Raw genomic sequence first — 144,179 nt, 5'->3', positions numbered from 1 at the left:
GAGAATTACAAATATAAATTGCCCGTTTTTAGTTTTGGTACACCACAAAGGCTTTAGTTACCTCCTGGGCCTCTGTCAGGCCACGTAATTTTTTCATTAATTTTTTTATTTTCACTACCTTGTGCCGAATGATTAGTAGGTCCCTGGTTGTGACTAATATATGTTTATATTTTTTTCTGTTTAAATTTTCACTTATTTTCAATTTGATTTCCCACTTTATATCGAGGTGTCAAAGTATTACAATAATTCTGTATTGTGAGTCTATAAGATGCGATTTGTCGCTCTTCCACGCTTTCTCATCGCATTACATTAGTGCTTCCAGGTGTAATTTGTGATTTAGATAATGAGCTTATTAAACAGTGAAACTGGACATAATGTAACAGGTGTAAAAGCTTCATATGGTCCAGACAATGTAGGGTGTACATGGATTATTTGGCCCTTAGCATCCCTACTGTAACCAGAATCCATGACAAATTGCATTCTTTTCTCCTAATTGATATCACCTGTCTGCTTCGTAGTATCACAAAATTATCCAATGAAAGGCAATGTAGAAATCAAATTTTGGTATAAAATTTAATCTCCATTTTGGAGCCACTTTGGAGATCCTATGTAGGGCTACTGTGAGTGGAATATCAAAATTAAAATAGTCTAGGTCCATCAATCCCGCCAAAATAGGGAGCCTCCTATTTCTACCTGTTTTTTTTTTTGTAGACATATACCAAAATAAAATGTTCTGAAAGGTGGTTCCAGTAACATGTACAAAGTGAGAGATATGAAGTAACATGACAGATTCCAAATAGGACAAAGAACCCCATCTACATAATAATTAGTCAACTAACAAGTGTCATGACTAGCACTAAATAATTTAGGTGAAAAAATGCATAAGGTAAGTACTTACACACAAGATGGTATGTCAGTGAAAAAAGGTGGGGGGGTTGTACATGTGTCCTGGTCCACCAGCACCAAGAGGCTTCGTCAGGGTTGAAACATTCTCCATCCTATTTGGAATCTCCGTCCCATTACTTGTACCACCTTTAGGAACGTTCTGTTTTGGCATATGTACGTCTTTTGTATTTAAATCTTTAAGTATATTTAATAAACTGTTTTTTTTTATGAGACCTTTGTGTGCACTCGTTTTCAGATGTTGCTTGGTAGATTAGTTTGAGTGTCTCTTTAATATTTTCCTCTTGTTTGCTCAGGGTTTTTTTGTGTTGGTATTCACTGTTTTTTGTACAGATGAACTTGTGGGCCTTACCCAAATATAAAGGCCCCGTCTCACACAGCGACGCTGCAGCGATACAGACAACGATGCTGATCGCTGCAGCGTCGCTGTGTGGTCGCTGGGGAGCTGTCACACAGACAGCTCTCTCCAGCGACCAACGATCAGGGGAACGACTTCGGCATCGTTGAAACTGTCTTCAACGATGCCGAAGTCCCCCTGCAGCACCCAGGTAACCAGGGTAAACATCGGGTTACTAAGCGCAGGGCCGCGCTTAGTAACCCGATGTTTACCCTGGTTACCAAAAAAAACAAACAGTACATACTCACCATCTGTTGCCCGTCAGGTCCCTGGCCGTCTGCTTCCTGCTCTGACTGAGCCGCCGTACAGTGAGAGCAGAGCGCAGCGGTGACGTCACTGCTGTGCTCTCACTTTACGGCGGCTCAGTCAGAGCAGGAAGCAGACGCCAAGGGACCTGACGGACATCAGATGGTAAGTATGTACTGTTTTTTTTTTTTTACATTTACGCTGGTAACCAGGGTAAACATCAGGTTACTAAGCGCGGGCCTGCGCTTAGTAACCCGATGTTTACCCTGGTTACCAGTGAAGACATCGCTGGATCGGTGTCACACACACCGATTCAGCGATGTCAGCGGGACCTCAACGACCAAAAAAAGGTCCAGGCCATTCCGACACGACCAGCGATCTCGCAGCAGGGGCCTGATCGCTGGTACGTGTCACACATAGCGAGATCGCTACTGAGGTCGCTGTTGCGTCACAAAACTAGTGACTCAGCAGCGATCTCGCTAGCGATCTCGCTATGTGAGACGGGGCCTTAAGGGTTTAACTTTCTCTGAGGCATCCCATCTTCCACAGCTGTTAGGTTGGGGACCGCTAGTTTAGAGCCTTTCTGCCCTTGAGAGCCACATTCAGCTTTGAGAGGGTCACGAGCCACATTCAGCTTCTGATCCCTCACAGCAGTGACACACAGCCCTCATTACTGGTATAACATCCAATGCTTTTCCACAGGAATCCCACACTCAGTAAACTAAGATCCAGAATTTCCTACAATGCCTTCATTTGGTATTCTTGCATCAGTCACTCTCAACACTCTTTTGCATCCTCCTCTGACAGTTCTTTATTATAGCGCCATTTATTCCATGGTGAGTTACATGTGAGGAGCGGTATACATAATAAAAAAAACAAGCACAATAATTTTAAATACAAGTCACGACTGGTACATGAGGGAGGACACTGCCCGCAAGGGCTCACAATCTACAAGAGATGGGTGAGTATACAGTAGGCGAGGGTAGAGCTGGTCGTGCAGTGGTTTGGTGGATCGGTGGTTACTGTAGTTTGAAGGCTTGGTGGAAGAGGTAGGTAGAGAAGGAGATCTTGTGAAGATCGGAGGTTGCATGCAGGTAGGTACCGGGAGACGAATTCACAGATGTATGGAGGACACAGGCTGCCTGTCTAAGACTTTGTATGCCATGGTTAGGGCTTTGAACTGGAGTCTCTGGGTAACGGGGAGCCAGTGCAGGGATTGACAAAGAGAGGCTGGAGAATAGTGGGGGGACAGGTGGATTAGTCGGGCAGCAGAGCTTATAAAAGATTATAGGGGTCTAGAGGGGAGGCCACAGAGCAGTAGGTTGCAGTAGTCAAGGGGGTAGATGAGGACATGCACTAGTGTTTTTGCACATTGAAGGTTGAGGAATGTGCAGCTCTGGGAAATATTTTGGGATCATCTGGTCTTCAGTTTATTATACTCAAATTATCTCAAAACCAAGGCCAGAATAGGAGAATTCAGATAAGTTATTTTGTGTAGAGCTGCTCCCAAGTCACCATCTGGAGACGCCCTCTCTCCCGTGGCACACAGACAGGTTTTTCAGGCACAGAGCACAAGGTTAATATGGTACAGAGAACCACACTGTGAACGTGCCTTTATATCAGCCAATTACAGCCATGCCAGACTTGGCATCGCCGTGATGGCTTCAGAAGTGCCCACAGCCTAAAACCTTGTTGTTTGGATGCCCAGCAGAATTTCAACAAGCTTTTATTCGGCTGGCAACCTTTAACATTTTGATTGACTTCAGGGAAAAAGTCTGTGCACAAATGCTAGGAGTAAGGTATGAACCCTGAATGTGAGTTTGGGTTTGCTCATCACTAGTTATGGATGGTAGTGGATCACAAATATTTCCTCAACTGTGCAACATATTTTACATTGGGATTATTAGGACGATATTTTGTAAGACAATTTATGAAGTTGGATATAAAACCATGAGATCAGCCATTTATTCCTAAATGTGTTCCTCCTTGACCCTTGTATTTCTACTTAAAGCAATGTACCTGGCCAGTCTTCCATCATCCCAAAACCAGACCCTTCCGTCTCTAATGGACAGGCAACAGGAATGAATATTGTGTTAAATTGGCAAACTCTAACAAAAAAATATAGACAAAATTCTATTTTTTTTCTCAGATGTTATATGAATAACTGAGTTGGCTCAGGATTGTTGGGTGGGGCTACTGGAAACAGGAGGGACAACATTAATAGGTAATGGTTTAAATAGAGGACCATTATTGTGCCAAAGCCACCCACTACAGAAGGATTTGACTTCTTTTTTTTTATTTTAGTTTTTCTTAGAACTTTTGAGCCATAACCTAACCACTTTATAAAGTTAGCTCCTACCCAAGCATTTGTTATCTAACAGCAAAGAGGCGTGACCAGTTCAAACTAAGCATGGTTTTGTCAATGGACCCATATCAACAGCATGGGGAGTTGTATAAATTTGAAGATGCACCTGTGGCACCCCTGAGAGTCCAGTCACCACAGAGGTACTGCACCTCAGCCAGAGGTGTGGTACTCCGCTCTCGGGTACGGAGGGGGACACTACCCAGTATTCACACACTAGCATCCAACACTAGACCTCTATAGGCCTGGAGGGGACTAGGTAGAGGGTGTGGGTGGAGAGAGTGGAGTTATCATGGAAACAGGAGGGAGAAGTTGGTTAGGGAGTTAGACAGTTGGAGCTGGGGACTTGAGCAGAGAGGAGCTCGTCCCAGCACCAGAGAACAGAGAGAGAGAGAGAAGTTCCAGAGAGAGAGGAATAAGGGGTCCTATCTGCACAGGTAGTGAGGAATCCACCTGTGGGGCCCGAATCCACGCCAACCATAGTTGGGTGGATGGACCAGGTCAAAGTAGGGGACGGGTGTAAAGTGAGGACTTTCGGTAACCACTACCCCGGCTGCAAAGGATGCAGACAGGGAGATTCTGAGGACTCTTACTTGCAGCTACAAGGTGTCTAGGGTCCGGTGTCTAGCATGGGTATGAGCAGCCGGGACCTGAGGAGAGTGGAGGTGCTGTGGAATACCTGGCACCAACAGGACCTGCGGTTACATGACAGCGACTCAGAGAAAGGGGCGGGGCTACTGCAAAGCCCTACTGGGAGCCGACAGCAGCGCAGAAAAGCAGAGGTGAAGAGGAAGAAACAGTAGTCAGGTCAGCGAAGCAATATTGTCATACACAGAGAGAGCGGTGAGGTACATCAGGGACAGCTGGAGGAAGGTCAGGACATAGCCAAAGATCATACACAGAGGGCGGCGAAGTACAGCAGGGACAAGCAAAGGGATATCAAGACGTAGCCAAAGATCATACACAAAGATGGCAGCAAGGTACAGAATTAGCAGACGGAAGACTTTAACAGGGACGGGACCAGATCAAAATCCAAGCAGACATATAAAGATAGGCACGAAGCACAGGTAGAACAAAGTCAGACACACTCAGCTCAGAGTATAAAAGACAGAAAATGACCCCACAATGAGGCTATCAAAACCCTCACAAGATCCCAAAGAGGTCATCCACATGAAATCTAAAACCACCTAACCTGCAAACCCAGCGAACCATGACTACCAGTCATGCCAAAGCATGTCTAATATGAAATACATGAAATATGAATAGCAAAATGGCTTTTGAACATTAGGAAAATATTTAAGAGACGCTTTGCACAGAATTTGATATAATCAAATAGTGTGAGCCAATCAACCATCGTCAAGGTGGTCTCATAAAACTGATGGGTCCCTGACCTCCCTGTCCAAATGTGAACACTTACCGAAGGCCAATGTCTGTATGCCTGGGTGAATGTGGACACCTCTGTTCAGCAAAGCCTACATATGAGTTGGCCGGGACCAAGTGTGATGAGATGGACCCTCTCTTTAAAGTCTACAATGGAGTCACTTGTGGTATTTCCATGTGTCTTGTTCAGCAGGTCATAATTCAAATAATACAAAACCCAGCACTCAACTTTGTAGTGAGAGGAAACGAAAAATGTATTTTATCCCAAGACAGTAAACGTTTCGGTCACACAGAGGGACCTTCATCAGTAACTGAAAAAAGTATTTAAACTCAATTACACAATCGGGATAACATAAACAAATAACACAAATTATAAACAAACAAAACCAAAGTATATACAAGACATATGCAATAACTTATGGCAAAAGGGATATTCTAATCTCTGTATAGGGGTCTCTCATTAGTCGGTCGTAAATGGAAGTATCATTTAGTTGACGATGGATCTCCGCTATATACTGTACCTTGTCCATTACAACAAGAGCACCCCCCTTGTCTGCCGGTTTAATGACCAGATTAGGATCTCTCTGTAATGTCATCAATGACTGATGTTCTGCAGGGGAAAGGTTAGAGGGATAATGTAATCTACCTTTCTCTATGTCATCACGTATGGTGTGAAATGAGTCCTGGATAAATCCAATAAATGTCTCCACAGTGTGGGAGCCCTGGGGTGGGCGGAAAGAGCTCTTATCGCGAAGGCCTAATGACATAATAGACATAGGGTTGGTGCAAGGAGTTGTGGGGGTGATGGGAGAGGAGGCAAAATGGGCTTTAAGCCTCAATAAGCGGAAGAAGCGTTGAAGATCCATCTCTAAATCAAAAGTTTTGCACTGATAAGAGGGACAAAAAGACAATCCTTTCTGTAGTACCCCAAGTTCCGCAACCCCCAAGGACCTAGAAGAAATGTTCACCACCAATGATTCTGTACCTTGGATCTCGTGATCCGCATTTGGTCTGTGGTGTCCCTTCTTGGAGGTGCTCCGTCGGGTTTTATTTTTGGAAAACGGCGTTGCTGTCCTAAAAAAAGTCCTGAGGTGGAGGGGAGGGCGTTCCTCTCTTGATTCGAGCCTGAGGTGGAATAGTCCGTAGAGGATTTCTGGTTGCATGTAGATTGACGTCTGGATGTCGAGTTGTCGTGCCATCGGTATACTTGAATAGTCTCGTAATCTGTTGTATCACGGGAGAACTTACTGCGTTTACGATTCTCGGTGTCTCTTTTATGTAGGTCGACACACTCTTGGATTTGGCTCCTCAAGGCACTCAATTCTTCTGCAGTACCCGTGGCAGTAAGCTGGGTCTCGATACTCTTGATTTTAGCCACGTTGGTTTCAATAGCTTTATGAAGATGTTCTAGGGTAAGTGTTATCAGATCAAATGAACATTTGTTAAGTATCTGTTCAAACCTCAGACAAAAATCAGAACAGTCACTAAATAGGGTCGGACGAAGGGGGACTCGGAGTCCTCTAGGGATCCTCTTAACTCGGAGGTATTCGGAGAGGGTGGCGCAGTGCAATTCTATGTTGACTTGGTGCCTTAATCCTCGTTCCAGATCACGTCCTCGTGTCTCACGTGGAGGTATTTTTAAGAAATCACTGGAGAGGGTGGACTGTGCCAATATAGAGGAACTCTCTTCATTATTATACGAAAAAGTAATAGAGGTCACACGTATGGGAAGACAATGTAGTGGATTAACGTGTGCACAACCAGATAAGGTGCACGGGTAGGTTCCCAAGCCGTAATTCTTCTCCCTCCGGTATCCAATGTGATATTGGAAACATACTTGTGGTAGGTTCACATGCATTTTCACTTCTCCCTTCTCTTTTTGTACTACCCTGATTCATTCTTTCACTATATTCTATGTTCTACTCCCTAGGCAGGCCATATAGCCACTTGTATCTATCCGTTATCCCAGTATACGGTATGTAACCCTCCACTACTTTATTATCACTGTGCCACCATATAGGTCACTCTTCAGCACCGATATTATCTATACAATATCCCTTTTGCCATGTTCATATGCATAAGTTATTGCATATGTCTTTTATATACTTTGGTTTTGTTTGTTTATAATTTGTGTTATTTGTTTATGTTATCCCGATTGTGTAATTGAGTTTATATACTTTTTTCAGTTACTGATGAAGGTCCCTCTGTGTGACCGAAACGTTTACTGTCTTGGGATATGATAAATTTTTCGTTTCCTCTCACTACAAAGTTGAGTGCTGGGTTTTGTATTTTTTGAACTACGGCTTGGGAACCTACCCGTGCACCTTATCTGGTTGTGCACACGTTAATCCACTACATTGTTCAGCAGGTCAGTCCCACCTCCTGGCTTCATCCGGAAAGCACAAGCTGATATAAATTTAACAACCATCAGTATGGAGCAAATATGGTAAGTCTTATCAAACGGGTAATTTTTGTACCGTAAAATTTTGTAAATGAAGACTTAAAATGCAGCTTGCTGCCAGTGGCTAGAAACATCGAGGGGCTGAAATCCTATACATGCCCTAATATTTCTATTTCTGAAGGTTTTCTACATTGCTTTGTCTACACCAAGCTTTACATACTTTTGGCCATTCCATGTTACTTAGAACTGCATGGTAGAACTACAACTGTAATGTAATTTTCCATAGATGTCTGGGAATTTCCTACTAAATCCAAAAGTTCTGTAATTATCAGGACTTTAATGAAGTATCTGATAATGGTTTTTGTTTTTTCTTTGTAAATGTTGCTTCACGGATCCCAGATTATATCTAAGAGTTGACGTTTTCAAGATCTCCAAGTTATTATTCCAACAATGTGGACGATATGTGCAGCTTCACCCCCAGAGGACGTAAGGTAAGATGTCAGTCTTTTTGTCCATATATTTTCTGTAAGATGGACATTTGCATTATCGAGCCTCATCAATGCTTCAAAATTGTACAATATTGCCAACTAACTCATCCTACACTTTTCCTGCAGGCATCTCTAAAGGTTTTTTGGATACAATTTTATCAATGTGTTCCCTAGAATCATTAAATTTTGTTGTTCGACCATCAAACACTCTAGACTCTGTGCACTTAGTGTGTGTTATTTAACATCCCTACAGTGGTGTCTACTGAAAGTGTGCTGGTTCTCAAGTTCCACACTGGAGCTACATCTGTTGGGCTTAATGTTTTTTTGTTTGTTTGTTTGTTTGTTTTGCAAACTATAGCTTTGGTAAGTGGGAAAAGATCAATCTAGTGACTGCTTAGTTTTCATATGTCACCTATATTCACACAAGGTAGACTCTTGACTGCAAATGGTCTTCAGATCTCTACATTGACTATGCAGGTTCCTAAATGTCTCTTATGACCAGAAATGGCCTTTATGTATAAAGGACTGTGCAACCTTTCAATGTCTACCACCACTCAAGACCATCTTGTGACCACAATCGGTAATATCAATGATCATGTAGACTTCCGATTTGTAAGCCCAGTGGGTCACCACAAGACAATGACTCCCAAATGGTTTTCAAAAAACTGCCATGAACATGTTTGGTTTCAAATTTATCATCCAGTATTTCTCCAGTAACCACATATGATCAGCCAACTTGATGCAAAGATATTGTGGCTTGAAGCATGTATGACCACAGGCAGCCATCATATGTATGGTTTCCACATAAACCAATGCATCTGGGCTTCTACTTCTGGTGTCAAAGGAAGCTCTTATTGACACATTAAGGAGAGTTGGTTAATTTTATCTTGTCTTGCATTGGAAAAACTATTTTCTATGAATGTGTGTGTATATACTGTATGGATCAATTTTATGATGGGATGCTGAAACAATTTTTTTTAACTTTTTTCTCATTCTCTTGCAAAACAAACCTGGAACCTGCTCAGGAAATTTCCATTTTATATATTATAATAAAGCTTTATTTTGACAGAAAGCTAATGTAAGATCAAACTGTAAAACTGAAATGTGTGAAGTGATTTATTGTATCTTATGTCTTGTTATATTGTTGACTTATATTTTGATTATCACACCTTACCTATTCAAACGTGTAGCGATCTAGATGATTCCTAGGACTTCATTAAACCACCTGCAAGTATTTTAATGCAAACACACACTGCCAGATCCTGATCTTTTCCGTGCCTGTTTCTCAGCAGGATCTATGCTGCAACGATGTGGTGAGCTTACTTTCCTTCCCTGCATCCCCAGTTTTTGATCCTTATGGAGTATTGTCCCATTTCCCAGACTATCTTCAGCCCCAGCCGTGGGCTTTCCATCTGCTGGTTATAAAAATTGAGCTGGAGACCATGCCTTTTTTTTTTCTTTATTTTACACAGGAATTGGAGCTGCTGCTGAATACAACTCTGATCATTGGCTCCTGGTCACGCTGATCTCAGTTCTAGCAGTAGACAATGATGAGAGCTGCTTTCACCAGCCCTTGACTGGGATCAGCACTAACTGTACTACATTCCCAAGCGCTGGTATGGCTCACACGGACGGCACACATGTACTGTACATACGGATCATACTAGTACTAATTTTTCCTGTACTAGAATCACCAGCATATTTGAAGTATTGAAGGAGACCTTAAATATCCCTAGGCGTTTCACAAAAAGATGAGACAAAGAAACGTAGGAATGTTCATGTACCAAATGCAAGCACCTGCAACAGGCCTCTGGATATAGGTGGCATGACCAGGTGTAATATTGGACAATTACAAAGAATGCAGAAAAAATATATATATTAGCAGTGGCTTGCCATCTCAAAAGCCAGTAAGCACACTTTCCATTACACAAAAGCCTTGGTTTCAGGATTCTCTTTCATTGGCAAAATTGGAGCATATGAGTTATGACCCTTTCACCCCCAAGCTTGTTTTCACCTTCATGACCAGGCCACATTTTCCACTTCAGACCTGTGTCACTTTATGTGGTAGTGACTGCAACACTTCAACGTATCCCGCTGATTCTGAGACTTTTTTCCGTGACATATTGCACTTCATGATTTTTCCCACAAATATTTGAGACCCAAATTTAACATTTTCACAAGGGTAACAAGAGAAATTCCACCATATATTTTGTTGTGCAATTTCTCCTGAGTATGCAGATATTCAATATTTGGCACAGAACTATTGTTTGGGTGCACGGCAGGGCTCTGAAGGGAAGAAGCACCAATGGACTTATTGAATGTAAAATTTGCTGGAATAATTTGTGGATGCCATGTACTGTTTGGAGACCCCTTGATGTGACTAATCAGTGCAACTGAAGTGGACGAGGGCAAGGCCGCCCATGCATATCCATGATCTGGCCCAGCAAAACTTCCACACTCAGATTCCATCTTAACAAACGTATCTTTACTGTTAAACATTTTCTTAACACAGCGGAACACAATTGTAGATAATACAAAAAAAAATGCCTATTCACAGAAATAACGTGTAATATAAACTATCCCTGACTTTCCCTATCCACACGTTACCAGTCTCTTTACTCCAGGAGGTTATCTTCCCACGTCGCAGGCCTGTCTGTCTCTGCAGGGATTAAACAAAGCTCCGTCTCTCAGGTCCAGACTGTAGTCCTTGGGGTACGGCAGGTAGGGGTGTAATATTCGGCCTCTCAACAGAGGACCCGCTTACAGTTCGGTTCAGGATCTGTGGAGATGTCACCGCTGAGTGAATATTCGGCCTCTCAACAGAGGACCCGCTTACAGTTCCTGGGAGCTGGATCTGAAAGTCAGCTTTCAAGAGAGGGGAATCGTCCAGGCAATCTGTTATATCGCATTCACAGGAGGGCACCAGCATACACAGACTTCTCTCTGCACAGACAGATTTCCCGGGCTCTTCTTCCTCTCTCCCTCCTTCCTGGTCACATGACATAACAGGGGGGAGCTTAGCCAATACAGTTTGTTTCTCTGTAATCACATTCGGCGTAGGTATAACTTCTGGCCACACGGGGGCAGTGTCTGTCACAGATTCTTCTATGTCAATGATAACAGAACAGTCAGAGCCGGCCAGCTCATTACACGCCCCCCCACTTGAAGGTTGGCAGTCCCTGTCAACGACTGTCTCCAGGGCGGCGATGGCTGTGGAGGTTGTAGGACCCGGCTGTGAAGAGGGCCACACATATTGGTCTCTGTAGGACTGTCCCGGGGGCACTCCTGCGGTGGTCCTCGCTGTCCGCCTAACGGGTGCTAGTCTCTCTCCCCGATCAGTCACTCCACTCTCCGCCCCAGTCGGTAAGTCAGTCGAGGAGGTAAGGGTATCAGACGTGTCAGTCAGGCGAGCAGGGGTAGGTATGTCTTCTACCTCTACATCCCCGGTGTCGGTGTCTCCCACAGTATTAGTGATATCCATCTCTCTAGGTATCACAGGAGGGGAGTCAGGCTGAGAACGGCAGGGGCGCAACATGTTACGGTGCAGGGTGCGGAGGCTGCCGCTGTCTTCGCCTTGTACTTGATAGACGGGGCCATCAGGGTACGGATGTCCAATTATTCGATAGACTTCGGTCTCCCACTTGGGCCGGAGTTTTCCTTGTGGTTTCTTTATACGAACTAGGACTAGTTGACCCACACTCAGTAGATCTTCTTGTACTGGAAGTGGATCAGCGTGGACCTGGTCCTGGATCTGCTGTTCCACCAGCCGGTAGACAGTTTCCATCCTTTGACGGTGTGCTTGTAGCCAGGAAGGATAGGTACCACAGGTGTCTTCATCAGAGTTAGACAGGTGTAGCTCATGGATGCCTTTGCCTGGGCGGCCAAACAGGAGGGTGTAAGGCGTGTATCCGGTGACAGAATGGACTTGATTGTTATAGGCCCACAGCAGTTCTGGGAGGAATCGAGGCCAGTCGGGCTTTTTGTCTTCTGCTAAGGTTCGGATCAGTTGTAAGAGAGTCCGGTTGAAACGTTCACAGGCGCCATTCCCTTGTGGATGATACGGGGTGGTCCTGGACTTCTTGATTCCATACATCTGCTGAAGTTCTTCAATGACTCGCCCTTCGAAACACGCCCCCTGATCCGAGTGCAGCCGCTCCGGACACCCGTAGACCCGAACGAAGTGTTGACAGATGGCCTGTGCAGCTGATTCGGCAGTCTGATCTTTGGTAGCAACAGCGACGGCGAATTTCGTGAAGTGGTCCACCATCACCAGACAGTACTGGTAGCCACTATTCGCCGTTCCGATCAACAGATAGTCCACCATCAACAACTCGAGGGGCCTGGATGTGCTAATGGTCTGGACAGGTGCACGCTGCTCAGTAGACTTGTGGAGTTCACATGTACGACAGCTCAGGCAGACGTTTTCAACCAGCTTACGGAGTCCTGGGCAAAAAAATGAATTGCTGGGTCCACCGGAGGGTCTTGTCTACGCCGAAGTGGCCGTTCCTTCTGTGGGCTTCAGCCACCATCTCATGGGCTAGCTGCACCGGGACGACAATCTGCAAACATTCTTCCAGCATGTGGGATAAAAGGACCCTGCGATACAAGACTCCATCCTTCACGATCAGCCGATCCCATTGTGCAAGTAGGGCAGAGGCCCTGGTTGATAGTCGGGCTCTTACTTCGGAGGGTGGTTTCTCTTGTGTCTTCACATACTGTTTCAGTAAGACGTGTTCAGGGTCTCGATCTTGAAGCTTGGCCCATTCTTGTTGGGACAGGGGGGATCCCACTACGGCTTCAATCCTGCCTACAGCATACTGGCGGCTATCTTCTATTTGTTTAGCTAGCCGGGCAAAGTCGGGCAGTTCATCTTCCTCCAACTCTTCATCCCGGTTACCCACTGGCGGGGATGAGGTCACTCTGGAAAGGCTGTCAGCATTCTGATTCTCCTTCCCCGCTCTGTATTTAATTTTGTATTGGAATCTAGAGAGCCTTGCCATCCAGCGCTGTTCCATTGCCCCTAGTTTGGCATTTTCTAGGTGGGCAAGAGGATTGTTGTCTGTCATGACCAGCACCTCCGCTCCTGTCAGGTAGCCAGCAAATTTCTCTGTCATAGCCCAGGTCAGGGCCAGGAGTTCCAGGCGGAAAGAGCTGTAGTTGACGGGGTTCTTTTCGGTATCACGGAGGGATCTACTGGCATAGGCTATTACGCGTTCCTTGTTATCTTGGACTTGGGAGAGGACCGCCCCGAGACCTTGAAGGCTGGCGTCGGTGTATAACTGGAACGGCAAGGTGTAGTCCGCAAATGCCAGAATAGGGGGTGATGTCAGAGCAGTTTGAAGCGCCCGGAAGGATTTTTCTTGGTCGGGCCCCCAGCTGATGCGTCGTCCTCTGGGACTGTTCGCGGTCCCTCGGAGGGTCTCATGCAGTGGTTCCGCAAGCCGGGCAAAGTCCTTGACAAATCGGCGGTAATAGCCCGCTAGCCCCAGGAAAGCCTGGACTTCTTTGATGGTAGTTGGTTGTGGCCATTCTCGGACAGCTGCTATCTTCTCTGGAGAGGGTTGGACACCTTCGGCTGAGATCCGGTGTCCCAGGTAATCGATCTCCTGCTGGAATAGACGGCACTTGCTGGGCTTCAACTTCAAGCCGTGTTTCTTCAAGCGCTGGAACACTTTGCCAAGCTTGTGAAGGTGATCCTCAAAGGTGGCGGAGTATACCACGATGTCATCAAGGTATATCAGCGTGAATTCGAAGTTGAAATCTCCCTGACAGCGTTCCATCAGTCTTTGAAAGGTCCCTGGTGCGTTACTCAAGCCGAATGGCATCCGGTCAAACTCGTACAGGCCCATGGGAAGGATGAAGGCGGTCTTTTCTCTGTCCCTCTCACTCATGGGGACCTGCCAATATCCACTGGCCAAGTCTAGAGACGAAAAATATTTGGCCTTTTTCAGGGCAGTCAGTGACTCTTCGATCCGGGGGAGTGGATAGGAGTCCCGGATCGTGCAAGCGTTCAGCCGACGGTAGTCTACGCAAAATCTCAGGGATCCATCTTTCTTTTTGACTATCACCACGGGTGCAGCCCATGGGCTCTGGCTTTCCCGCACCACTCCGGCGTGTAGCATAGATTCTAAGAGGCTCTTCACCTCCTGGTATTGTTGAGGTGGTATTTGTCGGTACCTCTCGCGAATAGGGGCAGCATCACCCGTGGGAATCTCGTGTTGGATACTGGTGGTGTACCCGAAGTCAGTGTCATGCTTTGCAAAGGAGTCTTGGTGTTCTCGCAGTAGTTTCTCCATTTGAGACACTTCCTGTTTGGTGTACTGGGACGGGTCCAGTTGCACTTTTTCCAGTAGCTTTCGCCCAATGTCTTCATCATCTGCTTGAGCATTTATGGCTGAGACAGTTACCGTCCGGCCATCTTCTGTAGACGGGGTGAATTGTAAGGGTCCTATGGGGTTCACTTCTGTAGGTAGAGCATATACTCTGGCAAGTTGTGTTCCAGCTTCAAGGGCTACACCTACGTCTGCGGTGTTGTTCAGCCTGACAGGGACTCTTCCGTTCCTCACGACGGCTAGGGTGCGGGCGACTAGTGGGTTTAGCTTACCCCCACTTGGAGCCCTCGGTTCGATTAACACTTCAACTCCTTCAAGTTGTCGGTTGGTGTTAAGAGGCAGGGAAATGACTGTCTCTTTTTCAGCGGGCAAAGTAATCCGGGTACAGCGGGGCACTTTAATGGCTGCTAGGGGTAGTTGTTCCTTTGCCATCTGTTGAAGTCCAATGGTCCGGATTACGCGCTGGAACGCCAGACGAGTCGGTTTATGTTTGGTAACTTTCTGCCAGTACTTGGGCCCTTTTCTTTTCAACAGCATAAGATCCAGGTCTTTCAAGATATTAATTCCGATTATTACTGGAGTCTCGGAGCCGAAGCCTTCCTTGACAATGACGATTCCTCGTTTCCCTAGGTCTTGTCCACAGGCCTTCGTATCCATCCAGGCGACTCCGGTTACTGGAATGGGTAGGTTATTAGCCGCAATTATCTTAATGGTGGTATCTGGATCACAAGCAGTTCTTGGTTTGAGGTACTTTTCATAAAACTGTTCAGAGATCGTGGTCACTTGCGACCCAGTGTCCATCAATCCTTGTACTGCAACTCCCTCCAGAATAACTTCAAGTGTAGGACTACTCGAGGCAAGATTACTCCGTTGCTGGCTCTGTTTTTCTACACCCCATTCTCTGTCCCCCCCTGCTGCTCGAACCTCAGCTGCAGGGGTGTCTAGTTTAACGGCGGCCATTGTGGTGAGACCTGGCGTGGTGGCTCTGCTCGTGGATGTAGCTGATATTCTGTTCGTCGTGGTAACTGATGGTTTGTTCGTTGAGGACAACGATTCGCCCTATGACGGGGGTCACCACATGACCAACACGGTCCCGCGGGACGGCTAGGTTGCATCCGCTGGTCTCTCTGTCGTTCTAGTGTTAACTGTGACACCTGTTGCTGTAAATCTGCTACCATCTGTTTCAGCTCCTCGGTGTCACTGTTGGGCTGGTTACTGTTTAATATGGATCTGCACGCAGCGCTTTGAGTCCCCACATCCATGACGGGTCCCCTAGAACGTTCTATGGCTTCCTGCTTGACTTCAGCGAAGGTGAGAGTCGGCATCATCCGAATCAAGTCCTGTAGCATACGGTTAAGATACTGGTCTCTCAGCCCTATAACGAATTGGTCTCTCAGTACCAGGTCACGAGGAGCCATAGTAGCCAGTTGTTCCCCTTTTGCACAGACTTGTTCAAGGAGTACCTGAAGGGCATTTGCATACTGGGGAATGTCTTCCCATTCAAGCTGTGTCCGTCTAAAGAACAGGTATCGCAGTGTTCCCTGGTACGTAGTAGGTCCATAGGTCTTTTCCAGCACCCGCACCAAATCCTCTAACACACGCTGCCCCCTGACCGTCTCCAGTCTGACTGTCGTCCATGCCTCCCCCTCTAGTGTCAGTACCGCCATTTCTGCCAAGGTCTTAGGGTCAATATTATACATTTCTCCCAGTATCCGCACTTGTTCCGCCCACTCTGGTACGGGGTAGTTTCGCCCGCCAAATTTCCTGACCTGGTTTACAATAGACACCGGCGGCGGTTTCTGACTGTATACTGGGCCTGGGTGGGAATCTTGCTGGGCACAGATCCTGCCGACTACGCCAGATGAAGTGGACGAGGGCAAGGCCGCCCATGCATATCCATGATCTGGCCCAGCAAAACTTCCACACTCAGATTCCATCTTAACAAACGTATCTTTACTGTTAAACATTTTCTTAACACAGCGGAACACAATTGTAGATAATACAAAAAAAAATGCCTATTCACAGAAATAACGTGTAATATAAACTATCCCTGACTTTCCCTATCCACACGTTACCAGTCTCTTTACTCCAGGAGGTTATCTTCCCACGTCGCAGGCCTGTCTGTCTCTGCAGGGATTAAACAAAGCTCCGTCTCTCAGGTCCAGACTGTAGTCCTTGGGGTACGGCAGGTAGGGGTGTAATATTCGGCCTCTCAACAGAGGACCCGCTTACAGTTCGGTTCAGGATCTGTGGAGATGTCACCGCTGAGTGAATATTCGGCCTCTCAACAGAGGACCCGCTTACAGTTCCTGGGAGCTGGATCTGAAAGTCAGCTTTCAAGAGAGGGGAATCGTCCAGGCAATCTGTTATATCGCATTCACAGGAGGGCACCAGCATACACAGACTTCTCTCTGCACAGACAGATTTCCCGGGCTCTTCTTCCTTTCTCCCTCCTTCCTGGTCACATGACATAACAGGGGGGAGCTTAGCCAATACAGTTTGTTTCTCTGTAATCACATTCGGCGTAGGTATAACTTCTGGCCACACGGGGGCAGTGTCTGTCACAGATTCTTCTATGTCAATGATAACAGAACAGTCAGAGCCGGCCAGCTCATTACACAACCCCCCACAAGTGACACTATTTTGGAAACTAGACCCCTCAGGGAACTGATCTAGATGTGTGGTGAGCACCTTGAATCCCCAGATGCTTCACAGAAATTTATAACTTTTGAGCCATGAAAATAATAGATTCCATTTTTCCCACAAAAATGTCCTTTTAGCCACAAATTCTGCATTTCTACACAAGAGAAAATGGACCCCAAAATTTGCTGTGCAATTTCTCCTGAATTTGCGGATACCAAATATGTTAGGGAAAACTACTGTTTGACACTGCAGGGCTCAAAGGAAGGAGTGACGTTTTGGAACACAAACTTTGATGGAATCGTCTGTGGGTGTCATGTCGCGTTTGGAGAGTCCCTGAGATGCCTACAAAGTGGAAACCATCCATAAGTGACCCCATTAGGGAAAATAGATCCCTCAAGGAATTGATTTATATGTGTGTTGAGCATCTTGAACCTACAGGTGATTCACAGAATTTTACAACGTTGAACTGTGAAAATTTAAAAAAAAAAAAAATTCCCTGAAATGTTTTAGCCCCAATATTTTTCCTTTTTCACAAGATGACATGAGAAAATGGACCCCAAAGTTTGTTGTGCATTTTCTCCTGAGTACACTGATCCCCTATATTTGTTCGAAAACTACTTTTCAGGCATAGTGCAAAGCTCAGAAGGGAAGAAGCGCCGTATTGGAGTTCAGATTTTGCTGGACTGGCTTGAGGGTGCCATGTCATATTGGCAGAGTCCTTGATATGCAAGAACAACCGAAGCCCCCTGTTTGTGAAGTCATTTGACAAGAAACATTAATTACATTTTTACCACCAAAATTGTGGTTTTGCCCCAGGTTTTACATTTTCACACTGGAAAATTGGTTAAAATGTCACCAAACTTTATCCCACCATTTCTGCTGAACTAATAAATACCCCATATGTCTGTACAATACTGCTTAGCTACACAGTGAGACTCAGGAGGGAAGCTACTGGAGCGCAGATTTTTGTAGAATAGTTTGCGGACCCAATATACAGAACCCCTGAGTGCTAGAACAAAATCCCCCTTCAAGTTACCAAATTTTGTAAATTAAAATCCTTTGAAAATTAATTTACAGGCACAGTGACTATTTTAACTACATGTGTGTTATCCAGAAACAAGAAGCAGTGGACATTGCTGAGTGAAAATTGAAAGCTGCCGTTGTAGTGACCAGTACGTGGTAGTGCCCTGCTTCTGAAGATATGCACCCATAAATTAGGCAGGCTCTCTTCCCTTAAGAAATGCCAAACATGTTGACGCTCAATGTGGTTTAGGCACACTGGCACTAAGAAGGGAGAGGGGCATTTGGATTTGGGAGCACAGAATTTGCTGAATTTCTTTTGTACTACCAATAACATGGAAGCCACCTATATTTCTATTAACAGATGACAGACCTGAGTGATAATTTACTTTTTTTTGTGGATTGAGTTGAAGCTTTTATTGGGAATATTTTACAAAACGTTTAGGATCACATTCCTCCTGCTCTGTATGCTGAGCACTTACTTTGGGGTTCCATCTTTATCTCCGAATGATGGAATTCAGATGAAACCCCCGAGGGATCCATTTACCATAATGAGGCAGCAGAGTTACTCTGGACTCCATCTGACCACTGTTCAGTGGTTTCCTTTTTCTAAAAAGTGCACAAAACTGTGTCCGACTGTGCTTTTAAGCATGCCTAAGAATATGGACACTGCCAGATCACAGGCCAGACGGTATCCTCAGTGCCTTCCTCTGCCTTTATAGGGAATCTTCCACAGGGGCTTCAATCTGAATCATGTGTTTCTGAGAATTACACAGAAATCCTGGTGTAAGCACTTGGTGTAAAGCGCAGGATAAATGTGAGCTGAGTAGTGTTGAGCATTCCGATACCGCAAGTATCGGGTATCGGCCGATACTTGCGGGTATCGGAATTCCGATACCGAGATCCGATACTTTTGTGGTATCGGGTATCGGTATCGAAACAACATTAATGTGTAAAATAAAGAATTAAAATAAAAAATATTGCTATACTCACCTCTCCGACGCAGCCTGGACCTCACCGAGGGAACCGGCAGCGTTGTTTGCTTAAAATGCGCGCTTTTACTTCCTTCCGTGACGTCACGGCTTGTGATTGGTCGCATGCCGCCCATGTGGCCGCGACGCGACCAATCACAGCAAGCCGTGACGTAATTTTCAGGTCCTCAATGCCTAATTCTAGGCATTCATGATTTTAAAATTACGTTCCGGCTTGTGATTGGTCGCGTCGCGGTCACATGGGCGACGCGACCAATCACAAGTCGTGACGTCACGGGAGGCAGGAGATGCGCGCATTTTTAAAATTACGTCACGGCTTGTGATTGGTTACGTGCCGCCCATGTGACCGCGACGCGACCAATCACAGCAAGCCGTGACGTAATTTCAGGTCCTGATGCCTATTTCTGCATTCAGGACCTGAAATTACGTCACGGCTTGCTGTGATTGGTCGCGTCGCGGTCACATGGGCGGCACGCAACCAATCACAAGCCGTGACGTAATTTTAAAAATGCGCGCGTCTCCTGCCTCCCGTGACGTCACGGCTTGTGATTGGTCGCGTTGCCCATGTGACCGCGACGCGACCAATCACAAGCCGGAACGTAATTTTAAAATCATGAATGCCTAGAATTAGGCATTGAGGACCTGAAAATTACATCACGGCTTGCTGTGATTGGTCGCGTCGCGGCCACATGGGCGGCACGCGACCAATCACAAGCCGTGACGTCACGGAAGGAAGTAAAAGCGCGCATTTTAAGCAAACAACGCTGCCGGTTCCCTCGGTGAGGTCCAGGCTGCGTCGGAGAGGTGAGTATAGCAATATTTTTTATTTTAATTCTTTATTTTACACATTAATATGGATCCCAGGGCCTGAAGGAGAGTTTCCTCTCCTTCAGACCCTGGGAACCATCAGGAATACCGTCCGATACTTGAGTCCCATTGACTTGTATTGGTATCGGGTATCGGTATCGGATTAGATCCGATACTTTGCCGGTGTCGGCCGATACTTTCCGATACCGATACTTTCAAGTATTGGACGGTATCGCTCAACACTAGAGCTGAGCCTTAGGCTGGGGTCACACTTGCAAGTTCAATGCAAGATACTCGCACAAGTCTCTTGCATCAAGTCCTGACACTGCCGCCTGCACTTGGGATCGGAGCGTGCAGCTTCATAGAAATACATGCAGCTGAATGCTCTGGTTCCGAGTGCCGGGACTTGATGCGAGAGACTCGTGTGAGTTTCTCCCATTGAACTCGAAAGCATGACCCCAGCCTTACTGCGATCTTTGGGAGGCAGAATGAAAAAATCAACAGCATGTGAATAATTGGTTTTATTCTTTTTTACAGTTCATCGTGCGGCATAAGTGATTAGGTGACTTTATTCTTTGCATCTGCATGATGGTCCCTCTGACATCCTGTGCTAGATAAGGTGGTATGACAGCTTGAAGACATAATGAGGAAAGCTACGTGGCCTCTGATATGTAGCCTGATACCTGGCTGCTGCAGTCTTAATTTTTTTTTTTCTTGTCTGATCATCACAAAAGAAATCTGACATTTTTCAAATTAGCCAGGACTGAAGAATTTTAAAATTCAATTTGAAGTTGGTCTGTAGAATTCCAACCTGCTCATCTCTAGCCTTGAAACTATAGGCCAGCAAGGTAAACCTCCGATTATTGGCAAAATCTTTGAGGGTTATTTTTTGAGTGATGCTATCCTGGAGTTTCTCATTAAAAATAAGCTTACAACCCAGCATCAACATGGGCTTGATAGATCAGTCCTGTCAAACTAATCTGATCGGCTTCTTCTATGCTACTATGCTATGCTGAAAGGGGGTAAGTTCATAAATGAATCAATGTAAGGCCGTGGATATTGTCTTAACTTTTTAAAGGCATTCAATATGGTGTTGCATGAAAGGTTAGAACATAAAGCGATAAAAATTGTAGAATAAGGTTACTAACCAGCTCTGTGATAAGAAACAGAGAATGGTTATTAATATAATACACGATGATTGATTTCCAGTTAATAAAGAGGTAGCACAGAGGTCAGTATTGGGCCCTCTTGATTTTAATATATTTATTAACATTGAAATTCTACAGTGATTCACCTCTCCCAAAGTAATCAACACAGAGGAGAATAATTTAATATTACGGAAAAATTTAGCTAAGAAGCTTGGGCTGAGAAATTGTTATTTTGGTGTATATTCTACATTCTGATTAGTTGTTTTTTCCATTTTTTTGGCAGGTGAATAGAAAAAATACAATCCTGCCATTAAGATTTTGTTTTTCGCATTCACAATGTGATGGAAATATCATGATATTTGATTAGATCAGACAGTTACACATGCGGCAACTACAGGTAATTTTCCCTGTTTAAATTACAAAACATTGATAAATTAGAGTCGGTTTTTAGTTACATAGTTATTAAGGTTGAAGGAAGACTTTAAGTCCATCTAGTTCAACCCATAGCCTAACCTAACATGCCCTAACATGTTGATCCAGAGGAAGGCAAAAAAAAACCATGTGGCAAACAGTAAGCTCCACATTGGGGAAAAAAATTCCTTCCCGACTCCACATACGGCAGTCGGACTAGTTCCCTGGATCAACGCCCTATCAAGGAATCTAATATATATACCCTGTAACATTATACTTTTCAAGAAAGGCATCCAGTCCCCTCTTAAATTTAAGTAATGAATCACTCATTACAACATCATACGGCAGAGAGTTCCATAGTCTCACTGCTCTTACAGTAAAGAATCCGCATCTGTTATTATGCTTAAACCTTCTTTCCTCCAGACGTAGAGGATGCCCCCTTGTCCCTGTCTCAGGTCTATGATTAAAAAGATCATCAGAAAGGTCTTTGTACTGTCCCCTCATATATTTATACATTAACATAAGATCACCCCTTAGTCTTCGTTTTTCCAAACTAAATAGCCCCAAGTGTAATAACCTATCTTGGTATTGCAGACCCCCCAGTCCTCTAATAACCTTGGTCGCTCTTCTCTGCACCCGCTCTAGTTCAGCTATGTCTTTCTTATACACCAGAGACCAGAACTGTACACAGTATTCTAAGTGTGGTCGAACTAGTGACTTGTATAGAGGTAAAATTATGTTCTCCTCATGAGCATCTATGCCTCTTTTAATGCATCCCATTATTTTATTTGCCTTTGTAGCAGCTGCCTGACACTGGCCACTGAATATGAGTTTGTCATCCACCCATACACCCAGGTCTTTTTCATTGACGGTTTTGCCCAGAGTTTTAGAATTAAGCACATAGTTATACATCTTATTACTTCTACCCAAGTGCATGACCTTACATTTATCCCCATTAAAGCTCATTTGCCATTTATCAGCCCAAGCTTCTAGTTTACATAAATCATCCTGTAATATGAAATTGTCCTCCCCTGTATTGATTACCCTGCAGAGTTTAGTGCCATCTGCAAATATTGAAATTCTACTCTGAATGCCCCCTACAAGGTCATTAATAAATATGATAAAAAGAAGAGGGCCCAATACTGACCCCTGTGGTACCCCACTGCTAACCACGACCCAGACCGAGTGTGCACCATTAATAACCACCCTTTGTTTCCTATCCCTGAGCCAGCTTTTAACCCACTTACACATATTTTCCCCTATCCCCATTATTCTCATTTTATGTATCAACCTTTTGTGTGGCACCGTATCAAAAGCTTTTGAAAAGTCCATATACACTACATCTACTGGGTTCCCTTGGTCCAGTCCGGAACTTACCTCTTCATAGAAGCTGATCAAATTAGTCTGACATGAATGGTCCCTAGTAAACCCGTGCTGATACTGGGTCATGAGGTTATTCCTCTTCAGATACTCCAGTATAGCATCCCTTAGAATGCCCTCCAGGATTTTACCCACAGTATAGGTTAAGCTTACTGGCCTATAATTTCCGAGTTCAGTTTTTGTCCCCTTTTTGAATATTGGCACCACATTTGCTATACGCCAGTCCTGTGGTACAGACCCTGTTATTATGGACTCTTTAAAGATTAATAATAATGGTCTATAAATGACTGTACTTAATTCCTGCAGTACTCGGGGGTGTATCCCATCCGGGGCCGGAGATTTGTCAATTTTAGTGATTTTTAGGCACCGCCATACTTCCTGCTGGGTTAAGCAGGTGACACTTAATGGGGAATTTTTGTTATCACTGTTTTGTGGGCCTTTAAAGTGTGATTTGTGAAAATCTCCCACTTTCCTCATCACATTAGTTTCCATATGTAATCTGTGATCAGAGGATGAGCTATTTAGTGTGAATACTGAAACTGGACACAATATAACAGCGGATTTAACCTTTTATATGGAGATCACCGGTCAGCACAATGTCTGGTGTTCTTGGAATATTCAGTCTGCCCTATAGACTCCTTCAGACATTTGATAAAATCCACCATCATAGATACTAACAGGACACAAGCATCCAACATCAGTGCCCAGGAGAGAAAGGTCATACAGTCTCTGAAAACCAACAAAGAAATCATCATCAAACCTGCTGACAAGGGTGGTGCAATAGTCATGATGAACACATCAGACTATATGAGGTGTTATGATCCGGTGACCTTGGAGCCGCATGAGACTTTCTCAGGAGTAGGTGGAACCTGTACTGACCGCAATCCTAAACTGACACCGCAACTAGAAGTAGCCGTGGGGTGTACCTAACAATCCTAGACACATTGACACAGCCGGAGGATTAAATACCCCTATAGATGGAAATGGGAATACTATCTTGCCTCAGAGCAGAACCCCAAAGGATAGGCAGCCCCCCACGAATATTGACGGTGAGTATTAGAGGAAAGACATACGCAGGTAGGAAACAGGATTTAGCAAAAGAGGCCACTCTAGCTAAATAGGAAAGGATAGGACAGAATACTAAGCGGTCAGTATAAAACCCTAAAAATATCCACAGCAGAAAATACAAGAATTCCACCATCTAACTAAAGACATGGAGCGTATATCTGCATCTCCTGAGAATCCAACTTGACTGTAAAAATCCTAACACAGTCCAAGCTGAACAAGAAAAGACAAAAGAATAGCACTAAATAGTAAGCACACAGCATGTGTGCTGCAGAAACAAAAACCAGACACTTATCTTTGCTGATTTGGCAGCAGGGCAGGAATACCAGAAAGAGATCCTAAACCTCTCAGAACAATAGGCAACTGGCACGGACTAATGAATCCTGCAACCCTAAATACCCCAGTCAGGCCTGCAATCAGCAGGAACACCTGACCCGGATTGCAAGCCAGGGACAACTGCAATACCACCAACAACCACCGGAGGGAACCCAAGAGCAGAATTCACAACAGTACCCCCCCTTGAGGATGGGGCACCGAACCCTCACCAGAGCCCCCAGGCCGATCAGGACGAGCCAAATGAAAGGCACGGACCAAATCAGCAGCATGGACATCAGAGGCAAAAACCCAAGAATTATCCTCCTGGCCATAACCCTTCCATTTGACAAGATACTGAAGCCTCCTCCTCAAAAAACGAGAATCCAAAATCTTCTCAACCACATACTCCAACTCCCCATCAATCAACACAGGAGCCGGAGGATCAACAGAGGGAACAACGGGTACCACATATTTCCGCAATAAAGATCTATGGAAGACATTATGGATAGTAAAAGAGGCCGGAAGCGCCAATCGAAAAGACACAGGATTGATAATCTCAGAAATCTTATAAGGACCAATAAACCGAGGCTTAAACTTAGGAGAAGAAACCTTCATAGGAACATGAAGGGAAGACAACCAGACCAGATCCCCAACCCGAAGCCGGGAACCAACACACCGACGACGGTTAGCAAAACGTTGAGCCTTCTCCTGAGACAACACCAAATTGTCCACCACATGAGCCCAAATCTGCTGCAACCTGTCAACCACCGAATCCACACCAGGACAGTCAGAAGGCACAACCTGCCCCAAAGAAAAACGAGGATGAAAGCCAAAATTACAAAAGAAGGGCGAAACCAAAGTAGCCGAACTAGCCCGATTATTAAGGGCAAACTCGGCCAATGGCAAGAAATCCACCCAATCATCCTGAACAGCAGACACAAAGCATCTCAAATAAGTTTCCAAAGTCTGATTAGTTCGCTCGGTCTGGCCATTTGTCTGAGGATAAAATGCAGAAGAAAAAGACAAATCAATGCCCAACCTAGCACAAAAGGCCCGCCAAAACCTAGAAACAAACTGGGAACCTCTATCGGACACAATATTCTCCGGAATGCCATGCAAACGAACCACATGCTGAAAAAACAACGGAACCAAATCAGAAGAGGAAGGCAACTTAGGCAAAGGTACCAAATGAACCATCTTAGAAAACCGGTCACAAATAGTGTTGAGCATTCCGATACCGTAAGTATCGGGTATCGGCCGATACTTGCGGGTATCGGAATTCCGATACCGAGATCCGATACTTTTGTGGTATCGGGAATCGGTATCGGGATTAATATCAATGTGTAAAATAAAGAATTAAAATAAAAAATAGGGATATACTCACCTCTCCGGCGGCTCCTGGACTTTACCACCGTAACCGGGAGCCGTTGTACCTAAGAATGCGCGCTTGAAGGGCCTTAGATGAGGTCACTGCGCTCTGATTGGTCACGCGACCGCTACGGACCAATCAGAGCGCAGTGACCTCATCTAAGGCCCTTCAAGCGCACATTCTTAGGTACAACGGCTCCCGGTTACGGCGGTAAAGGCCAGGCTGCGTCGGAGGGTGAGTATATCCCTATTTTTTATTTTAATTCTTTCTTTTACACATTGATATGGATCTGTCATAGCTGTTTTCATTCTGACCCAAATGTCAGCTGACAGATCACCAGTGAGTCCTAATTGTGGATTTACGCCCTTAGTTGACAAGCGCTTGGAGACAAAAGACACCTCACACGTATCCCGTGAGCAAGTCACTTTTATCTGATATATAAAAAACCAAAGCAATGTTTTATACCATTTACATCCAATGCATTTCAATGTAACTCATGTAGCCCCCACCCTCACCCAGGGTCATACTTTATTTACCATAACCCAGAATATGTTGTACTGACTATTGAGAACATACATGATAAGAAGTACAGTCTCCTTGAAGAGGAGACCGTTAGACTACTGAGTCAACAGATTCTAGTAATTCTAACACTTAAAGGCAAAAGGCATTTAAAGGCAAGGTAGTTAAAGGCAAACTATTAACCCTTCTATAACAATTTCCCCCTTTTGTAAATGGTATAACCTCTGCTACGGGGTCCGCTGATGTCCACAAAGGAGCTACTGTCTCATGGGTCTAGTACCCACAAGGGGACTTCCTACCTGCTTCGCCCATCCACCCTCAATGTGGACACTCAACTTCCCCATCAGCAGTGGCCATACGGGGCCTATGATATACTACAGAAGGTTCAGCCTTAGATAATACATATATTAGCGCTTTTACGGCTACATAAAACAATAAGCAAAGCAACAAGATTTGCATACAAGTCTGAAAAATACCAAAAATAATCCATTCTGCTAGGCCGCTAAGCCAATCGGCTGGATTTAAAAAGAAGTCTCTATATTGTATTAGTCTCATTAAGAGCCTTAAGGAACCTAGAAAACCTGAGTCCAAGTCTCATTGGGTATGCTGTGTGGTGTTAATACCTTCCTTGGCTCCAGGGGTAAAGGCTAAGTACAGCATAGCCCTTACAAATACTGGGCTGTGTATACAGATCTAACAGTCCAGCAGGTTTGTCCTTCCGCGTCTTTTATAAGAAAAGCATGATGTTGAGTAAGTTGCTGTCCTTGTCAACATTTAAAAGTTTATCCAGTGTCTCTGTCAGGTGCAGACATCCTACCACTGCCAGCAAGGTGATTAGGACAACAGTCTTTCTGCTAGTGAAAAGATCTTTTTGCAGTGACTGGCATGGATCCAGGTGGGCTTTCCCTCAAGTGAATGTGGTCAACTGGACTTTACAACGGGCCGTCAAACCGTGGATATAGGCTCCTTCTCACGTGTCTGTGTATGACCACCCAATCACCTGGATTCAGCAGATGTGCGTCCGCACTGGCATTAAGATCTGGAATGGACGAAAATACATGTTTATGCACCACATTAAGTATTTCCTGCAAGGCCTGGACAGGGGCTGTCATAGCACCGTGTTGCATTTGTAGCACCTCTGGGAAGTACAGACCAGTCTTTGGCAAACTACTAAACAGAACTTCAAAAAGGGGACAAGCCTGTCTTTCTATTTGGAGTGTGTCTGACTAGAAAGAGTGCAAGATACAAGCACTCTACCCCGCTCTTTCCTGTGTCTGTCATGGCTTCTGAATTTCCAGTTTAAGTGTCCCACTTAGTCTTTCCATTTTCCCACTACTTTGTTGTCTATATGGTGCATGATATGCTTGCTGTACTCCCAGGGCCTGCATGACTTCCCTCATTATTTCTCCCATGAAGTGTGTACCCCTATTGCTTTCTATGGTCTCTGGACACCATACCTGCAGATCAGTTCTTTCATCAGTTCGTCTGCAGTCACTTTAGCATTTGCACATTTTACCGAATAGGCTTCCAGCCAACCAGAGAAGAGATCTACACATACTAGGACATTTTTCACACACTCCTACCTTGGGTAGCTATGTAGTCAGTCTGCAGTCTCTGAAACGGGTAGAGAGGCCTGGGTGTCGCTTTCTTAGGGATTTTTACTGTTTTACCAGGGTTGTGCTGTGCACAGATGAGGCATGACCGTATGAGCTTTGCTGCTGCGTAACTGAAACCAGGAGCGATCCAGAAGGCATCTACCATGGACACATGTGACATTTTGAGGTGTGAGTGGGGCCAAATGTTGCTTGTGCCATAATTAGGAACAGGGACCTTGGTATATACAATTTATCCTTATTCTCCCAAACCTCTTCTTGAGTTCAGCTCAGCTCCCATTCTCCCCCGTGTTCCTTCTCTGTTTGGGCAGCTGGAGGGATTTCAGGACATCTAGGCTCAGTGTGGCTGGAATACGCTGACTCTCCGCCACCGTCCACTGCTCCCTAGGCCACCTTGATGCTACTTTAGCAGCCTCATCCGCCCTTCTGTTGCCCTCTACCTCCACAGAGTCACCGTCCGTGTGTGCTGTTACCTTGACGATGCCAACCTGGACTGGTAACGTCAATGCCTCCACTAATTGTTTCATCAGCTCTGCATTTTTAATGGGCTTACCGGCTGATGTAAGAAACATTCTGCTTCTCCAGACAGGGTGATAATCATGGGATATTCCCCATGCACAATTCGAATCTTGTGTAAATATTAGCGACTTTACCTGCAGCAGCTCTACACGCCTCAGTGAGTGCCTTCAACTCTGCCTCCTGCACCGACATGTGAGGAGGGAGTGGTTCAACTCGGATTACCTCGTGTGAGGATACTACTGTATGTCCAGTGTAGAATCGCCCATCCTGGTGGTATCTGGAGCCATCTACAAAAATAAAACTTCAAAATATGCATTAGGAACAGGTTTTTTCATGAACATATGTAAAACATACTGTCTCCTGACTCATCAGTTCCTATGCAGTCATGTTTGTGCGTCAACGTACCAGAGTACTTTTTTTTTTTTTTTTTTTCTAATGCTGTCACCAATTCCCCCTTTTCTGAATCCACAGGCAGATGAGTGGCTGGATTCAGAACATTTTACCTTTTGAGGGTGACGTATTCATTAAATTAGTATTAGAGCACATTCGAGTCTGATCTGTCTGGCCATAGACAGGTGTTTTGGTTGAACTTGTACAAGTATGGCATTAATGTCATGTGGGGAACAAATTGTCAAAAGAAAAAGTCAGTGTGAGCTCACATGCCTAGCTGTAATACATCAGCTCTTACATTACGGACACACGTAGGAGACCCTCTAATCACTGGGTCTAACTGTGCTATTGATCTCTGTTTCCCTCCACGCTGTTGTGTCAGTGCTGTGGTAGCATGTCCTCCCTGCTCTGTGCAAAATAAGAAAAATGTCTGATCATAGTTTGAAATGCCTAAGGCCGGGGCTGGCACAATGAGCAGCTTCAGAGAATCAATTGCTTCTTGAGTGAGATTGTAGGGGTTTGATGACAACCTGTCATAGCGTGGTTGCATCATTTGTGAAGCAGACCTTATCCAAGGCCTACAGTAGGTCACCAAACCTAGAAAAAATGCGTAGATGCTGGTGTGACCTGGGTAAAGGGAGATTTTGTATTGCCTGTTTTCTGTCTTCAGTCAGGTGTCTTGTACATTCATCAATACAATGTCCTAAAAATGTCACCTTTTGTTTGTAATACTGTAATTTGTCACGTGAGACCTTGCAACCCTTCTCTGCCAAAAAACACAGCAAGGAAACTGTAGCTTCCTTGAAGGACGTCTGGTCCGGGCAGCAGAGCAAGAGGTCATCCACGTACTGCAATAGTACAGTCTGTGGATGAGGTGGTTGCCACTGCTCAAGAATCCCTGCCATCGCTGTTGAATAGATGGTTGGGGAGTTCTTTCCCCCTTTTTGGGAGGACCATCCAACAGTGTTTGTTTACCTTCGTAAGTAAAAAAAAAGAAAAGATGCTGTCAGTCAGGGTGCAGGGGTACAGAGAAGAATGCATTTGCCAAATTAATGACTGTGAAACATTTTGTGACCGTATGGTGTGTGTATTAGGGACAATTGAGATTACACTCACTGTAACATCATTAATGGCCTGTAAGTCCTGAACTATTCTGTGTCAGGGGAACCCTTGGGTCCTTTTTCTTCTTAATGGGATACAAAGGGGTGTTGCAGGGGGAAGATCTTTGCACCAGAACCCCTGCCCTAACATACTCTTTAATATCCCTGCTCAGGGACATTGATTTGACTAGACTTAAGGGGGTATTGCTTTAACTGGAGAGTAGTGGTTCCTTCTTTTAATTTAATCATGACAAGGGGAATGGGCAGCCGACCCACATCAGATTTTCCCCTTGCCCAAACCGTGTCTGGTACCTGACTCTTTTTCCTATCCTCAGACATTCTGGTGTCAGGTGTGACTTTCACTACTCTTGCCATATACACCAGTTCTGCAATATTACACAAGTGTTTATACAAGTCACACATCAATGTCCAAATATTATTTATACCCTTATTTGATTGGGTAGGGTACCTCTTAAAAAAACTAAATTTGATTCACAGAATTTGTTACCAAAAGAAAATTATATATATATGATAATATATAATTACGAAAGATACTGAGTTATAAAATGGGAGAGCACAATGCCATAGGCCACAGCAAAGCACACGCTTATTTTAAGAAGGTAGTAGCCCTATGTAAATCCATAACTAACAGTTCCAAATATAAAAAGAAGGGATTTGAAGAATACCAAATACCAGTTACTTGCGATAAGGTATAAGAAGTGGAAAGGACAAATAAACAGTGATTATGGTTTGAGCCAATATAATGAATGGCTAAAAACTATATATCATATGAAGACAACCTAGAAATACATGGTAACTATACAATCTTGTGTAAGGAAACTACTAAACTGGCAAATGAATGGAATTAAGTGTAACTATAATAGGGCATGATTTACCTGTGGTATAATGTGCACGTGGAAGACCCTGACGTCCCTCTGCACCAAGTGTTTATATGAAAGGGGACTTGTGACTGTAATACCCTCAGGAGAGTACTGTATGATGGCCTAGCCAGCACTCAACTCTGCTCCCAGCAAATTCATAGGGCTATTGTCATTAACAATAAGTTTGTAAGCACCTCTTGGCTGTCTCGTGATTCTAGTCTTATTTGTTTAGTCATAGGGGCTTCAGTCGCTTGTCCTTCTACACTCACGCATTCCACAGTCTCGTCAGTAATCATGTCTGGCATTATTAAGTCTTTGTGTATCACAGTTCCGGCTACCCCAGTGTCAATCAAGAACTCTGTCTCTTTCCCTCCCGGCATTGATATGGTGGTCATCAAGGCTGGACCAGGTCCGGAGGGGACAGGAACAGGGCACACACTTATCACTGGGTTGTCAGTTTCCTAGTCTGGAGGTGAAGAAGGTGGAAGATTGGTCTGAGTGTCCATTTTCTCCACAATTCCAGCACTTTACTGTTTCTAAGTCCTTAGGTCCCTTACTGCGTCTCTGCTGTTTTCCTTGTACTCCAGCATACATGACACGTCGTCTTATTGTCCTAGTTTGTTCAACTCCTTTAGCAACTTTCAGGAGATCTTTTGGATCTACATTCCTCCATTCAGGTCTGGCTCTCTGTACTGTGTCTTGTAAGCTTTTGGTCATACCGTCAATGAATGTATTTACCGATATGTTAACATCAAGTGGGTTTACTGGACTGTACCCCATGTCTTCCCATTTAAGCTGTAACCGTCTAAAGTACATCTCTACACTCTCTTCTTTTGTCACATCTGTATGTGTCTTAATTATGTGTCCTAGCAAGTCACCTGCTTTTGTGCTCACTAACTACCTAGGCCTGCCCAGGTGCACTTATACGTCCATCATATTGTCTTTGTCTTTTTGTCTATAAAATGGGAAAGGTTGGTTCTCAGGATCAGCCAATTGTTTTTAGCGTAACTAGCTAGTCAGAGGGCCTCCAGGGATAATACTCCTGTATGTGTTTTACCCTACCTGATGTGGTTGGTTCTCTGGTGGTGGGGGTGACTAGATGACCGGTTGGGGGTGACTAGACATGCTGGTCTACAGCTCCTTCCCAAAAGGATTACTGTCAGCCTACACCCAAAAGTTAATGTCCCCACTATCGACCAACCACAATCCTGTGTCAGCTTCTTATGTCACTACATGTGATCTTGTCTGGACAGGATTCAGTGTAATTCTCTTAGGTCGGGTTGCAGCACAGATCATACAAGTATTTCTCCAATCTGGGATTGTCTGACTACAGTCCATCTGTCTTGTCTGGGTCTCTGGTTATACAAAGGTATAACAGTAGCAGTAATGTGTCAGTCATAGTCGGACTTTTAAGCATCAAAACATTCATAATACACCTTACTTTCGTTCTTTGTCTGTGCCTTTTTGTACAACAAAACATCCACTCACTGGCATTTTTGCCTTTTTTTTTTTCAATATTGGTTTCACATCTTTCACTGCTTCCTTTTTCCAATCTATACAGCGATTTTTGGATCCCATTGGGGGCCCTGACTGCACACAGAATAAGTTGCCCATGGCTTCAACTTATCCGCTCAACAACACCGAGCAGGTTCCCTACCTACCACTCGGTGGCACCGAGCAGGTGCACTACCTACCACTCGGTGGACTTAAAGGATTTTACCGAGCAGGTTCACTACCTACCACTCGGTAAATCAGCTGGCTAGCACAGCTCCATGGATGGCAAGGTTACACCACCTAATGCCGTAGACTGACTGTAGCAGGTTACTCCGTACACTACATCAGCCGTGCAGTTGGTTACCTCCTCTGCTGATCCTCAATTTGCTATATCAATCACTCAGCTTGAAGCAGGTGAATCTTTTACCAATCTTTTCAATCACTTACAAGTTTTCCTCTAAAATAGGCACAGTTCTTTTTCACTTTCAATTTCATACAGTACTTATTGCTTTAAACACAAATCTCTCAGCGTGTACCAAACCAAGGACAGAGAAACTTAGAATGCAATACATGGCCCCCCTTCCTCTGGCCCACACGCAAAGGGGAGAATCTCAAGCAAGTAGCGCAGGGGTGCACTTCCCTCCTCCCATCTGGTATTTCGCGCTGATCAGAGCTTTGTGCCTCACACACACAGAAGCAGTTTACAAAAACATTCATCCTCTCGGAATTAAAAACAATTTCTCTATACAGGCAAATCACTGCACAACTTGAAAAAGCTGATTCTGACCGCGTCCGGCCAAACCACATATAGACATACATAGAAACCTATCCAGTATCAAACCATATATAACACAGGTTTCACTGAATTTCAGATGTAAATTAAATGTACATTAAAAATATCCACAACTCATTCATCCTGGACCCTCAACAACACTTAGATAAGTAATGATACTTATGTGATCATTCATTCATACGTGCTCAGGGATTGTTTTTTTTTTTTTCTTTTCCTTTCACTTTTTAGTTGAGTTTCACAAGAAGAAAATCCCTTATCTCAATCACTCCACCTCTTATCTCATTCAGAGGTTCTCATAGACATACACACATACAAGGCTCACACAGCCTGTCTATTCTGCACTTTGGAATTAACACAACTCTATACAAATAAAACTGCAGCAGTGTCCACTGACCTGACACTCTGAAAACACTTTAAGGCCAGACAACAAAAACCACGGCCTTATACAAAATACAGCTTCATATAATGTACTGCCAATCCAAAATGACCAAAATAACAACACTGCACAGAGTCTATCCCAGCTCTTGTATTATGCACACTAAACAAATACATAACCAATTAGGATATTGACAAATAATACAGATAATAATTATCATCTTATAAGTCTATTATTCAACTCTCATACGGACATAAACCATAAACAGACAAACAAACACAAAACTCACTGGTGATGTGTGGATTCTTTGAACCGTGTTTACAGCCTTTACCCAGAGGTATGGAGAAATCCGGAAGAGAGATTGCAGGTGCAAACAGATTGTAAGAATAACGTTTCTCACCTTGCTGCAGCAGTTGTTTGCATTATCCAATCTCTCTGGAAGATCCCACATACGGATTCCGAATAAGGCGGCTGGTTACACGGTCCCCGTTCGGGCGCCAAACTGTCATAGCTGTTTTCATTCTGACCCAAATGTCAGCTGACAGATCACCAGTGAGTCCTAATTGTGGATTTACGCCCTTAGTTGACAAGCGCTTGGAGACAAAAGACACCTCACACGTATCCCGTGAGCAAGTCACTTTTATCTGATATATAAAAAACCAAAGCAATGTTTTATACCATTTACATCCAATGCATTTCAATGTAACTCATGTAGCCCCCACCCTCACCCAGGGTCATACTTTATTTACCATAACCCAGAATATGTTGTACTGACTATTGAGAACATACATGATAAGAAGTACAGTCTCCTTGAAGAGGAGACCGTTAGACTACTGAGTCAACAGATTCTAGTAATTCTAACACTTAAAGGCAAAAGGCATTTAAAGGCAAGGTAGTTAAAGGCAAACTATTAACCCTTCTATAACAGATCCCAGGGCCTGAAGGAGAGTTTCCTCTCCTTCAGACCCTGGGAACCATACAGGATACCGTCCGATACTTGGTGTCCCATTGACTTGTATTGGTATCGGGTATCGGTATCGGATTAGATCCGATACTTTGCCGGTATCGGCCGATACTTTCCGATACCGATACTTTCAAGTATCGGACGGTATCGCTCAACACTAGTCACAAACCACCCAGATAACTGACATCCTCTGGGAAACCGGAAGATCAGAAATAAAATCCATAGAAATATGCGTCCAAGGCCTCTCAGGGACCGGCAAAGGCAAAAGCAACCCACTAGCGCGGGAACAGCAAGGCTTGGCCCGCGCACAAGTCCCACAGGACTGCACAAAAGAACGCACATCACGTGATAAAGAAGGCCACCAAAAGGACCTCCCAACCAAATCTCTGGTACCAAAAATCCCAGGATGACCAGCTAACACAGAACAATGAACCTCCGAAATCACTTTACTAGTCCATCTGTCAGGAACAAACAATTTCCCCACTGGACAGCGGTCAGGTTTATCAGCCTGAAATTCCTGAAGAACCCGTCGTAAATCAGGGGAGATGGCAGAAAGAATAACCCCTTCCTTCAGAATACCGACCGGCTCAAGGACCCCAGGAGAATCAGGCAAAAAGCTCCTAGAGAGGGCATCAGCCTTAACATTCTTAGAACCCGGAAGATACGAGACCACAAAATCAAAACGGTAGAAAAACAGGGACCATCGGGCCTGTCTAGGATTCAGCCGTTTGGCAGACTCGAGATAAATCAGATTCTTATGATCGGTCAAGACCACAATACGGTGCTTGGCCCCCTCAAGCCAATGTCGCCACTCCTCAAATGCCCACTTCATAGCCAACAACTCACGATTGCCAACATCATAATTGCGTTCCGCAGGTGAAAACTTTTGAGAAAAGAAGGCACACGGTTTCATCAAGGAACCATCAGAATTCCTCTGAGACAAAATGGCCCCTGCCCCAATCTCAGAAGCGTCAACCTCAACCTGAAAAGGAAGAGAAACATCCGGCTGACGCAACACCGGGGCAGAAGTAAATCGGCGTTTAAGCTCCTGAAAGGCAGACACAGCCGCAGAGGACCAATTCGTCACATCAGCGCCTTTCTTCGTCAAATCGGTCAGGGGTTTAACCACACTGGAGAAGTTGGCAATGAAACGGCGATAAAAATTAGCAAAGCCCAAAAATTTCTGAAGGCTCTTCACGGATGTGGGCTGGATCCAATCATGAATGGCCTGAACCTTAACCAGATCCATTTCTATAGATGAGGGAGAAAAAATGAAGCCAAAAAAGAAATCTTCTGTACTCCAAAGAGGCATTTAGACCCCTTCACAAACAAGGCATTATCACGAAGGATCTGAAATACCATCCTGACTTGTTTCACATGAGACTCCCAATCATCTGAAAAAATCAAAATATCATCCAAATATACAATCATGAATTTATCAAGATAATTCCGAAATATATCATGCATGAAGGACTGAAACACAGATGGAGCATTAGAGAGTCCGAATGGCATCACAAGGTATTCAAAATGGCGTTCGGGCGTATTAAACGCAGTTTTCCATTCGTCACCCTGCTTAATACGAACAAGATTATATGCCCCTCGAAGGTCAATCTTAGTAAACCAACTAGCCCCCTTAATCCTAGCAAACAGATCAGAAAGCAAAGGGTATTGGAATTTGACCGTGATCTTATTCAAGAGGCGATAATCAATACAGGGTCTCAAGGAGCCATCTTTTTTGGCAACAAAAAAAAAACCTGCTCCCAATGGTGAAGAAGATGGCCGAATATGCCCCTTCTCCAAAAACTCCTTAACATAGCTCCGCATGGCGGTATGTTCTGGCACAGACAGGTTGAAAAGTCGGCCCTTAGGGAACTTACAGCCTGGAATCAAGTCAATAGCACAATCACAGTCCCTATGCGGTGGAAGGGAACTGGACTTGGGCTCATTGAATACATCCTGGAAATCTGACAAAAACTCAGGAATTTCAGAAGAGGGGGAGGAGGCAATTGACATCAAAGGAACGTCACCATGAACCCCCTGACAACCCCAACTAGTCACAGACATAGATTTCCAATCTTATACTGGATTATGCACCTGTAACCATGGGAAACCCAGCACAATAGCATCATGCAAATTATGCAACACCAGAAAACGACAATCTTCCTGATGGGCTGGCGCCATGCACATGGTCAGCTGTGTCCAAAACTGAGGTTTATTTTTAGCCAACGGAGTAGCATCAATACCCCTCAAAGGAATAGGACTCTGCAAAGGCTGCAAGGGGAAACCACAATGCCTGGCAAATTCTAAGTCCATTAAGTTTAGAGCGGCGCCTGAATCCACAAATGCCATGACAGAAAATGATGATAATGAGCAGATCAGGGTCACAGATAACAGAAATTTAGGTTGTACAGTACTGATGGTAACAGAACTAGCGATTCTCTTGGTACGCTTAGGGCAATCAGAAATAACATGAGCAGAATCGCCGCTGTAAAAACACAACCTATTCTTACGTCTGAATCCTTGAATAATTCCGAAATATATCATGCATGAAGGACTGAAACACAGATGGAGCATTAGAGAGTCCGAATGGCATCACAAGGTATTCAAAATGGCGTTCGGGCGTATTAAACGCAGTTTTCCATTCGTCACCCTGCTTAATACGAACAAGATTATATGCCCCTCGAAGGTCAATCTTAGTAAACCAACTAGCCCCCTTAATCCTAGCAAACAGATCAGAAAGCAAAGGACATGAGCAGAATCGCCGCTGTAAAAACACAACCTATTCTTACGTCTGAATCCTTGTCGTTCAGCTCTAGACACAATCCTATCAAACTGCATAGGCTCAGGACTCCGCTCGGAAGACAATTCCATAGTGTGTACAACTCTGCGCTCGCGCAAGCGCCGATCAATCTGAATGGCCAGAGACATAGAATCACTCAGACCAGCAGGCGTGGGGAACCCCACCATAACATCTTTAACGGATTCAGAAAGACCCTTTCTGAAGATTGCCGCCAAGGCATCCTCATTCCATTTAGTCAGTACAGACCATTTTCTTCTGGCAATATGATTCTGCCGCTTCTTGACCCTGAGACAGGGCCAACAAGGTCTTCTCAGCATGATCCTCTGAATTAGGTTCGTCATACAATAACCCAAACCCCTGAAAAAAGGCGTCTACATTAAGCAACGCCGAAATCCCAGGTTCCAGGGCAAATGCCCAATCCTGGGGGTCACCACGCAGCAGAGATATAACAATTTTAACCTGCTGGATGGGATCACCAGAGGAACGGGGTTTCAGAGCAAAAAACTGTTTACAGTTATTTCTAAAGCTCAGAAATTTGGACCGATCCCCAAAAAACAAATCAGGAGTTGGAATTCTAGGCTCTAAAACCGGAGTCTAAACGATATAATCGGAAATACCCTGTACTCTAGCAGCAAGTTGATCCACACGAGAAGCCAATCCCTGAACATCCATACCAGCGCCGAACTCCTGAGCCACCCAGAGGTAAAGAGGGAAGAAAAAAACAAAACACAACAGACTACAGAAAAAAAAATGGCTCAGCACTTTCCTTCCCTTCTTATGAGATGCGGTTAACTCATTGTTTGCCAGTTGTACTGTTATGATCTGGTGGCCTAAGAGCAGCATGAGACGTACTCTGGAGAAGGTGGTACCTGTACTGACCGCAGACCCTGAACTTAACACAGCAACTAGAAGTAGCCGTGGAATGTACCTAGCGCTCCCTGGACATCTCGACACAGCCGGAGGACTAATTACCCCTAGAGATAGAAAAGGGAAAACTATCTTGCCTCAGAGAAAATTTCCCAAAGGATAGACAGCCCCCCACAAATATTGACTGTGAGAGGAGAGGGAAAAAACATACACAGACTGAAATGAGAATTTAACAAAGGAGGCTGTCATGGTTCCCAATGGCAAGGGAACGTAAGAAACATATAAATAACGAACGAGCTCTCGGGTGATGGAAACTCGAGTTGACCGTGAGCTAAATCTACCACACAACTAATAGTAGCCAGGGAGCATACCTACGGCTTCCTAAATGCCACGCGCCAGCCGGAGGACTAACTACGCCTGGTAGAGGAAGAAACAGACCTGGCTTACCTCTAGTGAAATTCCCCAAAGATGATAGCAGCCCCCACATATATTAACGGTGATTTCAGGGGAAAAGACATACACAGTATGAAAGTAGATTTAGCAAAGAGAGGTCCACTTACTAGATAGCAGAAGGATACAAAAGAGGACTTCACGGTCAACTGAAAACCCTTTCAAAAAACCATCCTGAAATTACTTTAAGACTCCTGTGTCAACTCATCACACAGGAGTGGCAATATCAGACCACAAGAGCTTCCAGCAACAGAAAATGACAAAACTGTACACTGGACAAAAATACAAAAACGATAAGGACAATAAGTCCACTTAGCTGATCAGCAGACTAGTAGCAGGAACATGCAACCGAAAGACTCTGGTTACAATGATGACCGGCAAGGAAATGACTGGAGAGCAAGGCTAAATAGGAAACTCCCAAACACTGATGGAAGCAGGTGAACAGAAGCAGCAAAGTGCAAACAAGTCACCAGTACCACCAGCAACCACCAGGGGAGCCCAAAAAGCGGATACACAACAGTACCCTCCCCTTAAGGAGGGGGCACCGAACCCTCACAAGAACCGCCAGGGCGATCTGGATGAGCCCTATGAAAGGCACGAACCAAATCCGAGGCATGAACATCAGAGGCAGTTACCCAAGAATTATCTTCCTGACCATAGCCTTTCCATTTAACCAGATATTGAAGTCTCCGTCTGGAAATACGGGAGTCCAAGATCTTCTCTACGACGTACTCCAATTCACCCTCCACCAGCACAGGAGCAGGAGGTTCAGTAGAAGGAACCACCGGTACCTCATATCTCCGCAACAACGACCGATGGAACACATTATGGATAGCGATAGATGCCGGGAGGTCCAAACGAAAGGAAACAGGGTTAAGAATCTCCAAAATCCTATAAGGACCGATGAACCGAGGCTTAAATTTGGGAGAAGAAACCCTCATAGGGACAAAACGGGAAGACAACCACACCAAGTCCCCAACGCGAAGGTGGGGACCAACACGACGACGACGGTTAGCAAACTGCTGAGTCCTCTCCTGGGACAATTCCAAATTATCCACCACTTGTCCCCAAATCCGATGCAACCGATCCACTACCGCATCCACTCCAGGACAATCCGAAGATTCAACCTGACCAGATGAAAAACACGGATGAAACCCTGAATTGCAAAAGAAAGGAGAAACCAAAGTGGCAGAACTAGCCCGATTATTAAGAGCAAACTCCGCCAACGGCAGAAAGGCAACCCAATCATCCTGATCCGCAGACACAAAACACCTCAAATAAGTCTCCAAAGTTTGATTAGTTCGCTCCGTCTGGCCATTGGTCTGAGGATGGAATGCAGACGAAAAGGACAAATCAATGCCCAACCTGGCACAGACTGCCCGCCAAAATCTAGACACGAACTGGGTACCCCTGTCAGAAACGATGTTTTCCGGAATACCATGCAAGCGAACCACATTTTGAAAAAACAGAGGGACCAACTCAGATGAGGAAGGCAACTTAGGCAATGGCACCAAATGAACCATTTTAGAAAAACGGTCACACACCACCCAGATGACAGACATCTTCTGAGAAACAGGGAGATCCGAGATAAAGTCCATAGAGATGTGCGTCCAAGGCCTCTTAGGAATAGGCAAGGGCAACAACAACCCACTAGCCCTAGAACAACAAGGCTTGGCCCGAGCACACACATCGCAAGACTGCACAAAAACACGCACATCTCGAGACAGGGAAGGCCACCAGAAGGATCTAGCCACCAAATCTCTGGTGCCAAAAATTCCCGGATGACCTGCCAGAGTAGAAGAATGAACTTCCGAGATGACTCTAGTGGTCCAATCGTCAGGAACAAACAGTCTACCAGACGGACAGCGATCAGGTCTATCCGCCTGAAATTCTTGCAAAGCACGTCGCATGTTGTGATCCGCTTTTTGGGCTCCCCTGGTGGTGGCTGGTGGTACTGGAGACTTGTGTGTGCTTTTCTGCCTCAGCTCACCTGCTTCCATCAGTTTTGGGAGTTCCCTATTTAGCCTTGCTCTCCAGTCACTTCCTTGCCGGTCATCATTGTAACCTGAGTCATTCAGTTGCATGTTCCTGCTACTAGTCTGCTGATCAGCTAAGTGGACTCTTGTCCTTATTGTTTTGTATTTCTTGTCCAGTTTACAGTTTTGTCATTTCCTGTTACTGGAAGCTCTTGTGGACTGAAATTGCCATGTTGTGGATTCTGTTTGTGGGCTCCCTCTGGTGGTTATTGCTGGTACTGGGTGACTTTGGTGGGTTGCGGCCTTTGGTTTCCACCTGTCCATCAGAGGCTGGGTGGTTCCTATTTTACCTGGCCTTTCTGTCATTCCCTTGCCGGCTATCAATGTATTCAGATGTGCTCTGTTTGGTTCCTGCCTACCTGCTCCCAGATCTTTCAGGATAAGCTAAGTGCTGATTTTCAGTTGTTGGTTTTTTTGTCCAGCTTGCTTATTATGTCTCTATGCTAGCTGGTAGCTCTAGTGGACTGAGGTTCTCCCCATGTGCCATGAGTTGGCACATGGGTTCTTGTAATCTCAGGATGGTTTTTTTGATTAGGGTTTTTTTGCTGACCGCTCAGACCCCTTTTGTATCGTTCTGCTTTCTAGTTTACAGCGGGCCTCAATTTGCTGAACCTATATATATCATCTCTATGTGTGTGCCTTCCTCTCATTTCACCGTCAATACATGTGGGGGGCAACTATACCTTTTGGGGTTCATTCCTCTGGAGGCAAGTGAGGTCTTTATTTTCTCTGCAGTACTAGTTAGCTCTTAGGCTGGTGCGTGGCGTCTAGAACCAACGTAGGCACGCTCCCTGGCTATCTCTAGTTGCGTTTGTCAGGCGTAGGGCAGCGGTCAGCCCAGGTTCCATCACCCTAGAGCTCGTCCTATATTTTGTATTACTTTGCTTGTCCCTTGCTATCCCTAGCCATTGGGATTCATGACAGTATAGCCGGCCCACAAAGTGTTAATTGTTTGGGCTGAAGCAGGAGAAAAAGAAGTGTTTAAGGGAAATTTTTTTTTTTTTCCTTCAGAGTTTTGCTGCCTAGCCCTTAATTGCTGTCTAGCTGCTTCTTACCTCCTCTTAACCCTTGAATGGCTCTGATATTAGCTGTTTAACATGGATGTCCAGAGTTTGGCTTCCAGCCTGAGTAATCTCGCGGCAAAAGTTCAAAACATACAGGATTTTGTTGTTCACACTTCCATGTCTGAACCTAGAATTCCTATTCCAGAGTTCTTTTCTGGAGATAGATCTACCTTCCTGAATTTCAGGAACAATTGTAAATTGTTTCTTTCTTTAAAATCTCGCTCCTCTGGAGACCCTGCTCAACAGGTTAAGATTGTAATATCTTTCCTGCGGGGCGACCCTCAGAATTGGGCATTTGCATTGGCACCAGGGGATCCTGCATTGCTCAATGTGGATGCGTTTTTTCTGGCATTGGGATTGCTCTATGAGGAACCCAACCTGGAGATTCAGGCTGAAAAGGCTTTATTAGCCCTCTCTCAGGGGCATGATGAAGCGGAAATATATTGTCAAAAATTTCGGAAATGGTCGGTGCTTACTCAGTGGAATGAGTGCGCCCTGGCTGCAAACTTCAGAAATGGTCTTTCCGAGGCCATTAAGGATATTATGGTGGGGTTCCCTACGCCTACAGGTCTGAATGAGTCGATGGCTATGGCCATTCAGATTGATCGGCGTTTACGGGAGCGCAAACCCGTGCACCACTTGGCGGTGTCTTCTGAACAGGCACCTGAGACTATGCAATGTGATAGAATTCAGTCCAGAAGTGAACGGCAAAATTATAGGCGGAAAAATGGATTGTGTTTTTATTGTGGTGATTCAGCTCATGTTATATCAGCATGCTCTAAACGCACAAAAAGGGTTGATAAATCTTTTGCCATTGGTACTCTGCAGCCTAAGTTCATTTTGTCTGTGACTCTGATTTTTTCACTGTCTTCCATTTCCGTCGATGCCTATGTGGATTCAGGCGCTGCCCTGAGTCTTATGGATTCGTCATTTGCTAAACGCTGCGGTTTTAGTCTGGAGCCTCTGGAAGTTCCTATCCCTCTGAAGGGAATTGACTCTACACCATTGGCTATGAATAAGCCGCAGTATTGGACACAAGTGACCATGCGCATGACTCCCGTTCATCAGGAGGTGATTCGCTTCCTTGTACTGTATAATTTACATGATGTACTAGTGCTTGGTCTGCCATGGTTACAAACTCATAATCCTGTCCTGGACTGGAAAACAATGTCTGTGTTAAGCTGGGGATGTCAGGGGGTTCATGATGATGCACCTCCGATTTCAATCGCTTCATCTACTCCTTCTGAGATCCCTGCGTTTTTGTCTGACTATAGGGATGTTTTTGAGGAGCCTAAGCTCAATTCGCTCCCTCCTCATAGAGAGTGTGACTGTGCTATAGAATTGATTCCTGGCAGTAAGTTCCCTAAGGGTCGTTTATTTAATCTGTCACTGCTAGAGCATACTGCTATGCGGAATTATATTAAGGAGTCCTTGGAAAAGGGACATATTCGTCCATCTTCGTCCCCTCTGGGAGCAGGTTTTTTTTTCGTGGCCAAAAAAGATGGTTCCCTGAGGCCTTGTATAGATTATCGCCTTCTGAATAAGATTACAGTCAAATATCAGTATCCACTGCCATTATTGACTGATTTGTTTGCTCGCATTAAGGGGGCTAGGTGGTTCACTAAGATAGATCTTCGCGGTGCGTATAATCTGGTGCGGATAAAACAGGGTGACGAGTGGAAAACCGCATTTAATACGCCTGAGGGCCATTTTGAGTATTCGGTAATGCCTTTTGGACTCTCCAATGCTCCGTCAGTCTTTCAGTCCTTTATGCACAATATTTTCCATGAATATCTGGATAAGTTTATGATTGTGTATTTGGATGATATTTTGGTGTTTTCTGATGACTGGGAGTCTCATGTTTTACAGGTCAGGAAGGTGTTTCAGGTTCTGCGGGCCAATTCTCTGTTTGTGAAGGGCTCAAAGTGTCTCTTCGGAGTCCAGAAGATTTCTTTTTTGGGGTACATTTTTTCTCCTTCTACTATTGAGATGGATCCCGTCAAGGTTCAGGCGATTTGTGACTGGACACAACCTACATCTGTTAAGAGCCTTCAGAAGTTCTTGGGGTTTGCTAATTTTTATCGTCGGTTCATTGCTAATTTTTCCAGTATTGTTAAACCTTTGACTGATTTGACTAAAAAGGGTGCTGATGTTGCTGATTGGTCTCCTGCGGCTGTGGAGGCCTTTCGGGAACTTAAGCGCCGGTTTTCTTCTGCTCCTGTGTTGTGTCAACCAGATGTTTCACTTCCTTTTCAGGTTGAGGTTGATGCTTCCGAGATTGGAGCGGGGGCGGTTTTGTCACAGAGAAGTTCTAATGGCTCGGTGATGAAGCCATGTGCATTCTTCTCTAGAAAATTCTCGCCCGCCGAGCGCAATCATGATGTGGGTAATCGGGAGCTTTTGGCCATGAAGTGGGCATTTGAGGAGTGGCGTCATTGGCTTGAGGGTGCTAAACATCGTGTGGTGGTCTTGACTGATCACAAGAATCTCATTTACCTTGAGTCTGCCAGGCGTTTGAATCCTAGACAGGCTCGTTGGTTGTTGTTTTTTTCTCGTTTCAATTTCGTGGTTTCATACCTGCCAGGTTCTAAGAATGTGAAGGCAGATGCTCTTTCCAGGAGTTTTGTGCCTGACTCTCCTGGAGACTCTGGGCCTACTGGTATCCTTAGGGATGGGGTAATATTGTCCGCCGTATCCCCAGACTTGCGACGTGCATTGCAGGAGTTTCAGGTGGATAAACCGGATCGTTGTCCGCCAGAAAGACTGTTTGTTCCGGATGATTGGACCAGTAGAGTCATCTCCGAGGTCCATTCTTCTGTGTTGGCTGGTCATCCTGGAATATTTGGTACTAGAGACTTGGTGGCCAGGTCTTTTTGGTGGCCTTCCTTGTCTAGGGATGTGCGTACCTTTGTGCAGTCTTGTGAAGTGTGTGCTCGAGCTAAGCCTTGCTGTTCTCGGGCGAGTGGGTTGTTGTTATCCTTGCCCATCCCGAAGAGGCCTTGGACGCACATTTCCATGGATTTTATTTCTGATCTCCCGGTTTCACAGAAAATGTCCGTTATCTGGGTTGTGTGTGACCGCTTTTCTAAGATGGTTCATTTGGTGCCCTTGCCTAAGTTGCCTTCCTCCTCTGAGTTGGTCCCTTTATTTTTTCAGAACGTGGTTCGTTTGCATGGGATTCCGGAGAATATCGTTTCTGACAGGGGATCCCAGTTTGTGTCTAGATTTTGGCGGACGTTTTGTGCCAAGATGGGCATTGATTTGTCTTTCTCGTCTGCATTCCATCCTCAGACGAATGGCCAGACGGAGCGAACTAATCAGACCTTGGAAACTTATTTGAGATGTTTTGTTTCTGCTGATCAAGATGACTGGGTTGCTTTTTTGCCACTGGCCGAATTTGCTCTTAATAATCGGGCTAGTTCTGCCACGTTGGTCTCTCCTTTTTTTTGTAATTCGGGGTTTCATCCTCGTTTTTCCTCTGGTCAGGTGGAGTCTTCGGATTGTCCTGGAGTGGACGTGGTGGTGGACAGGCTACATCAGATTTGGAATCAGGTGGTGGACAATTTGAAGTTATCTCAGGAGAAGACTCAGCAGTTTGCTAATCGCCGTCGCCGCGTGGGTCCCCGACTTCTTGTTGGGGATTTGGTGTGGTTGTCTTCTCGTTTTGTCCCTATGAAGGTCTCTTCTCCTAAGTTCAAGCCTCGGTTCATCGGTCCTTATAGGATCTCGGAGATTCTTAACCCTGTATCTTTTCGTTTGGATCTCCCAGCATCGTTTGCTATTCATAATGTGTTCCATCGGTCATTGTTGCGGAGGTATGAGGTGCCCGTTGTTCCTTCGGTTGAGCCTCCTGCTCCGGTGCTGGTGGAGGGAGAATTGGAGTATGTTGTTGAGAAGATCTTGGATTCTCGTGTTTCCAGACGCAAACTCCAGTATTTGGTTAAGTGGAAGGGTTATGGTCAGGAGGATAATTCCTGGGTGGTCGCCTCCGATGTTCATGCGACTGATTTGGTCCGCGCCTTCCATAGAGCTCACCCTGATCGCCCTGGGGGTTCTCGTGAGGGTTCGGTGACCCCTCCTCAAGGGGGGGGTACTGTTGTGGATTCTGTTTGTGGGCTCCCTCTGGTGGTTATTGCTGGTACTGGGTGACTTGGGTGGGTTGCAGCCTTTGGTTTCCACCTGTCCATCAGAGGCTGGGTGGTTCCTATTTTACCTGGCCTTTCTGTCATTCCCTTGCCGGCTATCAATGTATTCAGATGTGCTCTGTTTGGTTCCTGCCTACCTGCTCCCAGATCTTTCAGGATAAGCTAAGTGCTGATTTTCAGTTGTTGTTTTTTTTGTCCAGCTTGCTTATTATGTCTCTATGCTAGCTGGTAGCTCTAGTGGACTGAGGTTCTCCCCATGTGCCATGAGTTGGCACATGGGTTCTTGTAATCTCAGGATGGTTTTTTTGATTAGGGTTTTTTGCTAACCGCTCAGACCCCTTTTGTATCGTTCTGCTTTCTAGTTTACAGCGGGCCTCAATTTGCTGAACCTATATATATCATCTCTATGTGTGTGCCTTCCTCTCATTTCACCGTCAATACATGTGGGGGGCAACTATACCTTTTGGGGTTCATTCCTCTGGAGGCAAGTGAGGTCTTTATTTTCTCTGCAGTACTAGTTAGCTCTTAGGCTGATGCGTGGCGTCTAGAACCAACGTAGGCACGCTCCCTGGCTATCTCTAGTTGCGTTTGTCAGGCGTAGGGCAGCGGTCAGCCCAGGTTCCATCACCCTAGAGCTCGTCCTATATTTTGTATTACTTTGCTTGTCCCTTGCTATCCCTAGCCATTGGGATTCATGACATTGCCACTCCTGTGTCATGAGTTGACACAGGAGTCTTAAAGTAATTTCAGGATGGGTTTTTGAAAGGGTTTTTCAGCTGACCGTGAAGTCCTCTTTTGTATCCTTCCTCTATCTAGTAAGTGGACCTCGCTTTGCTAAATCTACCTTCATACTGTGTATGTCTTTTCCTCTGAACTCACCGTTAATATATGTGGGGGCTACTATCATCTTTGGGGAATTTCTCTAGAGGTAAGCCAGGTCTGTTCCTTCCTCTTCCAGGCGTAGTTAGTTCTCCGGCTGGCGCGTGGCATTTAGGCAGCCGTAGGAATGCTCCCTGGCTACTGTTAGTTGTGTGGTAGATTTAGGTCACGGTCAGCTTGAGTTTCCATCACCCGAGAGCTAGTCTGTTATTTTTGTGTTTCTGATGTTCCCATGCCATTGGGGAATCATGACAGTCGCAGATCTGGAGAGACAGCCGACAAAACCACCCCATCCTTAAGGACACCAGCAGGTTCAGAATTCCCAGGAGAGTCAGGCTCAAAACTCCTAGAAAGAGCATCTGCCTTCACATTCCTAGAACCCGGTAAGTACGAGACCACAAAATCAAACCGGGAAAAGAACAACGACCAACGTGCCTGTCTAGGATTCAGGCGCCTTGCAGACTCCAAATAAATTAAATTCTTGTGATCAGTCAAAACTACCACCTGATGTCTGGCACCCTCAAGCCAATGACGCCACTCCTCAAATGCCCACTTCATGGCCAAAAGCTCCCGATTACCCACATCATAGTTTCGCTCGGCGGCCGAAAATTTTCGCGAAAAGAACGCACAAGGTCTCATCACTGAGCAGTCGGAACTTTTCTGCGACAAAACCGCCCCCGCTCCGATCTCGGAAGCATCGACCTCAACCTGAAAGGGAAGAGAAACATCAGGCTGGCGCAACACAGGGGCAGACAAAAAGCGGCGCTTAAGCTCCCGAAAGGCCTCCACAGCAGCAGGGGACCAATTGGCAACATCAGCACCCTTTTTAGTCAAATCCGTCAGAGGTTTAGCAACGCCAGAAAAACCAGCTATAAATCGACGATAAAAATTAGCAAAGCCCAAGAATTTCTGAAGACTCTTCAGAGAAGTAGGCTGCGTCCAGTCGTAAATAGCCCGAACCTTGACAGGGTCCATCTCAATAGAAGAAGGGGAAAAAATGTACCCCAAAAAGGAAATTTTTTGAACCCCAAAAACACACTTTGAACCCTTTACACACAAAGAATTATCCCGCAAAACCTGAAAAACTCTCCTGACCTGCTGAACATGAGACTCCCAGTCATCAGAAAAAATCAAAATATCATCCAAGTACACAATCATAACTTTATCCAAATATTCACGGAAAATATCATGCATTAAGGACTGAAAGACCAAAGGTGCATTAGAAAGGCCGAAAGGCATTACCAAATACTCAAAATGGCCCTCAGGCGTATTAAATGCGGTTTTCCACTCATCCCCCTGCTTAATTCGCACCAAATTATACGCCCCACGAAGATCAATCTTAGAGAACCATTTAGCCCCCCTTATGCGAGCAAACAAATCAGTCAGCAAAGGCAACGGATACTGATATTTGACTGTAATTTTATTCAGGAGTCGATAATCAATACAAGGCCTCAGAGAGCCATCCTTTTTAGAGACAAAGAAAAAACCGGCTCCTAAAGGTGATGAAGAAGGACGAATATGTCCCTTTTCCAGGGACTCCTTAATATACTCGCGCATAGCAGCATGTTCAGGTACAGATAGGTTAAACACACGACCCTTTGGAAATTTACTGCCAGGAATCAGATCTATGGCGCAATCACAATCCCTGTGAGGAGGGAGTGAACCAATTTTAGGCTCTTCAAAAATATCACGATAATCAGACAAAAATGCCGGAATCTCAGATGGAATAGATGACGAAATGGACACCAAAGGAGTGTCCCCATGAGCCCCCCGACATCCCCAGCTTAACACAGACATAGCTTTCCAGTCAAGGACTGGGTTATGAGACTGTAACCATGGTAATCCAAGCACCAAAACATCATGTAAATTGTACAACACAAGGAAGCGAATCACCTCCTGATGGTCTGGAGTCATACGCATAGTCACTTGCGTCCAGAACTGTGGTTTATTACAAGCCAAAGGTGTAGAATCAATACCCTTCAGAGGTATAGGGACTTCCAGAGGCTCTAAATCAAACCCACAGTGCCTGGCAAAGGACCAGTCCATAAGACTCAGAGCGGCGCCAGAGTCCACATAGGCATCCACGGTAATAACTGATAATGAACAAATCAAGGTTACAGACAAAATAAATTTGGACTGTAAAGTGCCAATTGAAATAGACTTGTCAACCTTCCTAGTACATTTAGAGCATGCCGATATAACATGAGCAGAATCACCACAATAGAAGCATAACCCATTTTTACGCCTATAATTCTGCCGCTCGCTTCTGGACATAATTCTGTCACATTGCATTTTCTCTGGCATCTCTTCAGAAGATACCGCCAAATGGTGCACGGGTTTGCGCTCCCGCAAACGCCGATCAATCTGAATTGCCATTGTCATGGACTCATTCAGACCCGTAGGCGCAGGGAACCCGACCATAACATCTTTAACGGCATCAGAAAGGCCCTCTCTGAAATTTGCCGCTAAGGCGCACTCATTCCACTGAGTAAGCACAGACCATTTACGAAATTTTTGGCAGTATATCTCAGCTTCATCTTGCCCTTGAGATAGGGCTATCAAAGCTTTTTCAGCTTGAATCTCTAAATTAGGTTCCTCATAAAGCAACCCTAAAGCCAGGAAAAACGCATCCACATTGAGCAACGCAGGATCCCCTGGTGCCAATGAAAATGCCCAATTTTGAGGGTCACCTCGCAGCAAAGAGATTACAATCTTAACCTGCTGAACAGGATCTCCTGAGGAGTGAGGTCTGAGAGAAAGGAATAATTTACAATTATATTTGAAATTCAGAAACCGAGATCTATCTCCGGAAAACACCTCTGGTGTAGGGATTTTAGGTTCAGAAATAGGAGTATGCATAACAAAATCTTGTAAATTTTGAACCTTCGTAGCAAGATTATTTAAACCTGCAGCCAAACTCTGGGGATCCATCTTTAAACAGGTGAGCTCAGAGCCATTCAAGGATTATAAGGAGAGAAAGGCAAAGGCTGTAATTAGAGCTGAAATACAACTGATCCAACTATGGAGCAAGCATAGGGAAAAAAAAAAAAAAAATTTACAGACTTCTTTTTTCTCTCCTTTCTTCTGCCAATAAGTTTAACACGGGCCGGTCATACTGTCATGGTTCTCAATGGCAAGGGAACGTAAGAAACATATAAATAACGAACGAGCTCTCGGGTGATGGAAACTCGAGTTGACCGTGAGCTAAATCTACCACACAACTAATAGTAGCCAGGGAGCATACCTACGGCTTCCTAAATGCCACGCGCCAGCCGGAGGACTAACTACGCCTGGTAGAGGAAGAAACAGACCTGGCTTACCTCTAGTGAAATTCCCCAAAGATGATAGCAGCCCCCACATATATTAACGGTGATTTCAGGGGAAAAGACATACACAGTATGAAAGTAGATTTAGCAAAGAGAGGTCCACTTACTAGATAGCAGAAGGATACAAAAGAGGACTTCACGGTCAACTGAAAACCCTTTCAAAAAACCATCCTGAAATTACTTTAAGACTCCTGTGTCAACTCATCACACAGGAGTGGCAATATCAGACCACAAGAGCTTCCAGCAACAGAAAATGACAAAACTGTACACTGGACAAAAATACAAAAACGATAAGGACAATAAGTCCACTTAGCTGATCAGCAGACTAGTAGCAGGAACATGCAACCGAAAGACTCTGGTTACAATGATGACCGGCAAGGAAATGACTGGAGAGCAAGGCTAAATAGGAAACTCCCAAACACTGATGGAAGCAGGTGAACAGAAGCAGCAAAGTGCAAACAAGTCACCAGTACCACCAGCAACCACCAGGGGAGCCCAAAAAGCGGATACACAACAGGAGGCCACTTCTAGCTAGATAGAAAGGATAGGACAGAGTACTATGCGGTCAGTATTAAAACACTAGAAAATATCCACCACAGAAAATACAAAAATCTCCACAGCTAACTAAAGATATGGAGGGTATATCTGCATCTCCAGAGATACCAGCTTGGCTAAACAAATCCTTATACAGACCAAGCTGGACAAGACAAAACATAGAAAAGAACTGAACAATAAGGCCACAGCATATGGACAGCAAAATCAAGGCCAGAACTTATCTTTGTTGAAATTAACTGCAAAGCAGAAGAGACCAGGCAGGGATGTGAATCCTCCAGGAACAATGGACAACTGGCACTGACTAAAGGGTGAAGCAAGACTAAATAGCCCAGTCAAAATTGCAAAAAGTGAACACACCTGATAAATGCTGTGATTCAGAGACAGCAGCGCTACCACTTACAACCCCCGGAGGGAGCCCAAGAGCAGAATTCACAACAATGCCCCCCGAAGGTCAATCTTCGTAAACCAACTAGCCCCCTTAATCCTCACAAACAAATCGGAAAGCAGAGGTAGAGGGTATTGAAACTGGACCGTGATCTTATTCAAAAGGCGATAATCAATACAGGGTCTCAAGGAGCCATCCTTCTTAGCAACAAAAAAAAATCCCGCTCCCAACGGTGAAGAAGATGGCCAAATATGCCCTTTCTCCAAAGACTCCTTAATATAACTCCGCATGGCGGTATGTTCAGGCACAGACAAAAAGTTGAAAAGTCGGCCCTTAGGAAACTTACAGCCTGGAATCAAGTCAATCGCACAATCACAGTCCCTATGCGGTGGAAGGGCACTGGACTTGGGCTCATTGAATACATCCTGAAAATTAGACAAAAACTCTGGAACATCAGAAGAGGGAGAAGATGAGATTGACATCAAAGGAACGTCATTATGAACCCCCTGACAACCCCAACTAGTCACAGACATAGACTTCCAATCCAACACAGGATTATGTACCTGCAACCACGGAAAACCCAGCACGATAGCATCATGCAAATTATGCAACACCAGAAATCGACAATCTTCTTGATGGGCTGGCGCCATGCACATGGTCACCTGTGTCCAAAACTGGGGCTTATTTTTAGCCAAAGGTGTAGCATCAATGCCCCTTAGAGGAATAGGGTTCTGCAAAGACTGCAAGGGAAAACCACAACGCCTGGCAAACTCAAAGTCCATTAAGTTCAAGGCGGCACCTAAATGCACAAACGCCATGACAGAAAATGATGACAATGAGCAGATCAAGGACACAGATAACAGAAATTTAGGCTGTACAGTACTGATGGTAAATGAACTAGCGATCCTCTTTGTACGCCTAGGGCAGACTGAAATGACATGAGAAGCATCGCCACAATAAAAACACAACCTATTCTGACGTCTGAATCCTTGTTGTTCCGTTCTAGACAGAATCCTATCACACTGCATTGGCTCTGTCATCTGCTCCGAGGGCAACGCCACAGCGCGCACAGTTCTGTGCTCTCGCAAGCGCCGATCAATCTGAATGGCCAGAGACATAGAATCACTCAGACCAAAAGGTGTGGGAAACCCCACCATAACATCTTTAACGTATTCAGAAAGACCCTTTCTGAAAATTGCCGCCAAAGCATCATCATTCCATTTAGTCAACACAGACCATTTTCTAAATTTCTGACAATACAATTCTGCCGCTTCCTGACCCTGAAACAGGGCCAACAAGGTCTTCTTCACTTGATCCACAGAATTTGGTTCATCATATAATAATCCTAAAGCCTGAAAAAAGGCGTCTACATTAAGCAAGGCCGGATTCCCAGATTCCAGGGAAAATGCCCAATACTGAGGATCGCCACGCAGCAGGGAGATGACAATTTTAACCTGCTGAATGGAATCACCAGAGGATCGAGGTCTCAGAGCAAAAAACAGTTTACAGTTGTTTTTAAAACTCAAAAATTTGGACCTGTCACCAAAAAACAAATCAGGAGTAGGAATCTTAGGCTCTAAAACCGGAGTTTGAACAATATAATCAGAGATACCCTGTACCCTAGCAGCAAGCTGGTCTACACGAGAAGCTAATCCCTGAACATCCATGCTAGCACAAGACTCCTCAGCCACCCAGAGAAAAAGAGGGAAGGAGAGACAAAGCAGGCTACAGAAAAAAAAATGGCTCAACACCTTTCTTCCCTTCTTCTGAGATGCATTTAACTCATTGTTGGCCAGTTGTACTGTTATGATCCGGTGACCTTGGAGCCGCATGAGACTTTCTCAGGAGTAGGTGGAACCTGTACTGACCGCAATCCCTAAACTGACACCGCAACTAGAAGTAGCCGTGGGGTGTACCTAACAATCCTAGACACCTCGACACAGCCGGAGGACTAAATACCCCTATAGATGGAAATGGGAATACTATCTTGCCTCAGAGCAGAACCCCAAAGGATAGGCAGCCCCCCACGAATATTGACGGTGAGTATTAGAGGAAAGACATATGCAGGTAGGAAACAGGATTTAGCAAAAGAGGCCACTCTAGCTAAATAGGAAAGGATAGGACAGAATACTAAGCGGTCAGTATAAAACCCTAAAAATATCCACAGCAGAAAATACAAGAATTCCACCATCTAACTAAAGACATGGAGCGTATATCTGCATCTCCTGAGAATCCAACTTGACTGTAAAAATCCTGACACAGTCCAAGCTGAGCAAGAAAAGACAAAAGAATAGCACTAAATAGTAAGCACACAGCATGTGTGCTGCAGAAACAAAAACCAGACACTTATCTTTGCTGATTTGGCAGCAGGGCAGGAAGACCAGAAAGAGATCCTAAACCTCCCAGAACAATGGGCAACTGCACGGACTAATGAATCCTGCAACCCTAAATACCTCAGTCAGGCCTGCAATCAGCAGGAACACCTGACCCGTATTGCAAGCCAGGGACAACTGCAATACCACCAACAACCACCAGAGGGAACCCAAGAGCAGAATTCACAACAATGAGGGAAGCAAACAGACAACTTATGAACACACGCTACTACAAAAAATTGGAGTCGGATCCTACACAGGATTATTACAAGGAACTAAACAAGTTGGTATCTTGTCTGCCCGACGTATCCATACAAGCCAATGACCTGATACCAGAAAGTCCAAGAACAGGGACATTCTGCATGCTTCCCAAAATCCACAAATCTGGAAATCCAGGAAGACCAATTATTTCATGTGTGGGCACCCTTACTGGGCAGGTATCTGGATGGGTAGAGGGTATTCTTAAACCCTTGGTAAAGGACACACCCAGCTTCATTCAGGACACAACTGACCTATTGAATAAACTATCAGCAATAGGTCCTCTACCAGAAGGAACCATCCTGGCCACCATGGATGTGGAATCTTTGTACTCCAATATCCCACACCAGGATGGATTAAATGCCTGCAAATTCTTCCTGGAAAACACAGGGACTGATGCAAATTCTGTGGTGAAACTTATAAAATTCATCCTCACCCACAATTACTTTGAGTTTGACAAGAAGATCTATCTACAGGAGACTGGCACAGCAATGGGAAGTAAAATGGCCCCACAGTATGCAAATCTTTTCATGGCCAAGCTTGAACGTGACTTTTTGTCCTCATGTCCCATCAGGACTCTGGCCTACTACCGCTACATTGATGACATTTTAATCATCTGGACAGAGTCTGAGCCACAGTTAAAGTCATTCCATGAACAGTTTAATCAATTTCATCCTACCATCAACTTGACACTCAACTACTCCTGCACTGAAATTAACTTTTTGGACACCATGATTAAGTTGCAGAACAATAAAATAGAGACATCCCTGTATCAGAAGCCAATCGATCGTCCAACATACCTTAAATGGGACAGTTTCCATCCAAAACACATAAAAAACTCTATTGTCTACAGCCAAGCCATCAGATACAATCGTATATGTTCCAACCCAATGGACAGGGATGAACACCTTGGTCGCCTCAGAAAGACATTTTTGAATCAGGGCTACCATCCAAGAACAATTGAAAATCAGATCACAAGAGCCACCAGAATATCAAGGAATCACCTGCTACATTACAAAACTAAAGAAGAAAATAACCGGGTACCTCTAGTAGTTACTTACAATCCTAATCTGGAGGCGCTAAGGGGAGCTGCACGGAAATTACAACCTTTACTGCAAAAAGATGCCCGCTTACAATCCATTTTTCCAGACCCCCCACTACTGTGTTTTAGGCAGCCCCCAAATCTAAGAAGCATCATTGTCAAGAGCTCCCTGTCCTCTCCAACAGCTGCAGGTACCTTTCCTTGCAACCAGAAAAAATGTAAAACCTGTCCATTTATAAATGACCACAGACAAGATAAAGATCCCCAATTCACATCAGGACAACAAGATCCCAGGTACTTTCAGCTGCGTCACTTCTAATGTGGTGTACCTAATTATTTGTACTAAATGTCCAACTGGGGGTCTGTATGTGGGGGAGACAGGGCAGAAACTGAGAACAAGGATGAACTCTCACCGCCATACAATAAGAGAAAAAAGAATGGATCTACTTGTGGCAATACATTTCTGTCTCCCAAATCATAACATTATGGACATGAAATTACTTGTATTAAAAGGTAACTTCAAATCTCAGAGAGACAGGAGAGTCTGGGAATATAAACTGATGACGACCTTTGACACTCTAACTGCGGGAATGAATGTGTCACATGGATTTATGTATTTTTACATCAACTAATGAACTTGCCCATCAGACCATGTGGGGTCATCACAACAGAGACCCTAATCACAGGACAATAAAACAATCCTTATCTAAGAATTGGCCCAATATTTATGGACATAACTGTTTATCACCCATGGTAATTCAGCTTCATGTCACCTGGCTTATCCATGGTTTTTTTCCCCTTTTTTTTTTTTCTATACTATGTTGTGCATAAATATGTGATTCTTCAGAATTTGTTTTAGTCTTTGCCTGATGAAGAGACGTATGTAGACTCGAAAGCTTGCAATTTGTTACCATCTTTTCAGTTAGCCATTAAAAGTATCAACCTCTGAGGACTCTCAATTCTAAATATTTTTCTATTTACTGGCTAACACGGTACCAAGAGATATTTATTTCCTGTATCAGTCTGTCCTGGCATTTGGGTTGTCACTAAACTTGTCACATTCCTTAATGTAAAGCTAATTGTCTCTTGTTCCCCCAATAGGTGTCCCTATCTGGCTTACTGTTTTTAAGACTGAGTTCAGACATTGCTGTTGTGTTTTTAAGTTGCTTTTTTACAAAAAAAAATGTGCATTTCTTTAATATGAGTTTTTCTGAAATCAATGCAAAATCAACAGAGCTTGGTGTTTATCCAGCCTCAATATAGCATATATCATATAGAATACTTAACCTGATTTTGCCGTAGCCAGGTTAATAGCAGCAGGTGACATTTATAGCACTGCTCTCTTATGTGCCAGAAGGGTCCCCTCAAGCACTAGGGTCTGGGCGTAGCGGTAACCTCTGCTCCCATTTATTGTTTATGATTACGTGATTCCTTTAATATATAATTAGAGTAATCAGCGTGTAAAGGAGGGGTCCGAGGACGATCATCACCATCCATGGTTCTGCATGATGATTGGCTGATCTCATCCTCTGGAGGGGTTTATATACAGCATCTATTCAGCATCTTGTACAGGTGTTTCACCAGCCACTAAATACACAGTACAAGACCATGGAGCTGATGAAGGTGGCCTTCTTGCTGTTTTTGGCTGGCCAAGTTGTTCCCAGACCGGTAAGTCCTAATCCAATTGTCTATATTTCCTATGACTTTGGGGAGCTAGGATTTATGCAGTGCTTGTAAGGACCACATTGTAATGCATGGATTCATGCTGGGATCATTTTCTGCAATGTCTTCAACTCTCTTCTAAACTAATGGTCATTTTTTTGCTTCTTCTCACAGATGTATGAACCTTATTCTCAGGGTAAGTTCTCCATATTTTCAGAATATTAATGTCTGTATATAGTAAAATCTCCCACAGATGTTTGAGATGAACTTGCATTTTACCTCCTGATTTATGTATGTGAGTCCCCTCTTTGCAGGACCAGAGTGACTTACAATAGGACCCTAGTAACAAGAAAAATGGGGAACTTTGGTCTCCATTTTTTTTTTCATCCTTTAAGGAAATTAATTAGTTAAGGGAATATTTTATGGTGGTCTAGTTCGGTGATAACTTTACACTATTTTCATTCCAATACATTGTTCTTTGGCAAGATTCTCGTGAATCCCCAAAAACTGATAAATCACATTTTTGTGGATGTCCTTCATTTGTCCTGACGGTATTAGTCTTTTCCAGTGTCCACAGCTTTGTTCATGTTCATCGCTCAATCGGGACTCTAAGGGGTCTCGACAAAATGTTTTTCAGGAATTCCAACAGAAACACCAACATAGTACTCAGCAGAGAGTATTAATGTGAACCTAGCCTTGTTTGTGAATTTAGGTTGCCAGTCCTTTGTCGGAAATGTTACCAAGGCTCCTATTTTCCAAACATGACTCTAATTTATGGCAATGACCAAAGCTGCTCGTCCATAAGTGACCAGCTCGGCTTTGATTCTGTGTATGCGGCCAGCTCCACTCTGGTACATTTCTATATATGTCATGAAATATTTTTACCTCATCAGATATAATAATGCCACAAATCTGTATGGGCTCATCATATTATCCTGTGTTCATAGCGATGGCTCCTTGTCCTAACCTATTTTATGTCTACAGATGACAGTAATTCTCGCCTGGACCCCACTGTATTTGAAGTCATCCAGGCGGCAAACAGAGGTAAAGTTTTCAAAATTAATCCAAAAAGTTGACTTATTGCTTTATTTGTCTGATGAACATATACGTAACTGTTGTGTTTACAAAAAAAAAGTAAAGTAAATCTGTTAGGTTGGGTAATGCTGTTGATCTGGAGATATAGGGTTAATCTGCAGGTTAGTAGGGTTATGAAAGGGCGCGACAGATGTACTAAAAGTGCGTCATCCGGGATTAAGTGAACTTTATTCCTCCCGGGAGTAGAATTCTTTCAGTCATAAGTGTTCCAGAGTAGCTTGACAACTTTCCTTTAACTAGTCCATGAAGGATTGATAGACCACATCATGGATAATAGCAGAATATTGAATGGACATCTAATCAAGACCCCCTCTTTTACCGAAACTCTAATGGTTGAGAAAAGCCGGTCACTGCAGGTGAAATATATCTTTACATGGTGGTGGCTGAAATTAAAATATGGACCGGATCTCGCCGAGTGAGATGATTTTTGCTAATATATTTCCAGTCTAGCTCATTGAGGGGAATCCAGAGATGGGGTCTTCCCTCTATACAAGGGTAGTCTATGTTTGGCCCAATGTCCATGGGTGGCTTAGGTTTAGTGCTACATCTACATGGAGATGGCTTCTGCTGGTGAAGGAACAGGGGACAGATAGAAGAGAATGTGACTGTAAATTCAGACTACATGGGGAGTGTAACAATAAAGGCACAAGTTTGTATATAAGCTGTATGCACAACTGTACTTTTTTTTACAAATATCTAGTGTGAAAAAGTAAAAAATTAGATCTGCTTCCATTTTAGATGTTCATTTATTGCTGAAAGAAGGTGATGTAGCCATTGACCACAGACGTAATGCTAGGAAATGTAACACATGCATGTGGCCGAAGAACGCCAATGGAATCGTCCCAGTACCATATACCATAGATCCTCAGTACTGTAAGTGCCTCCTATTTGGTTTCTCATTGTTTACTTGGTGCAACAAAACTAATGTCAATAGTATTAAACGGGTCTTCCAAAACTTTAGTTTTTGATGAACGATCCCTGGGACAGTTGATCAGCGAAGCCACAGCAGATCATTGTCCACTTTGGGTACCCAGGCACAGCGCCACCAACACAGTTGTGGCTGTAGCTAGTACTGCAGTTAATGCATTTCCTATCCATGTGAATGGGATGCAGCTGCAAGACCTTGTTCAGTTCTAGATAGATAGTACTGTGAATGGCTAAACTGTAAATATTACATAGTACTCACTAACCATAAGCCAAAAGGGTTTGTGACAATGCAGACATTAAATTATGACATATCAACAGGTTGAATCTTTGAGAGCAGCACTGAGTACCAGCTCCATGCTGGAAGTGGCCATCACCCATGTGGTGCAAAAACCGTTGCAAAAAGCTTGGCGGGAATTCACCAAAAGCATGAAATAAGTAAAATATCCATTATTGGCAAGATAAAATAGTCTCAAAGGATACATGCCAATATAGACTTGATAAAGAGCAGGTCTTCCACTCACACATGATTGTCATCCAAATTGATTGAAAAATACTAGATTTTAATTTCACATTCAAATTTTTGTCAAATTTTAAAGGTTCACATATGTTTGTCACTCGGGTATGTGATATTGGAGCACTTTCTTCATTTAAAAAAGTCAAATTTTTTATCCCTTTGCCTTTTTTGTTAGTGTTTATTTACGTTTTAGGACTTATGTGAAATTCTGAAGGGGTCACAAACATTTTCAAGCATCACTGAGTGCCACTCTAAAGGCGCTGAGTACACGGCTCCTCCTGATTTTACTTATTTTATGTCTGATTCATGCAATCTTCTTATCTGCAGCGGCATCAGAAGTATCTCTGATCAATGGAGCCTTGAAGGAATTTGAGGTGATGACCTGTGTGCAGTTTGTGAACCGGATCTCTGAAGCGGACTACCTCAGTATAGAGCCTGGAACGGGGTAAGTGGTAATATTTACTATTGACTATTGTCTATAATCAATTACATGACTGTTTTATATTAGAGATTGAGATTTGCTTGCTTGGCCAATTTTTAGTTAAGTTTCACTTTGCAATGAGTCTCTTTGCAGCAAATCACAAGTACTGCTAAGACTTTAATTGCTCAGAAAAGTCTATCACTTTTTGAGGACTCCTAGGACTGTAGTGAACCCCTTTCAAGCTCTTAAAAATGTCAGTGAACTCATACCTGGGTAGACATAAGCAGATAATCATCCCACAAGCCTTCCAGCATACAGCTTGCTATGCTCCCCAGCACAACTGACTGCCCCATTCTTTTACTTCCCACACCTAGTTACGACTATTGGTTGTCATGGCCAGCGTCATCTTTGTCTTAATCATTTTCATTATGTGATCCTCATTCACAGCCTGTGCCCGTAAGGTGGCCAAAATGTTCCGACTCATGTCAATGCTTTTCAGCTGGCAGGGAACCATTCAGCATGAAATTGGCTGTTTGAAGCACAAACTCCTTCACTGTATGGCTTTTGTTCTTCATGCTGCCAAGCTGTAAAATAACTTTATCTAGCATGAACAAATAGAATGAAGGTCGTGGGTGGAATCAATGCTGTGACCGGTCGCTGTTTATTCTGTCATGTCTTTTGAGAAGGAGAACAGGTGATGTCACGTTATGTGTTGGAGAACCATAGTTCTTAGAATATTCAAGCCTGGACCTCATTTTCTCCTGCATTCTGTCAAATATTTCTTCTGTCTACAATGTGGATAAGATTTCCCACACCAATAATGCCCGTTATCACATGGACATACAACTCATCCCCACTATGACAAGAGCTTTTAGGCACTGTTGAGCCTCCTCCACCAACAGCACGTGTGGCATCACCTGCTACAGAGCTGACCACCAAAGAAGCATGGATGCTTTGGAAGATCTTTTAGCCTCATGTTGCCTTTAAGTGGTATGATGATCTGAGGATGTGAGCTGTAATAATCACATAATCAGGTTAACAGTACAACTATTTTTTTTTTATTCCTTACATCCATGGTCTTAGAGCAATTATGAGTAGATGGTTGCAGGGCAATGTTCCAAGTCCACGAGATTTCATCCCGGGCCTTTTGATTGACCCACAGCTTTATCTCCCTTCAGCATAATCTTTGGTCACAGTCCATGCTCCAATTCATGACCGTAGCACATGTCTCCCACTCCAGCTGGCAACAACAGTCCTTAAGATAGCTTCTCACACAGAGATGATAGATATCATGACCATAGCACATGTATCAAGCTACAGTCGGCAACCATATATAGCACAATCCCAACCGAGGTTCTCCAAATGTCTTTGTGGGTTCAGTCATGGGCAGAAGAGCATACCTGTCTTCCTCTAGAAAGAGCCATGGTTCACTGGCCTGCTCCTGAAGAGGGTCTATTCTCAAAGGGAGCCAGAGACTTTTTTTTTTAATTCATCACTTCCGTTCAGGACAGGACATACTTCCACAGGAATAGGGTGAGGGAGGTGAGCCTTGATTGTCCGATTGTTCAAATAATCTGCATATATATGTTGAGCTGTGTAGGTTAGAAAGCTGCAGTAGGCTGATGCAATATGTAATGAGCATGCATTCACAAATTAACACACAACAAGAGTCAACGTACAGTCTCATATGAGACAATGGCTCAATTGAGGCCACTGAGACACGATCAAGAGTAATGGAATGAGTGCTTTTAATTTTTATCTTCTGTATACATTAAGGTACCGTCACACTAGGCGATATCGCCAGCGATCCGTGACGTTGCAGTGACCTGGATAGCGATATCGCTGTATTTGACACGCAGCAGCGATCTGGATCCCGCTGTGAAATTGCTGGTCGCTGCTAGAAGGTCTGCACTTTATTTGGTCGCTAGGTCGCCGTGTATCGCTGTGTTTGACAGCAAAAGCAAGGATACCAGCGATATTTTACACTGGTAACCAGGGTAAACATCGGGTTACTAAGCGCAGGGCCGCGCTTAGTAACCCGATGTTTACCCTGGTTACCAGCGTAAAAGTTAAAAAAACAAACAGCACATACTCACCAGCGCGTCCCCCAGCCTCTGCTTCCTGACACTGACTGAGCGCCGGCCCTAAACTGAAAGTGAAAGCACAGCGGTGACGTCACCGCTGTGCTGTTAGGGCCGGAGCTCAGTCAGTGTCAGGAAGCAGAGGCTGGGGGACGCGCTGGTGAGTATGTGCTGTTTGTTTTTTTAACTTTTACGCTGGTAACCAGGGTAAACATCGGGTTACTAAGCGCGGCCTTGCTCTTAGCAACCCGATGCTTACCCTGGTTACCCGGGGACCTCGGCATCGTTGGTTGCTGGAGAGCGGTCTGTGTGACAGCTCTCCAGCGACCAAACAGCGACGCTGCAGCGATCGGCATCGCTGTCGCTATCGCTGCAGCGTCGCTTAATGTGACGGTACCTTTAGATCCAGTCTGCATGTCTTCCTTTGCTTATTGTCACTGAATGGAAACATTGATTCCAGAGGTGAACACTTTCCAGGTGAAATTAGTACACTTAAGCTGTCGAGCAAGCCAATCTCTAATGAAACACAATAAGTTTAACGTAACTGGTGCTCTGCGCTGGAGAAAGTCCGCATCTCATACAGCCATGGATTCCGCTCAACGTCCATTGGTACAGTAGTCTTTAGACTACTCCTCACAGGGTGTATTTCCAAGGCCAACACCCATCCTACCCTGATGATATCACCTCAGCGACACCCTTATCTGGTTCCCAGGCATTGTCCATGGCAGGATCATCATCTGTGATACAGCTGACCGCTTTCTCCGTCTAATAAGGCTAACTGTTAATCTCTTCCAATAAATTATCTAGAAGAACTTGTTGATGCTGAAACCTCTTCCTTGGCCATTGGACTACTGACCATAATTGAATGTCTGCTATATAAAACATTAAGTGTATTCGTGGCGGAACAGATGGACAGAGCAAAACACTAACGACATGTTGTGCATTCTGATCTATGCTCCCTAGTCTGTAATACCCTAAAATAGTCACTGATTTCCCTGCCTTTTTTAGTGGCTATGATTATTCCTCCTGATTGGCTGTGCTAGACCAGCTAACGTCATGTGAGCCTGCTGCTCTAGCTGGTGCAATGCTAGGCAAAGTGTGAAATGGTGCAGGGCGTTTCTTTGGGAATTTATACAAATTGAGTCACAAATTGTATCTACCCAGATAAATGTTCATCTTACTAATATTGCAATATGACAAATAAGTAAGATCTCCTGTTTATGTTTTATACATAGCTGCTGGTCTTACATTGGGAGAATATTAGGCAAACAGACCGTAAGCCTGGCCAGGCCAAGCTGTATGGTGTACGGTGTGATCCAACATGAAGCTATGCATAATATTGGGTTCTTCCATGAACATACCAGAATGGACCGGGATAGCTACATTGACATCTTATGGCAGAACATGGATCAAGGTGAGAAGTTTTATAAATGTTGGTGGTCAATCCTTTGAGTTCATGTATGAGGGTCATTCAACTAATATCTACATTGTCCTTAGAGAGAATCTGCTAAATCTTTACTTAACTTTCTTAAATACATAAAATGGTTCTCATCTCTTCCAGCTTACTATGGTAATTTTGATATTGCTGATGGAAACACCTTTAGCATTCCTTATGACTATGCATCAGTGATGCATTACAACAAGTAAGTCCAGATGACAAATGTAACTCGTTGAACCTTATTCCATTTACTGTTATTTCTTATTGCAATGTCACATGTTTCGGGTAAGAAAAAAACCCTTGATATATTTTGTAATATAGGACTTCTGAAAGCCAAATTTTCATTATATTGTTAGAGGTATTCCCTAGGCAGATACTGAGCAGAGGTGTAGGGAGTCAAAATTTGTACTTGCGTTGACTCTAAACACCTTGGTCAGAATATTTAAACACCCTCAAAGGGACATAATGAGTTTGTGGCACCCCCATGGTACCTCAATACCAACACCCCTCCTACAAACCTTAAACCATGCCAAAAAGACTTATATTAAGTGTACAGGGTTATTCCATGATCAGTTGTTCATGGCTGCTAACACGTCTGTCCAAGTGATGACCACTGAGCGACACTTTTCCCTTAAATTCCCATCTGCTCCAACTGTTTCTGTAGTTGTCAACACATAGAAAGTTGTTATTAGTATGTCAGCTTCAAATGCAACCCTTTATAGAGAAGTATTAGCTGTAGAAAATGGCTAGAAGTCCATCTGCTGATATTGGTAGGCCAATAAAATTAAGAAGGGCTCATCGAAATGGGCAGCAATGACCATATAAAACATGATTAATCCAAATCTGCCAGATGGAGAACTGCTTTTTTATGCTTCTTCACCCTGGTTGATAAAGTGGTTGTTTCACAATAACCTCTCTTTAAGCTAACCGTAGATCCCCAGATAATTTTGTACTTTGTCAACGTTATTGCATCCCATTGACGGCTCTTCATCGGAATGTCATACTACCAAGAGTTTTACTTAATAATTTCATGATGCAAACTGAAAGGAATTTACTCTGAGAAAAGCACACTATGTATAATGAAAATATGAATAACTACTTATGCATACATCCACTACTATGCAAAATACATCTTCACCGTTTTTTTTACAGCTATGCCTACTCCAAAAACAATATTTTGCCTACTATAGTTCCAAAACCTGATCCTAGTGTGCCAATTGGACAGAGATCAGGAATGAGCAGTCTGGATGTGATGAAAATTAATGCCAACTATGGCTGCAGTAAGTTTCCTTTGCCTGATGTCTTCTCTGAAATCCTAATTGTTCTCATCTGTCATTTGATGTGAACTTTACACTCCTCACTAACCTTGTCCATTTTTGTTACCACAAAAGACCTCTGTAGAGCAAAGCTGGTGACGACCTCAGGATCTCTTTCTGGAAACAGCTCCATGGCAAACCAAGGTGGTGGAAACTGCCTCTGGCTTATTCAAGTCCCATACATGAAGGTAAAATGAATGCAGAAAAATATCATTGAGCATAAAAATGAGATATTTGTGGATTTTTTTCAAATTAATCCAAACTAATAGCACTTTTTTGTTTTTGTCCCAGGTTGCATTACTGTTTAGCTATCTTAAAATCGCTTCTACTGACTATATTAAAGTCTATGATGGTGTCTCTAAATCATCACCTGTCCTGCTGGACAGAACCTATGGATCTGGGCCAATCTTACCTTTGGTTTCTTCTGGGCGAAACATGCTTGTAGAGTTTGTGAACACAGCTAGTTCCGTGTCCAATACATTTACAGCCTCTTATGTCACTGGTAAGTGTTTAGCATTTGTTCTCAGATGGCCAAAAATACCAACTATAGATATTAAAGGACTCGTTGACATGCTCCGTAGACATGAAGTGGTACCCAAAAATATAAATCTGTTGTCTATGGTTGCTCTACTTTTCTCCTGTGCAGTCGATGTAAATTAGAGAAATTTTAGCTAGATCCACTATTAATCTATATAGTCCGTGTATACATCAACACCAATAATTCCATATTTAATTCAGCTATTTATACAGCTTGTGGAACTGCACATGTCACTCACCTCTAAGGGTCATCACAGATGTCTCACAGTTGTCTATTTCCCTCACTCTCTAGCCCATAGCTATATTGTGCGTCTTTAATACCAGGGTCTCTCCTGAAGTGATAAATATTATAATTTTAACCAAATCGAGTCAACTTTAGAGGCCCATCATGGATGTAGGTCGGTCTACAAATACACTAGAAATTAGTGGGCAACAAATCTATAGAATATAAAATATAGAAGTGGGCTACATAGAAAATCTGATACTACCCAAAGATAATAAAAGCAAAACTTATTATCCTGTAATTATTCATTGTTTCTAATTCTTTGTTGTTGTTTTTTTTTACTTTTCAGTGTCTACAAATTATTGGAAATAAAAACATCCATGAAAGGCGCCAGCAGAAGACTGGAAGGATGAACACTTTTATTCCATCTCTTTCAAACCTTTGTTCTCTATATGTTTAATGGGTCATCCAATTTACTAATTGTGTTAGCCCATAGTTATGCATGCTGTAATCATACAGTGAGCATTTCGAAAGTAGACTTTGTCATAGCTTCTACACTGTAAGCAGCACCCTCGCCCCTCTTGTTTGATGTCTGATATTCTTTGTACGTGTCACCTCTGAATTGTAAAGTACCATGGAATTTTTTGGTGCTATATAAATAAATAATATTATTATTCTAATCTTCATTATGGGTGCTACCATCACAGACAGAAGTATTGGGTTGCCCCTACCTCATTCTATGTCATGTGCAGACTTTGTCCTAGTAATAAGGTGGTCTCTTTGCCTTCTATTTCTAGTATCCACATAAAACACTAAGGGAACATAACAGCAAGTGCTCAGTTCCCCTGCTGTGCCGATAGAGGGGACATTTTTTTCCACACCGTTCACATTGAGATCAGAGTGCTGACCGCCATGCACTGGAGAGGACCAACTGTGTTGGGACCACCATAATTTCGCACCTGATGGTAAATACGGGGAATTACCTAGTTGATGCCACAGAAACCCAACTAACACATTTAGTACAGTAGCCTCTTAGGAGCACTTCAGTAGGAGAAACGCATCTCATCCCCTGTTCATCAGCTGCCAAAGATAGCAATTTGTGCTAGAATAGTGCCTGCAACCCTGTATGTGTCCTTTCCCGCCCTCCTGCATGGATGTCAGTGTGTGCACTTACCCATTCGCGTTCCCTCAGTGTCTGTTGTCACCAGGACCTGCACATTCCACGCAGGTCTCCTGGGAGTGTGCTTAAGGCGTGCACGCTCCTTGACTCTTTAAGTGCCAGCGCACACTTCTAAAGATATCCTCAGCCAATAGCTGGGAGATGCCTAGTATATAAAACACCCTCCCTTATTGGGAGGTGCTTTAGAAACTTTAATCAGTCAATATTCTGCTGGCTAGTTGTTAGGTACCCGTGCACTCTGTTCCTATCTGTCCTGCTTACCTGATCCTGCTCACCCTGTCTGCACCTGTTCCAGTCTGTCCTGCTTATCCCATACCTGCATCCATCCTGCCTGCTCCTCGTCCTAATCCGCCTGAATCTGCACCAGTGATCCCGTACTTGTGGCCGTCCCTTGTTCCAGTACCTGATTCCTCATCTGCCTACCAGCCGTTTCCTTTCTGTTTATCCAGTTCCTGTTTCCCTGACCCTTTCGGGGTCAGTTGCCACTGCTCCATGTTCCGTTCTGGATTTGCACCTGGCATCCATCTGGAGCAAAGCCTAACCCCACCATCAGCTGCTCTATCAAAGAGTCAGGTATTCGCCTAGTCATGCCCCTCCAGGCTCTCCCTGGACCATGGCATAATGGATCCACCACCACATACAGTGGGTACAGAAAGTATTCAGACCCCTTTCAATTTTTCACTGTTTCATTGCAGCCATCTGGTAAATTCGAAAAAGTTCATTTTTTTCTCATTAATGTACACTCTGCACCTCATCTTGACTGAAAATAAACAGAAATGCAGTCATTTTTGCAAATTTATTAAAAATGAAAAACTGAAACATCACATGGTCATAAGTATTCAGCCCCTTTGCTCAGTATTGAGGAGAAGCACCTTTTGAGCTAGTACAGCCATGAGCCTTCTTGGGAGTGATGCAACAAGTTTTTCACACCTGGATTTGGGGATCCTCTGCCATTATTGTTTGCAATGTTATCCGAAACAGAAAAAAGTGAAACTCAGAGCAAATTTTAATTAAATATAGTCATTTAATAATGAATAATTCAAACAAGGATGATCATTAAAATACATACAAAAATTGATGTGACAGGGATAGTGGCACCTAAGTGCCACGTCTGGCGAGGTTGAAGTACAAAAACACAAGTAGCAAGAAAAATCCCTCAAAATACTATAGATCATATGTAAAGAGAGGTAATGGGGCAATAGTGGATAGTCCAATTTAAGGCTACAGCATGGCTCAAAATAAGTGCGCAAGTGCAATACAGGTAGATAAATCAAATCAATACAATGTGATGACAGGAGCCATAGTCAACTCGGCCAGGTTCTATGCAGAGTCCACTGCTACCAGCTATAACCTCTAACATAAAGGTGTATACATGTCCAAGTAAATAAAGGGGAAAAAAATAGGTAAAGTAATAACAGTGCCAACCTACCAGCCAGGCGTGGAAGGAGAGCCCTGACGCGCGTTTCGCTGTTAGTGCTTCCTCTGGCGGGCGTGGTGTAATGTAAGTATTGCAGATATTTATAGGCAGCATGGCGGGGACTGGAAACCATGGTCTTGTCGTCTGACGTCATAGATCCATGCCCACAGCCGGCGCGTCAACAAAGTGGGCGGGGACTCCCCAACGCCGAGAGGACGTGTATCCATGGCACCGGATCGGCACCAGCCGCAGGAAGCGCTCACCGCAACTATGATGAAGAGACATAAGGAGAGGAAGTGCGGCCCAAACAGCGGAATGCCAATAAAAGAAAGGAAGTTAAGTATACATACCGAAGGGGAGGCCGGAGAGTGATGGCCAAAAAAGAAAAGTTCGCAGTGAAGGTGAAAAGACTGCAAGTGAGAACAAGCATAGAAGACATGGTTAAAAACACATTGACATGAGACAATGATTGCATAAAAAAGTTATAAGCAGGTGTCATAAAAATATACCTTAAGTGATATATGGTACCCAGTTTGAGTAGTTGTCATGTGTTTGTACGTATGCAAATTGCATAAAAACAGTCACGTCTGGCTAGCTGCTCTCCCTACTTCTCCCAATGCTCAGTGAAAAACTGCAGCCCCTTCTTTTGAGAGAAACAGAAAGAGAAATTAGTTGGCACATGATCATAAGGGTATCTACATATAACATCTTTAGGCTCCGGCATCCCTACTGAGTTTTCCCAGGTGATCACACATCAAAATGCCAGCAGTGTTTTTCATGAAGTGTCTTTGGTGTGTTTTATTGTTTTTGGGTTTTTTTGAGGGGGGGGGCAGAGGGTATCTCTGTGGGTCTCCTGACAGCTTTTTTTCTTTTTCTTTTTATAACGGCCTTCCAGCTATCGAAGCCTGATGCGGGTAAAAGTGACAACAGATGGAACATTTCCCCAGCAAGTAATTTTTGCCTTGCTTTGTAGTGGGTTTTTTTAGTGCATTTTCAGGCAGGTTCCTGAAAAAGTCATTGTGTGCACATATTCAAAATATGAAAATCACATGATGGTCATGTGATGACTATTGGAATCAGCAAGCAGAGCCAAATCCTCACTGAATATATTACAGTCCCTAGAATTCGGAATGCTACAGTGCTTAATTTATTTTTAATGCATCTAACATAAATATAGATGTAGTAAACTTTAACTTGTTGGACAGCACAATACTTCATCAACATAGCCATGTATTACATTATATGACCGGTTATGGATCGCTACATTTGAACAGGATCAGAACCACTAACAATAAAGGAACACAGCACCAGAACCATCCTCAGCACATAAATACAGCACCAGAACCATCCTCAGCATATACAGTGGGGCAAAAAAGTATTTAGTCAGTTAGCAATAGTGCAAGTTCCACCACTTAAAAAGATGAGAGGCGTCTGTAATTTACATCATAGGTAGACCTCAACTATGGGAGACAAACTGAGAAACAAAAATCCAGAAAATCACATTGTCTGTTTTTTTATCATTTTATTTGCATATTATGGTGGAAAATAAGTATTTGGTCAGAAACAAACAATCAAGATTTCTGGCTCTCACAGACCTGTAACTTCTTCTTTAAGAGTCTCCTCTTTCCTCCACTCATTACCTGTAGTAATGGCTCCTGTTTAAACTTGTTATCAGTATAAAAAGACACCTGTGCACACCCTCAAACAGTCTGACTCCAAACTCCACTATGGTGAAGACCAAAGAGCTGTCAAAGGACACCAGAAACAAAATTGTAGCCCTGCACCAGGCTGGGAAGACTGAATCTGCAATAGCCAACCAGCTTGGAGTGAAGAAATCAACAGTGGGAGCAATAATTAGAAAATGGAAGACATTCAAGACCACTGATAATCTCCCTCGATCTGGGGCTCCACGCAAAATCCCACCCCGTGGGGTCAGAATGATCACAAGAACGGTGAGCAACAATCCCAGAACCACGCGGGGGGACCTAGTGAATGAACTGCAGAGAGCTGGGACCAATGTAACAAGGCCTACCATAAGTAACACACTACGCCACCATGGACTCAGATCCTGCAGTGCCAGACGTGTCCCACTGCTTAAGCCAGTACATGTCCGGGCCCGTCTGAAGTTTGCTAGAGAGCATTTGGATGATCCAGAGGAGTTTTGGGAGAATGTCCTATGGTCTGATGAAACCAAACTGGAACTGTTTGGTAGAAACACAACTTGTCGTGTTTGGAGGAAAAAGAATACTGAGTTGCATCCATCAAACACCATACCTACTGTAAAGCATGGTGGTGGAAACATCATGCTTTGGGGCTGTTTCTCTGCAAAGGGGCCAGGACGACTGATCCGGGTACATGAAAGAATGAATGGGGCCATGTATCGTGAGATTTTGAGAGCAAACCTCCTTCCATCAGCAAGGGCATTGAAGATGAAACGTGGCTGGGTCTTTCAACATGACAATGATCCAAAGCACACCGCCAGGTGTCATGATTCTCAATGGCGAGAGAACATAGCCCAGCATATATAAGAACTAGCTCTTGGAAGATGGAAACTATACTGACCATGAACTAAACCTGCCGCACAACTAGAAGTGGCCGGGTAGCATGCCTACGTTTTTTTATCCCTAGATGCCCAGCGCCAGCCGGAGAACTACCTAATCCTAGCAGAGGAAAAGACAGTCCTGGCTCACCTCTAGAGAAATTTTCCCAAAAGGCAGACAGAGGCCCCCACATATATTGGCGGTGATTTTAGATGAAATGACAAACGTAGAATGAAAATAGGTTTAGCAAAATCGAGGTCCGCTTACTAGATAGCATGAAGACAGAAAGGGCACTTTCATGGTCAGCAGAAAACCCTATCAAAACACCATCCAGAAATTACTTTAAGACTCTAGCATTAACTCATAACACCAGAGTGGCAATTTCCGCTCACAAGAGCTTTCCAGACACAGTAACGAAACAGCAGCTGTGAACAGGAACAAAATGCAAAAACACACAAGGACAAAAGTCCAACTTAGCTGGGAGTTGTCTAGTAGCAGGAACATGCACAGAAAGGCTACTGATTACATTGTTGACCGGCATGAAACTGACAGAGGAGCAAGGTTATATAGCGACTCCCACATCCTGATAGGAGCAGGTGAACAGAGGGGATGATGCACACAAGTTAAATTCCACAAGTGGCCACCGGGGGAGCCCAGAATCCAATTTCACAACAGTACCCCCCCCTCAAGGAGGGGGCACCGAACCCTCACCAGAACCACCAGGGCGATCAGGATGAGCCCTATGAAAGGCACGGACAAGATCGGATGCATGAACAACAGAGGCAGTGACCCAAGAATTATCCTCCTGACCGTATCCCTTCCATTTGACCAGATACTGGAGTTTCCGTCTGGAAACACGAGAGTCCAAGATCTTTTCCACAACGTACTCCAACTCACCCTCAACCAACACCGGAGCAGGAGGCTCAACGGAAGGCACAGCTGGTACCTCATACCTGCGCAACAATGACCGATGAAAAACATTATGAATCGAAAAGGATGCAGGGAGGTCCAAACGGAAGGACACAGGGTTAAGAATCTCCAATATCTTGTACGGGCCGATGAACCGAGGCTTAAACTTAGGAGAAGAAACCCTCATAGGGACAAAACGAGAAGACAACCACACCAAGTCCCCAACACAAAGCCGAGGACCAACACGACGACGGCGGTTGGCAAAAAGCTGAGTCTTCTCCTGGGACAACTTCAAATTGTCCACCACCTGCCCCCAAATCTGATGCAACCTCTCCACCACAGCATCCACTCCAGGACAATCCGAAGATTCCACTTGACCGGAGGAAAATCGAGGATGAAACCCCGAATTACAGAAAAACGGGGACACCAAGGTGGCAGAGCTGGCCCGATTATTGAGGGCGAACTCCGCCAAAGGCAAAAAAGCAACCCAATCATCCTGATCCGCAGACACAAAACACCTCAAATATGTCTCCAAGGTCTGATTAGTCCGCTCGGTCTGGCCATTAGTCTGAGGATGGAAAGCAGACGAAAAAGACAAATCTATGCCCATCCTAGCACAGAATGCCCGCCAAAATCTAGACACGAATTGGGTCCCTCTGTCAGAAACGATATTCTCCGGAATACCATGCAAACGAACAACATTTTGAAAAAACAGAGGAACCAACTCGGAAGAAGAAGGCAACTTAGGCAAGGGAACCAGATGGACCATCTTAGAGAAACGGTCACACACCACCCAGATGACAGACATCTTCTGAGAAACAGGCAGATCCGAAATAAAATCCATCGAGATGTGCGTCCAAGGCCTCTTCGGGATAGGCAAGGGTAACAACAATCCACTAGCCCGAGAACAACAAGGCTTGGCCCGAGCACAAACGTCACAAGACTGCACAAAGCCTCGCACATCTCGTGACAGGGAAGGCCACCAGAAGGACCTTGCCACCAAATCCCTGGTACCAAAGATTCCAGGATGACCTGCCAACGCAGAAGAATGAACCTCAGAGATGACTCTACTGGTCCAATCATCAGGAACAAACAGTCTACCAGGTGGGCAACGATCAGGTCTATCCGCCTGAAACTCCTGCAAGGCCCGCCGCAGGTCTGGAGAAACGGCAGACAATATCACTCCATCTTTAAGGATACCTGTGGGCTCAGAATTACCAGGGGAGTCAGGCTCAAAACTCCTAGAAAGGGCATCCGCCTTAACATTCTTAGAACCCGGTAGGTAAGACACCACAAAATTAAACCGAGAGAAAAACAACGACCAGCGCGCTTGTCTAGGATTCAGGCGCCTGGCAGACTCAAGGTAAATTAAATTTTTGTGGTCAGTCAATACCACCACCTGATGTCTGGCCCCCTCAAGCCAGTGACGCCACTCCTCAAAAGCCCACTTCATGGCCAAAAGCTCCCGATTCCCAATATCATAATTCCGCTCGGCGGGCGAAAATTTACGGGAAAAAAAAGCACAAGGTCTCATCACGGAGCAGTCGGAACTTCTCTGCGACAACACCGCCCCAGCTCCGATTTCAGAAGCGTCGACCTCAACCTGAAAAGGAAGAGCAACATCAGGCTGACGCAACACTGGGGCGGAAGAAAAGCGGCGCTTGAGCTCCCGAAAGGCCTCCACAGCATCAGGGGACCAATCAGCAACATCAGCACCCTTCTTAGTCAAATCAGTCAATGGTTTTACAACATCAGAAAAACCAGCAATAAATCGACGATAAAAGTTAGCAAAGCCCAAAAATTTCTGAAGACTCTTAAGAGAAGAGGGTTGCGTCCAATCACCAATAGCCTGAACCTTGACAGGATCCATCTCGATGGAAGAGGGGGAAAAAATGTATCCCAAGAAGGAAATCTTCTGAACCCCAAAAACACACTTAGAACCCTTCACACACAAGGAATTAGACCGCAAAACCTGAAAAACCCTCCTGACCTGCTGGACATGAGAGTCCCAGTCATCCGAAAAAATCAGAATATCATCCATATACACAATCATAAATTTATCCAAATAATCGCGGAAAATGTCATGCATAAAGGACTGGAAGACTGAAGGGGCATTTGAAAGACCAAAAGGCATCACCAAATACTCAAAATGGCCCTCGGGCGTATTAAATGCGGTTTTCCACTCATCCCCCTGCTTGATTCGCACCAAATTATACGCCCCACGGAGATCAATCTTAGAGAACCACTTGGCCCCCTTTATACGAGCAAACAAATCAGTAAGCAGTGGTAACGGATATTGATATTTAACCGTGATTTTATTCAAAAGTCGATAATCAATACACGGCCTCAAAGAGCCGTCTTTCTTAGACACAAAGAAAAAACCGGCTCCTAAGGGAGATGACGAAGGACGAATATGTCCCTTTTCCAAGGACTCCTTTATATATTCTCGCATAGCAGCGTGTTCAGGCACAGACAGATTAAATAAACGACCCTTAGGGTATTTACTACCCGGGATCAAGTCTATGGCACAATCGCACTCCCGGTGCGGAGGTAGTGAACCAACCTTGGGTTCTTCAAAAACGTCACGAAAGTCAGACAAGAATTCAGGAATCTCAGAGGGAATAGATGATGAAATGGAAACCAAAGGTACGTCCCCATGAGTTCCTTTACATCCCCAGCTTAACACAGACATAGCTCTCCAGTCGAGGACTGGGTTATGAGATTGCAGCCATGGCAATCCCAGCACCAAAACATCATGTAGATTATACAGCACCAGAAAGCGAATAACCTCCTGGTGATCCGGATTAACACGCATAGTCACTTGTGTCCAGTATTGTGGTTTATTACTAGCCAATGGGGTGGAGTCAATCCCTTTCAGAGGTATCGGAGCCTCCAATGGCTCCAAATCATACCCACAGCGTTTGGCAAAGGACCAATCCATAAGACTCAAAGCAGCGCCAGAGTCGACATAGGCGTCCGCGGTAATAGATGACAAAGAACAAATCAGGGTCACAGATAGAATAAACTTAGACTGTAAAGTGCTAATTGAAACAGACTTGTCAGGCTTCTTAGTACGCTTAAAGCATGCTGATATAACATGAGTTGAATCACCACAATAGAAGCACAACCCATTTTTTCGTCTAAAATTCTGCCGCTCGCTTCTGGACAGAATTCTATCACATTGCATATTTTCTGGCGTTTTCTCAGTAGACACCGCCAAATGGTGCACAGGTTTGCGCTCCCGCAGACGCCTATCGATCTGAATAGCCATCGTCATGGACTCATTCAGACTCGCAGGCACAGGGAACCCCACCATAACATCCTTAATGGCATCAGAGAGACCTTCTCTGAAAATCGCCGCCAGGGCGCACTCATTCCACTGAGTAAGCACAGACCATTTGCGGAATTTTTGGCAGTATATTTCAGCTTCATCTTGCCCCTGAGACAAGGACATCAAGGCCTTTTCCGCCTGAAGCTCTAAATGAGGTTCCTCATAAAGCAACCCCAAGGCCAGAAAAAACGCATCCACATTGAGCAACGCAGGATCCCCTGGTGCCAATGCAAAAGCCCAGTCTTGAGGGTCGCCCCGGAGCAAGGAAATTACAATCCTGACCTGCTGTGCAGGGTCTCCGGCAGAGCGAGACTTCAGGGACAAAAACAATTTGCAATTATTTTTAAAATTTTGAAAGTGAGATCTATTCCCCGAGAAGAATTCAGGCAAAGGAATTCTAGGCTCAGACATAGGTGCATGAACAACAAAATCTTGCAAATTTTGTACCTTTGTGGCGAGATTATTCAAACCTGTAGCTACACTCTGAAGATCCATTTGAAACAGGTGAACACAGAGCCATTCAAGGATTAGAAGGAGAGGAAGAGAGGAAGGCTGCAGTATAGGCAGACTAGCAAGTGATTCAATTAAGAGCACACTCAGAACTAGAGGGAAAAAAAAAAAAAAATTGTAGCAGACTTCTTTTTTCTCTCCTTTCTCAGCCAGTAATTTAACCCTTTTTTGGGCCGGTCAAACTGTCATGATTCTCAATGGCGAGAGAACATAGCCCAGCATATATAAGAACTAGCTCTTGGAAGATGGAAACTATACTGACCATGAACTAAACCTGCCGCACAACTAGAAGTGGCCGGGTAGCATGCCTACGTTTTTTTATCCCTAGATGCCCAGCGCCAGCCGGAGAACTACCTAATCCTAGCAGAGGAAAAGACAGTCCTGGCTCACCTCTAGAGAAATTTTCCCAAAAGGCAGACAGAGGCCCCCACATATATTGGCGGTGATTTTAGATGAAATGACAAACGTAGAATGAAAATAGGTTTAGCAAAATCGAGGTCCGCTTACTAGATAGCATGAAGACAGAAAGGGCACTTTCATGGTCAGCAGAAAACCCTATCAAAACACCATCCAGAAATTACTTTAAGACTCTAGCATTAACTCATAACACCAGAGTGGCAATTTCCGCTCACAAGAGCTTTCCAGACACAGTAACGAAACAGCAGCTGTGAACAGGAACAAAATGCAAAAACACACAAGGACAAAAGTCCAACTTAGCTGGGAGTTGTCTAGTAGCAGGAACATGCACAGAAAGGCTACTGATTACATTGTTGACCGGCATGAAACTGACAGAGGAGCAAGGTTATATAGTGACTCCCACATCCTGATAGGAGCAGGTGAACAGAGGGGATGATGCACACAAGTTAAATTCCACAAGTGGCCACCGGGGGAGCCCAGAATCCAATTTCACAACAGCCAGGGCAACGAAGGAGTGGCTTCGTAAGAAGCATTTCAAGGTCCTGGAGTGGCCTAGCCAGTCTCCAGATCTCAACCCTATAGAAAACCTTTGGAGGGAGTTGAAAGTCCGTGTTGCCAAGCGAAAAGCCAAAAACATCACTGCTCTAGAGGAGATCTGCATGGAGGAATGGGCCAACATACCAACAACAGTGTGTGGCAACCTTGTGAAGACTTACAGAAAACGTTTGACCTCTGTCATTGCCAACAAAGGATATATTACAAAGTATTGAGATGAAATTTTGTTTCTGACCAAATACTTATTTTCCACCATAATATGCAAATAAAATGATAAAAAAACAGACAATGTGATTTTCTGGATTTTTGTTTCTCAGTTTGTCTCCCATAGTTGAGGTCTACCTATGATGTAAATTACAGACGCCTCTCATCTTTTTAAGTGGTGGAACTTGCACTATTGCTGACTGACTAAATACTTTTTTGCCCCACTGTAAATAGAGCACCAGAACCATCATCAATTCATGAAACATTGTCAAGCTTAGTACAGCAATCAATTGCAATGTCAGGTCATCCCCATATGCAACTGAACCTACAACTCCCATTATGTCCTTAACAATGGTAATGAGATGCTGGAAGTTATTCCCAGCCAAATGATGAAACCGTCAGTATCAGAAATAAACAATTGCACCCAGGTACCTTTTACAGGGGACATCTCTGACTGGGTAATTCTTTTTTTTTTTCTTCTCCATCTTCTTCAAATGCCATAATGGAATGCCCACCAGGGCCTTGGGGTACTCAGTACCAGGTCCGGTCACTATTAAATGGGGTGGTCACAGTGGCGGCGTCCCGGTCCATGACCCTGGGCGCCCAAGTAAAAGGGAATGTCTTTAAAGGGGTTTGAATAAAGTTTGTTCGTGATGCCACCTGTGATATTTTGTCAGAGGTGACCGACGCTGCTTAAAGGGGTCCTCTGGGGTGATGTTATGGCAGCTAAGATGGTATAACTTCCCACAGGTGAAGTTGGGTCCCCAGGGCTCCAGGTGTGTAGATGGAGATGGTGGGTGGTGCGGTAAGAAATGGAGGACATAGGTTTGCAGTCTCTTTACCTGGACTTCAGGCAGCCACAGTCCAGGGCACCAGATCACAGGTACAGGCAGGGTCTGGCTGGCTTGGAAGCGACTTCGGAGTCCCCTTTACCAGGTGGAGTTAGAAGCGTTCCTACTAGCGCGGTGGTTTTGTAGTCCCTTGCTGCCTGTGGCTTCTGTCAAGGTCCTCACTCTTCTCTCTGTCCTCCTTAAAGGGTAGGACACTAACCTGTATGACAGGTGGCTCGAGCCTTTTTTTACAGGGTCTCTATCACGACCCGGGCTCTATGCGCCGCTGTGTTCAGGCGTTAGGGCAGACAGGTGACGTGTAGTCCAGCTGGCCTGCCGGTTTCTGCTGTGCCTCGTGGAGTCTGACACAACCTCGGTCTTCCAGCTACCGCTATCTGCGCTCTGCAAAGAGGTAGCTCAGTCATAACTATTCTCCCCAGTCCTCCTTCTGGCCTGGAGTGTGAACATGTTGTATGCTTGTGGTTATCTGATAAAGATACGCTTCCAAGCGTGACATCACTCTCCCCATGAGGAAAGCAATGCCACGATAACAACCAGGACCCTGGGGTGCTACAATGATGACTTTTCACATCCACAGAACTTCTCTGCAGATTGCCATCTTCTCCATTATACTGTATGGAGTAATATATGGGGCTCATTATATTGTATGGAGGACTATATAGGAGGAAATTGACTTTTGTAAAGTGTACACTGCTGAGGACAGTTTCTACTGGTAGAGTACATTTATCAATACATAGATTACCTCTAATACTACAGGTATAGAAACCCTGAAACCTGTGGATCCTCAATCACCTGAAACTCCTCTGCTGTATGGTATTGTAGACCTTACAATAGATATCACTCATGTAATGTAAGAAGTGAAATCTTTGGCATTGTACTATACCTAGATTTCTCAGCTGTATCTGTGCATTATGAATTGTGGTATGTGTTAAAGGGGCCCACTGAGACTCTTTCGCCCGGAGCCCACGAAAACCTGGAGCCGGCCCTGTGTGTCTGTCTGTGCATTTGTGCGTGTATTTACACATGTGTGTATGTATGTATGTGTGTTTATGCATGCGTGTATGTATTATTATTGTTATATATTATTATAGCACCACATATTTCATGGAGCTTTACATGTCAATCTGTTTATCCGTGTGTATGTGTGTGTCTATACGTATGTATGTGTTTATGCATGAGTGTGTTTGTGTATATGTGAACATATTTGTTTTTGGTTCATGTATGATACTGTAATTGTAAAGAATAGGAAAATCAACCCTGCTCTTTAAAGGATTATTCACCAAATAATCAAGTTATCTCCAATCTATAGGATCCATCCAATGGGCCCCCCAGAGATTCTGAGAACAGGGGTCTGCAATCTTGTCCTGAACGGAGCAGAGTTGTGCATGCTTGGCCTCTGCTCTCTCCATTATCTATAAAGCTGCTGAGCGCTGCGCTCAGCTATTTCTATCAATTCCATAGACAATGAATAGAGCAGAAGTCAAGCGTGCGCACCCCCCCAATCCATTCATGTCCGACCTGCAGTCCTGTTGTCAGGATGTTGTCAGGTGGTCCCAGGGTTCAGTCCCTGAAAAGTCAATAAATTAACTCTGATCATCGAGATTGGGGATAACTTGATTTATTTGGAGAATAGCCCTTTATCAGATACCAGATAGTATAGGGATACCAGACATATAATTTAATATAACATATACATGGTTGGGCTCAGCAGAGCCGAAGCCTGATGGAGCTATATATCTCCATCCCAGTAAAGAATATACTATATATATATATATATATATATATATATATATATATATATATATATATATATATATATATTTAGAGGTGTGGGGGCCCAAATAGAACTTTTGCTAAGGTGCCCTGTGAACTCTATGTATGCCCCCGCTTTCAAGGTGGTGATAATGAGGGCAATCAGGCCTGCTTCTCAGGGCCCAAGGCTTCAGAGATCCCATGCCCTCATCATAAGTGGCATGCCAGGCGGGGAGGGAGGACCAGACATATTATATAATGAATATCTGATGGTGTAATAGACTAGAAGTAGACTGAGTATAGCAAGCAGCAAAAGATAAGGAACACACCAACCTAGTACTACTTAAGTATGCTGCCTGGATACCTGAAAGATGAGCTCAAGAAGAAGGGGTAGGGCGACAGCTTGTTCCTTGTTCGCTTTGCTGGCCACGTTGCTTTTTCCTGATGAACAAGTTGTGTTTGTTCATGGGATGATGACTCTTAATCTATTTGGCAGGGAAGTCCACAGCTTGCTTTTCAAAAGGAGCAGGTGGTGTTACTTTATATGCTGATGGAGAGCCATAGATGCTAGTCTATTCGAGCCTGGACATCTAAGGTTTATTTTCCTCCTATGCGACCTGCTCACTACAACACATTTATCAGCAGCCAATGTGCTAAAGAATATAAAAAAAAGTTTTCAAGCACTGTTCAAGCCTCTTTCACAAACATCAGTTGTGGCATCACCTGTTTCTGAGCTGACCACAGAACATTGGCTTCACTTTTTATCACCAACACCATGCTACTTTCCTAATGATATCGCCTCCTTGTCACCTCAATCTAGTTCCCAAGTCCTGTCAACCACAGTTGACTTAGTTCATTGTGTATTTTTTTTTTTCTTCTGACAATATTGTTGGCTTGCTTCTGCATGAAGATTGAAACAATATTTATAATGGAAATACATCTGCAGCTTCCAACTACACTATGATCATTCTGCTAAATCTCTGCTTTCAGCTCTCCTTTCTCTCTCACTTCCTCCTAAAGTTTTTCCCTGAGGCCCCAGAGTCTGGAGGAAGACCGGAGAGGCCACAATCCAAGCTGCTTGAGGTCTAGTGTGGAGTTTCCACAATCAGTGATAGTTTGGGGATCCATGTCATCTGCTGGTGTAGGTCCACTGTGTTTTATCAAGACCAGCAGCACAATGCATAAGCCTGGCCATGTAATAACACTGAAAACATTAGATCTATACTGTGTTACTATTCACAAAGATGTACTTACAAAAATGAAGGTTCATAGCATGCCCATCATCACGGTAAGGTGACCTCTCTTTAGATATGGGACCCATCAGTGGGAGGTGACCTTGCCGTGGTTGATGGGCACACGTGAAATGGCCAATTTATGAGCTAAGAACCTTCATTTTTGTAAGTACATCATTTTGAATAGTAACTTCTAGACTTCTAGATCTAATGTTTTCAGTGTTATCACATGGCCAGGCTTATACAGAGTGCTGCTGTGTTTTCTTTTTCTTTTTCTATATATTGCAATCATCGCAGCTTGCACTTGTTCACACTTAGGAGGTGCTGATCAGTTTTTTTTTTGTATATCAAATTATTTCCATGCATGAGGGGTAGTGGATGCCCATACATCTCTTGCACCCATGTGATTTGGGCACCATAAACTTGTGGTACTAGATAAGAATTGCTAACTCCCAATACTGTATGAATATCATTCAGGTCTATAAGTGGTTTAAAGAAGGTCTCCAACTTAAAAAATCCTTCCTAAACTTCTTGCCTTAATTTCGTCAAAATTTTTTAAAGCTTTTTCTCAGTTTAATAGATCACAGAAATGTTCACCAACAGAAATGTTCTCCACAATATGGAAAAGTGTATGGCTGAGAAATGTAGCTCAGGAAAATGTTTCAACGATTTTTGGGTGTGTTATATAGCACAAAAAAGGACTTCAAAGCAAGTAATACTTGCTGGATAAAAACATATTACATTTTTTCAACCCCAACAAAAAAGCTTCAGCTACGGTGCCTTGCGAAAGTATTCGGCTCCCTGGAACTTTTCAACCTTTTCCCACATATCATGCTTCAAACATAAAGATACCAAATGTACATTTTTGTGAAGAATCAACAACAAGTGGAACACAATTGTGAAGTTGAACTAAATTTATTGGTTATTTTAAATTTTTGTGGAAATTCAAAGACTGAAAAGTGGGGCGTGCAATATTATTTGGCCCCTTTACTTTCAGTGCAGCAAACTCACTCCAGAAGTTCATTGTGGATCTCTGAATGATCCAATGTTGTCCTAAATGCCTAATGATGATAAATATAATCCACCGGTGTGTAATCAAGTCTCCGTATAAATGCACCTGCTCTGTGATAGTCTCAGGGTTCTGTTTGAAGCACAGAGAGCATCATGAAGACCAAGGAACACAACAGGAAGGTCCGTGATACTGTTGTGGAGAAGTTTAATGCCATATTTGGATACAAAATGATTACCAAAACTTTAAACATCCCAAGGAGCACTGTGCAAGCGATCATATTGAAATGGAAGGAGTATCATACAACTGCAAATCTGCCAAGGCCCGGCCGTCCCTCTAAGCTTTTAGCTCAAACAAGAGGAAGACTGATCAAAGATGCAGCCAAGAGGCCCATGATCACTCTGGATGAACAGCAGAGATCTACAGCTGAGGTGGGACAGTCTGTCCAAAGGACAACAATCAGTCGTACACTGCACAAATCTGTCCTTTATGGAAGAGTGGCAAGAAGAAAGCCATTTCTCAAAGATATACATAAAAAGTGTCCTTTAAAGTTTGCAACAAGCCACCTGGGAGACACACCAAACGTGTGGAAGAAGGTGCTCTGGTCAGATGAAACCAAAATCGAACTTTTTGGCAACGATGCCAAAAGATGTGTTTGGCGTGAAGGCAACACAGCTCATCAACCTGAACACACCATCCCCACTGTCAAACATGGTGGTGGCAGCATCATGGTTTGGGCCTGCTTTTCTTCAGCAGAGACAGGGAAGATGGTTAAAATTGATGGGAAGATGTATGGAGCCAAATACAGGACCATTCTTGTAGAAAACCTGTTGGAGTCTGCAAAAGACCTGAGACTGGGACGGAGATTTGTCTTCCAACAAGACAATGATCCCAAACATAAAGCAAAATATACAATGGAATGGTTCACAAATAAACGTATCCAGGTGTTAGAATGGCCAAGTCAGAGTCCAGACCTCAATCCAATCAAGAATCTGTGGAAAGAGCTGAAAACTGCTGTTCACAAACGATCTCCATCAAACCTCACTGAGCTCGAGCTGTTTGCCAACGAAGAATGGGCAAGAATTTCAGTCTCTCGATGTACAAAACTGATAGAGACATACCCCAAGAGACTTGCAGCTGTAATCGCAGCAAAAGGTGGTGCAACAAAGAATTAAGTTAAAGGGGCCGAACAATATTGCACGTCCCACTTTTCAGTTTTTGAATTTCCACAAAAATGTAAAATAACTAATAAATTTTGTTCAACTTCACAAATGTGTTCCACTTGTTGATTCTTCACCAAAAATTTACATTTGGTATCTTTATGTTTGATGCATGATATGTGGGAAAAGGATGAAAAGTTCCAGGGAGCCAAATATTTTCGCAAAGCACTGTATATACAGTATTTGCCAACGGATTGCATAGGCCTAATCCCTGTCTACATATATATGTAAACGCCGTGTGCACAGCTGTATTTCTGGTGCAGAGACTAGGTTCCCAAACCATATAGTAAATAATAAAGAAGTCTCGCACTCAACTTGAATCTTTTAGATTGACAAATTTAATTGTATTGGAGTAGCACAGTGCTACTCCAATACAATTAAATTTGTCAATCTAAAAGATTCAAGTTGAGTGCGAGACTTCTTTATTAATCCCTGTCTACAGACTGGATTCTGTCACTGTCCATTCTCATGCAACTCTCCCTTTCTAGGCTAAATGCAGATTTTATGTGATACAAACATGAAAGCAAATGATTAGCCCTTAGAAGGGCTTTTCGTATGATGGCTCAGCTTCAGCACTAGTATCAAGACCACAGGCCTCTGATTCATTTTACTGTGTACACAGGCCTATACAAGCACTCTCTCCCTCCAATATGAAGTGTCTCAGAGCTGTGAAATGGCGTCTTTGTACTGAGCTGGGTAGCGCCTCTCCTTTTATAATCCCTGATGATGTCAGACAGCCAGCCTATCACATTAATGCCACAACCAAGATGGCTACGGCATTGCAGTGAGATACAGGCCATCCCTGAATTTTTATTGGCTGCATAACAGGTGACAAAAATGCAGGGCGGAGATTCGAGTTTCAACACTGCCCATTACTCGCCGAGTAACGAGCGCATCCGATACTCGAGTGATAACCGAGTATCACCGAGCATATTCGCTCATCCCAAATATCTACCGATATTGTTTTATTCAATTGTTAACAGCAAGAGCAAGCAGCAACTGATGAGAGTATTCATCAGCCACCAGCTGCACTATAAATAAATAAATAATGAAAAATCGACATGGGGTTCCCCTGTATTTTCGATAACCAGCCAGGCAAAACTGGCAGCTGCGGGCAGACCAGCTATCATGTGACTGAAAAGGTGCGGGAGGGGAGATGTGGCTTTTGACGTTCGGTATGTTCGTTGAACCGAATGGAGCGTCAAAAGGTTCGCTCATCTCTAATTAGGATTAATTTCCTCCAAGCTATATAAGGGGATAATATTAAATCTGAACAGCTTTGGTAGGTGCAAATATGGGGAGCAGCCGGCTCATATTATTTCAATATACCCCAATATATTAACATCACTTGAATGAGTTGGGAATGAAAACTAAAGTAATGTGATCAAGTCTAATATACGGGGAAACTTCAATGTGTAATGTGCTCGAGAACTAATGTCCTTGATTTCCGATACTAAGTGGAAATCGGCCTTTTTCCTATAGATTAGGTATAGATCCCTTACCACTTAAGGTACCTTCAGGCCATGTGCACACGTTCAGGATTTTTCGTGTTTTTTTCGCGTTTTTTCGCTATAAAAACGTGATAAAAATGCGAAAAAAAGCTTACATATGCCTCCTATTATTTAGAGGGTATTCCGCATTTTTTGTGCAAATGTTGCGATTTTTTCCGTGAAAAAATCGCATTGCGGAAAAAAAAGCAACATGTTCATTAAAAATTCGGAATTGCGGGGATTCCGCACACCTAGGAGTGCATTGATCTGCTTACTTCCCGCACGGGGCTGTGCACACCATGCGGGAAGTAAGCAGATTATGTGCGGTTGGTACCCAGGGTGGAGGAGAGGAGACTCTCCTCCACAGACTAGGCACCATATAATTGGTAAAAAAAAAAGAATTAAAATAAAAAATAGTCCTATACTCACCCTTTGATGGACCCCGAAGTGTTCCCGCCTCTCCGGTGCATGCTCTCTCTTCGGTTCCTATAGATGGTGTGGTTCAGGACCTGTGATGACGTCACTGTCTTGTGATTGGTCACGTGACCGCTCATGTGACTCGCGTGACCAATCACAAGCCGCGACGTCATCACAGGTCCTGAACCACACCGGCATCTATAGGAACGGACGCCGCTGAGGAGATCGTCTGGGTGAGTATAACCATTTTTTATTTTTTTAATTATTTTTAAACATTCTATCTTTTACTATAGATGCTGCATAAGCAGCATCTATAGTAACAAGTTGGTCACACTTGTCAAACAGTATGTTTGACAAGTGTGACCAACTTAACTTGTCAGTCAGTTTTCCAAGCGATGCTACAGATCGCTTGGAAACTTTAGCATTCTGCAAGCTAATTACGCTTGCAGAATGCTAAAAAAACGCGAAAAAACCGGGAAAAAAAACGCAAAAAAAAAATGCGGATTTCTTGCAGAAAATTTCCGGTTTTCTTCAGGAAATTTCTGCAAGAAATCCGGACGTGTGCACATACCCTCACACTGACCAACTTTCCAACGATAACGATAGCGATCCGTGACGTTGCAGCGTCTTGGATAGCGATATCGTTGTGTTTGACACGCAGCAGCGATCAGGATCCCGCTGTGATATCGTTGGTCGGAGCTAGAAGTCCAGAACTTTATTTGGCCGTCAGATCGGCGTGTATCGTTGTGTTTGACAGCAAAAGCAACGATGCCAGCAATTTACAATGGTAACCAGGGTAAATATCGGGTTACTAAGCGCAGGGCCGCGTTTAGTAACCCGATATTTACCCTGGTTACCATTGTAAAAGTTAAAAAAAAAACAGTACATACTCACCTTCTGATGTCTGTCACGTCCCCCGGCGTCCACGCTGCTGCTCAGAGCTTCCTGCACTGAATGTGTCAGTGCCGGCCATAAAGCAAAGCACAGCGGTGACGTCACCGCTGTGCTTTAGGGCCGGCGCTTACACAGTGCAGGGAAGCGGACACCGGGGGACGTGACAGGCACCGGAATGTAAGTATGTAGTGTTTGGGTTTTTTTACATACACTGGTAACCAGGGTAAACATCGGGTTACTAAGCGCGGCCCTGCGCTTAGTAACCCGATGTTTACCCTGGTTACCCGGGGACTTTGGCATCGTTGGTCGCTGGAGAGCTGTCTGTGTGACAGCTCTCCAGCGACCACACAACGACGAAACAGCGACGCTGCAGTGATCGGCATCGTTGTCTATATCGCTGCAGCGTCGCTTAATGTGACGGTACCTTTACTTTGTCTTTACTCATTATGTCAATCTATATATTTTAATGACCTCAGGTATTGTTGGCAATGGAGAGGTGTTTGGGTACATTTACAACCTTAATTAGTTCATTATCTTATCACAGATTACACTTGAAAGGTGAAAACAATTAATACAGTGGACAGAGGGTGTAATCCTTCATATGGAGATGACCGGTCAGTACAATGGCTGCAGTATCCCAGGCTGGCGTACCTGGAATATTCACTTTGCTTCTGGGACCCCTGCAGGCACTGGTCTTGTCACAATTCTTGAACAACAGCCTAAGTATCACTAGTTCTTCCCATTGGTTGTCACTTATCTGTTTCTTACTTTCAATACTCTCACTTACATTCACAATTCCGTTACCCCGTCCATATTCCTCTGTTCTAGTATTCTCCGCTTACTATATACTGTTTGTCCTGCTCTGTACATGCGCTGGGTCATTTCTTTAGAAACCTATAACTAGACCATACTCATGAAGGTTCTCCGAAATTAATCTGAATCCTACACAAAGATAAGTAGTAAGATAGACAAAATGAATACAAAATATAATTTTATTAAACAACACATGTACAAAAAATGGTTAAAAGGAGATGTTAAAACAGAGGTGAACTTCACAGTAAACGGCTATTCAATTAAATAATTGCTGCCATTCCAAAAATGTATATATGAAACCATGCCATATTTTATGTATGATAAATGTATGTACACTGAAGTATCACAGCTGTGGTAAAATAAATCTCAAAGTGAAACTTATAGAAGATAAATAAGAGAATAAGAGAATGTTGTCAATTTTACCCCGTACTAATAGATTTAAAGGGGTTGCTCTATGAACAAAGTACACTATTAATCAATAGATCTTGGAATAATAATATATTGCACAATTGAATGTGTTTAAAAAAAATGTCCCTGTTCTGAGAATCTTATGAATGTGTCCCTGCTGTGTACTGTGTAATGTCTGTGTCTGACCATACAGGGACATGTTCTGATCTTACCACAGCTCCTGGGCAGGGGAGGAAGCAAAAGAGTATACAGACAGGACAGCATGGGAGCACACAATATTCTTTCTTTCAGGGAAAACATTTTTTGAAAAACAGGCAAGGAAATGTTTTATCACACAAAAAGAATCAGTTGTGATCCCGTGCTCTTTTGCTTCCTCCTGTGGTATGATCAGAACATGTTCCTGTATGGTCAGACACAGCCATTACACAGTACTCAGCAGGAGCACATTTATAAGATTATCTCAGCACAAGTAAAAAAAAAAGTCAACAAGACATATTTGAATGTTACTAAACTCTACAAACAACTTTAAAATTAACTTTTTTCAACCCCTTCCTGACCTTGGTTGTAACCATGCGTCCAGGTTCATACCGACCTTGGAAATATATGGATATGTCCAGGCTATTTTGCCTGTGCACGATCGCCACCTGGTGTCAGCTGATTCAGACAGCTGACACCCGGCGTTCAGTCCCAGGAGTAATACCCGCACTGCTCCTGGCACTTTAACAACCTAAATGCTATGGGGAAAGAAAGCCCCTCTGCCCATGGATCGAATCCCCCCTGATGTCATCACAGGGACCCGATCGTTGCCATGGTGCCCCAATGTTATTGTGATGACATCCGGGCCACAAGGCACTAGCAAGATAGTTAGATCATGCCCAGTGCACGATCTAACTAATTTGCGTCTGCAGGGCTGATAGGCTATAAAAAATTGCATTGCTTCATAACAGCGATCAGACTGCAGAAAGTGAAAGTCCCATTGTGGGGTAGTGGGACTAATTAAAAAATGTAAACAAAAAGTTGTAAAAATATAAAAAATATTTCACAGAATAATATATACAGCTCTGGCAAAAATTAAGAGACCATTGCAAAATGTTCAGTTTGTCTGATTTTTCTCTTTATAGGTATATTTTTGAGTAAAATGTAAATTGTTCTTTTATTTTATAAACTTCTGACAACATGTCTCAGAAGTTCCAAGCAATAAATTTTGTATTTATTTTCTGAAAATGAGAAATGGTCAAAATAGCAAAAAAAATGTATTGCTTTCAGACCTCAAGTAATGCAAAGAAAACAAGTTCATAATCATTTAGAAACAACAATACTAATGTTTTAAGTCAGGAACAGTTCAGAAATCAATATTTTGTGGAATATCCATGATTTTTAATCACAGCTTTCATGCGTTTTGGCATGCTTTCCACCAGTCTTTCTCACTGCTTTTGAGGGAATTTATGCCACTCCTGGGACAAAAATGTAAGCAGTTCTTCTTTGTTTGATGGCTTGTGACTATCCATCTTCCTCTTGATCACATTCCAGAGGTTTACAATGGGGTTCAGGTCTGGAGATTGGGCTGGCCATGACAGGGATTTGATGTGGTGGTCCTTCATCCACACCTTGATTGACCTACCTGTGCGGCATGGCGCATTGTCCTGCTGGAAAAAACAGTACTCAGAGTTGGGGAACATTGCCTGAGCAGAAGGAATCAACTGTTTTTCCAGGATAACCTTGTATGCGGCTTGATTCATACGTCCTCTGCAAAGATTAACCTGCCCAATTCCAGCCTTGCTGAAGCATCCCCAGATCATCACCGATCCTCCACCAAATTTCACAGTGGGTGCAAGACACTGTGGCTTGTACGCCTCTCCAGGTCTCCGTCTAACCATTAGATGACCAGGTGTTGGGCAAAGCTGAAAATTAGACTCATCAGTGAAGATTACCTTACCCCAGTCCTCTATGATCCAAATCTTATGGTCTTTGGCAATCTTCAGCCTGGCTCTTCTTTGCTTCTCATTGATGAAAGGCTTTTTTCTTGATTTACATGACTTGAGTCCTGCCTCTTGGAGCCTGTTACGAACTGTTCTTGCCGTGCACTTCACCCCAGCTGCCATTTGCCATTCCTTTTGTAGGTCATTTGATGTCATCCTGCGGTTGCTGGGTGACTTCCGAATAGGATGACGGTCATCCTAGTCAGTGGAGAGTCTGTCTGTAGCTTTGTTGTCCCAAATGTTTGCTGCTTGACCTTGTTGTAATGGACTGTTGTCTTAGAAATTTTAAGGATGGAGGCAACATGACGCTCACTGTATCCCTCTGCTAGTAAAACCAAAATTCAGCCCTTCTTTTCCTCACTCAAGACTTTTCTTTTCAACTCCTTTGGCATGATTAAAAGTTATTTTTTAATTCCTATTACGTTTGGGATATTATTACCACTTGTTTTGCCATCCAGCTTGTCCTATTGCTAGAAAATTGTGAACACCACAGCAATGTTTTTTATACTTTGCTTCGTTAAATAAGTTTTGGTTCAGGTGATCACCTAATCAGAAGCACATTAAGTATAATGAGGTGTACTCTGGTTGGAATTCAACTGGCACTGGAGTGGAATGGCTGTCAGACATGTGGAGTGCCCGCTAGGACCGTGGAGTACTTGGGCAGGGTCCGTTGGTTCTTAAGTGGGATGTCACGGCAGAAGTGACCCAGTCCATGGCCCTGGGCATCCAATAAAAGTCAAGTAAAATGAAGGGGAAATAAATTATTTAAAGGATTAGTTTATGACGCCACCCATGGTATTCGGCAATAAGTAGGTGGTCAATGCTGCGGTTCAGGTCCTCTGGGGCAGATGGTGATGCAGCAGAGATGTTATAGCTCTCCACAGGTAGAGCTAAACCCCAGGGCAGTTAAGGTGTTAAAGTTAATGATAGATGTTGTGATGCAGGGCAGTTGACGCAGTAGTAATTCAGAGGACACAGCAGAGTGCAGTTTCCACACGTTTACTCACGGTTCTTAAATGCAGTCCCAGCCAAGTGCTGTGTCCTCCGGGTCTGTGGTCCAGCCAGCTCTCAGGTAATTCTAGGTACACTTTGCCATAACTCCCTTCTTATATTCCTTTCCTGGTTGTCTCACTGCGCTGGCTCCCCCCTCTCCTGCCCTGCACCTTCACACACAGTGTCCCAAGCCAGGGGCCTTGGGTCTTGTTGGGCGAAGTATTCCTGGTCCCCTGGATCCTATGTGGCTGCCTTTTCGGCGAATGTGTGTGGTTGTGGCTGTAGCACATACAATTACCAAAGCCTCTGGCTGGCTAGCTGAGCCTTGTAGCCCTCCACTAGTCTGGGGGTCAGTTCCCTCACTGCGACCTGGTCCCTCTACCCAACTACAGACAGCATAGATGCGGGCCCCATGGGTGGATTGCTCACTACCCATGCCCCTAGGACCCCTTCTTTCTCTCTCACTTTCTGGAACATCTCTCTCTCTGTCCTCTGGCACTGGGACGAACTCCTCACTGCTCAAGTCCCCAGCTCCAACTCTCCTGCCCACAGACTGGCTAACTTTCTAGACTTTTCCTGACTCCTCCTACTGTTTCCATGACAACCCTTCTAACTGTCACTCTCTCCACTTTCTCCACCTACACCCTCTAACTAGCTCCTCCCGGACCCTGAGATGTCTGGTGTTGGATGTAAGTGTGTGGGTTCTGGATTATGCCCCCTCCTTACCTGAGAGTGGTGAACCACACCTCTAACCAAGGTGCAGTACCTCTGTGGTGACTGGACCTCAGGGGCGCCACACATGTAGAGAAGCTGATTTTTATAAAACTGTGCAATGGTCTCTTAATTTTTTGCCAGAGCTGTATGTGTATGCATTGTAGCGTGCGCGTGTGTGTGTGTGTGTGTGTGTGTGAGGGGGCTGCACTACAGTATACTGTGTGTGGGGGTCTGCATTATACTGTGTGTCGGGGCTGCATTATACTGTGTGTGGGTGATTGCACTATACTGTGTGTGGGGGACTGCACTATACTGTGTGTGGGGGACTGCACTATACTGTGTGTGTGTGGGGTGCTGCATTATATTGTGAGTCGGCTGGCTGAATTATACATGTGAATGGGGTCACATATATAAATAAACTAAAAGGTGAACAGGAACCAGGAGATAAACACACACATACTACAGCAAACCACAGAATTCTTCTACAACAACTCTACTTCAATCATCTAGCTTTAGTACACAGCACAGGAAGATGAATCTTTCACCGGCAGAGACAAGAAGGTATGACCAGTTTTTATAGCAATTTGACTAGTATAAATCTATCCCCCTGTGTGCTGCAGTCATTCCCAATTAGGCTAAGTATTTGAGCGCTCAAGAATGACACTGTACACCAAGGTGACAGAATAACATTCCATCAATACTGACCCTTTATTTGAGTAGCATATGCTTTTATACACCGCTCTAAAAAAATAAAGGGAACACTAAAATCCCTCATCCTAGATATTACTGAATGAAACATTCCAGTTGTAAATCTTTATTCATTACATAGTGGAATGTGTTGAAGACAATAAAACCTAAAAATGATCAACGTAAACATCAGCCAGAAAACATTGGTACTGAGATGTGGTCTGTGGTCCCCACCTGCAGAACCACTCCTTTATTGAGCGTGTCTTGATAATTGCCAATAATTTGCATCTGTTGCCTATTCCATTTGCACAGCCACAAATGGCGTGAGATGAAAAACATTCTGGAAAAATATTGGCCCATACTCCCTATATATCCCTAGCCATCCATCAGTCACCTACAGACGATCCTCAAATCTCAAAGATCAGCTAGTGCACAGCTATTACCCCGGACCACAACCAAGTAAAATTTTGGATCTAAAGGACCGAAATGGGGATTTTATCCCTGTGGATCCTGTATTGCTTGCCCTAACATGTTTCGTGCTACCACATTTGAATCCAGCAATGGTAAGAGACCCTTTGTAATTACTCAGCACATAACATGTGAAACCATCTGAGTGATTTATTATGCTGTATGCCCATGCCCAAAGATCTATGTGGGGCTGACATCAAGACAACTCAAGATCAGAGTACTTCGGCACTCCGGAGCGGAGCGTGCAGCTCCAAGTATTGCTGTGCAGCTGCACGCTCTGCTCTGGAGTGCCGGCGCCAGAGCTGGGTTTTCACCTGCGAGACTTGGCCGTATCTCGTGTATGTGTGATCCCGGCCTAAGGGAGCATTACCGGGATATTCTCCATGCCAGTGACACTGACGATTTGGCACTATTAAAACCAATACCAAAACATTTTAAGATTTGTCATAATTGTGACGCAAGCCTACTAAGAGTCACTGGCACTGACAAAATCCACATAGACATAAGAGGTGGTAATTGGAGGAAAAATCTTGCCCAATTAGAGGCGAAGTGGATCCCAAAAATTGGGTCAATCCAACCCGCGGGCCTTAATGAAGTACGTAGCTTTGTCCCCTTTCTGTGATTTCTTTTATATTTCTATTTTTATCTTGTCTGGTCTTCAATTTTTATTTTTTTATTCTTGACTTGCAGTATACATGACTATATTTACCTAATTTGGATGCTCCTTTGAGACTTTTGGGAGAACTTGGAGGATAAAAAGCAGAAACAAAAGAACAACTAGGACATCTACATTTTTCTCTTTTCTGCTATTTTTTTCTTTTTTTGTATTTTATTTATGTTTATTACACTGGTTACTATGCTAACAATATTTTTTTTATTTTATTTTATTATTCATTTTTTTTCATCTTTTATTTTTATTTTTTTGTACTCAAAATATTTACCATAGTGATAGATCTAGATCATTAATGCATTCTGCACTTTATAGTTATTTTTTATTTTGTTTATTTCACCTGCACACTTTATTAATCACTCATGGTTAGTGTTGAGCGATACCATCCGATACTTGAAAGTATCGGTATCGGAAAGTATCGGCCGATACCGGCAAAGTATCGGATCCAATCCGATACCGATACCCGATACCAATACAAGTCAATGGGACTCAAGTATCGGACGGTATTCCTGATGGTTCCCAGGGTCTGAAGGAGAGGAAACTCTCCTTCAGGGCCTGGGATCCATATAAATGTGTAAAAGAAAGAATTAAAATAAAAAATATTGCTATACTCACCTGTCCGACGCAGCCTGGACCTCAGCGAGGGAACCGGCAGCGTTGTTTGTTTAAAATTCGCGCTTTTACTTGGTTACGTGAAGTCCCGGCTTGTGATTGGTCAGGGCGGCCATGTTGCCGGGACGCGGACCAATCACAGCAAGCCGTGACGAAATTACGTCACGGCTTGCTGTGATTGGTCCGCGTCCCGGCAACATGGCCGCCATTAACCAATCACAAGCCGTGACGTCACGGGAGGCTGGACACGCGCGCTTTTTAAAAAGCGCGCGTGTCCAGCCTCCAGTGACGTCCTGGCTTATGATTGGTCACGGCGCCATGTTGCCGGGACGCGGACCAATCACAGCAAGCCGTGACGAAATTACGTCACGGCTTGCTGTGATTGGTCCGCGTCCCAGCAACATGGCCGCCATTAACCAATCACAAGCCGTGACGTCACGGGAGGCTGGACACGCGCGCTTTTTAAAATGGGCGCGTGTCCAGCATCCCGTGACGTCCCGGCTTGTGATTGGTTGCGCCGCGGTCAACCAATCACAAGCCGGGAGGCTTGTATAATACATCAGCTGAGAGGTGATACATGGGAATGTGAGACACATCCTGCAAATTCGACCAAACTTATTATGCAACAATTGATGTTTTGACAACATTGGCAGTTTCCCCTTGTTTGGTTTAGTTCATCCTCACTCATTTTGTGCGCCGCGGTCAACCAATCACAAGCCGGGAGGCTGGACACGCGCGCATTTTAAAATTTTAAAATGCGCGCGTGTCCAGCCTCCCGGCTTGTGATTGGTTGATCGCGGCGCAACCAATCACAAGCCGGGACGTCACGGGAGGCTGGACACGCGCCCATTTTAAAATGCGCGCGTGTCCAGCCTCCCGTGACGTCACGGCTTGTGATTGGTTGCGTCTCCCATGTGACTGCGACGCAACCAATCACAAAGCCGGGACGTAATTTTAAAATCCTTAAGGACCTGAAATTACATCACGGCTTGCTGTGATTGGTTGCGTCGCCCATGTGACTGCGACGCAACCAATCACAACGCCGGAACGTAATTTTAAAATCCTGAAGGACCTGAAATTACGTCACGGCTTGCTGTGATTGGTTGCGTCCCGGTCACATGGGCGGCACGCAACCAATCACAAGCCGGGACTCACGTAAAGGAAAGAAAAGCGCGAATTTTAAACAAAGAACGCTGCCGCTTCCCTCGGTAAGGTGCAGGCTGCGTCGGAGAGGTGAGTATAGCAATATTTTTTATTTTAATTCTCTCTTTTACACATTTTTACATTAATGTTGTTTCGATACCGATACCCGATATCACAAAAATATCGGATCTCGGTATCGGAATTCCGATACAGCAAGTATCGGCCGATACCCGATACTTGCAGTATCGGAATGCTCAACACTACTCATGGTATATCTTGCCACCATGAGCTAGTGGATAGCTGCGCATTTATCCCATACAAACTTAATTAAACTACATAGACCTTTTTGAACAACATATATGGGCATTTATTCCTAATAAGTATATAGTGCATAATTACTTTGAAGCTCTTTGACTCCTTACATTTTATAAGTGCACATACTATTTATCATTATATATATTTTTTGAAAAACATTTTTTTCTGACTTTTTTCTGGTTTTCCTAAATGTACCATATATTCTGGGATCTTCTGTTTAAGCAAGACATATAATTCTCTGACACTGATTCTTTTTTGCAGCAATTTTTTATCTTTTCTACTGTTGTTCCCATTAATTTTAAGCATACTTCTATGTCATTTTTAATATACTTTAATATACTTTAATAAACATATGAGTTTTTTATGGCGCATAGCTTCCTTTTTCTTTATTTGATGTAGCCAATTTTTGGAAGTGCCACTAATCTAGGCAGTAACATTTATTTTGATACAGTACATACAGTACATGCAACATAAAGTACATACAGTACATACAACATACAACACATACAACATACAGTACATACAACATACAGTACATACAGTACATACAACATACAGTACATACAACATACAGTACATACAACATACAGCACATACAACATACAGTACATACAGTACATACAACATACAGTACATACAACATACAGTACATACAACATACAGCACATACAACATACAGTACATACAACATACAGCACATACAACATACAGTACAAACAACATACAGTACATACAGTACATACAACATACAGTACATACAATATACAGTACATACATCATACAGTACATACAACATACAGCACATACAACATACAGTACATACAACATACAGCACATACAACATACAGTACATACAACATACAGCACATACAACATACAGTACAAACAACATACAGTACATACAGTAAATACAACATACAGTGCATACAATATACAGTACATACAACATACAGTACATACAACATACAGTACATACAGTACATACAACATAGAGTACATACTCACCAATCACCTTGATCCCGAAGTCATCGATCACCTGTAAAAAATATTAAAATAATAAACCAGCAATATACTCCCTGATCCGCAGTAATCCAGTTAATTCGATTGTAGCACGACCATCTCCCATGGAGAGCTGTCATATCAGCTGATGTGACCGCTCTCCAGGGGCTATGGGATACAATGACGGAAGGTATCTTTCCGCACTGTATCCCTCTGCCGCTGTGAATATAGTTCATACTCTCACTTGCGGCACTGCTGTGTGGGAAAATTCCCACACAGCATTGCCAAAAAGTGAGAGCCTGTGAACTCAGGTAACCTCAGTGATGCACTGCAGGAGCCATTGTCTCCTATCAGTTCATCACTGGGAGGCCAATAGAGCGGTGACAACACCTGATGTCACTGTTCTATAGGGGCGCTCTTCATAGGACACTCGCTATTGATTGGAATGCGTCGGACGGGGAGTGTACGGTTGGTTTATTATTTTTTATTTTTTGCAGGCGATCGAGGGCATCACAGGAATTAGGCGTTGTTGTAAGTAAGGTAAAATTAAGAATATTAAAATACTTTATTCTTATGGACAAAATTGTAGGTTTAGCCCAGAGTGACATGTTTTGTCCATAGTTGTAGGCTGGTGGCCCAAGAGTGGCATGTACGGTAGAGTAGGACCCATCAGAGGGAGATCGCCTTGCCGTGGTTGATGGGCACACATGAATTGGCCAATTTATGCGCTAAGAATCTTCATTACTGTGTTTTATGAAAAAAAAAATTTTTTGATAAAAATTTGTAAAAAAATATTTTTGAAGTATAATTCATATTGAATATTTGTCTGTGTTTTCACATGGCCTAGATTCATGTACATGTGCTGCTGTGTTTTTTTTGTCTATATGATGCAGTTTGCAGCTTTGCACGTGTTCACATTAGGGGTGCTGGTTGTTTTTTTTTCTCTATCTATCTATCTATCTACTGTATATATCCCATATCTATCTATCTATCTATCTATCTATCTATCTATCTATCTATTATCTATCTATCCCATATCTATCTATCTATCTATCTATCTATCTATCTATATATCTATCTATCCATCTAGCCCATATCTATCTATCTATCTATCTATCTATCTATCTATCTATCTATCTATCTATCTATCCCATATCTATCTATCATCTATCTATATTTATATCTATCTATTATCTATCATCTATCTATCTGTCTATCTCTATGTAATGGAGTGTGGGTTGGACAAATGTAAAAGAGGAGGTTGGACAAGAAATGACATCACAAATCTTTTTTTTGTTCAATAACACTGGTCAACAGCATTTTTGGTGCCAAAGATATTTCATCGAATTTAGGGTATTTTTGGGGTGCTGATTCTGAATATGTCATCAGTTTTGCCAGATTGGCTCAAGTTTTTGAGATTTTTGGTATCTTATTTATAGCACTTGTTGGTAAATGCGACGCATCATCTCATTAATTTCTTTGGATTAGTACTTGAACTGAGCAGTTCTCAATATAGTTTTGTGTTAATTAGTGTTCTAAAAGTTTGTTCATAGCTTGATTTTTGCACTAACTTTATGTTGTTGTCTGTTTTCCAGTGAAAAGCATGAACTCATCAAGAAGAAGTTGTCTTAACGATCCAGACTCATTCTGTTACATTTGTGGTGAATACACACTGCCAAAACATAGAAGAAACATAACAGACTTCGTAAAAAAAGTGTATTTTGCCTATTTTGGGGTTATGCTTGGGGACCAAGACAAGTTTTGGGCACCACACATAGTGTGCAAAGCATGTATCGAATTATTACGAAAATGGAGCAAAGGACAAAGAAAAAGCTTCAAATTTGGTGTTCCAATGGTGTGGAGAGAGCCAAAAAATCATCATGATGACTGTTATTTATGGTAAACACAGGTACAGGCACATCTTCACAATGAGGGACAGGCCTTCTTGCAGATTCCATGTTACTCCCATTTTCGTTTCTTATGCTTATTGAATCCTTGCACTTGCACTGCACAGAAATAACAGTCATCATGATGATTTTTTGGCTCTCTCCACACCATTGGAACACCAAATTTGAAGCTTTTTCTTTGTCCTTTGCTCCATTTTCGTAATAATTCGATACATGCTTTGCACACTATGTGTGGTGCCCAAAACTTGTCTTGGTCCCCAAGCATAACCCCAAAATAGGCAAAATACACTTTTTTTACGAAGTCTGTTATGTTTCTTCTATGTTTTGGCAGTGTGTATTCACCACAAATGTAACAGAATGAGTCTGGATCGTTAAGACAACTTCTTCTTGATGAGTTCATGCTTTTCACTGGAAAACAGACAACAACATAAAGTTAGTGCAAAAATCAAGCTATGAACAAACTTTTAGAACACTAATTAACACAAAACTATATTGAGAACTGCTCAGTTCAAGTACTAATCCAAAGAAATTAATGAGATGATGCATCGCATTTACCAACAAGTGCTATAAATAAGATACCAAAAATCTCAAAAACTTGAGCCAATCTGGCAAAACTGATGACATATTCAGAATCAGCACCCCAAAAATACCCTAAATTCATTAAAATATTTTGGACACCAGAAAAAAAATTTTTTTTTGTTGACCTGTGTAATACATCTTTATTTAGCTTTAAAAAACGCATACAAAAATGCATCAAATCCGCACAAAAAACGCACCTGTGTTTTCTGCCAAGAGATGCTGATTCAGTGCGGAAAAATCCGGAGGCAAATTTGAAACGTGTGCACATACCCTAAGGATACACAGATGTTCATTTCACCGCACTCCCAATGCAATAGCATCGGGCCTATTTCTAGTAGTGTATATATTAGCTATTAATATATATGCAAGTGAAATCTATTCGTTTTTTATATTTCCATCACAATCCCCCTTAGATATCATTTGCTCTAAAAATCCTAGCCTTCTGTCCCAATGTGCTAGGAACTCTTTAGTGCGGCTGGTTAGACAATGTATGCCTAATGCATACACCCCATTCATACAGGCTCTCACAAAGGGAAGTCAGAAGATCTGTCCCTCAGGCTAGGATCACATTAGCCTTTCTGTGCGCAGCGTATCATCTGCATGCGCAAACGCATGCAAACACATGCTTACACCTCCGCATCATCTTATGCATGACACAAAAAGACGCTGCGTGTGCATGCACTTAAATGCGTTTTGGCATGCGTTTGCGTTTTTTTATGCGCATGGTGGTCAATGATATAATTTCCTGGACATGCGCGGTCTAAAGTACGCATGCGTATCGAATGCATTTGTACGCATCTCCTTGCGTACCAATGTGTTTCCATAGACAGTCATTTTTTTTACGCAATAATCTGCATGCGCATAATTGCTCAATGTTTGACTTTTCAAAAAATGCAACATGTTGAGTTCGCCTCACACTGCCTCACACTGCGAAACGACGCATGCACATGCAAACGCATGAAAAGCATGTCCCTGTTTACACCATGTTAAAGATATGTACGCATGCGGATCTATGCAGATCATACGCTGCGCACAGAAACGCTAATGTGAACCCAGCCTATTAGGGGTTCATGGAATGGCAATCATGTCTCATATTTCACAGCATGCGTAGTCAGAGGTGTGTATTCTTAGTCAGGCAGGTCAGGAAGGATATCTATCTGGACAGGCGAGGCATCCATAGCATCATTCTGGCTTAGGAGTATCTTCTGGTATGGGAGTTTTCTTGCAGTTCGATGCATGGATCCAAGTGGGTCTTCCCTCCAGTTTCACAGAGGTTGGTGTCATCAGCAGTGAAGCGCCCCCAGACACAGGGCCGCGGAGTGCTCGGTACCGGGCCTCTCTGGCTCAGTTCTGGGGTTGTCACGGTGGCTAGACCCGGTCCGTGACCCTGCTAAGGGGTGTCCAATGAAAGGTGTGATTATGGTGCGTGGTGCAGGTCGCGATGAATAAAGAGGACACAGGATTGCAGTCTCTTTACCTCTTTACTGAAGGCTCCAGGATCCTCAATCCAGAGTACTGCTAACAGGGCTGGCTGACACCGGCCGGTCCGAAGGCACATCCAGAGATTCCTTTGCAGGTTGAAATCAGTGCCTACCTTCTAGCGCCTGTGTGTTGTAGTACCTCTCTGCTGAGCACCACGGGATAGTCCTCACAACTGTTGTGTCTGTTTCTGATGTTCTTCTTTCTCACAACTCGTATCTATTCTGATGTTCTTCTCCGTCCCCCAGATGATATGGATAGGACGCACCCGTATGACGGGTAGGCCTGGAGTTCTTCCAGGACCCTAGCGTCGCCCCTCTCCCAAAATTGCCCCCTATGTCTGCTTAGGTGATTTAGGTGAGACAGCCAGCCTAAAATTAACTGTCCTGCCGCTGTTTGAAGTATTGCTTGGAGCCTAATACTTCCTCGGCGTTCCGACCACCGGCTACGCGCCTCAGTAGGATGTTGCCTCGATCTTACGGCACGACTCGTACTGGCTTTATCTTCTTTTTGCTGCGATCTCGTTTCTCACTTCTCCACAGTAAACCTCGCTTCTTTTCCTTTCTTAGGATGCCACCGCATTCGAGTGCAGGCGCGGCTCCGTAACGTTGTTTTCTGTTCCCTAGGCCTCTGTCAGGATCCCACCCCTGACAGAGACCCCCTGAATCTTCCCCTGCAACACCCTCTGCCACAGGATGTTGCCTGGTTCCAACCCAGTCAGCTTCTGACTAACTTCCTATCCAGCCCCCAGTTTTACCAGATTGTGAGGAGTGGCCTAATACATAGAACCCTTTGCTCCCCCTGGTGGCCAGAATGTGAAGTGTAAAGTGTGACTGTGATACCTGGTCAGGTGAACTCCTTAAGTGCCATCAGACGTACCATCACTCCCCTTAGCGGCGGAGCGTCAGTACTGCAACGACCAGGACTCTGGGGCGCTGCACTCCCCCCCGGTTAAATCCAGTACTCCCAGACTGGGAAGAAAACAACAATACATGTCAGCAAAAGACATACAATTTTTGAAATGCAATGAACAAGTAATAATAACAGTGCTTCCCTTTATGGGAGGTGAGGACTCTTGAACGTTACAAACAAAACATGGTTAAATATTTTAAATAACATACTATAAATAACTTCTATTACCCAGCCGGGTATTCTACTAAGTGCAAATTCTGAACAATAATTTAACTTTGCCTTTAAGGACGTATAAGCTGGATCCACTAAAGGCTTACTATAAAACTCTAAAATATAAATTAACTTTTTCTTTATTTTTCTCTTCTAAGTGCAACATTTTCTTTTTACTCTCTGATTTTTCATATGCAGGACCGCTTGTCTATCTGCCCAGGCCTACTGCCTCTTTTCTTAGTACAGGATCACTGAGCCATCTCTCTATGGCTCCCAGGAGGACTCACTCACTAACCCCTACGGGTTTACTTCCTGTCCTCAATCTCTAGCAACATTATCAAACATTCTCTATAACTAACTAACTACATATTACTCCTATGTAAAACATTATTACTGTCTACTTTCTTTTTAAGGCAACATTATACTTTAAGTGCAACTAGTGAACGTTCCCTTTAAGAGGAAACCAAGCCTCTTTGAAGTAATGCAGACTCTCTCTATCTGCAAGTCCAGTTAAGGTAAGAGCTTCCATGCTGTACTCAGGAATAGTCTCTTCGCAAAGCTCTCCTTGTAAAACCAGTAGGGGGCACCTTTAAGAAGGTGCGAACTATTTACATTACAGTTTGTGATTCACAAACTGTAATGTACGGTGCACTACCAATTTGTGAACCATTCACCGTCCATGATTCGGTAGTCTTTGTAACATTGTGGAACAAAAGCAAAAAGGAAAACAAAAGCAAAAATAAAAAACAATAGGGATCCCGGGTAAACGAAGGGATCCCCTTAAGAACAACCCTGGTCGGGTATTAGCAGCAAAAAGCAGGGAAACAAACTAGTAACTATTTACAGTTGCAGAGCATCAGGATCTTACTCTGGTTCCGGTGGCCGTAGCTCTGCAGGCAGCAGTGGGCGGGGCCATCCGCCTGGGTACCTGCGGCTACCAGGTGTTGTACCAGAAGCCCCCTCGCTCCAGTCAGGGGTCTGGGTACCCACAGTCTTAGATCCTGTAACGACCTGGGTACTGGTCATCACTTCGGCCAAGCTTCCGGCTACCACGGTGGTAGCAACAGTGCAGGTGGTGGTCTTGACAACAGTGCAGGTTGGAGTAACCACCATAGTCTTTGTGGTAATGGTGGACCGGTCACAAGAGGGCGCCTTCACCACAGGGGACAGCTTCTCCGGCACTGTGGTCGGGGGCATCACGGGACCTCACCTCTTGTGGACATTCAGGGTGAACCACCCCTTTTCCCCAAAGTGCCGGGTGTAGGTGACTTCATCCCCTGGGTAGAGATCCCGATCCGGGTGGCCCTCTCTTAGGTGGGACTCGACATCCCTTCGGTTTACGAACACTTCGGCATACAGGCCCGGCTCCTTGATAAAGCCCCAGCCCCCGTGGAGTTTAAAGGCGATGACAATGCCCTGCCGGTGCGGGGCCTGGTGAGTGGTGCGGTCCTTGCGGGCCCGGTCCTTCACCACTCGGTCCCGCTGGTGATAGGCCCCCCACCCGGCCTGGTATTCTTTCTCATTCTTCTCCCATTGTTGGTTTAGCTGGACCTGATACTCTTCCCAGCTGAGGGCCTCCACCACCTCCCCTTCCTGTGTCTTCACCCCGGGGAACCCCATGAAATTGGATCCCGGGTTCACCCAGCGGCACACCGTGCGCTCTGCATATACCGTGCTTGGCAAGGTGATGGGTGAGATCGGGGCCTTTAGGAGGTGCTCCATGCCCGTGGCCTGGTCCCAGGGAAGGAGGCACTGGAGTCGATAGGTCCCAGGGGGAGGTGTCCTATATCTCCTGGGCAGAGGGAGGGTGTGTACAGATAATGTTTTATCTCACAAAAAGAAGCAGCTGTGATCCCATGCTGTACTGTCTGTATACTCTCTTTTGCTTTCTCCCCTGCCCAGGAGATGTGGTATGATCAGACCATGTCCCTGTACGGTCAGGCACGGCCATTACACAGTACACAGCAGGGGCACATATATAAGATTATCTCAGCGCAGGAACGTTTTATTTAAAAACATCAAATTGTGGAACTTTAATTATTTCAAAATCTATCAACCCCTTAGTGACTGAGCCAAATTTTTTAAAATGTGACCAGTGTCACTTTGTGTGGTAATAACTCTTGAACGCTTCAACACATCTCAGTTATTTGGAGACTGTTATTTCGTAACACATTATACTTTATGATAATGGTAAATTTAGGTTGATATGTTTTGTGTTTATTTATATAAATATCACAAATTTGACAAAGCTGTAAAAAAAATAGCAATTTTCAAAGTTTGAATGATTATCCCTTTACTCCAGATAGTCATACCATAGCAAAACATTAATAAATAACATTTCCATCATGTCTGTTTTAACCCTTTAATGACCACAGATATGCCTTTAACGACGGCAGTTAAGGGTACTTAAACCACAGCACCGCTTTTTAACGGTGCTGAGGTTTAAGTGTATAGCTCCCACTAGCATCGGAATTTTCTTTGGGGTCTCGGCTGCTAGTATTGCGATCGCCATTTTTAATGGTATAACGGCGACCGCAAAAAAAAAGTCAGATTTTCCATTTAATTTCTCTCTCCTCTGATGTGATCACACATCAGAGGAGAGAGAAATAGGGTGCCCCGATACCTCTGGTGTCTATGCATCCTCCCATGAAGTCACCCGGGCCGCCGGTATCTTCTTCCGGGAGAAAATTGCGGGCGCATGCCCAGTGCACCTGACGAGAAATTTTTACTATTGGTTCATTTTAATCACTGTGATAGACCTCATCAGAGTGATTAAAATATAAAAATAGTAAATAAAACCCACCGTAATCACCCCTTTAGTTAGGGAAAAATAATAAAATTAAAAATATATATTTATTTCCATTTTTCCATTAGGGTTAGAGTTGGGCTAAAGTGAGTTGGGCTAAAGTTAGGGTTAGAAACCAAACAAACAATATGGACCACAGAGCAATATGTATTGAAAATCTTAACAAATTTTTATTGGAAGTAAATACAGGAAAATTGTTTTTAAAAACGTAGTATAGAAGCATATAACAAAAAAGGTGGGGGATAGTGACACCTAAGTGCCACGTCCAAAATGGAAGGTTATACATACAGTATCTCAAACCAGTGCAGGCAGACTAAAGTAGAAAACAATAAGGTCTATATTGATAGACAGAGTATATATGCAACAAAAAGTATATATAGCAGCGGGAAAATACACATACTAGGGACCCCTATTATGTTGTATAAAGTGCCGAGTGCATAATAATAATAATGAAGTCCCTGTATAAGAAAGAACACTGCCACGTAAGGGATGTACAAAAAGCTATTATAGGAAAAAATCACTGATGCAAAAGCTTTGCGATCAAGTACATGAAATTAAAGAATGCCATAAAAAAGAACCAACCTAAGATGGACGTGGAAGAGGGACCCCAGATTCTTTAGCCTCATGTACTTGATCGCATAGCTTTTGCATCAGTGACTGTTTTTTATGGCTTTTGCATCAGTGATTTTTTCCTACAATAGCTTTCCAGAGTTATAACCACATAAAGTGACAGTGGTCAGAATGGTAAAAACTAATGTAATGTGACCAGTCTAATATATGGGGGAAGTTCCCTGTGTAATGTATTAGAGAACTGAGGTCCTCGATATTCGGTACTAAGTGGAAATCGGCCTTCTCTGTTCTCTTATCATTGGCCTGTTTCCCATAGATTAGTTATGGATCCCTTACCACTTACTTTGTCTCTACTCCTTTTTAATGACCTCAGGCATTGTTGGCAATGGAGAGGTGTTTGGGTACATTTACAACCTTAATTAGCTCATTATCTTATCACAGATTACACTTGAAAGGTGAAAACAGTTAATACAGTGGACAGAGGGTGTAATCCTTCATATGGAGATGACTGGTCAGTACAATGGCTGCAGTATCCCAGGCTGGCGTACGTGGAATATTCACCTTGCCCCTGGGACACCTGCAGGTACTGGTTTTGTCACAATTCCTGACCAACAGCCTAATTATCACTAGTTCCTCCCATTGGATGTCAACCATTTGTTTCTTACTTTCAATATTCTCTCACATTCACAATTCCGTTACCCCGTTCATATTCCTCTCTTCCATTTTAACGACATATTGCACAGTACTCATTCCAGCTCTGTGATGCGAATGCGATCGGTCCAATTGAATTGATGACAGCATTTAGTCATTTTTGGATGGGAGTCTATGAGCATAGCATATCTAGAATTGGTGATCTTTGCCCACTGTCCTTTGCAGTAGCTCCACAGCTGTCAAATTGTGAGAAAATCTCCTGTGTACAGCGTCCTCTTCAGGTCACCCTCAGATTTTAAAATGGATTCAGATCTGGGGGTCTGGCTGGGACTTTAATTTTCTTCTGATGAAGTAATTCTTTTTTATACTCGTTTTATTGAACTCTCAGATCAACTGTATAAAACAAATCAAAGTCAGAAAGGTACATTATAGATTCTTGTAAAGTCAACATATACAGGACATCTGCATTCAATAGAAAACCATAAATACCATCTATATAGTTATAAAATCAATATTGTAATATCTATCTATCCCCAGCTCAGACCCAACTTCTGTTCAGCATCAGGGATCAGAACTTTGAAAACATTTCGGTTCAGATCAGAAGGCAGTTGGAACCTGAGGGTGTTAGAGGAATAGGAGGTTGTAAGAGATGCACACGATCCCCCCACACTTTAGTACATTTTTGTGGATCGCCTCTATTTTTGTATACCAAACTTTCATAGGGAATTGTAATATTAATTAAATTCTTCCAATGAGAAAAGGGAAGGGTTCTATCCCTCATCCACTTGAGGGCTATCATCTTCTTGGCCAGAAAGAGAGTTTCCCGTAGAAAGATATGAATATACGGGGTCCGTAAGGTCTCTCCTAAGATACCCAATAAACAGACCTCTGGTGTGTGTGTGATGGGTATTCACAAGATGTCTTCCAGTAATTCCATCACCTCTCCCCAGACCAAAACAAATGTGAGGGCATCCCCATGCCATGTGTCAAAAGTCTGTGCAAGACATTTCGCACCAATAGGAGCTAGTGTGGCACTGCCTACCCATTTTTTTATACCTTTTAGGTGATAAATAAGATTGGTGTAATAAGTATAGCTGTATTCTTTTGTTGTTGATTGCAGGAGATGCATGAATTGGAGATTCCAGCGCCTCCTCCATCCTTCATATTTAGATGTGGAATCCTAGTTCTCAACATCTCTTAAATAGAGAGTTGTTTTGAAGTTACCTTAGCGTTTAGTAAGTGTGTGTATATTATTGAGCATAACATGCTTTTGAGGTGTAGATGACATGAGCAAGTGAGTGATCAAAAGTAGGGAGTGAAGAAAATATCTGAATCAAGTATGACCCCAAGACAGCAGGCACGTTGCTGGGGAGTAATGGTAGAGCCACACATGGAAATGGCAATATCGGTCATAGGTAGGTTAGTGGAGGGAGGAAATATATAGTTCAGTTTTTGACAGGTTCAGTTTCAGATAGAGGGAGGACATGATGTTAGAGACAGTGCTAATACAATCACTGGTATTTGTAATAATGCAGGCGTGATGTCAGGAGATGATGTGTATAATTGGTGTCATCAGCATAGAGATGGTACTGAAAACCAAATTACTGATTGTTTGTCCAATAGGGGCGGTATACAAGAAGAGGAGGGGGCCTAGGACTGATCTTTGAGGAATAACAACAGTAAGGAAAAAAGGAGAAGAAAGGTAGCAAGCAAAAGATATAGTGAAGGAGTGGTCATAAAGGCAATAAAGGCAGGAGGAGAATCAGGAGGGAATGGTGTCCTTGAGGCCGATAGACAGAACATAGTGAGGAGGAGCTGGTGATCCACAATGTTGAATGCTGCCGAGAGATTCAGAAGATTCAGCATGGAGTATTGACCATTAGATTTAGTTGTTAGTAGATCATTAAAAACTTTAGTGAGGGCAGTTTCTGTAGAGCGTAAAGAGCTGAAACCGAATTGTATTGGGTCAAGAAGAGAGTTATCTGAGAGCTGGAAGTTTAGATAGGAGTGGACCAAGCATTCCAGGAGTTTAAAGATTAAGAGAAAATTAGAGACAAGTCTATAGTTAGCAGTACAGTTTTGGTCGAGGGATGGTTTATTAAGTAATGGATATATGCTGGCATAATTAAATGAGGAGTAAAAGATACCAGATGGGAGAGAGAGGTTGAATATTTTTGTTAGTTGAGTTGTGACAGCTTGCGAAAAGGACTGGAGGACATGTGAGGAAATACGGTCACTGTTTCAAGTAGTAGGGCAAGAAGATGAAAGGAACCAGATCATTTCTTCTTCTGTGACTGGTTCAAAGACAGAGAGTGAGCTAGATGCAGTGGTGGAGGAAGGACAGTGCTTAGAATTAGGGGAATAGGAGAAAAATTCCTGTCACATATGCTCAACTTTTTATTTGAAATAATTGGTCAGCTCGTCAGTTCTGAGGTTGATGGTCAAGGTCTGTACTCTTGGATTGATGATGGAATGAAAAGCGTCAAAAAATGTTTAGAATTGTTGGATAGTGAGGTTATGAGGGTATTGAAATAGGTTTGTCTGGAGAAGTGAAGGGCTGAGTTATATGTTTTAATCATAAATGGATGAAATCTTAGGCCAGATTGGATTTTCTCCATAGATGTTCGGCTCACCTGTAGCACCAGTGTAGGAAACATGTTTGCAACGTGTGCCAGGGTTGTTGCCATCTGTGCCCAGTAGTTCTATGTGTAAGCAGTGCAGCTTCATCCAGGATTCTCTGCAGGGCTGCCTCTAAGAATTTCAGGGCCCCATACTGCCAAAATTTTGGGACTCCCTTGAAACTCCACCCATGCTCCACCCCCAGTTCTGCCTCCACCCTAGCTCCACCTCCACCCCTTGAACCTTCCAAAGTTCCTCCGCCCTCTCTTGGAAAAGCTCCACTTCTGGTGAATATCGGTCTGCACTTGGACCGCGGTGCATGGACCGGCCGCGGGTCTCCTGATCTGAACTTAGCAGCCTCACAGCATGTATGAGGATGCTGGTCAGGAGATCGGCGCCCAGTCCATGCACTGCTGTGTGAGCACAGACCGATAACCCCATTTCAAAAATTACACAGCCATAATAATAATAAAGATATTTCCCGATCATATATACCGACTTGCATCAATAATTCCCCACCCCTATTCCAAATCCCAACCAAAACTTATAAGCTACTGGATGATCCGAGCTGCTGCCTGATGTCATAATTGGGCATTTGGTTTTGCAGCAGGTCAGAATCATCCAGTAGCTTATATATGCCACTAGCCTCCCCCTGGGCCCTGTTGGATGCGGCCCCCAGTCCCCACTCGCCTTCCCTCATTAGCCAAACGATACCAGTCCAGCCGCAGCCACAGTGAGCCACCTGAAGCCTCTCCTCACTGGAGAGACTCACCCTGCTCGCCCGCCACCTCACCCTGCTCGTGCACCCGCCGCCTCACTCTGTTCGTTCGCCCGCCGCCTTCCGCCTGCTCATTCGTCGCCCCCAGGCACCTACAACCTGCAACAGCGAGAAGGGGTTATACCACAGTGCCCCCCGGATGGGGACACACAGGGGAGAATGAGATACAGCTCAGCACACGGGATAAAATTAGATACACGGCTCAGCAGACAGTATCACACAGGAGAGGATTAGATACACGGCTCAGCAGACAGTGTCACACAGGAGAGGATTAGATGCACGGCTCAGCGGACAGTATCACACAGGAGAGGATTAGATACACGGCTCAGCAGACAGTATCACATAGGATAGGATTAGACACACGGCTCAGCAGACAGTATCACAGCATAGGATTAGATACATGGCTCAGTAGACAGTATCACACAGGATAGAATTAGATACACAGCACAGCAGACATGATCACACAGGATAAGATTAGACACACGGCTCAGCAAACATGATCATGCAGGAGAGGATTAGATACACGGCTCATCAGACAGTATCACACAGGTTAGGATTAGATACACAGCTCAGCAGACAGTATCTCACATGGTAGATTAGATACACGACTCAGCAGACAGTATCACACAGGTTAGGATTAGATACACAGCTCAGCAGACAGTATCTCACATGGTAGGATTAGATACACGACTCAGCAGACAGTATTACACAGGTTAGGATTAGATACACAGCTCAGCAGATGGGATCACCGAAGAAAGTGAGACTCACCCTGCTCCCGGCCCGCTGCCTCCACCTGCTCTCTCGTCATCCGCCGTCTGCCCCCGCGTGAAACACACAGGGCAAGCTGCTCTGCTCCGGAATGTGGAAGTGGAGCAGCGTCTGATGTCAGGAAGGACCATGATGCACCCAGGCCAGCTGCAGCTTAAAGGTACAGTGCAAATTTCCATTTGCCGGATGCATTAACAACACTGTAGTTGTATCTTTAAAACACCACAGTGTTGATTATGCATCTGGCATTTGAAAGCCTTGAACAAAATGTCCAGGGGCCCGATAAGGAGAAGAGAAGAGAGGGGGGCCCAAGCAGACCGGGCTGCCAGCGTGTTCAGGCCCCCCCTTTCTGATTCTAATCACCGGGCCCCATACAGTAGTAAGGGCAGTAATGCCCTGATGGCGGCCCTAGTTCTTTGCAATGTATCATTATAATGTTTCAATGCAGAGTCAGGACAGGAGAAGGAGGAGATTGGGGCAAATGATGACTTTAAATTCTTCCTAAATATAATATCATGTATATTTCTATAAGTGTGGAAAATGGGGGTGTCTTGAGCAGGGTGACAATTCTTGACAAAGAATGAAAAAAGGTTATGGTCAGAGAGTGGGAGAGGGGAATCAGTAAAGTCAGGCACTGAGCAAAGCGGGGAGAGGATCATGTCCATAATATTTCTTTCTTGTGTAGAAGAGTTAGTGAGCTGTGAGAGGACAAAGGAGGAGGTTAGCGATAAAAGGTGAGTGGCAGATGGGGAGAGGGGATCATCAATAGTGATGTTATAATGTCCCATGATGAGGGTGAGGATGTCACAAGATAGAAAATGTGGAAGCGAGGTGGCATAGTGATCCAGGAAGTGACAGGAAAGGTCCAGAGGGAGGTACACAACTGCCACTCAAAGGGAGAAGGGGCTTTAGAGTCTGACAGTGTGGATCTCAAAATAAGGGAATATAAGTGAGGGTACTTGGGTGATAAACTAAAAAGTACATTTGGTTGATAGGAGCAGATCAACACCTCCATCTTGTGGCCTATAGGCCACACCATGCCCACCTGCTCGTTGTCTCCGCCCGCTGTCTCCACCCGCCCGCCTGCCTGCTGTCTCCGCCCGCTCGCATGCCTGCCCGCTGTCTCCCCAGTCACTCTCCATCCACGCTGACTGCATTGGTGGAGAAGGGGCCTCCAGCCACTTCCTCCACCAATCAGCATGTGTACTGTGGTCATCGGAGACAGAAACAGAGCAGATCGCCATTGGAATGGGAGAAAGGTGAGTATGTGTTTTTTTAATTCATTTATGTGTATGGGATGTTTGGCTGCAGATGGGAGGCTGTATGGGAGGGGAGGCTGTATGGGTCTTATCATGGTCATGGGGAGGCTATATGGGTCTTATGGACATAGGGAGGCTATATGGGTCTTAAGGACATAAGGAGGCTATATGGGTCTTATGGGCATAGGGAGGTTCTATGGGTCTTATAGATATAGGGAGGCTATGGTGATCTTGACATGGAGAGGGGGTCTTAACATGAACATGGGGAGGCTGTGTGTGCCTTATATGGTGACCATGGGAAGGCTGTGTGGACCTCATATGCTGGCCATGGGGAGGCTGTGTGGGCCTCAGATGCTGGCCATGAGGAGGCTGTGTGGGCATCAGATGCTGGCCCTGGGGAGGCTGTGTGGGCCTCAGATGCTGGCCCTGGGGAGGCTGTGTGGGCCTCAGATGCTGGCACTGGAGAGGCTGTGTTGGCCTCAGATGCTGGACATGGAGGGGCTTTGTGGGCCTCATATGATATATTAAAGGGGCTGTATTCGGGTTCAAATGGTATATAGGGGATGTTAGCATATCTAATTCTGCTCAATATTAAGTGATATAATTAATCTTAATATAATTATTAATATAATAATTATAATATGTTGATATTAATATTGAATAGAATTAATTTCAGCCTATTGGTTCGGCCCTCCATAACAGTCATTGTCTCTTGTGTGGCCCCTCGAGAAAATTAATTGCCCACCCCTGCTTTAAGGGAATGGGTGGACTGCAATATCAAGACAGGCTATGAAACTTACTATAGGTCTGTTCAGTTTGGAATTACAAAGACCTAATGATGATATTATTACAATGTACATATATTTTAATGGACAGAACATAGATTTTCCTAATTATCTTTCTACTCGTAGGTCTACAATGATAAATGCACTCTATGTGCAGAGAAAGGTTTAATCTTCATCACAGAGGGTGATTCTTCACTGTATTGCAGTGAGCCTATGAAACTCACATTGTAATGGTCTGTTAAATATGCTTATTTTGCACATTTATTTAATCAGGACTTAACCAGGTGCGTTACTCTTAAAGAAAAATGTCATGATATGCTCATAAAAAAGGTAGTGGTTTATTGAATTGTCCACAGAAAAACCACATTGCAGCAAAACATAAAATAGATGAAATGGTTAAGAACAGATTGCCCATGTGTAAATATCAACGCTTGTTACTCATCTTTCCCAAAGTTCTGAATGGTAAAAGCCGTCTGTCTGTGTGAAATCTGAAGGTCATCATGGCTACCGCTACCAGCTGTTGCTTTCTTGTGTGACTTGTCAAATGTCCATGGAGAATGATGGTGAAAGCAGGAGGTGACAGCCCCCACGTGACAAAAGCCCCCACACGCTCCTAAGAGACGTTTATATATGTTTCCTACAGACCACGTGTTCCCCTTTATGTGGTGTTGACTCATACTCTGAGCTTCATGCACAGAAATAGCCCTTTGTAGTGTCAGCAAGAAGCAATGGGCTCAGTACAGTATTGAATAAGAATAATTCAATTAATAATTAATATTTAACATGGTCGATTCACTAAACAAGTTCAATCAAGGCCTGGATGCCTTTCAAGAAAAATACAAAACTGCAAATTATGGGCACAAGATACTAGTTAGTTGACCCAATGATCTTGTCTGATTGTTATATGTGGAATCAGTAAGGAATGTTTCCTGTATTGTGGGGTAATTAATTAGCATTTGCCTTTTGGTTTGTTTTTTGCTTCCTAGATCAACTTGTTAGATTATAAGTTGAGTAATATAAAATGTGACAGTTTGTGAAGATAAAGCTTTTTACCTGACAGACAACAGAGTTGCTAAAGCTGTCTAAACCATAGGATCACTGACAGTGATAGCTGTACCTTATTGCTGACAGGCAACTCAATAGACTTATTTTTTCTTTCAACCTTAAAACTATGACACTGTCATGATCCTTTCCGGGGTTTTTGTCTTGTCTGCCCTTTTTGCCGGGTGGATTATGTCAAGGGTTAACTTTGGCATGCCTCGTTCTGGGTTCAGGTTTGCTATTTAGCTCCGATGCATCCTGCTGGCAGTGTCAGCTATAGTTCTGCCTTTGGTGTGTGTACCTGACTCCGGTGGATCTTGATTTGTCCTGCTGTGATACCTGACTTGCCCCGTGTCTGTTGACTCCCTCTGTCTGTCCTTTCCCAGTGTTTCCCTGTTAGTTGGTTTGATTCTCTGTTTTTTTGACTCGGCTTGTATTTGGACTTGCTTCTGCCTTCTGTCTTTGTCTTTTCCACTTTCGACCATTGCTGAACCCCCTGGCTTGTTCCTGACCACGTGTACTGCTGCACCTTCTGGTACTTCTGCTTCTGACTGTTTTTTGACTCGGCTTGTCTGATCACTCTTTTGCCACTTGGTGGTGCCTGTGCTGCTGCTCTGTGGTGCTTCTCTGTGTGTGCAGCCTAACTTCCCTCACATGCTCCCCCTGGTGGATGTTGTGGTATACTGCACTGCAGCAGCATGACAGACGCACTTGTTTTTTTACCTTAAGAAAGGTGCCGAAATGCATTGGTGCAAAGAAAAATTCTTGCTTATATTCTCTGGATCACATCTTTTTTGTGAGCACAGTCCACACATCATGATAATTTCCACTTTGCCAAACTTCTGTATGATACTGTCCTCCAGACATGGGGCAGCAGTTACAACACATCAGGCTTCTACAGGTATTGTTTCCTTACACAACCCTTACCGGTGAAAACTACCATCACCCTCTTGTTTATTACCGTATATTCCAATCTGTGTGTATAAATCCCATCCAGATCTTCCCAACCTTAAAACTATGAAGCTATTATAGAGTTTGGTTTTTGCAGTCACAGCTGTAGTTGTTATCATTACAACTTTAAAATTCTTATGACTTTCTGATCTCTTTTATTCCATTTTGTTCCGTGAGGCAGAGTAAACAAAAATAGTAATTCTGCCATGTAGGTTTTTTTTTTCAGCGGTCATCTTATGGGAGAAATAACATGATATTTTATTAGAGAAAATTTACGCACGCCACAATTGATTTTCTCAATTTAAATCTCAATATTAATAAACGGGAAAAATTCTAAATTGTGAGTCTATAAGGTGTCATTTCAGTAAAAATCCCAGTTTCCTCATCACATTATACTAATGGGCTCATTATCTGAAGATTACACTTGGAAGCTGTAACCAGTGAATCTGGACACAATGGAACAGCAGGTGAAACCTTCCCATCAGATCACCGGTCAGTACAATGGCTGCAGTGGCCAGTGTACGTGAGAATTCAGTTTGCCCCTGGCACCTCTGCTGGGACTGGATTTGTCACATTCTCTTATATAAGGCCTAACTGTCATTGTTCCTTCTAACGGGTCAGTTTACACTGCAAGACAATTGTGAACGATTTCATGATTGTTCAATTACACGATTATCTTGCTGCGTAAATGGGCTGCCGATCACCCGATGAATGGGCAAGACATGCGTTTATCAGGTGAAATAATGTTTTGGGTTATCGGCGTTGCAACGTCTGGTGTAAACTGAACTTGTGCTGCCAAGAACTATGGCAGCCAGTGTGTACTTAGCGATCTCATATAAATGACTAAGTGCACATTGCTCACTTTGGTCGGCATCGATTAGTAAAAGTTTACCGATCGTCAGTCGTATTCTGCCTCTGATCAGTCCATGTAGACTGGGTTCAAGAATTGCTCTCGTGTGTTTAGCCTCCTTATTTTTAAAAAAATTATTTGCCGGTTTTGCCAAAAATTCAGATAATTATGACAAAAAAAGCGCAACAATTTTTATGTATTAATCCAGCTCCAATATAGCATGAGTAACCTGACCCTGACACTAAATATATAGCGAGAACATAGCCCTCAGGTGCCACTTCTAGTACTGCTAAGATCGTACGTGCTAGAAGGACCCCCCCTCAGGCAACTTATGTGATTCCTGAATATATAATTAGAGTAAAGTAGCATGTAAGGGAGGGGTCTGAGGACCATCACCACCACCCATGGTGAAGGGTCAGGCTCTGTGTGGGGATTGGCTATTCTCATCCACTGGAGGGGTTTATAAGCAGCATCTATGCAGCATCTTTTACAGGTGTCTCAGCTGTCACTAAATACAAAGTACAAGACCATGGAGCTGATGAAGGTGGCCTTCTGGCTATGTTTGACTGGCCAAGTTCTGCCCAGACCGGTAAGTCATAATCAACTTGCTCATTTTCCTTATGACTTTGTGGTGCTAACAATTATGCGATGCTCGGATATACCACATCGAAAAGCTTGAGTCCATACTGGGATCATTTTCTGAAAAGTCTTCAACTTTCTTCTAAGACCTAATGGACACTTTTTTGCTTCTTTTCACAGGTGTATGAACCTCGTATTCTAGGTAAGTTCTCCATATTTTCAGAATATTAATGTGAATATATAACATCTCCTACAGATGTAGAAGATATGAATTAGCATTTTACCTCCAGTATATGTATGTGTGTACCCTACTCTGATAAATTATTTTTGAGACCACCACTTTAAGATAATTGTCTAGACCTTTAGATGACACATCATGATCTGCATAGCCAGTGCTATAGAAAGTAGAAACCTAATGAACAAGGAACATAGGATGCCATAGTCGTATTTTCTCTTCATACAAACAGTGATCACGTAGATAATGGTCTTGTCTAATGTGGTTTAGGTCAGGCTTTAGCTTTAAATTCAGGATGCCAGTCTAGTGGAAAGGAGACTCCTTAAAAGATGGGAGCATTTAAAAAATTCCTGATAACATGATCCTAATAGGAGCCTTTGATCAGATCTGTTCCCCGATATGTGTCCAGCTTAGGTCTGGTACATTTTTATATTCATCAAGAAATAAAATTTAACTTATCAGATAGTGATCCCACATATTTATACGGACTCATCACATTATCCTGTCTTCATAGAGATGGTGCCTTGTCCTAATATATTTTATCTCTACAGGTGACAGCATTTCTGGCACGGACCGCACTGTATTTGAAGTCATCCAGGCTGCAAACAAAGGTACATTTTTCATAAAGTTGACTTTTTGCTTGTGTTTTCCAAGGAGGCTCAAAGTGTAACTCACAAGATGCAGAAATATGTAACTAGTCCTTGGTAGATTTAGAGAACATCGTTAAAAGTAGATTGCACAATATTGAATGGGCTTCTAATAAAGACCTCTCTTTTCTGAAACCTCAACGATTGGGCCGAGCTGTGGCTGGACATCGATTTCCCCCTGCGGTGGCCATCGTAGGTGAAATATAGTATTGCATTGCAGTAATTCGAATATACGGACCAAGTCGTCCAGAGTCGAGTCTAGTTCATTAAGGGGGATCCATAGTTGTGGTTTTCCTTCTATGTGGGAGTAGTCTATGTTTGGTCCTAGCCTATGTTTGGTCCAATGACTATGGGAAGGCTTAGGTTTTATGCTACATCTTAATGGAGATATATTTGATTGGTGGTGGGACAGGAGACAAATGGAAGAGAGTATGACTTTAAATTCAGATTATGTAGCTTGTGAAACCATATAGACACTGTTAATATTTATTTCTTGGCTTTTGGCTTGATCTTGAGCCATGGCGACTTGATGGATGAAGGATCTGTCGGAAGATCGTTCTTGTGCAAGCCTAGATAGGTCCAACAGAGTCTACTCCGCCGTTATCTTGATTGTATCAAGTCATCGGGTTGCTGATCATAGAGACACATTGGTTTATATATGAGCTGTATACACAAAACTGTACTTTTTTTACATCAAGATCTATTGCAAAAACATGAGAAATAATATCCATCCTTCCATCGTAGATGTTCACGTTTTGCTGAAAGAAAGTGATGTAGCCTTTGCCATCAACCGTAACGCTAGAAAATGTAGCTCATGCAAGTGGCAGAAGAACGCGAATGGAATCGTCACAGTACCATATACCATAGCTCCTCAGTACTGTAAGTGCCTCCTATTGTCTCAAGCAAAAATTTAGTAACATGAATAATATTTACCATGACTTTATTATTGATGGATTATCCCTAGGATAGTCAACTAACAAAGCCACAGCAGTTCAGTCCCTGCTATATTATGTACCCAGACGCAGTGCCAAATGCCCAGTTGTGGCTATAGCGGGTACTGCCGTTACATGCAATTCCTATCCAAGTGAAGGGGATATAGTTGCAGTAGCAGACACAATTTTCATATATAGTGCTATGACTGGGCAAATAGTGCATGCTACACAGGTTTGTACCATCTCAGACACTTATGGTATATCCACCTGATTTTTAAAGCAGGTACACAGGTCTCTTCAGGTATAAGTGAACTTTTGTACTAACATTTGCAATTTATATTTTAAAATCTGCTGACAAATCCACTTAAAGCACTCTTACAATTGACCCTATAGATATATATGTGGCTATTCTGTATGATAAAGTCAGAAAAATGAACAAATATGGAAAAGCGAATATGATGCGCTTCTGGTGTCTCAATAAATATACATGTCCAGAAAAAAACTTGAGATAGTAAAACAGGTAATGCGGTTTTATTCTCGACGCGTTTCGAAATGTACTCAATTTTTCATCAGGACTCATCGTGGACTCCTGATGAAGTTGTGAGTGCACTTCGAAACGCGTTAATGAATATAGATGATGTCCAGAAGAAACTTGAGATAGTTGAGCAGGTAATGCGCTATCAACGAGTTTCAAAGGGCACTCACTTATTCATCGGGAGAACCACAAGTGTGGTTGTGACTTGTGCTTCTCGTGATGAAGAAGTGAGTGCACGCGTTTATAAAACTGCTTTGCCTGTTCTACTATCTCATTTATTGAGACGCTAGCATCACAGCATATCTGATTTTCCATATTTATTCATTTCGTCATTAGATTTGCCAACCTACAGAGCAGCAGCAGTTGGAACTTTTATCTCTGAGCACATTTAGGAGTTTCCGCATTTAGAAGAGTTATTGTCTGGTTTTACTCAAATTCTGAAAAATGACAGAATGTTGCTTTAGATACCGCTATAATGCAGAGTACCCATATGGGAGCACCCGGAACCGACCTGTAGGCGCTGTGTACACGGCTCTTCCTGATTTTCCTGGTTCTAAAACTGACGTAAAGTCTTTTCATCTTCAGCGGCAACAGAAGTATCTCTGATTAACGAAGCATTGAAGGAGTTTGAAGTGATGACCTGTGTGCAATTTGTCGACTGGAATTCGGAACCAGACTATCTCAGTATAGAACCTGGATCTGGGTTAGTGCTAACATTCACTTAAAGGGGGTATCTATAATTGATGCCATGACTGTTAAATAAACAGTAATTGTCAAATTTACAAAAGGTGGAAAATTTACTAAGAACGACTTTTCAATACAGCGGAGAAAATAAGTATTTAATACGCTGCCAATATTTGCAAGTTTTCCCACCTACAAAGAATAGATAGGTCTGCAATTTTTATTGTAAGAACACTTCACCTGTGAGAGACAGAATCTAAAAATAAAAAACAGAAAATCACATCGTATGATTTTTATATAAATAATTTTCATTTTATTTAATGAAATAAGTATTTTATATAATAGAAAAACAGAACTTAATATTTGGAACAGAAACCTTTGTTTGCAGTTACAGAGGTCGGATGTTTCCTGTAATTCTTGACCAAGTTTGCACACACTGCAGCAGGGATTTTGGCCCACTCCTCCATACAGATCTTCTCCAGATCTTTCAGGTTTTGAGGCTGTCGCTGGACAACATTGAGTTTCAGCTCTCTCCAATGATTTTCTATTGGGTTCAGGTCTGGACATTGGCTAGGACACTCCAGGACCCTGAAATGCTTCTTACGGAGCCACTCCTTAGTTGCCCTGGCTGTGTGCTTTGGGTCATTCTCATGCTGGAAGACCCAGACAGGACCCATCCTCAATGCTGTTACTGAGGAAAGAAGGTTGCTAGCCAAAATCTCACGATGCATAACCCCATCTATCCTCCCTTCAATTCGATGCAGAAAAGCACTGCCAAACTATGATATTTACCTCACCATGCTTTATGGTTGGGATGGTGTTCTTGGGGTTGTACTCATCCTTCTTCTTCCTCCAAACACGGTGAGTGGAGTTGACACCAAAAAGTTCTATTTTGGTCTCATCTGATCACATGACCTTGTCCCATGCTTCCTCTGGATCATACAGATGGTCATTGGCAAACAAAATAAGCCTTGACATTTGCTGGCATGAGCAAGGTTGATCTTGCGTGCCCTGCAGAATTTTAATCCATGATGGCATAGTGTTACTAACGGTAATGTCTGAGACTGTGGTCCCAGCTCTCTTCAGATCATTGACTAGGTCCTGACATTTCTCAGAACCATCTTTACCTCACGAGGTGAGACCTTACATGGAGCCCGAGACAAAGGAAAAAGGATTGTCATCTTATATTTCTTACATTCTTTAAAAATTGTGCCAACAGTTGTTGCCTTCTCACTATGCTGCTTGCCTATAGTCCTGTAGCCCATCCCAGCCTTGTGCAGGTCTACAATTTTGTCCCCGGTTTCCTTAGACAGCTCTTTGGTCTTGTCCATGGTGAAGAGATTGGAGTGTGATTTATTGAGTGCGTGGACAGGTGTTTTTTATACAAATAATGAGTTCAAACAGGTGCAATTAATACAGCTAATGAGTGCAGAGTAGGAGGGCTTCTTAAAGAAAAACTGACATAACAGGTCTGTGAGAGACAGAATTCTTGTTGGTTGGTAGGTGATCAAATACTTATTTCATGCAATAAAATACAATTTTTTACAATGTGATTTTCCGGTTTTTATTTTTAGATTTTGTCTCTCACAGTAGAAGTGTACCTGTGATAAAAATTACAGACCTCTCCATTCTTTGTAGGTGGAAAACTTAATAAAAAAAAGGAAATAATTCAGCTCACCCTTATAATGGTATTCTCACAGCCTATGAGAAATTTGATCCGAGCATGGAAACGTCTCTGCTTGGCGCCAGGTACTTGTGCATGAAAATGAAGGTATCCAGCTCAGGAAATAAAATCAAAAGTCTTTATTTGGACAAATTTAAAAAGTAAGCTGCTTGACAAACCAGTGCATACAGGGGGAAGGAATGTCTTGAATAACTGGACGCGTTTCGAACACGTGTAGTGTTCTTAGTCCTCAGTAAAACTAAGAACTAAGAACACTTCACGTGTTCGAAAACGCATCCCGTTATTCAAGACATTCCTTCACCCTGTATGCACTGGTTTGTCAAGCAGCTTACTTTTTTAAATTTGTCCAAATAAAGACTTTTGATTTTATTTCCTGAGCTGGATACCTTCATTTTCATGCACAGGTGGAAAACTTGCAGAATCGGCAACATATCAAATACTTATTTTCCCCACTGTACCTGACATTTTTCATTGACATTGCTGTGAGATAGTGGGTTTTTTTTGTATGAACTTTAAGCCATACATTATATTTATTTTTTAAGTGCAATTCACAAAAAAATCCTGTATTTTTTCATGTTCCCCAAAACTCTAAATTATTTTAATTCATTGTTCTAATTACATTTCTTCATTCCTGTTTTATTTATTTTTTTAAATGGATTTTTACATCTTATTTTTTAAACTTTAAGTAAGATTTATTTTTAAATATTCCACTTTTCCTTTGCACCAATTTTTTTAAAATCTACTCAAGTTTTTGTTATAATTTTTGGAGATCTTTTATTGGTAAAGGATAAGATGCGTAACATCTTCCAAGATAAGTGTCCATTTTACCAAGATTCTTATACGAAATATACATAACATCATTCTATTCATATCTTGTACATAGCTGCTGGTCTTACATTGGGAGAATATTAGGCAAACAGACCGTAAGCCTGGCCAGGCCAAGCTGTATGGTCTACGGTGTGATACAACATGAAGCTATGCACAATCTTGGCTTCTACCATGAGCATACCAGAATGGACCGGGATAACTACATTGACATCTTATGGCAGAACATGGATAAAGGTGAGAAGTTGTACAAATGGTGGTCAATTCTCTGTAGATATTGGTTGCATGACCTTCATGCATAAACTTCACTCATTGTCTCTAGAGAGAAGCTGCTAAATCCTTACATTCAGTAGAATTAATATATAATATTTTCATTTTCATCTCTTACAGCTAACTTTGGTAATTTTGACATTGTTGATGGAAACACCTTTAACCTTCCGTATGATTATACATCAGTGATGCATTACCACAGGTAAGTCCCGATGATGTTCCTTGTTGTATTTTATTATATTTACTGCTATTTCCTATTACATTGACACACATATGTTTTGGGCAGAAGAAATATTGGACTTTTAGAAAGTCAATTTTGTATAATTAGAGGTATTCCCTAAGACATTGGTCCTTAACCTCTGAGAGCCACATTCAGTTCTGAGAGATGGTCGCAATCCATTATCTGTGAGAAGAAATCATAGAAACCATATTGTGACCAATACACCAGTGTGATTTACAGTATGCTACAATTTCTTTCACAGCACATAGTATAGTGGCGTCTGGTGTCACACAGTCCAGAGAGCACGAAATCCAGTGCAATCCGCCAGTCCTTGTCCTAACACGTTTCGGAAAACTCGGTTTCCTTCTTCAGAGGTTAACAGTCAGTCTACCCTGAAGAAGGAAACCGAGTTTTCCAAAATGCGTTATGACAAGGACTGGTGGATTGCACTGGATTTCGTGCTCCATGGACTATGTGACATCACCCGCTGCTGTACCTGCGGCTGCATTTCCTTGTTTTTTTGTGTTCAGGCACGCCTCTGGAAGGGGCTGCCTGTTCGCTACATTGTAGCTCTACTTGCTTTTTTATTTCGCCAATGACATCCACACACCTGCCGAATTCAGGTCTTCGTGAGTTGATGCAACTAAGAACTTTTCAGCATGTAGTATAACATTTGACAATACATGGACAAAAAATAAGTTTGTATAATGGTGGAGGTGGGATCTAATGGTTCCCTGCTCCACCATTATATTCAACTGTATGTGTACCCTGAGAACTCAGATACTGCTGAAGTCAGGACATAGCCCCAAACCATTTTGGATCCAGTGGGACTATCCTGATTTTGGGGAGCTGTCATGGTGGATATGGAAGATAGGAGGTATGGTGAATAAATGAGGATCTCAAGTTTGGGTCAGGAGACCTGTGGTCAGTCCGTCCTCAAAACGTAATGTATGGAGGTACGAATTCAGCCTCAGACTGATCTTAAATACAGCTCCGTGAGAGAAGGAGAGAGCCACATATCCATCAGCTCTCTCCTCTTGAGCGAAGCTCACAATTCACATACTATTCATAGACACAGGAGGAGAGACAGAAACAATTATCTCTCTGAAGAGATGGAGGAATTGGGGTTCTTGTGTCCTACCATAACCACCTTAGGCCAATATATAGAGAGTTATTCCTATGGTAGCATGATTGTAAAAGTTGCTCCAAGTCAAATTACTGATATTGGTGGACCAACAGTATTACACAGGTCTCATTCTAATGGGTGACATCGACAATGTCAAGCATGGCTAGACCATGTTTTCTCATGGTCCTTCAACCTGGCTAATAGAGAGGTATCCTAAGGAGTGAAATCCAGACTCTTTCACTTAATGTATAGATAACCCCTTTAAAACTAGCCATAGATCCCAAGATAATTTTGGTGGCACCAATAATAAATAATTATTGTATATTTATGTCAATCTTGTTGCATCACTTGAATATGTATTTATAGGACTATCTGGCTGCAGTTTTCCATAGCATAATCAAGCTACAAACTCAAAGAAATTTACTCTAATGTGACATTTTTTTAACATAGTAATAATAAGATGATGACACATAAATAAATGTATCAGGTCGACTTTATATCAGCCATTAAACACATAGTTTTTACAGCCTGTAAAAGTCTACAATATCATGACTAAGGCGAATACATCTTCATCCATTCTCTCTATAGGTTTGCCTTTTCCCTAAGGGACTCTTTGTCTACTATTGTCCCGAAGCCTGATCCTAGTGTGCCTATAGGACAGAGATCGGGAATGAGTAATGTGGACCTGATGAAAATTAATGCCAACTATGGCTGCAGTAAGTTTTCTTTGCCTGATGTCTTCTCTGAATTCCTAATTGTTCTTATCTCTGTGATTTCATGTGAACTTTACACTCCTCACTAACATTGTCCATATATATTGCCACAAAAAGACCTTTGTAGGACAAAGCTGTTGACGACCACAGGATCTCTATCCGGAAGTAGTATTTCGGCAAACCAAGGTGGTGGAAACTGCCTCTGGCTTATTCAAGTCCCATACATGAAGGTAAAATGAATACAGAAAAATATCATTGAGCATAAAATTTAGATATTTGTGGATTTTTTTTAATTGATCCGAACTAATAGCACTTTTTGATTTTTGTTCCAGATTTTATTGCAGTTTAGTTATCTTAACATCGCGTCTACTGATTATGTGACAGTCTATGATGGTGCTACAAAATCGTCACCTGTCCTATTGGAGAGAAAGTCTGGGTCTGGGTCAATCCCAGCACTGGTTTCCTCTCAGCGTAACATGCTCGTAGAGTTTGTATCCAAAGCCAATTCCATGTCGAGTACATTTACTGCCTCCTATGTCACTGGTAAGTGTTTGACATTCATCCTAAGAGGGCCAAAAATATTCATCCAATGGAAGATGCATGACCGCAACGTTTGGCTCAGCCTAACCCATTCTCTAGCATCTTTACTAAATGTTCTGGTTATTTCAGTAGAGGGTGGCCGATCACCTCTGGCACAGAGGTAAAAATTCAAGTTGTCGATCCTTGTGGTGATCAACTTGCCAATATTAAGGGACTCTTGCCAAGTGCCAGAGAAATGAAGTGGAATCAACTAATAATGTATTGTCTATGGTCGGTTTTGCTTTTCTCCCCTGTTGACCATAGAAATTAGATCATTGTTGGCTTGATCCAATTACAGTCTTTAGTCCATGTGCACACAATTCTAAAAGCAGTCGTTAATCTCTGTCGGTTGTACATTTTCCTCATTCTACAGCCATCACTATCTTATGTTTGTTACCTGTTTTAATCCCTTTGGCCCCGATTCATCAAGGCTGGTGACTTTTTCGCTGGTCTTGATGAGGGGCGTGTTGAAATCAGACACTCCTGATTCATTAAAAGCTCGATACACTTGCAGCTTAAAATGGTAGCATGGCCGAGTGGTCTAAGGCGCTGGATTTATGCTCCAGTCTGTTCGGAGGCGTGGGTTCAAATCTCACTGCTGCCAGTGTATCGTGATTCATTAAAAGGCAAATGACTCTGGATTAACCAGGAACATCTAATGTGTGGTGTGCACCACCATGCATCACAATAGAAACCTAACTCCAGTCCCTGACTGGAGTTAGATTTCTGGTGTAAAGAGCGCCACAGCTCATCATGAATTAGACGTCATGCCCCTGTCGTGCCTCTGTCCTACCTCAACTCCACTTATTCTGTAACAGCTGGGAGTAACTGTCGTGAAAACATCAATAGTCTCAAAATTTAATCACAACACAAAGTTGTGCAAAAATTGTATGACTTTTCAAAGCAATTGACACCAGAATTCTGTATAAATGGAGGGTTGTTCTCAGAATTAGTACTTCTGGTGGATGTAAGAAACCTCACTGTAACATTAGACCCACCGTAGATGTCTACAAATCCACCAGAGATGATACATGGGCAACAAAACTATAATCGCTAAAAAATAGGACCAGATAAATGGGGATATGATTGGATTCCACCTAAAGAAATACCCCAAAAAAGCAAAAAAAATGTTGTCCTGTAATAATTCATTGTTTCTAATCATTAATGTTCTTTACTTTTCAGTGCCTACATACTAAATGAATTAAAATGATCCACGAGAAGCGCCAGCAGATGACAGGAAGGATAAATACTTTTATTCCATCCATTTCAATCTTTTGTTTTCTATATTGTTATAGAAAACATTATATTAATTACATCTCCTCATATTGCCTGTTATTCCATAGTTATGGATGCTGTAATGATACACTGTGTTTTGGAAAGGAGACGTTCTCGTATCCGATTCCGATAGATTGTAAGCTCTTGTGAGCAAGACCCTCGTTCCTCCGAATTGTTGAATGTCTGATGTTGTCTGTATGAGTCCCTTCTGAATTGTAAAGTGCTGTGAAATATGGTGATGGTATGTAAATAAAATTATTATTATTATTATTATTATTATTATTATTATTTCCTAATACATGATAGCTTAAAAATGGAAATGTTAAAAATATTAAAATAAGGGTCAGAAAGAAAACATAATGAGAATATGCACCCTTTACATATAAATTAAGAGAGTATAATAATTGATAATACATGAGAAAGGTTAACTTAAAGGGGATGTCCAACTTTGAGGATTTTTTTACTTACATAAACACTCCCATCAACGTTTTTATCTTCTTAATATATTGCAGTCATCATATTATATAGCACTGTGTACTTACAATTGCTCATTTTGTCTTTCTATTCAGCTAATTCTTCTCTTTTCTCTGCTCTATGTAGTAGCAGGAAGTCTCAAATCCTGACCCAACTCCTCCCTTCTCCCCCTGCCAGGGACATTTGCAGTGACTCATGACTCATCCAGAGAAAACTGATCTCCTGTTTCTACATAGAGCTTAGAAGGATTTAGGTAGTCAGTTCTTAATCATGTGATGTTATAGACCGAATGGAAAAGAGAAAAATTAACGGGTAAAGGGGCATAATGAGCAATTGTAAGTGCACAGTGCTATATAATATGAAGACTGCAATATACTGAGATGATAAAAACTTTGATGGAGGAGTGCTTATCTAACCCCTTAAGCCCCAAGGGTGGTTTGCACGTTAATGACCAAGCCAATTTTTACAATTCTGACCACTGTCCCTTTATGAGGTTATAACTCTGGAATGCTTCAAAAGATCTTTTTCTCGTGACATATTGTACTTCATGATAGTGGTAAAATTTCTTTGATATTACCTATTGTTTGTGAAAAAGACGGAAATTTGAAGGAAATTTTGAAACTTTTGCAATTTTCCAACTTTGAATATTTATGCCCTTAAATCACAGAGATATGTCACACAAAATACTTAATAAGTAACATTTCCCACATGTCTACTTTACATCAGCACAATTTTGGAACCAAATTTTTTTTTTATTAGGGAGTTATAAGGGTTAAAAATTGATCAGCAATTTCTCATTTTTACAACACCATTTTTTTTTGGGACCACATCACATTTGAAGTCATTTTGAGGGGTCTATGTGATAGAAAATAACCAAGTGTGACACCATTCTAAAAACTGCACCCCTCAAGGTGCTCAAAACCACATTCAAGAAGTTTATTAACCCTTCAGGTGTTTCACAGGAATTTTTGGAATGTATAAAAAAAACGAACGTTTAACTTTTTTTCACAAAAAATTTTCTTCAGCTCCAATTTGTTTTATATTACCATGGGTAATAGGAGAAAATGGACCCCAGAAGTTGTTGTACAATTTGTCCTGAGTATGCCGATACTCCATATGTGGGTGTAAACCACTGTTTGGGCGCATGGCAGAGCTCGGAAGGGAAGGAGTGCCATTTGACTTTTCAATGCAAAATTGACTGGAAATTTGATGGGACGCCATATTGTGTTTGGAGAGCTCCTGATATGCCTAAACATTGAAACCCCCACAAGTGACACCATTTTGGAACGTAGACCCTCTAAGGAACTTATATAGATGTGTGGTGAGCACTTTGACCCATCAAGTGCTTCACAGACGTTTATAATGCAGAGCCGTAAAAATAAAAAATCATTTTTTCACAAAAATGATTTTTTCGCTCCCATTTTTTTATTTTTCCAAGGTTAAGAGAAGAAATTGGACCCCAAAAGTTGTTGTGCAATTTGTCCTGAGTACGAAGATTCCCCATATGTGGGTGTAAACCACTGTTTGGGTGCATGGCAGAGCTCGGAAGGGAAGGAGCGCCGTTTGACTTTTCAATGCAAAATTGACTGGAATTGAGATGGGATGCCATGTTGCGTTTGGAGAGCCCCTGATGTGCCTAAACATTGAAACCCCACAAATGACACCATTTTGGAAAGTAGACTTCCCTAAGGAACTTATCTAGATGTGTGGTGAGCACTTTGACCCACCAAGTGCTTCACAGAAGTGTATAATGTAGAGCCGTAAAAACAAAAAATCATATTTTTTTCACAAAAATGATCTTTTCGTCCCCAATTTTTTATTTTCCCAAGGGTAAGAAAAGAAATTGGACCACAAAGGTTGTTGTGCAATTTGTCTTGAGTACAATGATACCTGATATTTGGGGGTAAACCACTGTTTGGGCATGGCAAAGCTCGGAAGGGAAGAAGCGCCGTTTGACTTTTCAATGCTAAATTAACTGGAATTGAGATGGGACACCATGTCGCGTTTGGAGAGCCCCTGATGTGCCTAAACATTGAAACCCCCACAAGTGACACCATTTTGGAAAGTAGACCCCCTAAGGAACTTATCTAGATGTGATGTGAGAGCATTGAACCCTCAAGTGTTTCACTACAGTTTATAACGCAGAGCCATGAAAATAAAAATTCTTTTTTTTTCACAATTATTTTTATCCCCCAGTTTTGTATTTTACCAAGGGTAACAGGAGAAATTGGACCCCAAAAGTTGTTGTCCAATTTGTCCTGAATACGCTGATACCCCATATGTGGTGGGGAACCACCGTTTGGGCGCATGGCAAAGCTCGGAAGGGAAGGAGCGCCATTTGGAATGCAGACTTAGATGGATTGGTCTGCAGGAGTCACATTGCATTTGCAGAGCCCCTGATGTACCTAAACAGTAGAAACCCCCCACAAGTGACCCTATATTGGAAACTAGACCCCCAAAGGAACTTATCTAAATGTGTTGTGAGAACTTTGAACCCCCAAGTGTTTCACTGCAGTTTATAACGCAGAGCCGTGAAAATAAAAAATAATTTTTTTACCACAAAAATGTTTTTTTAGCCCCCCAAATTTTTATTTTCCCAAGGGTAACAAGAGAAATTGGACCCCAAAATTTGTTGTCCAATTTGTCCTGAGTACGCTGATACCCCATATGTTAGGGTAAACCCCGTTTGGGTGCACGGGAGAGCTTGGAAGGGAAGGAGCACTGTTTTACTTTTTCAACGCAGAATTGGCTGGAATTGAGATCGGATGCCATGTCGCGTTTGGAGAGCCCTTCATGTGCCTAAACAGTGGAAGCCCCCAATTCTAACTGAAACCCTAACCCAAACACACCCCTAACCCTAATCCCAACTCTACCCATAACCCTAACCACACCCCTAACCCGAACATGCCTCTAACCCTAACCCCAACCACACCCCTAACCCCAACAGACCCCTAACCCTAATCCCAACCCTAACTACACCCCTAGCTCCAACACACCCCTAACCCTAATCCCAACTATAACCCTAACCAAACCCCTAACCCTGACACATCCCTAACCCTAATTTCAACCGTAAATGTAATCCAAACCCTAACCCTAACTTTAGCCCCAACTTTAACCCTAACTTTAGCCCCAACCCTAACTGTAGCCGTAACCCCAACCCTAGCCCTAACCCTAACCCTAGCCCCAACCCTAACCCTAACCCTAGCCCCAACCCTAACCCCAACCCTAGCCCCAACCCTAACCCTAGCCCCAACCCTAACCTTAACCCTAGCCTTAACCCTAACCCTAGCCCCAACCATAACCCTAGCCCCAACCCTAGCCCCAACTCTAACCCTACCCCAACCCTAACCCTAACCCTAATGGGAAAATAGAAATAAATACATTTTTTAAAATTTTATTATTTTTCCCTAATTAAGGGGGTGATGAAGGGGGGTTTGATTTACTATTTATAGCGGGTCTTTTAGCAGATTTTTGTGATTGGCAGCTGTCACACACTAAAAGACGCTTTTTATTGCAAAAAAAAGTTTTGCATCTTCGCATTTTGAGGGCTATAATTTTTCCATATTTTGGTCCACAGAGTCATGTGAGGTCTTGCTTTTTTGTGGGACGAGTTGACGCTTTTATTGGTAACATTTTCGGGCATGTGACATATGTTGATTGATTTTGATTTTGATTTTTGTGAGGCAGAATGACCAAAAACCAGCTAATCATGAATTTATTTTTTTTGGGGGGGCATTTATACCGTTCCACGTTTGGTAAAATTGATAAAGCAGTTTTATTCTTCGGGATAGTACGATTACAGCGATACCTCATTTATATCTTTTTTATGCTTTGGCGCTTTTATACGATAAAAACTATTTTATAGAAAAAATAATTATTTTTGCATCGCTTTATTCTGAGGACTATAACTTTTTTATTTTTTCGCTGGTGATGATGTATGGTGGGTCGTTTTTTGTGAGACAAGATGACGTTTTCAGCGGTACCATGGTTATTTATATCCGTATTTTTGATCGCGTGTTATTCCACTTTTTGTTCGGAGGCATGATAATAAAGAGTTGTTTTTTGCCTCTTTTTTTTACGGTGATCACTGAAGGGGTTAACTAGTCAGACAGTTTTATAGGTCGGGTTGTTACGGACGCGACGATACTAAATATGTGTACTTTTATTGTTTTGGGGTTTTTTTAGATAAAGAAATGTATTTATGGGAATAATATATATATATTTTTTTCTTTATTTAGGAATTATTATTTTTTTTTACATATGTGAATATATCTTTTTTTACTTTATAACATTGCCCCAGGGGGGGCATCATGTTATAGGGTCAGATCGCTGATCTGACATTTTGCAGTGCACTGTGTCAGATCAGCGATCTGACAGGCACTGAAGGGACGCTTGCTCTGAGCAGGCACTTGCAAACCACCTCCCTACAGGACAAAGAAGCAGCCCCGCGGCCGTATTGGATCTGGGGCCTGCAGGGAGGAGGAGGTAGGAGACCCTCGGAGCAACGCGATCACATCGCGTTACTCCGAGGGTCTCAGGGAAGCACGCAGGGAGCCCCCTGCCTGCGTGATGCTTCCCTATGCCGAAGGAACACTGTGATCATGTTTGATCGCAGTGTGCCGGGGGTTAATGTGTCAGGAGCGGTCCGTGACCGATCCTGGCACATAGTGTCGGATGTCAGCTGCAATAATCAGCTAACACCCCGACGCGATCGGCCACGCTCCCCCTGTGAGCGCGGCCGATGGCATATGACGTACTATCCCGTCACTGGGAATTAAGTCCCAGGTCACCACAACGGGATAGTATGTCCAATGGGATTAAGGGGTTAAATGCATGTATTTGTGGCTATAAATCATGTTTGCAATTGGTTTTCATTAAAAATTTTGCACCATTTGCTTTATATAGCTTCTGACGTGCAATTATTACTATTATTATTATTACTAGAATGTGGCCCGATTCTAATGCATCGGGTATTCTAGAATATGCATGTCCTTGTAGTATATGGACAATGATGATTCCACAATTCGCGGCAGACTGTGTCCGTCGCTGATTGGTCGAGGCAACCTTTATGACATCATCATCGCCATGGCAACCATTATGACATCTACGTCGATACTGTGCCCGTCACTGATTGGTCGAGGCCTGGGGGCCTCGACCAATCAGAGACGCGGGATTTCCATTATGACATCATCGTCGCCATGCTGTGCCCGTCGCTGATTGGTCGAGGCCTGGCGGCCTCGACCAATCAGAGACACGGAATTTCCAGGACAGACAGACAGACAGACAGAAAAACCCTTAGACAATTATATATATAGATTATTATAATACATTTTTATAGCACCATTTATTACATGGCGCTTTACATGTGAAAAGAGGACAAATATAGACAAATACAATAAACATGAGCAAAAAACAAGGCGCACACAAGTATAGAAGGAGAGAGGGCCCTGCCCGCGAGGGGATGGGTGAGGATACACTAGGAGAGGGTAGAGCTGGTTGTGCGGCGGTTCAGTAGGTTGAGGATCACTGCAGGCTGTAGGCTTGTCGGAAGAGGTGGGTCTTCACGATCTTTTTGAAGGTTTCCGTTGTAGGCGAGAGTCTGATGTGTTGGGGTAGAGAGTTCCAGAGTATGGGGGAAGCACGGGAGAAGTCTTGGATGCGGTTGTGGAAAGTAGAGATGCTGTAACATCTGGACGCTGCGGATTGAACGCTCCAGCTGTGCGCAGCATTCAATCTGCAGCTAATCCGGATGTAATCCTGACCGTGGACACACACCCTTACTCTATTGGTACTGCTCCCTTGGGGGCAGATGGCAACGGCCTGTGATGTAGTGTGGTGGACGGGATGAACAAGTGAGCAGGAGAGACCATTATAGTTACCGACAGAGAGTTTCTTACTGAGGTAGAAGCTGAAAAGGCTTAACAGATAACTGACAGCTGACTGGACGGTATTCACATTTGTGTTTGACACTGTTAATATAGACAGTTATGCATGGCAGTACTTTACATTTTCTCTTCAATACAATCTCACAATCATTCAGTTCTATATTAGCAGATTCCTCCTGCGCTACTTCCAGCTGCAGCATCGCTCCCTTGTGGCAAGAAATAGTATGCCTTCTCTTCATCTTCACACTAGGCTAGCACCTGGCAATGCACCCCTGTATCATGGCGACCAATCTCAGACTACCGGTAGCTCTGCTCCACCAATTGTGCCCATCGCCGCTCATGGAAATCTCACGCATGTGCGCCGCTCATTCCAGCAGCGTCATGGGTGTACGCTTCCTGGCTTCAGAGGTGCGAACTGCACATGACTGGAAGCCATCTTCTAAACTTAAGATGGGAAGCCTACTCCAGGCTTCAGAGACACAGTGATGATGCTGGAATGACTGGCGTGTGCTCTAGATTTGCTGGAAAGAGGGCTGACTAGCCTGGGGAACTAAGGGAACTAACGCCCCATCGACTAGTCAAAGCCCTCATTAGCATAGGGATCAGACATTCTGAATGTTTTTATACCTTGTTTTCACTCAATAACATCATACAGGACTGGTTAGGGAGGGAATTGGCTCATACATAGGGTTGAAGGGCATGGGGGACCTGGCAGGCTCCTTCCTTGTGTACAGGCCCCAATGCTATATACTGATCCTTCTATGAGTACTGGTATCGGGCTACCATGTGATCACCGCTGTATGCTGCTGCTGCTGCTGTGTACACATTATTAATTAGTTTGCTGTCTCTGTGTGCAGAGTCCAGAAATCTGTATGAGATTATATGGATCCTCAATTTATGATTGCTATCGACCACCTGATGGAGATTTTAGACATTTGTAGCTTCACCAAGCTATGACTTGCCTTCTTTCAGGGGCGGATTACAATAGGGTCAATCTGGGCGGTAGCCCAGGGCCCAGTGGTTTGGGGGGGCCCTGGGATACCGCTCAGATTGCCCGCCGCCATCAGAGCATTACTGCCCTGACTGGCGTATGGGCCCGGTGGGCAGAGAGGGGGTCCGCATCAGGCCCCATCTCATCTGCTCACCAGGCCCTTACCGGCGCTGCGGCAGTTTCACCTATTGACATGCGGGCGCGCGCCCACACGTCAATAGTTATCAACAGCCGCCAGCCAATTGGAGGCTGGCAGCTGAAGTTGGCTGCAGGCGCAGCGCACACGTTGCCAGCGTCTGATGTCATTGTCAGTCGCCTGCGAGTGCGCGCTGCTGGAGGGAGCTTCGTCAAAGGAGCGTGGACTGGTGAGAACTTGTTTTTTTTTTGTTCTTTTTTGCGAACGGCAATCCGGGGGGCCCGGGCCAGAATGCTGGACACTGTCTGGGGGCAATATGCTGGACACACTGGGGCAGATTGCTGGACACACTGGGGGCAATGCTGGAGACACTGGGGCAGATTGCTGGACACACTGGGGGCAATATGCTGGAGTCAGACACTGGGCCAGAATGCTGGACACACTGGGGCAATATGCTGGACATACTGGGGCAGATTGCTGGACATACTGGGGCAGATTGCTAGACACACTGGGGTAATATGCTGAACACACTGGGGCAGATTGCTTGACACACTGGGGGCAATATGCTGGAGTCAGACACTGGGGCAGATTGCTGGACATACTGGGGCAGATTGCTGGACACACTGGGGGTAATATGCTGGACACTCTGGGGCAGATTGCTGGACACACTGGGGGCAATATTGGAGACACTGGGGCAGATTGCTGGACACACTGGGGGCAATGCTGGAGACACTGGGGCAGATTGCTGGACACACTGGGGGCAATATGCTGGAGTCAGACACTGGGGCAGATTGCTGGAGACACTGGGGGCAATATGCTGGACACACTGGGGCAGAATGCTGGACACACTGGGGGCAATAAGCTGGACACACTGGGAGCAGGATGCTGGACACATTGGGGGCAGGATGCTGGACACATTGGGGGCAGGATGCTGGACACATTGGGGGCAGAGATGCTGGACACATTGGGGGCAGGATGCTGGACACATTGGGGACAGAGATGCTGGACACATTGGGGGCAGAGATGCTGGACACATTGGGGGCAGAGATGCTGGACACATTGGGGGCAGAGATGCTGGACAGGACAAACTGGGGGCAATATACTGGAGTCACACTGGGGGCAGGACTGGAGACATGGGCAGAAAGTAGATACGGGGCATGATTGGAGACATGGGGCAGAATGAAAGACATGGGGCAGGTTTGGAGACAGATCGTGCAGGATCATGGGGCAGGATGGATACGATGGAGACTGATGGGGCAGGATGGGGAGATCATATGGGGCAGGATGGATACTCATGAGGGCAGGATGGGAGAACATATGGCTGGAGCAAGGAATGAGATACATGGGGCCAGGATGGGGAATATTATTATTACCATAGGGGCTAATTAAGGGATATTATTACTGCAGTGATGTATTTATTTTATTTGTTGAGGACACTGTTTTAAATGGGGGGGCGGTCCTGTTACTGTGTAGAGTGACACTATGTTGCCTCTTTTTCTTCATGTGGTGTAATGTAGAAGTTGGGAAAAAATTAAGTAATGTGTTCTGCAAGCGGAGCTCGAGATAACTGTGTTATTTCCTGCAGAGATGAGTCCTGGCTGGATGAAGTGATGGTGGTCTGTGCTGGATGAAAGATGAAGGACTTGACCTAGAGACGTCACTGGTGAGTCAGTGTTACCTATGCACTGACGCTATACACTGTATACTATATACTGAACTGAAGGGTAAATTGACTAGATCAATGGATGTTTGACAGGTTATAGTTTCACACAGCAACTATTTTTCTGGAATAATCTGGTTCAGGTATATGATGACCCCGTGGCATGACCCCGTCGCATGATCGGGGGGCCCACAGTGTCTGAACAGCCCGGGGCCCTGGCTACCCTTAATCCATCCCTGCCTTTTTTGGACACATTATATGAATAATGGAGAAGGACATCATGGCCGTAAGGATAGAAGGAACAAGGCGAAAAGGAAGACCAGCAACCCGATGGCTTTATACAATCAAGATAACGGCCGAGAAGACCCTGGTGGAGCTATCTAGGCTTCCACAAGATCGATCTTCCTACAGATCATTCATCCATCAAGTCACCATGGTTCCAGATCTTAAATAATAGAGAGAGGGTCCCCCTCTGAAGAAGCAACTATGTGAAATTACCAGGGCTGAAGTCCTGGTAATTATGATATGCATTTATGATTCAAAGTGTTTACTCCTGCCCGTTTTGCCTTAACCACTTGAGAAATATTGTTCCTAACAAGTTGTATGTAATGCCCTTTGCACCATATATTCATATTCTTATCCTTATGGAAGGAACAATTCCTTTAAGTATACACTAATCCTATCTGATCAGTATTTAACCATCTATTGTGTGTTATCGTTTGAGAGTGTCGTTATTACTTTTTATCTGCTTTCATTTGACCGTTGTTCCATCTGATTCCACTAGCTGGTGCTATTGTGCAATGGATTATTGCTGGATTATTTATTCCACATTTATTTGTATATTTTGGCTGTAATGGTTCATAAAGACTATGCACAATTTTTCCATTCGGACTTATACTTACATTAATGCTTTATGATATTATTTATTAAGCACTTTATAAATACCGTCGTCTCATGTCTATTTACCAGTGACAACATTTTGCAGTATATCCCGTTTTATTCTGTTTTTATGTCTTGTTTGTTATTTGAATACATGTGCAACAAAAACTGTCTATTTTAAATACGACATTTATCTTACTATTATTTTTCATGGGAGTACTCCTTTTTCGGCTTAAGGGTTCCTTACAGTTAGAGCAGTCAGACTGTGGATTGCCGACCACAAGAGCATACCTCCCAACCGTCCGGGATCCCGCGGGACTGTCCTGATTTTGACAGTCAGCCCCGGGATCCCGGACGGGACATTATTTGTCCCGCACTACGTGCCTAGGGCGGGGACAATGCAGGGGGCGGCACCTGAGTAACTTAGGTTTGTGGCTGTTTTTTTTTTTTTTTTTTAATAAAAGCTGGGTCTCCTCCCGACCGACCCCATGCCCCCCCCGCCCCCTGTGCGGCGCTGCCACGCTGAGGGAGAGAGCCAGCAGCAATCAAGATGAAAGGTCAGCGACTCACTACCTCCTGTGTGTGCACGGAGCTCCGGCTTCTCCTGCTCTTATCTGCTATCCCGGCAGAGAAGGAGAGATGGGGGAGGTGCCGGGACAGTGCAGAGATGTGAGCAGGAGAAACTGAAGAGCTGCACATGGACAGATCAGCCGCCCCTGCACCACAGAGCAGATTGTGTGTGTGATGTGTGTGATGCTGCATGTGTGTGTGTGTGTGTGATGCTGCATGTGTGTGTGTGTGTGTGATGCTGCATGTGTGTGTGATGCATGTGTGTGATGCTGCATGTGTGTGTGTGATGCTGCATGTGTGTGTGTGTGTGTGTGATGCTGCATGTGTGTGTGTGTGTGAGATGCTGCATGTGTGTCATGTGTGTATGAGGTATCTGGTGTGCATGTGATGGCTGCGTGTGTGTGATGGCTGCGTGTGTGTGTGTGTGATGGCTGGGTGTGTGTGTGTGATGGCTGCGTGTGTGTGTGATGGCTGCGTGTGTGTGTGATGGCTGTGTGTGTGTGTGTGTGATGGCTGCGTGTGTGTGTGATGGCTGCGTGTGTGTATGTGATGGCTGCGTGTGTGATGCATTTTTGTCAAAGCTGCATGTGTTTGTGAGCTGCGTTTTTGATGCTGCGTGTGTGTGTGATTCTGCGTGTGTGTGTGTGATGCTGCATGCGTGTGAGCTGCATGTGTGTGAGCTGCGTGCGTGTGAGCTGCGTGCGTGTGTGAGCTGTGAGCTGTGTGTGTGCTGCGTGTGTGTGAGCTGTGTGCGTGTGTGTGAGCTGCGTGCCTGTGTGTGAGCTGCGTGCCTGTATGTCATTATACAGTATGGAGAACTGTGGCCATTATACAGTATGGAGCATCATGTGCAGCCAGTATACAGTATGGAGCATCATGTGCAGCCAGTATACAGTATGGAGCATCATGTGCAGCCAGTATACAGTATGGAGCATCATGGGCAGTCATTATACAGTATGGAGCATCATGTGCAGCCAGTATACAGTATGGAGCATCATGTGCAGTCATTATACAGTATGGAGCATCATGTGCGGCCATTATACAGTATGGAGCATCATGTGCGGTCATTATACAGTATGGAGCATCATGTGCAGCCATTATACAGTATGGAGCATCATGTGCAGTCATTATACAGTATGGAGCATCATGTGCAGCCATTATACAGTATGGAGCATCATGTGCAGTCATTATACAGTATGGAGCATCATGTGCAGCCAGTATACAGTATTGAGCATCATGTGGGGTCATTATACAGTATGGAGCATCATGTGCAGTCATTATACAGTATGGAGCATCATGTGCAGCCAGTATACAGTATTGAACATCATGTGGGGTCATTATACAGTATGGAGCATCATGTGCGGTCATTATACAGTATGGAGCATCATGTGCAGTCATTATACAGTATGAAGCATCATGTGTGGTCATTATACAGTATGGAGCACTGTGTGGCCATATTTTTTTGTTTATAATTATTGTATATGAAACAGTGTGATCGGCAGTGCTAAATGGGTGTGGTTGGGACGTGGATATGGGTGTGACTAATTATGAATGGGTGTGGTCAGAGGCGTGGCCTAAAATTTGCCCCTCTTACCCGTCTTCAAAAGTTGGGAGGTATGCAAGAGGCAGTAATGGCCGACACTATACCAGCTGGACGATTATCGCGATACACATAACATTGTAGGTTATAGATAATTTAGTGACAAAATGCACAATTGGTGGAGGAAGATCGAAAACTGTGGACCTAGGTCTTATTTCAAACTATTTAACTATATATAGGAAGTGGGGGTGCAGAAAAATGGCAGCAGCTGTCCTGGACTGATGAGTCAAAATGTGAAATATTTGGCTGTAACAGAAGGCAGTTTGGTCACCAAAGGGTTGGAGAGCAGCACAATAATGAGTTGAAAGTTCTTGGGCTGTATTTCAGCAAATGGAGGTAGGGATTTGGTCAAAATTAATTTGTATCCTCAATGCTAAGAAATCCAGACAGACACTTCTCCATCATGTAATGCCATCAGGGAGGCATCTAGACAACAGCCCCAAACATCCGGCCAAAGTCATTAACAACCTTACTTTAGTGAAAGTGATAATACGGCCCCTACAGAGCCCTGACTGCAACATTATCGACTCTGCATGAGATCACATGAAGAAACAGAAGAATTTGCACAAGCGACATTTCTCATTTGTTCATACACTTTGCTTTTTGCTAATTGATTAAAATAAACTATTATTAATGCTTTAGTTTTCGATATCCTTACTTTGCTTTTTTTCCCAACCCTGCCAACACTGTACTTTTATCAATTTCTGCCTTTTATAATCCCTATTAATTGACCTTTACGCTGCTCCGTGCTTTTGGGCAGGGTACAATATTATGGACAGTATTAATCATTGTTCACTATGTATTGATGCTAATGCTGTAGCAAATTGTACTTTTGGTGTTTGCTGCCCTACAATGTCCGTTTGTAATATCTTCATGTAGGCTGCCAATTATATACAGGGTGGGCCACGTATGTGGATACACCTAAATAAAATGGGAATGCTTGGTGATATCAACTTCTTGTTTGTGGCACATTAGTATAAGTGAGGGGGGAACTTTTCAAGATGGGTAGTGACCATGGTGGCCATTTTGAAGTCGGCCACTTTGGATCCAACTTTATTTTTTCCAATGGGAAGAGGGTCGTGTGACACATCAAACTTATTGAGAATTTTACAAGACAAACCATGGTGCACTTGGATTTAATGTAACTTTATTCTCTCATGAGATATTTACAAGTTTCTCTTTGTTTACAGCCATTGACATGTTGCAGAGTTTAACAAGTGAGGAGCGGATAGAAATTGTGTTGATGTCTGGTGAACGCAGTACCCGGGTCATTGCGATAGATAGATAGATAGATAGATAGATAGATAGATAGATAGATAGATAGATAGATAAATGATAGAAGATAGTAGATAGATAGTAGATAGATAATAGATAGATAGATAGATAGATAGATAGATAGATAGATAGATAGATAGATAGATAGATAAAAAAACGGAACAGCACTTGTAATGAATGGGCGCAGAGCCTGCCAGCAATTAATCCATATACTTGCCAATAATCAAAAAAGAAAAAATAGAAAGCAGCACTCCAAAGTTTTCAAAGTAAGGTGGACTTTATTGGGTCCACATGGCGTGGCGATGTTTCTGCTTCAAAAGTCTTTGGGTACTGTCACACAGTGGCACTTTGATCGCTATGACGGTACGATTCGTGACGTTCTAGCGATATCGTTACGATATCGCAGTGTCTGACACGCAGCAGCGATCAGGGACCCTGCTGAGAATCGTACGTCTTAGCAGATCGTTTGGAACTTTCTTTCGTCGCTGGATCTCCCGCTGTCATCGCTGGATCGTTGTGTGTGACAGCGATCCAGCGATGCGTTCGCTTGTAACCAGGGTAAACATCGGGTTACTAAGCGCAGGGCCGCGCTTAGTAACCCGATGTTTACCGTGGTTACCAGCGTAAAAGTTAAAAAAAACAAACCGTACATACTCACATTCCGGTGTCTGTCCCCCGGCGTTCTGCTTCTCTGCACTGTGAGCGCCTGCCAGCCGGAAAGCGAGCACAGCGGTGACGTCACCGCTGTGCTTTCCGGCTGGCACAGACACAGTGGAGAGAAGCAGAACGCCGGGGGACAGACACCGGAATGTGAGTATGTACTGTTTGGTTTTTTTTACTTTTACGCTGGTAACCACGGTAAACATCGGGTTACTAAGTGCGGCCCTGCGCTTAGTAACCCGATGTTTACCCTGGTTACCCGGGGACTTCGGCATCGTTGGTCGCTGGAGATCGGTCTGTGTGACAGCTCCCCAGCGACCACACAACCACTTACCAACGATCACGGCCAGGTCGTATCGCTGGTCGTGATCGTTGGTAAATCGTTTAGTGTGACAGTACCCTTTCTCAAGCCTTTGAAGCCGAAACGTCGCCACGCCATGTGGACCCAATAAAGTCCACCTTACTTTGAAAACTTTGGAGTGCTGCTTTCCATTGTTTCTTTTTAGATAGATAGATAGATAGATAGATAGATAGATAGATAGATAGATAGATACAGGTGCATCTCACAAAATTAGAATATCATCAAAAACTTAATATATTTCAGTTCTTCAATACAAAAAGTGACACTCATATTATATAGAGTCATTACACACAGAGTGATCTATTTCAATTGTTTGTTTATTTCTAAAAAAAATATAAATCACATTGGCGTTAAACTCCAAATCCTTTTGCAAAAAGCCGCTGGCAACCTGGCAGATAAAGTGTGCAACTCTGCCTGAAATACCACTTCTGCAAACAAATACTAAATTAGGCTGCTGCCCTAATAACACAATTCAATGGGACTGTGGTCCCAAAATAGTCCAGGGGATGGCACTTACTTCTGAGTGCCCGGAGATGTGATTGTCCAAATTGTCTGTTGGTCTATGCAGCGCTCCAGAGTCCTGGTCGTTGCAGTACTATTGCTCTGCCACTAAGGGGGGTGATGGTACGTCTGATTGCACTAAAGGAGTTCACCTGACCAGGTAACACACACCCACAATACACTTCACACTCCGGCCACCAGGGGGGGTGGTTCTATCTATTAGGCCACTCCTCACACTTTGGTAAAACTGGGGGTTGGACAGGAAGTTAGGGAGAAAGTAGCTGGGAAGAGCTCAAGAGAGGATCTGCCAGGGGTGGGATCCTGGCAGAGCCCTAGAACAACAGACAGAGCGTTACGGAGCCGTGCCTGTGCCTTACAGCGGCAGACTCCTAAGAAAGGACAAGAAGCGAGGTTTATTGTGAAGGAGTGAGAAACGGGAATACAGCAAAGAGGAGATAGGACCAGAAGGAGTCGTGCTGTAAGATCGAGGCAACATCCTTCTGAGGCGCAAAGTCGGTGGCCGGAATGCCGAGAAAGTAAGAGACTCTAAGCATTACTTCAAACCACGACAGGACAGCCAATTATAGGTTAAACTTAAACACCTAAGCAGACAACGGAGGCAGCTGTGGGAGAGGGGCGACTCTAGGGTCCCGGACGAACTCCAGGCCTACCCCGTCATATGGGTGCGTCCTAACCATATCATCTGGGGGACGGAGAGAGAGAACATCAGAGACAGACACAACAGTTGTGAGGACTATCCCGGGGTGCTCAGCAGAGAAGGACTACAACACACAGGCGCTAGAAGGTAGACACTGATTCCCACCTGTTCAGGGAACTCCGGATGTGCCTTTGGACCGGCCGGTCTCAGCCAGCCCTGTTAACAGTGCTCTGGATTGAGTATCTCGAAACCTTCAGTAAAGAGGTAAAGAGACTGCAACCCCGTGTCCTCGTTATTCATCGCGACCTGCACCACACATCATCACTCTCAACTTTCATTGGACGCCCCTCAGCAGGGTCACGGACCGGGTCTAGCCAGCGTGACAATCCCAGAACCGAGACAGAGAGGCCCGGTACCGGGTACCCCTCGGCCCTGCGACAGTGAGGGCGCTCCAACTTGGCGTCATGAACAGGATTTACTTAAGCCTGAAGAATCAGGTCATGTGTGCCTTGGAACTGTGATTTATTGTGCTTGGACTGTGACTTATTGCCAAAACTGTGCATTGCTATTGCCGCCAAGAGTTCCCGCCACAATTCGCCATCACTGCGCACGGAGGGAGGAGCCTTAGCTTTGTGGGCGGAACCGGTCAAAAGGAGCGCGGAACGAGAAAGCGCGGTAAAGTGCCAACCCCGAAAGAGGAACCCCGACTTCCAGCAGGTTAGTAGGAGGAAGGGACGGCCATGTCTGAGTCGGGAGGAGCGGAGGCGGCGGTCGCAGCCGTGGACACAGAGGCAGCTCCGGTCCCTGCAGCGGATGTAGCTGCGGCCCTAATACCACCACCGGTTGCCGCAGAGCCCGCTGCCCCCATCAGCCAGTCGGAGACTGCTGCCACCACAACGGCCATAATGCCCTCCTCTATGCCGTACCTGCCCGGAGCGGCCTGGCTCCCGCGATACTCCGGGGAGTCGCATACATTAACTGACTTTAAAGAAGGGATCTGCAGCCTGCTCGAGTTCTACCCCTTGACAGAACCTCAGAAGGTTCATATGATAACAAACCAGCTCTTTGGGGCAGCTTTGAGAGAAGTGAAGTCCTGGCCCGCCGCGGATAAGGGAACTGCACAGCAGGTTTTTGCAAAGCTTAAAGCCACCTTCGATACCCGTACTGCTACAGAAATTAAATTGACTTTCTATGGATGCAAACAGAGACCGCAGGATAGCTTACGGGACTATGCCCTTAATCTCCAGGAGGCGCTGCGGGCCATTAAGCAGAGTGACCCCGGCAGCATGCAAGATGAGGATAAACTCCTGAAAGAGCAGTTCATTGAGGGGCTCCTGTGCAGTCACCAAAGGGGCCAATTGCACTTCCTGGCCATGCAAAATCCAGACCTGACTTTTGCGCAATTCAAGGATAAAGCCATCCAGGCGCTGCAGGAGCGACAGTCCAGCCGTGCGGGACCCCCAGGCATCAAGCCCTCACGTACCACCAGGAGGTGGCGCCAGATGCCCCAGTCGCCGCCGAGGCCGATGCCCAGAGCTTAGAGGACGACTCCCCCGCAGGACTCCGCCTCCAGATGCAGGAGCTGACCAAGAGCGTTGCTGCCCTAGCCCGGACTGTGCAGTCCCTACAGGAGGCCCCCAAGGAGAAGATCCAGCTGGCCTCCAGACCAGAGGATGTCCCCTGGATGCGACAGAGGAGGACTCTGCCGACCAGAGGCCGGGACGACGATCGCTTCCATCGGGACGGGCGACCTATCTGCCGCCGCTGTCACCAGGTGGGCCTCCTTGCAAGGTACTGTCCTTTAAATGAGCAACCCCTGGGGCAAAGGGCCAACCCCCAGGAGTAGGACGATCAGGCCCGCAGCATTGGAGAGCCAAATAGGTTGGAGGGCGACCAGTTCTTCCTGTTGTGATCGACGGTATCCCCATGAACGCTCTGCTGGACACCGGTTCTCAGGTGATGACTATGCCTTACGTGCTTTATAAACGGTATTGGGAGGACACCAATATTACTCGTGGCCCCGATGACGATTTCACCATAATAGCCAGTAATGGTCAGCCATTGCCACAAGTGGGGTATAAAGAGGTCACCATCAAAGTGGGGCGGGTGGAATTGAAGGCCCAAGGGATTGTAATTGTTGATATTGACCGCCGTGAATGTAATCCCATGATGACTATCGGTACCAATGTTATAGAAAATTGTCTTGCAGAAGTTATTGTCTTGTTACAACAGGTAGCAGAAACCGCTGGCTACAGTGAACAACGCGCCCTGCAAAAAGAAATCAGAGCTCTGATGCAGAGACAGCAGGTAGAGCTGACTGGTGGTGAAATTGGTCGTGTCACTGTGAGTGATTCAAACCCTATCGTGATACCCCCCAGGAGTGAGATGTTAATATGGTGTCGAGCAGCTATAGGCCTCAGGGGTAAGGACTACCAGGCCCTGGTAGAACCCGTATATTCAGACAATAGGCCTACTCTCCTAACAGCCAGGGGGGTGGTCGACGTCCGCCAGGGGAGGGTGCCAGTACGTGTCCTTAATTGTGGGGAGGAAGAGGTCCATCTCACCAAGTATGCCACGCTCGCCAAACTGTTCGCTGTCAATAATAGTGTGATACAGACACCTGGACCCTTGGTCCCGTCTAACCTGGCGGAGGACAACGGTTCTGCAGGGCACTCGAAAGATTGGTTTCGGGAATTGCATGTGGGCACTGACTCTACCCCATCCCACCAGAAACAGGGGGCCTACAGGGTGGTTCACGAGTACGAACGGGTATTTAGCAAACACCCCTTAGATTTTGGACAGGTGAAAGGGATCCAACATCATATCCCCACAGGAGATCATCGGCCCATAAAAGAGAGATACCGCCCTGTACCCCCAGCTCATTACCAGTGTGCCAAGGACATGTTGCGAGAAATGAAGGAGGCTGGGGTGGTGAGAGACAGTTGTAGACCCTGGGCAGCTCCATTAGTCCTTGTTAAAAAGAAAGATGGCACAATGAGGATGTGTGTTGATTACAGGCAGTTGAATCGCATTACACATAAGGATGCATACCCACTGCCCAGGATAGAGGAGTCTCTGGCTGCCTTAAAATCTTCTCACTACTTCTCTACCTTAGATCTCACCAGTGGGTACTGGCAGGTTCCCGTGGTGGAGGCGGTCAAAAAGAAGACGGCCTTCACGACACCGATGGGTCTCTGCGAATTCAACTACATGCCCTTCGGATTGTGCAATGCCCCGGGGACGTTCCAGAGGATGATGGAGTGCTGTCTGGGGCACAAGAACTTTGAAACCGTACTGCTGTATCTGGATGATGTCATTGTCTTCTCTAAGACCTACGAAGACCATCTGAAGCACCTGGCTGAGGTGTTTGAAGCCCTGTCCAACTTTGGCTTAAAGGTGAAACCGTCCAAATGCCATCTGCTGAAACCCAAAGTGCAGTACCTGGGCCATGTGGTGAGTGCTGAAGGAGTAGCTCCAGACCCCAACAAGGTTACGGTGATCCAGGACTAGCCGAAGCCCAGCAACCTCCATGAAGTCCGGCAGTTCCTCGGGCTGGTAGGCTATTACCCGAGGTTCATTAAGGACTTCACCAAGAAGGCCGCGCCATTGCAAGACCTGTTGGTGGGCCAATCAAAGAAGACCAAGCGGAAGAACACCCCGTTTGATTGGAACGAGGGGCTGGAAGGATCCTTCACTTGCTTGAAGTCTGCACTGACGGGAGAAGAGGTACTGGCCTACCCTGAATATGACCAACCGTTTGTGCTGTATACGGATGCCAGCAATGTAGGATTGGGGGCCGTGCTGTCCCAGGTCCAGAAAGGCAAGGAGAGGGTAATCGCTTACGCTAGCAGGAAGCTTCGTCCCACGGAAAGGAACCCTGACAACTACAGTTCCTTTAAGCTGGAATTCCTTGCCATCGACTGGGCAGTGACAGAGAGGTTCAAACACTACCTGGCCTCGGCGAAATTCACCGTCTTCACGGATAACAATCCGCTGACGCACTTGGATACAGCCAAACTCGGGGCCTTGGAACAGTGGTGGATGGCCCGGCTGTCCAACTACGACTTCACCATCAAGTACCGGGCAGGACGCAAGAATGCTAATGCCGATGCCTTGTCCCGGATGCCCAATTTGCCAGAAACGGGGGAGGACCCGGAGGCACTTGAAGAGGTAGAGCTGCCCGCGTTCCATCGCCCCAAAGCCACTCAGTACTCCCATCATGTGAAGAACAGGCACAAGAACCAACAGGATGCCACGCTGAATCCCCTGCCCCATCATGGATGGGCGGAGACCCAGGATGGTGACCCCGCGGTCCGTCGGGTGAAAGAGCTCTTGACGCAGGCAGGGTTGCATCCCGGCCCGGATGATCCACAGGAGACACAACAGCTGTGGAAGGGGAGAAGCAAACTGTTTATTCACGATGGTAAGCTGTGCCGGAGGAGCATTGACCCACGTACTCATTAATTGGTATGGCAGATAGTGGTGCCAAGGCGAGATGCGCCCATGGTTCTGGGAGCCTACCACGATGGAGCCGGACACTTCGGATGGAGGAAGCTGGATAGGCTACTCCGAGGGAGGTTCTATTGGATTGGCATGAAGAGAGCCATTGAGAAGTGGTATCGGGAGTGCGGTCCATGTAGCCTACGCAGGAAGGACCGTGACAGCCAACGGGCTCCCTTGCAGCCCATCATCACCAAACGGCCGCTCGAACTGGTCGCGCTGGATCATGTGAAGCTGACACCTAGCCGGTCAGGCTATATCTACGCTCTTACCATCGTAGATCACTACTCCAGATTTTTGGTGGTTGTACCTGTCAAGGATCTAATGGCCAGGACGGCCGCCAAGACCTTCCAGCAGTACTTTTGTAGGCCCCATGGGTACCCGGAGAAGGTACTGACCGATCAGGGACCAGCATTCGAAGCAGAGGTGTTCCAAGAGTTCTGCAATCTGTACGGGTGTAAGAAGATCGGAACCACACCGTACCATCCCCAAACCAACGGGATGTGTGAAAAGATGAACCAAGTGGTGATCGACTTACTGAAGACCTTGCCCGTAGAGGATCGGAACCTGTGGCCAACAAAGATGCCTGACTTGGTGGACATATACAATCACATCCCAGTGAATTCTACCAACTGCACTCCAGCGTACCTGATGCGAGGAAGATCTAGCAAGTTACCCGTTGATCTGGACATGGGGGTCCTAATCCCCGAAGATACCTCGCCGGATGCTGATTGGGATGCAGAAAGGCAGCGAAGGTACTGCAAAGTACAGGAATGCATGGAAAGAAGTCTCGCCCAGGCCAGACAGAAACAAGAAAGAGACTACAACCAGCACGCTCCTGCGATTCCCTTGTCACCCGGTGAGCAAGTACTCAAACGAAAGAGGAGGCTGCACAAACTCGATGACCAATGGGAAGCGGAACCGTATACCATCCTGCCATCCGATTTCGACAACACGAAGGTCTGTCTCATCAGCAAAGATGGAGGGGAAACCTCAACGGCAATATCCAGAGACCACCTTAAAGTATGCCCCGATAAGTTGAGAGAGAGGGAAACAGATCCAGGAACCTCCCCACCTGTAGAAGAGAAGATGATACACACTGTTCTTGGCGATTTTCCCCAGTCCTGGACTCA

The 144,179-nt window shown here is 44.0% G+C and overlaps 1 protein-coding gene, 1 long non-coding RNA gene and 1 other non-coding gene across 3 annotated transcripts; 2 read left to right on the top strand and 1 right to left on the bottom strand.

Moving 5' to 3' along the window:
- Positions 1 to 102,556: 102,556 nt before the first annotated feature.
- On the bottom strand, positions 102,557 to 107,819 carry LOC143810190 (uncharacterized). The gene is made up of 3 exons (XR_013222695.1): positions 107,710 to 107,819; positions 106,957 to 107,040; positions 102,557 to 103,937 (listed from the first exon to the last, which is right to left on the bottom strand). It is a non-coding gene; the product is annotated as an uncharacterized LOC143810190 (long non-coding RNA).
- Positions 107,820 to 113,124: 5,305 nt separating this feature from the next.
- Positions 113,125 to 122,817, top strand: LOC143809006 (hatching enzyme 1.2-like). Its single transcript, XM_077292186.1, has 11 exons — positions 113,125 to 113,184; positions 113,355 to 113,376; positions 113,961 to 114,020; positions 114,801 to 114,935; positions 116,109 to 116,226; positions 118,772 to 118,950; positions 119,104 to 119,185; positions 120,918 to 121,045; positions 121,160 to 121,272; positions 121,375 to 121,585; positions 122,804 to 122,817. The coding sequence occupies exons 1-11, from the start codon at positions 113,125 to 113,127 to the stop codon at positions 122,815 to 122,817; spliced, it is 1,122 nt and encodes a 373-aa protein (XP_077148301.1).
- Positions 122,144 to 122,225, top strand: TRNAI-UAU (transfer RNA isoleucine (anticodon UAU)). The gene has a single exon. It is a non-coding gene; the product is annotated as a tRNA-Ile (tRNA).
- Positions 122,818 to 144,179: the final 21,362 nt, after the last annotated feature.

This window comes from Ranitomeya variabilis, chromosome 2 (genome assembly GCF_051348905.1).
Source record: "Ranitomeya variabilis isolate aRanVar5 chromosome 2, aRanVar5.hap1, whole genome shotgun sequence".
In the NCBI taxonomy this organism is placed as follows: domain Eukaryota; kingdom Metazoa; phylum Chordata; class Amphibia; order Anura; family Dendrobatidae; genus Ranitomeya; species Ranitomeya variabilis.
This window is presented reverse-complemented; position numbering and strand designations above follow the sequence as displayed.

What these genes read in the sequence shown, in the direction of transcription:
- LOC143809006 (XM_077292186.1), top strand. Translation starts at nt 113,125, where the DNA reads ATGGAGCTGATGAAGGTGGCCTTCTGGCTATGTTTGACTGGCCAAGTT. An exon ending in GTATGAACCTCGTATTCTAG is followed by an intron (nt 113,377 to 113,960) that starts GTAAGTTCTCCA and finishes TTATCTCTACAG; the next exon opens with GTGACAGCATTTCTGGCACG. An exon ending in TCAGTGATGCATTACCACAG is followed by an intron (nt 119,186 to 120,917) that starts GTAAGTCCCGAT and finishes TTCTCTCTATAG; the next exon opens with GTTTGCCTTTTCCCTAAGGG.